Source organism: Ambystoma mexicanum, chromosome 2q (assembly GCF_040938575.1).
Source record: "Ambystoma mexicanum isolate Mex_15411 chromosome 2q, UKY_AmexF1_1, whole genome shotgun sequence".
In the NCBI taxonomy this organism is placed as follows: domain Eukaryota; kingdom Metazoa; phylum Chordata; class Amphibia; order Caudata; family Ambystomatidae; genus Ambystoma; species Ambystoma mexicanum.
Genome location: NC_090924.1, coordinates 1429561678 through 1429705856, shown reverse-complemented (window position 1 = coordinate 1429705856; position 144179 = coordinate 1429561678).

The following is a 144179-nucleotide window of genomic DNA, read 5'->3' as shown; positions in this document are numbered from 1 at the left end:
GAGTGGGTATGGCGTATTATCTGGAAAGCACTGGGGAGTATAAAGTGGGACGATTGACGAATGATGTGTCGATCTGTACGGCTGAGTTGGTGGCGATTGCATTGGCGATTGATAGGGTGTGCGAGTTGGGGTTAGAGACGGTGGTGATGTTTTCAGATTCATTGAGTGGGTTGCAGGCGATTGTGGCAGGGGATGGCGACAGGAAGGATGTGATTTTGGACATCAGGAGGAAGATTGATTGGTGTGTGTGTGGGGGAATGGATTTGGAGTTGGCGTGGGTCCCCAGTCACAGTGGCATTTTGGATAATGAGTTGGTGGATCTGGCGGCGGTTGAGGGTATGAGAAGGGGAGCGGTTGATGTGAGGCTGCCTTTGAGTGTGGATGAGGTGAAGGCTGTGGTGGTGAGACGGGTCATGGATGAGTGGCAGGAGAGGTGGATGAGTGGGGTGAAGGGCAGGTGGATGTTTGGTGTTCATGGGAAATTGTCGGTGAAGGTGGATGCAGGGAGTCTGGAATGAAGGAGGGGGAGGAGGTGATGCTGAATCGATTAAGGATAGGGCATGTGGGGCTGAATGACTGTCTGTATCGAGTGGGGAAGCGTGAGACGAGGGATTGTGCGGTGTGTGGGGTGCCTGAGACTGTGGGACATTTTCTGCTTAGATGTGAGAGACATGTTGAGGAGAGAGAATTGATGAGGGTCCGGTTATCTGCGCTGGGTGTGGCTGAGCTGAGTGGGAAGGCTTTGCTGGGAGGTGACGGGGTGAGAGGCAGGAGGAGGAACAGTGTGATGTTGTATTTTGTGAGGCAGACGGGGCGGTGGGAGGAGTTGTGAGTTTATGTGAGACAAGTATTGATTGGTGGGTCTGGTGCACATCATCCTTTAGGATGAGGAAGCGTCTGCGTGGGTCCGCCCACGCACCCGATAATTAAGAAGAAGAAGAAGAAGAAGAAGGAGAGAAAGGCGACATCCACTGCTTGGCCAATGAGAGGAAGGCGCTTCCGCGCAGCACATACGCGCGCGTGCGTGTCTGTGTATGTGTATGTATATAACTAACAGGTGAGTGTTTCGGTATACATGAAGAAGTTGGCCTCCGCCATTATCGATGCCCCGCCTCGCGCGTTTGCATGCGACCCCTGTGTGCACCCCTAAATAGAATTCACGGAAGACCAATGTGCCCATGTGGCTTTGCGCTCTCTCTGTGACTGGCCCTCCTAAGAGGTTCATAAACTCTCTGATCGTTCAGATGACCCCTCCCTGCGACTGCCCCTCTCCTCGCCCCACCATTGACTTGATAATACCTCTGTGACTGTCCCTCTTCCTTCTCTCGAACACTCTCATCTCATAACTATCTCCTCTTGTGTGTCTGTCCCTCTCTCCACCCAAGACTATCTTGCCCCTCTGTGTCTGTCCCTCTTGCTTCTCTCAAACACTCTCATCTCCTAGCTGTCTCCTCTGTGTGGCTGTCCCTCCCTCCTCCCTTGACTATCTTACGCCTCTGTGACTGTCCCTCTTGCTTCTCTCATTCACAGCCACCTCCTAGCTGTCTCACCTGTGTGGCTGCCTCTCCCTGCACCCTTGACTATCTTACGCCTCTGTGACTGTCCCTCTTGCTTCTCTCATTCAAATCCACCTCCTAGCTGTCTACTCTGTGTGGCCGTCTCTCCCTGCACCCTTGACTATCCTACGCCTCTGTGACTGTCCCTCTTGCGTCTCTCATTCAAACCCACATCCCAGCTGTCTCCTCTGTGTGGCCGTCTCTCCCTGCACCCTTGACTGTCCCCTCTCTCTATCAATGGCTCCACTTTCATATTTCCTCTTTGTTCGCTCTATTCCGCCTCCCCTAATTTGCTCCCATTGCCCCCACTATCTCCGTCACTCTACTGCACCCACTCCTCTCTTAAGACAAGCCCATATTAATTACAGCAAATGTTTAATTAGGAATACTTTGCATGCATTAGCATTCCATTACTGTGTGTGGTACTAGGGAGGGGGATGTTCCACGCAGCTGGCATTCGGTACTGGTGGCGCGTGTTCTAATTAATTAATTCATTTTGTCATTTGTATGGCGCCTTTCACCAAAATGACGATCCCAACGTGCCAGTGGTCAAACGCGCTCGGAGGGATCAAAGTCCAAAATATGGTAACATTGGGAGAGAGGTGCTATTATGCGTGTGTGCATTTCGGCCATTAACGTTCTGAGCTGGTGGCCAAGGTCCTGCTAGTCACCCATGTCTGGTTGGCATGTGGAAGGTGCTACGCAGGAAGGGGGTTGTAAGAGGAAAAGGAATGTGTGTGAGTAGCTACAGTTCCACTTCAGCTGCCACAGATCTCTTTTCGGATGTCTTGTCATGGGTTAACCTCATTGGTCAATTAGGCCAATGAACAGGTGTCAGAGTGAGTGCCTGCAAGTTGGGGGAGGTTTTGGAAAACCAGCCATGGTTGAGTAGGGGTCCCATCTGAGAAGTGGTTTTGGATGGGGGCCTCGAGGTGAGCTTGTTTCTCACGCAGGCGCTGGGTGGCAGGCTCTGCTTCCCTAACATGCTAAGGGATCTTGTTATTTCTCACGCATGCGCTGGGTGGCCAGCTCTGCTTCTCTGACATGCTAAGGGATCTTGTTATTTCTCACGCATGCGCTGGGTGGCAGGCTCTGCTTCTCTGACATGCTATGGGTGGCAGGCTCTGCTTCTCTAACATTCTAAGGGATGTTGTTATTTCTCATGCATGCGCTGGGTGGCAGGCTCTGCTTCTCTGACATGCTAAGGGATCTTGTTGTTTCTCACGCATGCGCTGGGTGGCAGGCTCTGCTTCTCTGACATGCTAAGGGATATTGTTGTTTCTCACGCATGCGCTGGGTGGCAGGCTCTGCTTCTCTGACATGCTAAGGGATCTTGTTGTTTCTCACGCATGCGCTGGGTGGCAGGCTCTGCTTCTCTGAAATGCTAAAGGGTCTTGTTGTTTGGCACGCATGCGCTGGGTGGCAGGCTCTGCTTCTCTAGCATGCTAAGGGATTGTGTTGTTTCTCACGCATGCACTGGGTGGCAGACTCTGCTTCTCTAACATGCTAAGGGAACGTGGTATTTCTCATGCGCTGGGTGGCAGGCTCTGCTTCTCTGACATGCTAAGGGGTCTTGTTGTTTCTCACGCATGCCCTGGGTGGCAGACTCTGCTTCTCTAACATGCTAAGGGATCTTGTTGTTTCTCACGCATGCGCTGGGTGGCAGGCTCTGCTTCTCTAACATGCTAAGGGATTGTGTTGTTTCTCAAGCATGCCCTGGGTGGCAGGCTCTGATTCTCTGACATGCTAAGGGATCTTGTTGTTTCTCACGCATGCACTGGGTTGCAGGCTCTGCTTCTCTGACATGCTAAGGGGTCTTGTTGTTTCTCACACATGCCCTGGGTGGCAGGCTCAGCTTCTCTAACATGCTAAGGGATCTTGTTATTTCTCACGCATGCACTGGGTGGCAGGCTCTGCTTCTCTGACATGTTAAGGGATCTTGTTACTCACGCATGCGCTGGGGGGATGGCTCAGTTTCTCTGACATGTTAAGAGATCTTGTTGTTTCTCACGCATGCACTGGGAGGCAGGCTCTGCTTCTCTGACATGCTATGGGATCTTGTTTCTCACGCATGCACTGGGAGGCACGCTCTACTTCTCTTACATGCTAAGGGATCTTGTTTGTCATGCATGCACTGGGTGACAGTCTCTGCTTCTCTAACATAATAAGGGATCTTGATTCCCACGCATGCACTGGGTGGCAGGCTCTACTTCTCTTACATGCTAAGGGATCTTGTTTCTCATGCATGCACTGGGTGACAGGCTCTGCTTCTCTAACATGCTAAGGGATCTTGTTGTTTCTCATGCATGCCCTGGGTGGCAGGCTCTGCTTCTTTAACATGCTAAGGGATCTTGTTATTTCTCACGCATGCACTGGGTGGCAGGCTCCGCTTCTCTGACATGCTAAGGTGTCTTGTTGTTTCTCACGCATGCCCTGGGTGGCAGGCTCTGCTTCTCTGACATACTAGGGGATCTTGTTTCTCATGCATTTACTGGGTGGCAGGCTCTGCTTCTCGAACATGTTAAGGGATCTTGTTTCTCATGCATGCAATGGGTGGCAGACTCTGCTTCTCTAACATGCTAAGGGAGCATGTTTCTCATGCATGCACTGGGTGGCAGGCTCTGCTTCTCTGACATGCTAAGGGATCTTGTTGTTTCTCACGCACGCACTGGGCGGCAGGCTCTGCTTCTCTAATATGCTAAGGGGTCTTTTTGTTTCTCACACATGCACTGGGTGGCAGGCTCTGCTCCTCTGACATTCTAAGGGATCTTGTTGTTTCTCACACATGAACTGGGTGGCAGGCTCTGCTTCTCTGACATGCTAAGGGATCTTGTTGTTTCTCACGCACGCACTGGGCGGCAGGCTCTGCTTCTCTAACAAGCTAAGGTGTCTTTTTGTTTCTCACACATGCACTGGGTGACAGGCTCTGCTCCTCTGACATTCTAAGGGATCTTGTTGTTTCTCACACATGAACTGGGTGGTAGGCTCTGCTTCTCTAACATGCTAAGGGATCTTGTTATTTCTCACGCATGCGCTGGGTGGCAGGCTCTGATTCTCTAACATTCGAAGGGATCTTGTTATTTCTCATGCATGCGCTGGGTGGCAGGCTCTGATTCTCTGACATGCTATGGGTGGCAGGCTCTGCTTCTCTAACATTCTAAGGGATGTTGTTATTTCTCACGCATGCACTGGGTGGCATGTTCTGCTTCTCTGACATGCTAAGGGATCTTGTTATTTCTCACGCATGCGCTGGGTGGCAGGCTCTGCTTCTCTGACATGCTAAGGGATATTGATGTTTCTCACGCATGCGCTGGGTGGCAGGCTCTGCTTCTCTGACATGCTAAGGGATCTTGTTGTTTCTCACGCATGCGCTGGGTGGCAGGCTCTGCTTCTCTAACATGCTAAGGGATCTTGTTGTTTCTCACGCATGCGCTGGGTGGCAGGCTCTGCTTCTCTGACATGCTAAGGGATCTTGTTGTTTCTCACACAAACACTGGGTGGCAGGCTCTGCTTCTCTAACATGCTAAGGGATCTTGTTGTTTCTCACGCATGCGCTGGGTGGCAGGCTCTGCTTCTCTAACATACTAAGGGATTGTGTTGTTTCTCACACATGCACTGGGTGGCAGGCTCTGCTTCTCTGACATGATAAGGGATCTAGTTGTTTCTCACGCATGCGCTGGGTGGCAGGCTCTGCTTCTCTGACATGCTAAGGGGTCTTTTTGTTTCTCACGCATGCGCTGGGTGGCAGCCTCTGCTTCTCTAACATGCTAAGGGATTGTGTTGTTTCTCACGCATGCACTGGGTGGCAGGCTCTGCTTCTCTAACATGCTAAGGGATCATGTTTCTCATGTATGCACTGGGTGGCAGGCTCTGCTTCTCTGACATGCTAAGGGATCTTGTTGTTTCTCACGCACGCACTGGGCGGCAGGCTCTGCTTCTCTAACATGCTAAGGGGTCTTTTTGTTTCTCACACATGCACTGGGTGGCAGACTCTGCTCCTCTGACTTTCTAAGGGATCTTGTTGTTTCTCACACATGAACTGGGTGGTAGGCTCTGCTTCTCTAACATGCTAAGGGATCTTGTTTCTCATGCATGCACTGGGTGGCAGGCTCAGCTTCTCTGACATGCTAAGGGATCTTGTTATTTCTCACGCATGCGCTGGGTGGCAGGCTCTGCTTCTCTGACATGCTAAGGGATCTTGTTATTTCTCATGCATGCACTGGGTGGCAGGCTCTGCTTCTCTGACATGCTAAGGGATCTTGTTATTTCTCACGCAGGCGCTGGGTGGCAGGCTCTGCTTCTCTAACATTCAAAGGGATCTTGTTATTTCTCACGCATGCGCTGGGTGGCAGGCTCTGCTTCTCTGACATGCTATGGGTGGCAGGCTCTGCTTCTCTAACATTCTAAGGGATGTTGTTATTTCTCACGCATGCACTGGGTGGCAGGTTCTGCTTCTCTGACATGCTTAGGGATCTTGTTATTTCTCACGCATGCGCTGGGTGGCAGGCTCTGCTTCTCTGACATGCTAAGGGATATTGTTGTTTCTCACGCATGCGCTGGGTGGCAGGCTCTGCTTCTCTGACATGCTAAGGGATCTTGTTGTTTCTCACGCATGCGCTGGGTGGCAGGCTCTGCTTCTCTGAAATGCTAAAGGGTCTTGTTGCTTCTCACACAAACACTGGGTGGCAGGCTTTGCTTCTCTAACATGCTAAGGGATCTTGTTGTTTCTCACGCATGCGCTGGGTGGCAGGCTCTGCTTCTCTAACATACTAAGGGATTGTGTTGTTTCTCACACATGCACTGGGTGGCAGGCTCTGCTTCTCTGACATGCTAAGGGATCTTGTTGTTTCTCACGCATGCGCTGGGTGGCAGGCTCTGCTTCTCTGACATGCTAAGGGGTCTTTTTGTTTCTCACGCATGCGCTGGGTGGCAGGCTCTGCTTCTCTAACATGCTAAGGGATTGTGTTGTTTCTCACGCATGCACTGGGTGGCAGGCTCTGCTTCTCTAACATGCTAAGGGATCGTGGTATTTCTCATGCGCTGGGTGGCAGGCTCTGCTTCTCTGACATGCTAAGGGGTCTTGTTGTTTCGCACGCATGCCCAGGGTGGCAGGCTCTGCTTCTCTAACATACTAAGGGATCTTGTTGTTTCTCACACATGCGCTGGGTGGCAGGCTCTGCTTCTCTAACATGCTAAGGGATTGTGTTGTTTATCACACATGCACTGGGTGGCAGGCTCTGCTTCTCTAACATGCTAAGGGTCTTCCTGTTTCTCAAGCATGCCCTGGGTGGCAGGCTCTGATTCTCTGACATGCTAAGGGATCTTGTTCTTTCTCACGCATGCACTGGGTTGCAGGCTTTGCTTCTCTGACATGCTAAGGGGTCTTGTTGTTTCTCACGCATGCCCTGGGTGGCAGGTTCTGCTTCTCTAACATGCTAAGGGATCTTGTTATTTCTCACGCATGCACTGGGTGGCAGGCTCTGCTTCTCTGACATGTTAAGGGATCTTTTTACTCACGCATGCACTGGGGGATGGCGCAGCTTCTCTGACATGTTAAGAGATCTTGTTGTTTCTCACGCATGCACTGGGAGGCAGGCTCTACTTCTCTTACATGCTAAGGGATCTTGTTTCTCATGCATGCACTGGGTGACAGGCTCTGCTTCTCTAACATGATAAGGGATCTTGTTGTTTCTCACGCATGCACTGGGTGGCAGGCTCTACTTCTCTTACATGCTAAGAGATCTTGTTTCTCATGCATGCACTGGGTGACAGGCTCTGCTTCTCTAACATGCTAAGGGATCTTGTTGTTTCTCATGCATGCCCTGGGTGGCAGGCTCTGCTTCTCTAACATGCTAAGGGATCTTGTTATTTCTCACGCATGCACTGGGTGGCAGGCTCAGCTTCTCTGACATGCTAAGGCGTCTTGTTGTTTCTCACGCATGCCCTGGGTGGCAGGCTCTGCTTCTCTAACATGCTAAGGGATTGTGTTGTTTATCACACATGCACTGGGTGGCAGGCTCTGCTTCTCTAACATGCTAAGGGTCTTCCTGTTTCTCAAGCATGCCCTGGGTGGCAGGCTCTGATTCTCTGACATGCTAAGGGATCTTGTTCTTTCTCACGCATGCACTGGGTTGCAGGCTTTGCTTCTCTGACATGCTAAGGGGTCTTGTTGTTTCTCACGCATGCCCTGGTTGGCAGGTTCTGCTTCTCTAACATGCTAAGGGATCTTGTTATTTCTCACGCATGCACTGAGTGGCAGGCTCTGCTTCTCTGACATGTTAAGGGATCTTTTTACTCACGCATGCACTGGGGGATGGCTCAGCTTCTCTGACATGTTAAGAGATCTTTTTGTTTCTCACGCATGCACTGGGAGACAGGCTCTGCTTCTCTGACATGCTATGGGATCTTGTTTCTCACGCATGCACTGGGAGGCAGGCTCTACTTCTCTTACATGCTAAGGGATCTTGTTTCTCATGCATGCACTGGGTGACAGGCTCTGCTTCTCTAACATGATAAGGGATCTTGTTGTTTCTCACGCATGCACTGGGTGGCAGGTTCTGCTTCTCTAACATGCTAAGGGATCTTGTTATTTCTCACGCATGCACTGGGTGGCAGGCTCAGCTTCTCTGACATGCTAAGGCGTCTTGTTGTTTCTCACGCATGCCCTGGGTGGCAGGCTCTGCTTATCTGACATACTAGGGGATCTTGAAAGGGGCCCCTAGGTGACCCTGACGTCTATGGAAACAAGGCGGGTCACCACACACGATAGAGACGCCAGACACGAGGTTGTATTCCCAAAGCTAGGGTTTTATTGCAAAGCAAAAGTCTCAGTTGGCCAACTCGATCTCACGCCCCGCGACGTGTATCTCTAGACCTCGAGGGACGCAAGAGAGTGAATTACGTACATCAGTTACATATATACAAAATGCATATCAAAAAATCAGCTATGACATGTATAACACCCCTCTTCATTGGGTTTCTTTGAACTTGGTGTGATGATGGACATCTCCGACCACTATGAAACCTTCAAACATCTATTCTAGTAACAATTTGCAATTTGTGAGTGCGTAGGCATCTTTCAGTTATTGAATAGAACACGGCGCTTCTGTTCTTGGAAGCGAACTACATACAGGGGGGAGCTGCATTCCGGACATTGCTATCTATCAGGTGCTATTCCTGTCCTGGGAGCCGACGTGCCCTTAGCGGGCTCAGCAAAGGGGGGCCGTTAGAAAAGCATAATTCAAGCCTTTAGCGGTATTATTCTAACATATTCTACCATATAACGAGACTGGCTGGCAGCTGTGAAATGATTAAATGCCCTGCGGCTCTGCTTCAAGGCTACATTGAGGAGGGAGCCGGGCATTCTTCCTGGCGCTGCCTACGTTTGTGTTTCAGCGAAACTCTTGTTATCCTCTCGGCCCTGTGGCCTTGTCCTTTTCATATACAGACAACAATGTTCCACAGTCGAGCAGTGTAAGTGGAAAATATACTGTGAAGCAATAGGAACAGAAAGCAATGAGCAATGGTTAGAAAACAAAATGGCGATTCTTGTTACATCAAAATGGCCGTTCATTGTAAAACTCGAAAACCTATATTCTGTCGTATCGTGCATGAGACGGTTGGCCCACGGCCACCAAAATGCGTTTGCGGTCTCAAATTAGATTTCTAGACTGACAAGCCCTCCTTTGGCCGTATGCCAAACGTCTCATCTATTTATTGAAACCTCCTCTAGTGATGATGAATCTGAAGTACTTATGTCTGAGTCTTGCATGCTATCGTGGGCATCATTGTCTTCATCAATATCTATTGCCATCAACTCTTTCACTGCTCTCATCTCATTTGGGACTGGGCTAGTTCGATCATGAGGTTGTTTTTTCTTTGTTATCATATGCATGCATCCTTCCGTACATCCCTCAGTTACCTCTGCGCAAACTATGGGTAAACAATGTATACAACAACAGCACGTTAGGAATATTCCGAACACCATTACTAATATTCAGATCAACTTCCATCCCCAAGATCGTAGTATTCCCCAAAACCAAGATCCTAATTCCCAGCTCCCTTCTCTCGTGGGGAGTTCAGAGCTTAGAACGTGCATTTTCTTTATTGCTTCAAAGATCGTGGGGGAATAGTCATCGACATAAACGCAACATGCTGATCCCACTATTTTGCAAATTCCCCCACGATCAACCAGGATCACATTGAGAGCCATTCTATTTTGCAGCGTCATTAACCTGATTCCTCTTTCTTCCAACCTCTTGTTAAATAATATATCTGTTGTTGTGTTTATTGTATTCTTTAGGATTCTGGACAGGTGCCTTATATTATAGGAGTTCACTATCTGTCCTAAAAATGGAATGAATGATTTTGCTACATCAGTTGCTATTAAAACACCTTTGTCAGTCCTTTTGACTCTAGTTCTGGATAATTTGACTATGGCTGCTGTTTCCAAGAGGAATACTCCTGGGAACAATAGCTTGAGGTAACATGTACCTCCCCAGTTTCTGGGCAACCAAGGGTATGCTTTCTCTCCACATATAAAATAAACTGGATCACCTACGTATACTGGTTCTATTTCCCATTTTAGTACCAATGTTTTCATACAACCAGTATATGTTCCGACTGAAAAAGATCCTTTCTTTTTTAGGCAAAAAGGGACATTTCTTGGGCTATAATTCACCGTGTAAGATGGGGGAATCGAATCTTTGTTCCCTTCTGTTCTTACACGAAACGTCATTACAGATGTTTTTTCTGGCGGGGACAATCTATCTCGTCTATTTTGTCGTGTTATCTTTCGTGTGCCTTTCCTCGTGGGTTCTGGGGCTATTACTTGTGCTTTATGGAAAATGGAACAACCCACAGGCTTCATTATTATCTCCTCAAACTCATTCATGTTGGTTCCGTCTAATCGACCCGTATTACTCTCATTCCATTTCCCATAGAACATTGCACCTAAAGATGCACTACATGCAGAACTTAATGGTAATGGCTGCACATACCACCCTATTCTTTTCCCAGCATGCTGTGGTAAATGGGCACATACGCAGCAGTTTGTTTTCTTCAGGATTGCATGTGTCATGTTCATTATCAGAAGTAAGGTGTTATTCGTAAAACCTTCCCTGTGTTTTTCTTCCATTGGGGGTAGGGTATAAGTGATCACCTGAACCGGGCTTTCAGTAGTGGATATATTAATTATTGGTATAAACATTTCTAATGGGTGTATTGTTTCTACCCACTATAATATTAGGGCTGTCGATATTGGTGCTACCACGCTCATTAAGCACATTATTAGCGTTAGTGCCAGCATACAATTTGTTCTACCATGCGTTTTTCTTAAACTTATAGGGCCTCATTACACGGACGGCGGTGGACCAAGGTGCTATTAGCACCTTGGTCCATGCCGGTAAAATACCGGCGCCGCCTTGGTGGAAAGGGGAATTACCGCCCTATTCCAAGGTTGGTGGGGCGGTAATTCCCCCTTTCCCCATTGCCCTTCCCCATCCCCATTTAATGGGGAAGGTGCTAATTACGGCACCGCAAATTGTGGTACTGTAATTAGCTCCCTGGTCCCTTTGCGGTTTGGTTTTTAACGCCTGCAAAAAGCAGGCGTTAAATTCTCCAACCCGCAAAGGGACCTCGTAGTAAGGTGGTAAGGATTTACCGGTACCGGTAAAATACCGGTACCGGTAAACCCCTACCGCCTACCGTGTAATGAGGCCCATAGACTTTATAACTGACTCATTCTCAGCGGTGGTGGTGCAGGAGGAGGCTGGAACCGGTCCCAGCATGTTTCTCGTCCTTCTTCTTCCTTATCACAGTTCGTTGTGGATATCTTTCTTCGTCGCGCTTGCTCTGATGTCTATAACTTCAATGGATTTCTCACAATACAGTTTTGCCTGTCCTTTTTTTATTAGCCTGGATTCGATTATTCGTTTTTAGGTGAGATCACTTGTCCCTTCTTATTCTGCTCAGAGGACCTTTGATCAGTTATCGCCTCAGTATCATGTGCGCCCAGCTTGTCCGCTCTGGTTCCAGACACATGTACTTTTATGATCGCACCGAGGAGCCGCAAGTCTTGAATTGTCCGACTTGCACAATTCTCACGCTTCTCTCACCTACACCCCTGGTTCCTTCTCCGTCCATGAGCTGAACCAGAGGTTGACATAAACACCAAAAGAAAAAGAATGCAGATCACTTTATCTTCCGAGGCCGCAGGTTGTATCGCCTTGCTCCTGGTATCGTATGATCCGTGAACAGTGCCGGTGAACTTTCAGATTCAGGCTTGAAGTCAGCCTGTGGCGCTACTGCAGGTGCGGTGTGCGCCGCGCCAATGATGCAGATTCGGTCTTTGGCGTGCTGGCAAGTGCTGGTGGGCGCCAAAGGGGTACACGATTTGGGTTTGCTGGTATCTGCAAGGAAGATTTCACATCGGTCAGCAGTGATGTCGATTCTGCTGGGCAACGTTGGGGCACTCTTTGCCCTTCCCCCTCTTTGGCAATCGTCTTAGGCTTTGTTTCGAGTTTCACTTCTCGTTTTGGCAGATTAGGTGGCTGCACACTGGCAACAGTTTCTTTCGTTTCTGGGACCGCTGTCTCTTTCCGGTCATCAGTGTCAGGTAAGACTTTCAGTGCAGTTGGAATCTTATTGGCATGGGTGGCATGGATCCACTACTTCCTTCCATCCACCAATATTGCCGTCTGCGTCGCCAAAAGTACTTGATGGGGCCCGTGCCACCTGGGTGCTAATGATGACTTTCTCTCGAAGTTTTTTAGCAGCACCCAGTCTCCTGGCTCCAGCGTGTGCTCCAGACTGGTATACCGCACGGGTAATGTCTCCTACACCGGCTGATGAATCAAACGTAATTTCTGCATTAAAAGGCCACAATAAGTACTAAGCACAGGATGTTTCATCTCACTGATTCGTTTTGGCTAAGGTGCGCACCATACATTTGCCGGCCTCCCCATTATGATCTCGTATGGGGAGAGCCCAGTTTTAGCCTGTACAGACGTACGCATGCATAATAGTGCTATTGGTAATGCATCCACCCAACTCAACTTGCTTCCCGCACAAATCTTGCTAATCTTTGATTTAAGAATCCCGTTGTGCCTCTCCACAAGACCGGCAGAACTCGGATGCCTTGAACTATGGAATCTCTAATCAATCTGGAGACCTGCACATATCTGTAACACCACTGCACCCACAAAATGTGGTCCATTATCGGAACATAGGACACGGGGCAAGCCAAATCTGGAAAAATACTCCTTCAACATTACTTTTGCCGTAGTCATCGCTGTGCAGTCTTTTAAAGGATATGCCTCCACCCACTTACTGAATGCACAGATTACCACCAAGATGTATTTTAAGTTTTGGCACCTTTCCATCTCTATGAAATCAAAATGAACTACCTCAAACGGCATGGAGGGCGGGCCAAAACTGCCTGTTGGTGTCACTGTTCCCTTTCCTACATTGTGTTGTAAACATGTGATACAGTTCTGCACTAACCTCTCTGCATTCTTTTCTATGTTTGCATTCTGCCATACTGTAGAAAGGTGCTGTATCATTTTCTTGGCACAGATGTGCGTAGGGTTGTGGGCCATTGTGAACATTGCAGTCACACATGAATTTGGCAACATCCAGTTTCTAGTTCCCTTGTCCATCCAACAACCCTCCAAGTCCAACTCAGCAGATCCCTCTGCCCATCCCTGTATTTCATCGGCCGTAGCCTCGGCCTGCATTTCTTTGACAGTCGCAACTCCATCTTCTATCATACAGGGTACTTCCTCTGTCTGAACCATCATCATCTTGGTATTCAAATCAGTGGCAGTTTGTTTCGCAAATCCTGTCTGCAAACGCGTTTCCCTCTCCTATTTTGCATGTTACTTTTTTTATGTGCCTTGCATTTCACTATTTCTAGGCGCTTTGGAAACGTGAGTGCAGACAGAAATCGTGCAATCAAAGGGCCATGTTGAATTCTGGCACCATGTGATGTCAGAAACCCTCTCTCAGCCCAGAGTCGACCAAAGTTATGAACAACTCCAAACGTGTACTGACGATCAGTACATATATTCACATTCAAATTTTCAGACATCTGGCAGGCTCTGGTTACTGCTATTATTTCCGCGGCTTGTGCTGAATTATAGGGGATTCTTTTACTTTCTACAACACTCTCTAGGCTAGTGATAGCATATGCGGCAGTTGTCGTGCCATCTGGTAATTTAAAACATGAGCCGTCACAAAATAACTCTCCATCCGGCTCTTTCTGTGGAATATCACTTAAATCAACTCTCCCCTTGGTTTCTTCCTCAGTGACCATTAAGCAATCGTGGGCAGGTGATTCATTCTTCCCAATTTCTTTTATGGTTAATGGCATTAATTCTGCAGGATTCAAAGCGCTACACCTCATAATTTGGATATGGGGCGCGAACAAGATAATCTCATATCTTGTCAATCTAGCAGAGGTGAGGTGTTGCGTCTGCGTCCTATTTAATAGAACGTCTATGGCATGTGGCACCATCAGAATTAAAGTGTGCCCCAATACCATCCCTTCCGTTTGTTTCACTGACGCAGCAGCCGCCGCGACAGATCGCAAACATCGCGGTAGTGCGCGTGCTACAGGGTCCAGCGCAGAAGAAAAATAGCCGCACGGCCTATTTCTTCCACCTTGTTACTGTCAAAACCGCCAATGCACATCCTTCACTTTCACACACAAATAGTCTAAAAATGTTCTCATAGTTCAGCGTACCCAAAACTGGAGCCAAGCATAATGCAGTTTTCAATCCATCAAATGCTCTCTGACATTCCTCATCCCACTGCAAAGGCATAACCGCATCTTTTCTAGTCAAATTCACTAATGGCTTCACAATCAACGCAAAATTACCAATCCATTGTCAGCAATATGAAGCCATGCCTATTATGGCTCTGACTCCTTTTTGTGTCTTTAGAATAGGCATACAAGAAATACTTTCTATGCGTTCTGGCGTTAGTCTTCTCCCTCCTTTCAAAAGTAGGTAGCCCAAGTAAACTACCTCCTTTCGATTATACTGAAATTTCTTCAAACTAGCTTTATGGCCATGTGCCGCTAGGTGTGACAATAGTGATACAGTGCTTTATTTGCAAATCTCCTCTGTGTCTGCAGCTAGCAATAAATTGTCTATGTATTTCAAAAGTACACAACCTACGGGTAATTCCAGCATGTCTAGTTGTTCTTTTAATGCTCTACTGTAAATACCTGGACTTTCCGTATAACCTTGCGGAATCCGCGTAAATGTAAATGATCGTCCTCCTAATGTGAACGCGAACAAGTATCTACTGTCCTTGTCCACTGGAATACTAAAGAATGCGTTCTTCAAATCTATTACACTAAAATATTCTTCTGAAACAGGCATCATTGTCAATATTGTAGTGACGTCTGGCACTAGAGGAAATTGCGGATGTACTACCTTATTCAATGCGCGTAGATCAATTATGAAACGGTATGGTACCTCATTACCTCCTTTTTTATAAACCGGAAGGATCGGGCTGTTACATGTACTGCCTGTGATTTCCTCTATCACCCCTAATTTCACCAAATCGGTAACAATACTCTTCAATCCTTTCTCACCTTCAACCGAAATTTTGTATTGGGGTATTCGCGGTAGGGTAACACCTTCTTTTAAAATAATCTTTACTGGCTCTATCTTTAAACATCCCACATCGTTGTCATGCATTGCCCATATACAGGTTGGTACTTTACTTAGTTCCCCTGGTAACGCTTCGGACATGAATTCTGACACAGGGGCATCGTGTGGCCATATCGTTAGAAACACTCCGTCTGCCGTGCAATTTATAACAGAACCTAGTTTTTTCAACAAATTTAATCCCAACAAATTCTCTCCACAATTTTCTGTCAGAAGGAAAGGACAATGTTCGGTAAATGTTCCTATGGTAACTGGGACTGGTTTGGACACTGGGTTTATGACTGGTGTACCTGCGAACCCTACGGAAATATTCTTTTGCCCTGACAGTGGTATATTCGGAACCAAGTGATGGTCTATTGAACACTTCTGTGCTCCTGTATCTACAAGAAAGCGGTGCTCCTCATTCCCGACTCTCATTTCCACGTAGGGTCCTCTCTGATTCACGGGAATAGACACTGGTTCCGACCCCTGTCCTGGGCTGTCCTATTGGGGAAATAACACATCGTCCGATGTGTAATCATTACTATTACTGTAATACTGTGTATCGAAAACATTTCCACTCTTCCCTCTATTTCCCCCACTCTGATTTCCATACTGTTGATATTGCTGTCTCTGACTCTGGTTTGGGGCATTTTGGTTTTGACCTTGGTTTTGATTACCTCCGTTATTATGATGCTGCTGCATACTATTCCTATTTGGTCCATTCGCACCTGGGTGTCCTCTATGCTGTCTCCTCTGACCAGACCCATTTCTGTTCTGTAGATGAGGGCATTGCGCTCGCCAATGTCCTTCTTCTTTACAATATGCAGACTGATACGGCCCCACTGTTCCCCCATGCATATTCAAACTACTCCTTACTTGTGCGTTCCCTCGCCCTCTATTATGTCCTACTACTTGCTGCATTAATACCCTTGTCTTTAGATTTCCCCTGTCCCTCTCTTCTTTTTCTTTTCCTGCAGTAACTCTGCGCTCATAATATTGGGCCATATGCAGTACTTCGCCCAACGTTTTTGCTTGCCATGCACTCTCTGATGTCATTATTAGATCCTGAATTGGAAGTTTTAACCCCCCTCACATATTTGTCAACAAATAACCTCTTCCCTGCTTCTGAACCCACATCCTGCCTGCTGAAGTCTGTGAATACTTCTTCAAATCTATTAAAATAATCTGTAGCCAACTCATCTTTGCCTTGTACACATGCAGTCAATTTGTCCCATTGGATTCTTTTCTCTGTAACAATCGTTTTTAACTTCTGTACTATACGTGCTGGTAATGCCGCCAGGTTCCGTCCTGGTGTTCCTCCAACCGCTTTATTTCTATCCTCTATTTTCAAGTCCGCCCTTGTGGCGCCAAAGGCAGTTGTGTCATCTACCTTCCTTATTTGTTTCCATATATCTGCTGGCAGGATCACCAGGAATATTAGGTCTATATCACCCATGGTAAGCACGGATGACTGTAGGCAGGACTCTACTTCCTTGTAAAACCCTGCAGGATTCTTTCTTATATCTGGAATCGTCTGCTTTATGTTGTTCACCTCTTGTCTGGAAAAGGGGACATGCACGTATTGGGCGGTGTAATCGGCTGGTGTTACCTGCACCGCTACATTGCCCGCTGCAGGAACCTCCACTTTGGGCACAAAGGTAGGTGGGACCTCTCTCACAGGAAATGCCCCACTTACCGTCCCTCCCCCTTCTCTTAGATGCAACAATATTCCCAGATCCAATGATAGGGCTGTTTCTCCTGTCCCTCGTTCTAATGCTCTCCTATATACTGCCATTATTTCAGGTGGGCTGGCCTTATCGTTTTTTATATCTTTATCTAATAAATGTTCAACCATCGATTGTAGCGCTTTTCTTTTCATAGGCATTGAATATTCATCAAATATCTCATGTATCTCCATTGTGGGAATATTAGGATCTGACATCCATCTAGACGCTTCTCGCATACATACTTTTAACTTGTCGCCCCTTTGTACTGATGACATCGAATGTCTTTGCTGTATATATGGCTCTACAGTTTCCTTTCTATTTCTCCTGATATCTTTACTCCTGTACCTGGGTAAAGTAAACTTTTCAGCATAGTCATTATCTAATTCATCTTTAAGCTCAAAAAATCTGTACACATGTTCTCTTACTTCCTCATCCCTCTCCCTACAGCGTGCTAATGCATTCAAATCTAACAATCGCTGCGGTGGTAATTTCCCAATTAGCTTTTTCCATCTCTCCACCAAATATTCACCCATGCATTCCAACACTACCTGTCTTTCGTTGCTTCTACAAAAGTCATATATCGAATCCAATGTTGCCGTCCCATCATTCCCATCTATATACATCTCTGCCTGTTGCTGCAATTTAACCTTCCTTTCCTTGCTGATTGCGCTGTGGGTTACCCTCGTTGGTCAGTCCTGCCTCTTGCCCCCGTGGTTTCAACTTGAACCCCGGGAGGAACGGACGGTAACGAGTCTGTGTCTAAGGCAGGAGGTGCGGATGGGACAATGGGAACAGCGAGTGTCTGTTGTGGGCCTGGTTGGCTAGTGGGAAGTTTTACGTGCGCGGTCTGTGGCTGTGGGAGAGCTTGATCTACCGGAGGGGGAGCTTGAGCTACGGGCGGGGTCTGGGCAATAGCTACTAACATATCTGGTCTTACTTCTGATATTGGGCCTTGTTTTGTATGGGTCAATATATTTTCTATCAATTCATCTGTCATGTGTAATTCTCGTTGTGGGTATATCTTTTCTATATTCAACTGGTCACGCCTGCCTGCCCTTCTTATACTCTCAGTCCACTCCTCCTCTTCTTTTTCTTCCGCTACCTCACCTTTTGATTTATGCCTGCGCGCATGCTTTGCTCTGCTTTTAAATCGGAGCATTGCTTCCTTTCTCCAGTCTTTAATAGTCTCAAATGCTGCAGGACGCGCTTTCTTTCTTATCAACACCCTTTCCAAGTTATCTATTCTCGCTATCTCAAAACTACCATTAATCGGCCACTGATGGTCTTGTTGCTTTCTGGTTTGCCTATGCCAAGTCTCACAGAATATTATCGCACCCACTCCATACTTCACATACATCTCATACGCCAGAGTTCCCCCAGGTGGTACAATTTGGCCATTTTCCAAAGATTGTCTACCACAGCGGAAAAACCCCACTAAGGTGGACAATACCCCAGGCATGTTTCAACCTTCCCCCTGGTTAATCAACCTTACCTGGGGCGTTTGATTTTGCAAAGTCAACTCTCAACCAATCTCAGGATGCTTTGAATCGGGGAATGACTCACCTGACAAATCAAGTCGTCTGTATACTGACGCACCAAAGGACGTCGTGTCTGCATTTCTTGGCTTCCGCCTCGTTTCGGGACCCTCGCCTCCTTGTTCTCTAGCCAGGCACGTCGATCAGGGATCAGATGTGTGCAGATCTGCAAAGGAGTCTCTCATCACTTTTACAGGGCGCCCCAAACACCTCTTGATCCCGGCTCGATCGTCCCGTCCTCACCGTTCTCTGCCTTTCTCAATTACAACGTTACGCGAAGGAACAAGTGGGGGAGGGTCCCTATTCGGGCGGCATCTTGAAAGGGGCTCCTAGGGGACCCTGACGTCTATGAAAACAAGGCGGGTCACCACACACGATATAGACGCCAGACACAAGGTTGTATTCCCAAAGCTAGAGTTTTATTGCAAAGCAAAAGTCTCAGTTGGCCAACTCGGTCTCACGCCCCGCGACGTATATCTCTAGACCTCGTGGGACGCAAGAGAGTGAATTCGGTACATCAGTTACATATATACAAAATGCATATCAAACTATCAGCTATGACATGTATAACACCCCTCTTCATTGGGTTTCTTTGAACTTGGTGTGATGATGGACATCTCCGACCACTATGACACCTTCAAACATCTATTCTAGTAACAATTTGCAATTTGTGAGTGCATAGGCATCTTTTGGTTATTGAATAGAACACAGCGCTTCTGTTCTTGGAAGCGAACTACATACAGGGGGGAGTTGCATTCCGGACCTTGCTATCTATCAGGTGCTATTCGTGTCCTGGGAGCCGACATGCTCTTAGCGGGCTCAGCAAAGGGGGGCCGCTAGAAAAGCATAATTCAAGCCTTTAACGGTATTATTCTAACATATTCTACCATATAACGAGACTGGCTGGCAGCTGTGAAATGATTAAATGCCCTGCAGCTCTGCTTCAAGGCTACATTAAGGAGGGAGCCGGGCATTCTTCCTGGCGCTGCCTACGTTTGTGTTTCAGCGCACTCTTGTTATCCTCTCGGCCCTGTGGCCTTGTCCTTTTCACATACAGACAACAATGTTCCACAGTCGAGCAGTGTAAGCGGAAAATAAACTGCGAAGCAATAGGAACAGAAAGCAATGAGCAATGGTTGGAAAACAAAATGGCGATTCTTGTTACATCAAAATGGCCGTTCATTGGAAAACTCTATTCTGTCGTATCGTGCATGAGACGGTTGGCCCACGGCCACCAAAATGCGTTTGCGGTCTCAAATTAGATTTCTAGACTGACAATCTTGTTTCTCATGCATGCACTGGGTGGCAGGCTCTGCTTCTCGAACATGCTAAGGGATCTTGTTTCTCATGCATGCACTGGGTGACAGGCTCTGCTTCTCTGATATGCTAAGGGATCTTTTTGTTACTCACACACGCACTGGGTGGCAGGCTCTGCTTCTCTAACATGCTAAGGGATCTTGTTTCTCATGCATGCACTGGGCGGCAGGCTCTGCTTCTCTGATATGCTAAGGGATCTTTTTGTTTCTCACACACGCACTGGGCGGCAGGCTCTGCTTCTCTAACATGCTAAGGGATCTTGTTGTTTCTCACGCATGCCCTGGGCGGCAGGCTCAGCTTCTCGTACATGCTACTCACGCATGCCTTGGGTGGCTGGCTGTACTTCTCTAACACGCCAAGGGATCTTGTTGTTTCTCATGCATGCACTGGGCAGCAGGCTCTGCTTCTCTAACATGCTAAGGGATCTTGTTGTTTCTCATGCATGCACTGGGCAGCAGGCTCTGCTTCTCTAACATGCTAAGGGATCTTGTTGTTTCTCACGCATGCACTGGGTGGCAGGCTCTACTTCTGTAACATGTTAAGGGATCTTGTTATTCAGTGCTAATTTTTCATTTTCACTGTATATTCACCTGCTGCATAACTTGTGGCCTAGTGTTTGCCGTTCATACAATGTGTCCTGTAGCGGCAGCATTTTTACGTGTGCCTAGAAGCTTTTCTTTGCGAACACATCTAGCGCCATCTGCGCTCCCGCGGCACCTCTATTTCACTTGGTCTTGTGATATTCGGCCTCCTCTCGGGGAAGGTGATTAATAGATGAAACTCTTGTCCAGGGATGGTGTCAGGGCCTTTCAACCCTTTCAAATGAAAAGGGCTCTGAACTTCAGGGGGTCCCCAACAACTGGTTCCAAGTTGCCAGTCAGCAGTCTTGTAACACAGCAATATATTAATTTCTCTATTTTCACTCTAGGGTTTAAAATGTGTGCTTTGCACAACCGTATTACAAGCTGCATTTTATCTTCCGACAAGAAATAGAGAAGTGTTATCACCCCATTGCCTTCTAACACTGGTTCCTCCACATCAGCCCCTTGATGACAAAGAAGTGATTAGAGCTGTTCCGTGGGCATTCAGCGTTTAAGCTCCCTGTAAGATGGCTGTCTCATTATAATTGGTAGCTATTAACCTTATCTTTGTCGCCATTGTAATGTATGCACCCCAAGGGTACCTCAGGCCATTTATGCTCTAAGCAGCAGGGCCCCCACCATCATGTTGAAATGGGTCCCCACCAATGCTTTAAGTGGGCCGGGGCTAGCCAGGGCCGAGACTCGGCAGTCTCCAGAAAAGGCTGCCGAGCCGGGGCCCTGCTGGGGCCCACCCCCAACTAGCCCCAGCCATGCTGACACCTGAGGCAGCCCGTGTAGAGGCTGCACAGTTACACGAGCTGCCTGCAGGTGTCAACACTTTGGATTAGAACAAAAGAAAAGGCATCGCCTTTTCTTTTTTCTAAACCGAAGTGCTGACACCTGCTAGCAGCAGGTGTAACCGTGCAGTAGGGGCTGCCTGATAGTTCTGTACTCTGAAACCGGAGAAGGCCTGGACTGCCCAGCCCTCCTTTTGTTTCTGAGTAAATAGCCATCACCCAGCATGAAACCCCTGGCTGCTTATGCTGGCCGATGGCTATTTACTAGGAAACAAAAGGCGAGCTGGGCAGACCAGCCCTCCTCCTGTTTCAGAGTACAGAGCCATCAGGAGCAGGCAGCACCTTCATGCATGTAGCCCGTGGTAAAGCATTGCACCATGTGGCGCCTTGAATGAAAAGGCTGCCTGCTGGGTGTGAGCTGGGGCACACTGGTGTCACACCTTGGGTGCGCCCAGCACCTTCTTTTGATTTAAAGGAGGGGCTGGACACATCAAAGGTAATATTGCCAGTGCGCCCCAGCTCTACTTCTTTTAGAAGCCCGCACCCCTTAGGCGAGGGGGTGGCTCTCGATAGGGGGCGTGCCCTAAGCACACCATACTTTTCCACGCCCCCTAATGAGAGCCCCCCTCGATTTCTAATCCACTTAAAGCACTGGCCCCAGCAGATCTTCAGCTGGGTCTGCTCTTGCCAGTACTATAGCGATATACACCTCATTCTGGGGTGGACATGTCTGGTACGAGCGCACCAGCCAAAACCAGGTAGGCCCGAGCACAGCCGGGCCTCGCTGCGCTCAACAGGACTTTCACCGGCCCTGTCTGCATCAAAAAGTGCTGTTTAACACTACAGTATTGGTAATAGTTTGGTGGAAGTGGTGCCATTTTATAATGGCAAATTGCTGCCAAAACGTACACACGTGTCCAATTACCCTTAAGAAACCTACAAAGGAAGTGACCACCACTGAAAATGGATGAGCGAGTAAGTCCCTTCACTATTTCCATTGCGGCCATCTTAAAGAGAAAGACAGGGATGGCACCAGGGAGAGGTGCGGGTAAGTGCCTGTTAATGGGGGGGGGGGGAGACGAGGGACTGGGGATGCAGGAGCCAGGGGAAAGTACCAGAGAATTGCAGTCCCGTGCGATAGGCACAAGAGAGAACGTGGGCGGTTACTGGCAGATTGAGCCCGCGTACTTGGCCTCCTGTTTGGCCGTTGCCTCGGGGTCCCATGATTCTTCAGTGATTCCAGAAAAACACTATGTTAGTTCTGTCCAGTAGGTGGTGCTACAAATTCAGTTGGGTTTGCAGCCGAGAAATCTGACATTGGCAGCTGGGTGCACATCTGCTGGCTCTGAAGACTGCATGTCCATTCGGCCGAGACAGAGACCGCCGAGAACAAACCTACATGTTCTAGTGCATTGAGGACTGCATGCACTCATGCATCCCTCAGCATACATGGCATTTTGTTGGCCAGCACATGTCATTGCTGCATACAGTAATTATGTGGCATTGCACATGTGTCATTGCTACACACTTGTCACTGTTTTGCCCTGAAGCAGCTTCCAGCACTCTGCCTTCACCCCTGCACGTTGGTGGTGTCCATGGGACCTTTTATTGGGGCAAACAGTCTCCTACAGCCCTCATCCCTTGTATATCTGGTGGGACCTCCAAAACTAATCCACATGAGCTTCTTCCAGCCCCCCCGCCCCCCCCCAACCTCCTTGGCCTCCAGCAGTCCCTGTCACTAAACTGTATTTGCGAGCGACATTTGTACATATCACTCTTTTCTTATTGGCCAAAAGGGTCTGCTCACCAACAGAGCTCTACACTATTTTAGGCCCAATTAATCTCAAGAATCTGCACTACCATAAGGTGCCCACAACACACATGACTATGATATGATAGGTTATTTCTAACGCGCTTAGTACCCAGAGGGTTCTAAGCACAGACCCGGGGATCGAACCTGTGTTGCTCTGTGTCGTCTTGCTTCCAAGGAGAGTGCGCTGCCACTGAGCTATCCTCCCGAGACTATGACCCTGTACGTAGACTTGCAGGCACGCCTACACCCCGTGGCGTTGGTAGGCGCGTGCCTGGGGTGCACACCCTGATCTGATTCAAGTGAATGCATTCAGTATACAGTATATTTATCAGTCACACCACCCAAGCAGGCTTTTCTTCTCACATACGTGGATGAAGCTCCTACTCGATGTACTGTACTACAGACAGCAAGCAACTGTTTAGACATTCACCTTGTTCAGGAGGTGGGTGTAATGATTTCCATTCCACTTCCCACAGAAAGTTATGGCAATCATGTTTTCTGTTATTTAAGATGTTCTTATTCCATACAGATGTAAGCACATCTTGTGAGGAATTCAAACATCTGCTTGGTGGGTGTGCACTCACATCGGCTTTTTTGAAATTTTATATGAAATGGAATGATGGTAGATCACCTTTGGAAAATGTGTGGAGCTAATCTGCACACATTTTCCTATGCTCACCGCACGACATACACATAGATATGTGTACTCTGAGAGGACACAGCCAACAGGCGCAGTCCTCCCTGTCACATTTAGTTGGAATGTAGCACCCAGGAGTACATCAAGGCATCTCAAAAGGGGGAGAGCAAAACCTTCCTCCTGCTATGACCAGACTAATTAAAAATCAAAGGCTCCATGGATACGATCTGTCCTTTAGGGAAATCACTGCTGAATGGTGGTATCAATTAACATAATTAACATACTAAAAGGGTATACTTCAAACAGGCTGCAGAGGCTAAGACCAAAGAAACATGAAACCCCCAACAACCTTTGATATGCACTATGTCAACCTGAAGTCAACTTCCTCCTTTCAGTTTCAATGATAGTGAGCTGTCAAGTCTGGTACATGTGTTTCCAGTAGGCAACCCTCGCAGGGGGACCCCATTCATCAGGTAAGAGAATGTGATTTGATGGAGACAGAAAGACTGTTCTCGACACAACTTCAAGGGAGACCTGCCTTTAATCAGGAACCACAGAGAGCTCAATTAACCAGAAAGACCCTTTGATCTGCAAGAGAAAGGAAGATGGGTGGGACTTAGTAGTACATGTTTTCAACGCTTTTCCTTTCCTGTTGCAAAGCACTCTGGTTTTGACCTCACGCATAAAAGAAGATTGTTGGTGGGGACTCAGGATTGGTGCATTAAGGTAGGCTTAGTCTACACCAATCTCTGGGGCTCATTTGGCTTTAAAAGTGGGTGAGCCCCTCTTTTGGCAGATCATCTGAAGACTTTGCAAGGAGTAACACCAAGAACTCATTTGGACCCTGGCTGAAGGTATAGTCTGCCTTACAGCTTCCATCAGTGAAGGAAGGCCAGGATTTCCATGAGGGAAGTAAGATCCGGCCCTAAACATCTCCCATGGAACAGAGGGAGATACTGAATACAGAGAACCATCCAAACAGCTCCTGAACCAGACCCTAGCCAGCACACAGTGTGCCCTGCTAGCAAGCTTCCTAGGTTGGTACATCTAGAGAGTCTCTGAACCAAACCAAGGACAAGGCTGTTGCCTGAAACACTTTCCTCAGCTTTGGGCCGTCTGCCTTAAAGGACGAGACAAGCTCAGTGAAGAAGCTAGGAGGAGTCCAGCGTCTGACTTAAAGGACATTTTTGAGTCAGCAGAACCCCTCCTGCTGCAACCGACTGCACCACTTACTGTTGTCACTCTGCAGTTACTAACATCATCCGAAATGCCTCGACCAGTGCTTCAGACCCCCCAACTACCACTAAGACAACGATTCCTGACCCGAGCCGCCATGTAGTCCAGCTTGCAGCCATCCATCCAGCCTCGCTCACCGCACTGCCTGACGCCTGATACCCACAGCTGTCTCCCGTCTTGAACTCTGTTGCAGAAGCTGCAAAGCTCCCTGAAACCGACTCTACACTGTCTAGCACCAATAACTACTATGTGCACAAGGTACATTGTGGTTCTGTCCCCCTGGTCCCACCTCGAAGGCCCCTAATGACTTTTTACGACCCATTGTTCCCTTCGTGCTGAAACCAAGTATCCTTGAACTATTGTGATTAATTATTTTACCGACTACCCTCCTGTCAGTATCCAGAGTACATCCCTTTCCTTCTTGAAACTGTCTGTCCTCTGCATTCCTTTACAGGGTGGCTTGTAGTTTGTAGTGTGCTAGAACTGTCTGTTGAATGATAACAAAGTAGATATTTTTATACAACCTTAACTTGACAGTCCCTTTGATCATTGGCCAATAATTGTATATTCTCTGATTTGCAACTAACTAACGATCCACAAACTTGTGGAGATAATTCTGCCGTTTCGTCCACGTTACCAAAATTGGACAAGGAGGTTTATAATTTGCTTGTGTTTTCAATCTGTTCAGAACCCTTCTGGTGTACTAGATTTGTGGGGCTGATTGATGGTTTAGAAACCGATATTCATCCCATGACCATTGGTGCTCCGGAAGGGCATCACAGTGAACTGATAATGTCCTTCCGGAGTTGCGAATGCTGACCTCTCTCTCACTCCATCTGTCAAACCGACCTGCCAATAACCTACCATGAGGGCAAAGGTACTCGTACTTGGCAGCACTGAGCTTGTCAATGAGCTCATCTGCCTGAAGAATGGGATGAGCATCTGTTTTCGTGACAGAATTGAGCACCCTCTAGTCCACACAAAAGCGAACGTCAGCCTTCCCACCACTGGTCTTTTTAGGTACCAGTACCACTGAGCTACCCCAGGGGCTGTGGGATGGCTCTATCACTCCTAGGGACAAGATCTTCGAAACTTCATCCTTGATGTTGTCCCTGAACTTATCAGATATTCGTTGAATCCTACTCTTCACCGGCACACTGTCGCCTGTGTTCACACCATGGTTTTACCAATCTGTGTGACTGGGATTTGGTGAAAACAGACCGTAAAACAGTCCCAGTAAACAGCAACAGTTTGTCAGTTGCTGTTCTGACAGGTCCAGTGGTCGAAGTGTACGAAAGAAGTAGTGGAGCTATGTTCCCACCTGGCCTGCACCGCTCCCCACAAACCCCATTGCCACACCCCCTCCCACGCACAATACAAACCCCAAAACCATGCACTTGCTGTTTAAGGGCACGTCCAGTGCAGTGCACTAAAAGTGCAAGTTTCAACTTCTTCCTACACTTTTATTTTAAAACGAAACCGTTCCGGAACGGTTTCTTTTTAAAATGAAAGTATAGGAACAGTAAACCTTATTTTAAAGAAGTATAGGAGCACCGCTTCCAACCGCTCCCGCCCACTTCGACCACTGGACAGGTCCATTGCAAAGTTGACACCTTGAACTGACCCATCTGTGACTTCAGTGTGCAGGAGGTCTGGGAGGGGATTAGTCTCCTTCTCAGTCTCTCTGTCAGTCACTTATGCCATGACCAAGCCATCCTGGCTGTAATAGCTGGTTGATGTAAAAGACCCTGCACATCTGTTTAGGTCCTTTCACGTCAATGAGATAATTCACCTCACTGACTTTTTCCAGCACACAGTAAGGCCCAGTCCACTTGTGCTGAAGGGCACTGGGTTTGACAAGCTCCATAATCCACACTCACTGGCCTGGAGAACAGCCTGTCACTGTGGCCTTCTGGTCATGTCAGTGCTTCATCAGCTCCTGAGTAGCCTCTAGGTTCTTAGTTGGCTGTTCCATGTACTTTGCCATTCTAGACGGAAGGCCGAGTACATAGTCCATCACATCTCGTGTAGGGGATCAGTGTGTGCTTTCCCACACCTTTTTCACTAGACTGAAGGGACCTCATACAGGGTGTCCAAACAGAAGCTTGAAGGAGCTAAACCCTACTCCGCTCTGTGGCACCTCCCTGTAGGCAAACAGAAGTCATGGCAGGAGAATATCCCATTTTCTCCTCAGGAGCTCTTCTAAGCCACCTATCATGCCTCGCAGGGTCTTGTTGAACCACTCAACAAGCGCATTTGTTTGGGGATGGAAGGATGTAGATAAACTATAGATGACTCCACACTCTTCCCATATGGCCTTCATATACGCTGATATGAAGTTTGATCCCCTGTCAGAAACAACTTCCTTGGGGAATCCAACACAGGATAATATCCTAATCAGAGCCTCTGCAACCACGGGGGCTTTGATGCTCCTAAGAAGGACAGACCTACCGTCCTGGAGTTCTGACTGGGGCAGGACAGTTGGAGGTGATGTTCCCAGCCTTGCACATCCATTTACCATGTGGGTGTTCCGTCCCCAAGCACAGCGGCAGCTCCAGGGAGCCCGGAAGGGTCCCATTCCCTCCCCCAAGGGAAAATATTTATCACAGCCCAGCCCGTGCTCCAGGATGAGCGGTGGTTCCCGGGAGGCCCAGGATATTCCCTGTCCTTTCTCAGAGGGAGAAGCTGTAACTCAGGCGAGCCAGAATACCAGGATGGTTGAGGATCACTACCTGGCCTTGGGCACCCGCCTTCCATGTGGGTTGACTATCCCCAAGTGCAGCGGCAGTCCCAGGGAGCCCCGGCATGATCCCCATTCCTCCCCGGTGGTGACATCTGTAACATAGCACAGCCAGAGGGGCAGCCTGGGCTTGCAGACGGTCAACCCACACGGGAGACATCTGCTCCCAGGGAACCAGCAATTTTCTGCTGGCATGGGGGGCAATTTGTGGCCTGCCACTGCAATTGTCCACCAAAATAATTCCCCAAATGGCCCACTCCCGCTCACACCACCAACAATCCAGCCCCCGTCTCACCCACCCCACTGACAGTGGGCCCTGCCCGTAGAATAATAAAAACAGTACTCATATAACATTGGAGCAGCTCACGCAGAATAAGCTGTAAATGAAACAAAAACATTTGTTACCTACGGTCTCCCGAGCAAAAACAAATCATCACTACTACTCTCCGATCACAGCCCCCCTTTCAAGCAATCCCAGGTGGTCTACTGACCCTCACCCCCCAGTAAAAACACATTTTCCCCTTCCTAGGGGCAGAAATCTGACCCCAGGTAGGTCTACATGAGGTGCCCCATCCAATTACATGAGGTGCCCCCCCCCTAGAATGCAGCCTACCATTTTCAAATTCCTAGGAAGGGGCATCTGACCCCAGGGAGTGCTGCATGAGATGTCCCCCCTCCATTTGAGGTGGTGGGGAGAGAGCCACCACAAAATGTGGGACAGGCCCCCCAATGGCTGGGACAGTAGGTTCTGGGCACCCTAATGTGCCCATCTGCACCAAGGGAAGATGGGTAAACAAAATAAAATGTGAAAATGGTAGGCTGCATTCTGAGGGGCACCCTAAACCACTGGGGAATTATGTAATGGAAAGGGGGGTGGCCCTCTCCCCCACACAAAATGGATGGGGTTCCTCATGCAGCCCTCCCTGGGGGGCAGATATCTGCTCCTAGGAAGGGGCATCTGACCCCAGGGAGTGCTGCATGAGATGCCCCTCCTCCATTTGGGGTAGGGGGAGAGGGCCACCACAAAATGTGGGACAGGCCCCAAATGGATGGGGCAGTGGGTTTTGGGCAAACTGGGGGCAGATTGGCACACTAATGTGCCCATATGCACCAAGTGAAGTTGGGTAAACAAAACAAAAAAGTTGAAAATAGTAGGATGCATTTTAGGGGGAACTGAGGGGCACACTAAACCACCAGGGAAATGTGTAATGTAAAGGGGGAGGGCCCTCTCCCCCCCACCCCAAATTTATGGGGGGGCATCTCATCTCTCAGGGTGGGGGGAGAGGGACACCCCCCTTTCATGAAAAAAATACCTGTTGGCTAGTGACCCACCAACCCCACCCAAATCTCAGTTACAATTAATTCTTTGTTTTATTTGTATGTTTTTTCATACCGTGTTCCCTGGGGGAAAATGGTCACACATCTGCTCCTGGGGTCTCCATAGGTGTGGCCCAATGCTTTGGAGGCCGGGGGGGCTGATTACATGGTAAGCAGACTCCACTCCCCCCAAGTCACAAAAGGATCCCTGGTGGTCCCATGGCATTGCAAGTATTTCGCAGTTATAGATTTAAAAAATGTGTTCTTTTCAATTCACCTTTATGAAGACTCACAAAATTGGACTTCCTTCTCGTATAGAAATATCCACCTGAAACATACTCGATTGACCCAGGGGTATTGTGAGTCCCCCTCAATCTTGAACACAGTCCTTCAGATGAAACATACTCAATTGCCCTATGGGTAATGTGTGCCCCCCTCAATCTTTAACAGTGTCCTTCAGATGAAACATACTCGATTGCCCTATGGGTAATGTGTGCCCCCCTCAATCTTTAACAGAGTCCTTCAGATGAAACATACTCGATTGCCCTATGGGTAATGTGTGCCCCCCTCAATCTTTAACAGAGTCCTTCAGATGAAAAATACTCGATTGCCCTATGGGTAATGTGTGCCCCCCTCAGTCTTTAACAGAGTCCTTCAGATGAAAAATACTCGATTGCCCTATGGGTAATGTGTGCCCCCCTCAGTCTTTAACAGAGTCCTTCAGATGAAACATACTCGATTGCCCTATGGGTAATGTGTGCCCCCCTCAATCTTTAACAGAGTCCTTCAGATGAAAAATACTTGATTGCCCTATGGGTAATGTGTGCCCCCCTCAGTCTTTAACAGAGTCCTTCAGATGAAAAATACTCGATTGCCCTATGGGTAATGTGTGCCCCCCTCAGTCTTTAACAGAGTCCTTCAGATGAAACATACTCGATTGCCCTATGGGTAATGTGTGCCCCCCTCAGTCTTTAACAGAGTCCTTCAGATGAAACATACTCGATTGCCCTATGGGTAATGTGTGCCCCCCTCAGTCTTTAACAGAGTCCTTCAGATGAAACATACTCGATTGCCCTATGGGTAATGTGTGCCCCCCTCAATCTTTAACAGAGTCCTTCAGATGAAACATACTCGATTGCCCTATGGGTAATGTGTGCCCCCCTCAATCTTTAACAGAGTCCTTCAGATGAAACATAGTTGATTGCCCTATGGGTAATGTGTGCCCCCCTCAGTCTTTAACAGAGTCCTTCAGATGAAACATACTCGATTGCCCTATGGGTAATGTGTGCTCCCCTCAATCTTTAACAGAGTCCTTCAGATGAAACATACTCGATTGCCCTATGGGTAATGTGTGCCCCCCTCAATCTTTAACAGAGTCCTTCAGATGAAACATACTCGATTGCCCTATGGGTAATGTGTGCCCCCCTCAGTCTTTAACAGAGTCCTTCAGATGAAACATACTCGATTGCCCTATGGGTACTGTGTGTCCCCCTCAATCTTTAACACAGTCCTTCAGATGAAACATACTCGATTGCCCTATGGGTAATGTGTGCCCCCCTCAATCTTTAACAGAGTCCTTCAGATGAAACATACTCGATTGCCCTATGGGTAATGTGTGCCCCCCTCAATCTTTAACAGAGTCCTTCAGATGAAACATAGTTGATTGCCCTATGGGTAATGTGTGCCCCCCTCAGTCTTTAACAGAGTCCTTCAGATGAAACATACTCGATTGCCCTATGGGTAATGTGTGCCCCCCTCAGTCTTTAACAGAGTCCTTCAGATGAAACATACTCGATTGCCCTATGGGTACTGTGTGTCCCCCTCAATCTTTAACACAGTCCTTCAGATGAAACATACTCGATTGCCCTATGGGTAATGTGTGCCCCCTCAATCTTTAACAGAGTCCTTCAGATGAAACATACTCGATTGCCCTATGGGTAATGTGTGCCCCCCTCAGTCTTTAACAGAGTCCTTCAGATGAAACATACTCGATTGCCCTATGGGTAATGTGTGCCCCCCTCAGTCTTTAACAGAGTCCTTCAGATGAAACATACTCGATTGCCCCATGGGTAATGTGTGCCCCCTCAATCTTTAACAGAGTCCTTCAGATGAAACATACTCGATTGCCCTATGGTAATGTGTGCCCCCCTCAATCTTTAACAGAGTCCTTCAGATGAAACATACTCGATTGCCCTATGGTAATGTGTGCCCCCCTCAATCTTTAACACAGTCCTTCAGATGAAACATACTCGATTGCCCTATGGGTAATGTGTGCCCCCCTTAGTCTTTAACAGAGTCCTTCAGATGAACATACTCGATTGCCCTATGGGTAATGTGTGCCCCCCTCAGTCTTTAACAGAGTCCTTCAGATGAAACATACTCGATTGCCCTATGGGTAATGTGTGCCCCCCTCAATCTTTAACAGAGTCCTTCAGATGAAACATACTCGATTGCCCTATGGGTAATGTGTGCCCCCCTCAGTCTTTAACAGAGTCCTTCAGATGAAACATACTCGATTGCCCTATGGGTAATGTGTGCCCCCCTCAGTCTTTACCAGAGTCCTTCAGATGAAACATACTCGATTGCCCTATGGGTAATGTGTGCCCCCCTCAATCTTTAACACAGTCCTTCAGATGAAACATACTCGATTGCCCTATGGGTAATGTGTGCCCCCCTCAGTCTTTATCAGAGTCCTTCAGATGAAACATACTCGATTGCCCTATGGGTAATGTGTGCCCCCTCAATCTTTAACAGAGTCCTTCAGATGAAACATACTCGATTGCCCTATGGTAATGTGTGCCCCCCTCAATCTTTAACAGAGTCCTTCAGATGAAACATACTCGATTGCCCTATGGTAATGTGTGCCCCCCTCAGTCTTTAACAGAGTCCTTCAGATGAACATACTCGATTGCCCTATGGGTAATGTGTGCCCCCCTCAGTCTTTAACAGAGTCCTTCAGATGAAACATACGCGATTGCCCTATGGGTAATGTGTGCCCCCCTCAATCTTTAACAGAGTCCTTCAGATGAAACATACTCGATTGCCCTATGGGTAATGTGTGCCCCCCTCAGTCTTTACCAGAGTCCTTCAGATGAAACATACTCGATTGCCCTATGGGTAATGTGTGCCCCCCTCAATCTTTAACACAGTCCTTCAGATGAAACATACTCGATTGCCCTATGGGTAATGTGTGCCCCCCTCAGTCTTTATCAGAGTCCTTCAGATGAAACATACTCGATTGCCCTATGGGTAATGTGTGCCCCCCTCAGTCTTTATCAGAGTCCTTCAGATGAAACATACTCGATTGCCCTATGGGTAATGTGTGCCCCCCTCAATCTTTAACACAGTCCATCAGATGAAACAGACTCGATTGCCCTATGGGTAATGTGTGCCCCCCTCAGTCTTTATCAGAGTCCTTCAGATGAAACATACTCGACTGAGGGGGGTAATGTGTGCCCCCCTCAGTCTTTATCAGAGTCCTTCAGATGGACCTGGGCGTGTCCAGCTTGAAAGTGCAATAGTCCAATACGTGGATGACATTTTCGTGTGTAGTGAGACAGAAGAAATATGCAGAGAGGATGCAGTTAAGCCCATGACTATACTCTCAGAGAAAGGATATAAAGTGGACAAAGAGAAGTTACAATACTGCCAGGAAGAGGTTTTGTACATAGGAAATTGATCTATTATGAGGGGAAGAAGGTGACATCTGAGAGAGCAGAAGCAATAATGAAGACTTTGGCACCTAAAACAGTGAGGGAAATGCAACCATTTCTAGGCCTATTTAATTATTGTAGGGCCTGGGTTTTTGATTACAGTACTTATATTGGACCACTTTTAAACGGACTTCATGTAGCACAGGTGGGCAAGAGAAAATAATGTGGACAAATGAGATGACTGAAGCATTTGCAGAATTTTAAAAGGCAACCAGCCACGTGGGAATTCCAGATTATCATGAGGAGTTGTTCTCATTCAAATGAAGAAGTCATGACAGCAGTCCTTACACAGAAAACGACATTAGGGCATGGGCATAAACCATTGGCCTATTATAGTGGGATTCTAGATTCAATTATCAAAGGACTTTATCGCTGTGAGCAGTCCTTAGCTGCTGCTGCATTCACAATCGAAAAAGTTTCAAGTATAACAATGGGGTGTTCAATAACACTATTAGTAGAGCATGCATTATTTATGATTTTAGAGAAGCCCAAAAGTACCACACAAAGAGCATCAGGATACAAGGTAATTATATCAAATCCTGTGATTCGAGTTGTTAGATGCAAGACAGTGAACCCAGCAACTTTCATAGCAGAACCAGTAGGGGAGGTTGATTATGTACATGATTGTACAACGTTCATTGAAAATTACAATGAAATTCACCAATTTAGAGAAAATGCTATTAGTAGAGGGAAGTTGCCTTTATTGATGGTTCTTTGAAAATTGACCAAACAACTGGTGAAAGGCACACTGGTTCAATGGCAGTAAAGCTGAACAGAGAGGGTGAATTTGAGGTAGTGACAACCACGAGATTGCCTTTGCATTAGTCAGCACAAGCTGCAGAATTAGTGGTGCTTATTACCGCTCTTCAGAGATTCAAAGATGAGGAAGTGACTGTGTACCCTGACTCCGCCTATGTGACGTCAACTGTACATGCATGTTTGACGCGCTGAAAAAGGAGGGACTTCCGCCATGCAGACAGCACTTCATTGCATCATTCAGCCCTATGGGGTAAACTTATTGACGTATTAGCACTCCCGTTGATGCTAGTAGTCGTAAAATGCTCAGCCCATACCAAAAAGAGAATTCGTAATTTCCCATGGAAATGAAGCCATAGATTTACAAGCCAAAAAGCAGCCTATTTTTCAGAGATCACTAATTTTGAAATTGAAAGTATCAAACGGATGACAGGGTGAAACATGTTGGTAAAGGAGGGCTTTAACATGCTGTCTACAGTCCAGCTAATTGAGATAGAAGGACGAGCACCAAAAGAAGAAAAGGAGTTATGAAAGAAACAGGGCTGTTCTTTATCCCCCACTGAGGCAGTTTGGAGATAGGATACCACTGGAAAGCCAGTTATGCCTCTAATATTATTGAGGATAGCATTGGAGCAACTCCACTATCCCGCACTTATGACTCGAGAGATTCTAGCTGCAACAATTGCAGAAGAGTGTTTATTGTCAAATCTGTTAGAACATGTGGCACAGTTTATTGTAAATTGCATTGTGTGTCAGAAATTTACTGCAGGGCAAACTGTGAACAGTGAGAGGAGCAATTCCTAGACCCAATGACCAATTTCAGCACCTACATAAAGATTATGTAGATATGCTACAGACATGCAACAGTTACAGGTACATGCTGGTCATGAGATGGTCTTATTCTAGATGGATCGAGCAGGTCCATGCACACACCCTGACACCACGTGCGCTGCCAAGTTCCTTGTACGTGAGGTCATCCCAACATGAGGTATGTGTGAGGTTTTGCGGTCTGACAATGGACTGCATTTTGCAAATGAACTTTTTGAGCAAATAGTTCTCCTATTAGGCAATACACATATGTTTCCCTCTGCATATCACCCCCAGGCAAATGGTGATGGTGAATGATTAAACAGACTATTGAAGGAGAGGATAGCGAAAGTCAAATGATTTTGAAGAATGGATGGGTACATTGCCTACCCATTGCCCTATACGCCCTAAGAAATCAGCCTGGTTCAGATCACCATCTAACTCCTCATGAGTTGGTGATTGGACGCAGCATGAAAACTCACCTTGCTCTTCCACCTAGGTTAAAAACCGATGCCCACAGTTTAGCGAGGGTATTAGTGGATGAGATGCATGATTACCTAACAACAATGACTGCAAGTGTTTCTTTCATGTCTCAACAAGTCAAAATCCAAAGGGAGGAGTCAAAGTGAAGCGACAATCAATCCATTGAAGTAGAAGATTTGTTGAAACAACCCAGCATCTACCCAAGGGATCAGGTGCTGCTGCGAAAATGTGTACGCACTTGAAACACAACCGGTTTTGAAGGGCTGTACAAGGTGGAAGAAGCTACCCCAGCAGCTGTAAAATTGAAAGGAAGTTGAGAAACTCTGACCCCTCCTGAAGATTCTGATGGTGAAGCAAGAGAAGAAGTTCTGCGCATGCAGACTTGATCGATGGCTGGAAGTAAAGAACATGACAGTATTTTGAACTAAGGGCCAATATCTTTCAGCATTTCATAAAGAGTAAATAGACTTGCGGTTATCCTGGAACTTTCTTTTTGGACAGGCCCATAGAACACTACCTTGAACTATTAGAATTGAAAGAAACTTTACATCTTTATGTTACCTATTGCAATAACATTACACACATTTCTGTTTGCTGTTTTTACCTACATATTACAGAGTTATCCAGCTTTAGTCAGAAGATACGTGAATATAGTGAAATGTTTGGGGAATCCAAAGCACAATTTTTAGGGACTTATAGGGCATGGCTAATTTCTGTTCGAGAATCAAGAAGGACTTTACAGAGGACAGACCCGGCAGGAGCAGAATCCCAGTGTTCCCATAATAAGCCAAGGCACTAACCAATGTTCCAGCGGTTGCCATCCTATGACCAATTAGTGACAATGCAGCAGTGCCTGGGGGATGCAGAGCAGATACCCACACAAAAGCCAAAACTGTAAACATTGCCAATGCTTATTTTCCATGTATGTTTTGTTGGGCTTTGTGTGTGTTTTAGTGTCTATTCTTTTTTTGTTTGAATGATAGTGTTTTCACTATGCTTCATGCTATTTAACCTGTTGCTTTCGTGATATTAAAGGTGGCACATGGCTGCTGTAGAGGGAAAAAGAATATTTGTAAAAATGTTGTTCTCATAGTTTTACAATTTCTTTCTACCGGATATTAGTAGTTGAAGTGTTCTAGATATGGTACATAAATGGAATATTATTCTTTTGTTATATCTTGGGTACTGATTCTGAGTTGTATATTTGATGTAATATGATTGAGTATATTTTGAAATCATATTGTCTGAAGATATGATAATGATATGATAAGTTATTTATAGCGTTTTCTAAGAGTGGACCAGAGGATCGAACCTGTGTTGCTCCCTGACGTTTTGATTCCAAGGCGAGCATGTTGCCCCTGAGCTATTCTCCCGGGAAGTAAAGTCTTGTTTTGTTTCCTACACTGCAACCGTGAGAGCCACGGGGATGGCATTCCAGTAGGCAGGGGTGTAGTCAGAGAAGGTGTTGAACCTCTTAAAAATACACAATTTTATCATGCGTCCAGAAATTATGTTTTTGTGGTTTGTGGAAAACCAAATGTTAAAAACAAAATCTGTGAATCATTGTTTCTGTCCTTGGCAACGGCCAGGAAAGTTCACTTAATTTGGCAAAGTTGTTTGCCAACTCTGGTGTACTTTCATGGCAGAGGCCAACAATTACAGAGAAAAGGTTTTTTCGCATCTACCTATTTTCAGAGTCATGTGACTTTAAGAATGGTGTTTCTAGTGAGACATTATAGGCTGTGTGGGATATATTGACCCAATCAACAGCATCGCCCCACATCACTAAGCTGCATTGCGCAAGAAACAGCAATCTGGCTGTGCTGGCTCTTGTGCGCACCAGAACCTCAAAATCGCATTTGGCAGCAACAGCAAAAATGGCTGCACCATCCTGCCTAGCACACTTCAGGCAAAATGGAACAAGGGGACACACTGAAAAAGTATGCCAGTGTGAAACCTATATATGGAATCATGTGAACAGGCAGCAGTGTATTGCTGCAAAAGCCAAAAATCCCCTTAAAAATGAAACATTTTCACCCTTCAAAATGCTGTTTTTACGCTAATTCCATCAGTTCATTTTGAAACCACTGTGATTAAAAAGGCCCTGTTATGCCCAGGATATTTCACTGTGATTCTCCAAAACCAGACATAATTCCTGAGTGACAGGCTGTGCCAGCCAAAACCTGAAAACCAACAAAAGCTGTACTGCATCAAACACAGAAAAGCGCTTAACTTTGGATAAAAAGCACATAAAATCAATGTACACATTTCAATTTTATGGAGACCTTTGCCTTGTCCAGACTGCTGTGTAAACCATATTGGAAAGATAAATGTCAAACCGAATTTAAAGAAAGAAATGCTAGCAGTTTTTAAACACATGTGAAAAAATTGGCTTTTCTGACTGAAAAAGAAAATTGGCCTGTTCAAAAGTAAATTGTGAATTAACAGCTGTGTATTTAGCAATGTAAAGGGTTTAGGTTAGTGGTGAGATTACCCACATAGGCTATCTTCTTTCACAGGTTTGTTTAATTCAGGACCCAAAATCAGAAATTAAAGAGTTTAAAATAAAGGGGCTGGATTTGCAAGCTCTCAGAAAAACCAGGCATTCCAGTTGTCTGCCAGGGAACTTCCCCAAGGAAGGGAGATGCACAATAAATCCAGGACATGTAAGTGTGAATCACCAGCTTGAAAAACTTTGTATAGGACAGGACAATGAAAGTTCACACGCTCGTCAGACATTTGTCTGTTCTCCAGGCTGGGACAATAGCAGTCCTGGGAAACTCACCTGTCAAGTGTGAAAGGACAATAAAAACTTCAATTAAGACTGGAAATCTCCACTTGCCAATGACAATTGGCAGCAGTTGAAGTTAAAGAAAAGAAATGACCGAACAAAGGGACTGGCATTTGCTTTTAAAGACTATTTCATAGACAAACTTTAAAGACTTCTACCTCTGCAGCTAGACTTTGAAAAATGGTGAGCAGTTCCCAGTTTAAAATTGATTGTGTGTGCTTTATTTTTAAACTTGGTAGAATGCATTAACACTTCGGGAACAGAAATGGCAAAATATTGAGGATTTAAAGAAAAGTATCCATGTTGCCAAAATAAATGTTTGTAAACACATCCTTTATGACAGCACACACATATATATAAAGTTATGGAATTTTGGGTCAAACATTTCATGCTTAAAATGATGAAAAAGTAGTAACTGTCCAAAATAAGGTCTCACAGATTGTAGGATTGGACGGCTGTACCATACGTACAATATGTGACCTGATTATGCAATTTATTAAGGTGCTACCATTGTAAAAATGCTTAAAAACTAATATGACAGATTTTTGGCAAAAAGGTCTGTGGGAAGTCTTTTGACCTCATAAAAATACAACCTCCTAATCTGGGTACCACCTAGGGGAGGCAGCTAACATTGTCCAATCCAGTTGTTTAAAGACGTGTTTAGCTAAGCCAGCCCAGTCATATACTGTTATGATGTCACCGGGCATTATAAATAAGAGCCCCTCACAACACACAAGGACACACTGATACCTGATTTCCTATGCCGGCGTCCTGTTCCTATCTGTTCCTGTCTTCATCTTGCCTTTATCCATCTAGACTCCAGATCCCAAACACAAGGCCAAGTATTGCTAATCCTGCCTCAACTAGGCCTCAATTCTAAAATAATCCCAATAACCAAGGGTACGCGGTGGTGTTTTGGAAAGCATCCTGAATTAACCTGGCTTGCTGCTCACTAAATGCATGCCTGCTGCAAATCTGCCATCCAGCTGATCTGTAGTATCCAGTGACCAGTCCAGTGCCAGTCCAGTGCCAGTCTAGTGCCATCCAGTAACCAGTCCATGCCTAGCTGATCCTAGCCCGCTGATTTTGTCCGGCTGTCCTATGTTAGACCAGATCTGTGTGGTGCCCAGAGCGCTGACTGTCCAAAATCCAAAAATTAAAACGTGGACTGTGAGTATCAATAGGAACCATAGAAATTCATAGTATACCCTACCTTGCTTTGTCCTATCCCAGCCCCTAAACTCTCCTATTCTGACCCCAATATCTTGATAAAATTGTCAGCATTATCTGTGAAACCCTGCCTTTGATTCCTAGTGTCAGCGCCGATTTACCGCTTCATTTTTGTTTCGCATAGAACATAAGCCATTAGCAATTTTCATTAAATAAATAAATTTTCCATAAAGGAAACGGGGTACGCCACATGAAGGGTTACAACGGCCGCGTAACTGTGGAGATTCACTTGTGACATTCTCTTTTCCTTAGTCATTAAACCCAGTTTAAGTCAAGTTTGCAATCCATTTTAAAGCCGCTTTTCTGTTTTTCTCGGCTCTATTTTCCTAAAAACGAACCTCACTATGGGGGTCATTACAAGTGAGGTGGTAAGGGGTTAATGGCGCCAGTAAAGGTGCCGGAGCCGTCAACCCCTTACCGCCTCATTACGAGACTGCTCGCGGGAACCCACTAAGGACACCTGGTTTTACCAGGTGCCCTTAGCGGGTCCCGCAAGCAGACCAGGGTGCAAACAACGGGCCCGTTGTTAACAGGCCCGTTGTTAGCACCCTCCCCATTCCCATTGAGCCCTATGGAGGCTCGAATGGAAATGGATAAGGGTTCCTCGAATGAGGAATTACTGGGCCCTCCAAGGTCGTAATGGCCCAGTAATTCCTCATTCGAGGTACCCGGTAAGGGGGTAGCCATGCCACTAATAGCGGCATGGCTACCTCTTAACTTGTAATGACCCCCAATATCTAGCATAACTCACTTACTTTTCCAACTAGAGACCTAATTTCACTTCCATATTGTACCTATGATCTATAGCTACACACCAACACAAAAACTTCACGATTTACCATATTTCACCCATTTTTATTAAAAAAAGTTTTGGTAATTTCAGGCGGGAATTGCAAAGGTTTGCTTATTTTCCAATGTGTCATTTTGATTATAAACTGTTTGTAATCTTCAGTTCAATTTCGAATTGTATGCTTTTTCTCAATCCATTGCTTGTGATTGCTAGTAAAGAATTGTTTTTGTTTCAAGATTTTTATACACATTCATTGTTTTATTTAGCCATTCCCGAGTGTCATTTTAAGATTGCAAGGGTTTCAAATCCGTTTTTCACTCTCATTTGAGGAGGGAAAGTTAGATTTGAATTCCGTTTCCAGATTCATATTCCTAACTGCCTGCTGCTTCCTCATATCCATTCAGAAGTGGTTATTTGTGGGTTTAGGGAATTTTGCAGGGGGAAATCCTAACTTGAGTACTATCTTTCTGAAAATCAAAAGTGTTTCTATTCCGTGCTGTTTTCTATCTGTGTTACTAAAGGGTTGCATTAAGTGCATTAAGTGCAGGACCCGACTATTGCCACTTGAATTAAAAAGTAAAAGAGGACAGAAACGACAAAATCCTGACGCATATGTACACCTCAACGCCCATCTTCAACAGCAAGGGTTGCGGTTAAACCCAACACCATTAGTCAATGTAGGACACAACACCATTCCAATATTGATGGATAACAGCAAATTTAGGGGCATCACTCTGGGCACAGGCACCATTATTGGAATGGCGGTTGATGACCGACATTTTTCAATGGATCTAGGTAATGAACTGATAGGGCCAATCCCCAATGACTGTTTTGACAGTGATAGTGACAATGACTTACCACCAGACAGGATCTTCACCCAGCAAGGGGGGTAATTTCCTGGTATACTCTTCCTGCCCTTACGGCAAGGAAGAGGTGACCGTGACATCAGGCGGGATGAGGTGATCTTCCAGGTCCCCAATGACAGCCTCGCCTACCTGAAACCCTCGTCCAGGTCAATTCTCTCAGCAAGGACCTCTCCACCCAGCTGGAGGAGGCCACTGAGAAAGCAAAACCGGAAGTCTTTCCGGGCTTCAGGCAAATGGTTGAAGAGCGAGTCAACCTAGCTGATGCCTGTGAGACTCCGGAGCAAAAGCAAAAGTTGAAACAAGTTTCCTTAGATTTTCAAGATCTCTTTGCGGTGGACTCATTTGACTGTGGTTGCACTGAAATCCACACAATTCCCTCAGACTCTGGTATGACTCCAGTGTTTGTGAAGCAATACCACTTGCCTCTCGCATCCATGGAGTCCCTCACAGAAATAATCAAAAACCTTGAGTCCTGTGGGATAATTCGTCCAGTCCACAGCACCTTTAGTAATCCGGTGCTGGGGATTTTAAAACCGAACGGCCAGTGGAGACTCAGTGCCGACCTTAGGGAGCTCAACAAACAGTTCCCTACGTCCCGATGGCCTCTCCCCTACATTGACCAGGGGCTGGCCCAGTTCCAGGGGTCAAAGGTATACACTGCCATTGACCTGACCAATGGGTGCTGGACTGTGCCTGTCAGTAGGGAGGACCAACACAAGCTGGCCTTTACCTTTGGGGGGCAGCAATACACGTGGACCCGGACTCCCTTCGGATACATCAACTCCAGCAACAAATTCAACATCTTCCTACATAAGGCCATGTCCGACTTGGGTGAAAGGGGTAACCTGGCCTATGTGGGTGATGTCCTGTTAAAAAGCTCAACTGTGGAGGAACACATAGCGGAAATCTGTTATGTTCTGACAGAGTTGAGGGTTGCCGGAGCAAAACTGTCCTTCCAAAAGGCACAGTGGTGCAGAACCCGTGTCAACTTCTTGGGGCATGAGATAACTCCTCAGGGTCTTTGTCCCCAGGAAAAGAAAGTGGAAGCACTCCTAAATCTCAAAGACCCCACAACTCTGTATGAGCTAAGGAGCCTCCTTGGACTGACTAATTACAGTAGGAAGTTCATTGAGGATTACGCAGAGATCACAAGACCCCTGATCCATCTGCTGAATGGGGGGTGAAGTGTGAGTGGGGTCCGGAACAAGCCGAGGCAGTAAAGCAACTCAGAAGAAGTCTCTCACAAGCGCCTTGTATAGCTTACCCTGTCAAAAACAAGGAGTTCTTCTTGGAGACAGGGTTCTTGAATACATGCTTGACAGCAGTATTATATCAAAAGCATGACAAGGTCAATAAAGTCATCTTCTATGCAAGCAAGACTTTATCCTCTGTGGAGGAAAAATTCAACGATTGTGAGAAGGCACTCCTGGCAACAGTGTGGGCATTGAAACATTACCGCCCATTCATCCAGGGGGAACACATCATAGTGGAGACTCCACACCAGCCGTTGCAATATTTCCAAAGTGACAGAATCCAGGACGGAAATGTGAGTAATTCCAGAATTACTTCCTGTATTCTGTCAATGCAAGGCTTTCCTGTGGGGGTCAGATACGGCCAAAACAAGAAGAGTCCCCTCGCGCAAGGTCTGGCTGACTTGCATGATTGTGCCAGAGAAAACTGTCTCGAGGACAAAAGTCTTAAAATCCAGGACAACATGGAGGCGTACCTGAACTCCCCGCACAAAGCCTATGAAGAATACAAGTGCGAGGGAATGTCCATAGTTTATGTGGACGGGTGCTCCTACCATGTTGATAACAACGGGGAAAAGGAACTGGTGGCCGGCGTTGGGAATGCCTGGGTGAATGATGCCCCGGACCCCTCAGCTGGGTACAAAATCGGTCCCCACAGTAGTCAAGTGGCAGAGTTGATGGCAGTTTATCAAGCCATCCTCACTGCCATCCAACACCAACTCCACGAACTGGTCATAGTCACAGATTCAGATTATGTCCGGAACGGGTTCGTGGAACACCTGGTTAATTGGAAAACCAGAGGCATGCTATGTGCTAACAACAAACTGCTCAAACATGGCAAGCTAATATGAAATAGTGATGATCTGGGCATCTCTAGTGGGATGACCATCTATTGGAATAAGATCAAGGGTCATTCCAGAATAGAGGGACCAGACAAAACTGGAAACGACCTAGCTGATCAGCTGGCCAAAATCGGATCATCCAGGGGGAGCTCCTCGAGATCGAGTCCCCGTTGGGAGAAATCCAGGTCACTGCTATCACTAGGTCCCAGACAAATACTCACAATGAACTCTCAACTGCCCAATGGAGTAAGGAGACCCCAGATGCTAATTTAATCACGGCACAAAAAGGGGATCCGATTATTGGTAAGTTTTATCAACACATTGAGGACCCTGAGAACTATCCCCTGACGGATACCAATTACATTGGGAAAGAGGACCCCAGGGTGTTAATGAAATGTCCAAAAATGTTCTGAATCTAAGACCGTTTGTTGGTAAGGAGATCCATATCTGGCTGTGACCAGTGGGTGGTCTCTACCTCATTCCGGAGCCTGATGCTAAGTCACACCCATGATGCGGCCACAGCCGGTCATCGGGGGTTTCACACTACCTTAGAAATCTTGCAAGAGGTTGCATGCTGGCCACACATGGGACAGGACATCGACCAATATTTGAAGGGGTGTCTTGTGTGTGCACAATTTCAACCAACTTCACTCACACACTGAGCTCCCCTCCAGAAGAGGTGGATGACACTGCCTTGGTAAGATTTACAAGTAGATTTCAACTAATTTAAAGAATATGATTTGTCCATCACACTTTGTAGAACATATGAAAAAGAAGGGTTTACACCAACTATGGGCTACAGACAATCTAAAAGGTTTCTACAAATGTGTAACTTCGCTATAAATGGATTAAAGAAATGTTCAAAAGCCAATGGCTCAATGTATCAAATCAAGGATTTTCTGAACTGTAACATGAAATTCACAGTGTACGCCATCAAATGCGCATGTGCGAATTCTACATAGGAAGCACCATCAGACCCCTGAAGATAAGAATATATGAACACATACGGACAATAAAATTACGGAATGCAAGTTACCCATTGAGCAAGCATTTTTTAGAAAACCATAAACCAGATGACATCATGATGATCAGATTTTTTGGAATTGAACAAATATGCCTTTCTGAAAGAGGAGGCAACAGAGAAAAACAATTGCGCAAAAGGGAAGCATATTGGATCTTCTCTATGGACAGTACCAATACAGGTCTAAATGCGGACCATGAACTGTGTCATTTTCTTTAATAATTTGTAAAAATGTGAATATATCAGATGATGCTACTTAATGTCTGTATAAGGTATGAAATGTCGCTATACATGGCAATTAATAACTATGTTTTTCTTTTTAGGCAACCACACATTTACAATAATATCTATATGCTAGGGAAGAAGCAAATAGCTAAGGAAACATCTTAAAGTCAATGCAAGAAGCAGGTATCTAATTTGATACTCTGTTTCAATTGTTTTATTCCAACACACCACCCTCCATGCAAATTGGAGGGTTTGTTCTGACGTTAAAGAGGACATCCAAATTGGATCACGCTTTATATTAATGTACACATGCCATTTTTGCATGTATTTGGTTCATATGTGGTCCCGTTATTACTACTATTTTTTAATCTCAGTTCACTCAACTGATTTAAAAATATGAGTTTCTCAGCTTACCCCGACGCACCTTTAACAATTATTACCAAAAACAATGTATCTATCGATGTTGAGTAAGTGTACCCGAACGGGAGATTACTACACAAATTGAACTTTTTGCCGAAATCAAAAGCAAGCGCTTTCCCATTTCAAAATGGCGTCGCTTTTGCGATCGAGTGCAACTTATCATCCAACGATCATCCATTCCATACTTGGTGAAGGATCCGCAGCACCTTTGTGCTCAGCAAGTATAATGAATACCGTCATATTTTAAATAAATCACAAAATTCAAAAGTGGTGATGGATTCGCAGCACCATTGTGCTCAACAAATATTGCCATATTTAAATAAATCATAAAATTTGTAAAAGTGAATCGTTTTCATTTGAGCAAACAAACACAACATGATCCAAAAGGGCGTCCTGACACGATCGCGTACATCACATGATCGTACGCATGACGTCATGATGCCGCAAAATGTATTGAAATAGCGGCCATCTTAGATGACCAATTGAGCAGTCCGGAACCCAGACCTGAATCCAATGCAATCGAGGAGCTACAGATATTTAGGTAAGAAAACTACCTTGCAGCTTTAAAGCTGAGGTTATTGCCTTGAACTCAGGGAGTCCATTTTTTGGGAAAAGATAGATGATCACTTTTTGTCATCTAACAGAACATACTTTTCTTATGTCTATAGGGACTGCCCCACTTACAAACCAGAAGTAAATACTTCAACTTGTGAAGACTGATCTAAATAAACCTCACAGGAAACCTACCTCTCAAATCTGCATACCATAAAGTAAGAAGCATAATACAGTAAACTCCTTTTAAATTTCAAATTTTAAAAATGTTCAATTAAATTTGACTGCTGGAAACAAACAGTTAGGTGTAAGAATGATGGCTGTGTCTTGATATAAATAGATATAATTACATGTGAGGTGGCAACACTATAAGATTAGATTTCAAACAGTATAAAATGACCATTGCCTATTCACCTTTTAACCTTATTAATGTTTCATTCATGTTCTTTGACACAAGTAATTATTGATGTATTATTTGTTTATACACTTTAAAAAAAGTATACGGCTAAAATTTCCCTTTTGTTTCTTTTCCTTTTCACTTTTTCTTCTTGTTCATTTAAGTTTGAGAAAAAATCAAAGAATACAATAAACATTTGTATACCTCCTGGTGAGCCACTGCATTTACAAGTGGTGAAACACGTGTAGAGGAAAACATTTGGAAAATATAATAAAACTTCTATTGGAGCACCTGTCAAACAGTGTTTTGAAATCCTTCTTTGATACTTTGTTTCAAGCTCTCTTCAGTCTTGGGAGCTACCAAACACAGACATAGGCAGCACCAACCCAGTAACAGAATCATCACAAACCCTTCAAATCTAAAATCACTCGCCTGGTCCACTCCGAATTAAGGCTGTTCAAATATGACTATAGATTTCATCGTGCCCATGATTTGTTCCTATAGGGGGAACAAGTACATGTTAATCGTAACATGCTTGTTTACCAAATGAGTGGAATGTTTCTGGGCCCCAAATTGCAAGGCAGAAACAGCAGCTGCCCAGACGATCAATCACATCTTCTCACGTTTTTGGACTACCCCAAAGGATTCAGTCATTCACTTCACCAGCGAAGTGATGACAAAAATGTGGGAGATACTTGGGGTAAAAAGGAAACTACATATTGCATACCACCATTCCTCTAGTGGAGGAGTCAAGAGGTACAATAAAACCATTGTGAGCATACTAAAAAAGTTTGTGGCAGACTCTGGGCCAAGTTGAGACATCCAATTACCTCTTGTCCTGATGGCCATCAGATCTACCACTTCTTTTGCAACTAAGATGTCTCCATTTGAGCTGATGACTGGACAAAGGATGTTGCTACCCCAGCGTCTGCTCTATAGAACGCAAGAGCAGACACTGATAAATGCCTCCACAACTCATGAGTATGTTGAGAATCTGAGAAAACACCTTCAACATGCATTTGTGTACGATCAGCGGAATCTACAAAGATCGTCAGACAGCATGAAGACTCATTATGATCTAAAAACGACCAAAAAGGAATACCAAGTAGGAGACATGGTCTACTTGTACAATTTCCAAAGGAACCAGACCAAAGAGCGCAAATTCTTGCCTAGCTGGCGGGGAACATTTGAAATTGTAGATAGTGTAATATTACAATTACACTATCTACAATTTTTTGTAGATTGTAAATGTGTAATAGTCACCTACAGAATACGCATACCCAAAGGTGACTTGACAGAAGAGAAATGGGTCCATATTAAAGAGCTGTCACCCTAGGCACACTTTGCAACAAATTGAGGAGCCCAGAGAGAATCAATCAGAGGAGACATCGGAAACCTGAGAATATGGAAAAGAAGGACCAGAACGAAGCCAGTAGGATTTATAAATATGATCATGTAACAGGGAGTTTTTTCTTCATTATCAATTGTTATTATTAAATGCCTGTGTATCCCACTGCTGTCAACCCAATTGGTGGGCTGTTAGTAGGAAATTGTCGTAACCGGTTTGTGTTCTCTTTCATCCACATCACTAAGCTACATTGCGCAAGAAACAGCAACCTGGCTGTGCTGGCTCTTGTGCGCACCAGAACCTTATATCCGCATTTTGGCAGCAACAGCAAAAATGGCTGCACCATCCTGCCTAGCACACTTCAGGCAAAATGGAACAAAGGGACACTCTGAAAAAGTATGCCAGTGTGTTCTGAAACCTATATATGGAAACAAGGGAACAGGCAGTACGGTATTGCTGCAAAAGTCAAAAATCCCCTTCAAAATGAAACATTTTCACCCTTCAAAATGCTGCTTTTACGCTAATTCCATCAGTTCATTTTGAAACCACTGTGAATAAAAAGGCCTTGTCATGGCCAGGATATTTCACTGTGCTTCACCAAAACCAGATATAATTCCTGGGTGACAGGCTGTGCCAGCCAAAACCTGAAAACCAACAAAAGCTGTACGGCATCAAACACAGAAAAGCACTTAACTTTGGCTAAAAAGAATCAAAATCACTGTTTGAAAAGGAATCAGAGCTGTATGTACACATGTCAATTTTATGGAGACCTTTGCCTTGTTCAGACTGCTGTGTAAACCTTATTGGAAAGACTGATGCCAAACCAAATTTAAAGAAAGAAATGCTAGCAGTTTTTAAACACATGTGGAAAAATTGGCTTTTCTGACTGAAAAAGAAAATTGGCCTGTTTAAAGGTAAATTGTGAATAAAAACCTGCGTATTTAGCAATGTAAAGGGTTTAGGTTAGTGGTGACGATACCCACATAGGCTATCTTCTTTCACAGGTTTGTTTAATTCAGGACCCAAAATCAGAAATTAAAGAGAGACCTAATTTCACTTCCATATTGTACCAATGATCTATAGCTCCACCCCACGATTTACCATATTTCCCCTGTTTTTATTAAAAACCGTTTTGGTAATTTCAGGCGGGAATTGCAAAAGTTTGCTCATTTTCCAACTGTCATTTTGATTATAAACTGTTTTAAATCTTCCATTCAATTTCGAATTGTCTGCTTTTTCTCAATCCATTGCTTGTGATTACTAGTATCTTTCCAGTGTTTCTCCAGTAAAGAATTGTTTTTGTTTCAAGATTTTTATACACATTCATTGTTTTATTCAGCCATTCCCGAGATTGCAAGTGTTTCAAATCCGTTTTTCACTCTCATTTGAGGAGGGAAAGTTATATTTGGATTATTCTGTTTCCAGATCCATATACATAACTGCCTGCTGCTTCCTTATATCCATTCAGACATGATTATTAGGGAATTTTTCAGGGGGAAATCCTAACTTGAGTCCTATCTTTCTGAAATCCAGAGGTGTTTCTATTCCGTGCTGTTTTCTATCTGTGTTACTAAAGGGTTTCATTAAGTGCAGTGCCTACATTCCTATTGTCATTATCATCACATTGGTGAACGCTGCCCCATTTATTAAAACGTGTATGATTTCTTTTGAATCTTTAAATAAATAAATATTACCTTTTTTTTATTTTTTTTTATTTTATGCGGTTTATACAAACCTTTAAAATCTTTTACATACACATTGTAAACAAATATTACCTTTACCCACCAGCCTGGTTCCTAGTCCATCGTGACCCGGGTATTTGAAAAGGGGGTGTGATATGAGTGGTATATCTCTCAAACATTGAATCTTTATATAAATAAATAAGCATTTCAGTTGTGCGCTGCATACTAGGCTAAGACCAGGGTGTGTCGACTGATTGAAATCCTTAACAACAGAGGGAGCGAGAGAGAACGGGAAAGGGGTCAGGCCCTGCAGTGGGTGGAGCAAGGTGAGCGGAACAGAGGCTGGGGACTCAAGCCAACCTCACACAGGGTCCGGACTCTGCAGTCAGTGTGGAGAAGCACTGCGGTTATGTCACCTGAGGAAAGTAGCAGGAACACAGACAGAGAGGCCAGGGTCTATATCAGTGTGACAGGGGAGAATAACAGAGCATCCAAGCTCTCTCGTTAGTGTGACAGGTGAGAGGCCCACAGTGCGTGTAAATCCCCATACGTCAAACAGGGATTTGCGGTCAGAATGGCACGCAAAACTCCATTTTACACGAAAATAATTCCATGAATCAGGGCCTTAGGGCCTGATTCACAGAAGCGTTTTATAGTAGCGCAATCCCATAGGAAAACGTTCTGTGAATGCAGCATTAGGTATCACCTTTATAGCCAGTGCATGGCAAGGCTTTGGTTGCAAACTCCCCCGTAACAAGCCTGCGTGTACAACCATTTCACCAGAAAAAATAAAAACACCTTGATAAATACCTAAGCCTAACCCACCCCCCCCCCCTCTACTTTTGCAGCAAAATGTTTTTTTCAAAAAAGAGTGAATGTATCCGGAACAAAGGGGCCTGTGAGCAAATGGCCGGATCCTCAAAAATGTACGTGCATTAAAAAACACAAAGGATGTGCTTTGTTTATTTGCATTTATTTCAGAAATACGCAGTTTACTTTATTTTCAAATATGACCTGCTCATTTTAGGGGGAGGATATGATAGGTTATTTATAACGCACTTAATACCTGTGTTGTTCTGCGTCGTCTTGCTTCCAAGGCGAGCACATTTCCCCTGAGCTATCCTCCCGTGCAGTGCTGAAGATGCGTAGAATAGCCTTCTTCCATACGGTAGTGTTGGGAGCGTGGGGGCTGCTAGCCCATTCACCCTTACACGGTCTGTCTCTGTGATACGCTGCGAAAAAGAGAAATGCATTTCTAGCCTTCTTTGAAGGGTAGACACGCAAGTTGGGGAGCAGCAGTTCACACCGTGAGTGGACATTGCTAGGATTACGAAGTGGGGTTCGTGTATTTTTTACAAACAAAATTAATTTTTAAAACACTGCCGGGCTGCCCCGTTCCAGGACAAGAACCACAGGCATTATGGTATGCCTTGGAGGTGCGGAATTGAAACCAACCTTACCAGTGGGATGAGCAAGCAGCAACTGAGAAGACATTAGCCAGGCTTATTACACTGGCAGGTGCATTTGAGCTCACAAACGAACACAGCAGGCACGACGTGGACTGTCATTGCACAATACACTCAAGACAAGGCTGTAGATGAAGGTAAATGCAATATTCATTTCCAAGCTTGCTCAACAAGGGTCATTATCGACACGTGTTATTTATTCAGGAAATTAAACACTTTTTGAATTGAAAATTGTTTTGATTCAAAATACAAGCTCACAGTGAAACAAGATATTCTTAGCAGTTTACTTTTATTTTATTTTTTTAATGTTTTATTTTATTGTTTTGGTTTTAAAAAAACCTTTCCAATTCCATACAGAAAATCAACAGAAACCACAATACCATTTCTAAAAAAGATAGAAAAGGAACAGCGGAGCCGTGTGCTGAGGCTTGTGCAGTCTGCAGCAGTCTCTCTACTCTTTTTCTTGTGGGAGGACCCACTTATACCTGGTACACACCGCGGAGCGGTGAGCGGAGCCGTGTGCTGAGGCTTGTGCAGTCTGCAGCAGTCTCTCTACTCTTTTTCTTGTGGGAGGACCCACTTATACCTGGTACACACCGCGGAGCGGTGAGCGGAGCCGTGTGCTGAGGCTTGTGCAGTCTGCAGCAGTCTCTCTACTCTTTTTCTTGTGGGAGGACCCACTTATACCTGGTACACACCGCGGAACGGTGAGCGAAGCCGTGTGCTGAGGCTTGTGCAGTCTGCAGCAGTCTCTCTACTCTTTTTCTTGTGGGAGGACCCACTTATACCTGGTACACACCGCGGAGCGGTGAGCGGAGCCGTGTGCTGAGGCTTGTGCAGTCTGCAGCAGTCTCTCTACTCTTTTTCTTGTGGGAGGACCCACTTATACCTGGTACACACCGCGGAGCGGTGAGCGGAGCCGTGTGCTGAGGCTTGTGCAGTCTGCAGCAGTCCGCGGCTGTCTGCACGCCTGGCCATATGGAGCCTACGGAGCCTGTCGAAACTACAAACTCATTTCCTGAGTTCTCCGACCTGACGACTCCTACTGAATCAGTTTTGAAAGTACGAAGACTTAGGAGCAACCGCAAGGTTTTGGAACCCCACGTACTCCTTGCACAGAAGTCTTTAACCAGAAAGGTGAAGGAGATAAGGACTGGTATCAACCCGCCTTCCACTATAAACATTTCACCAAACAAAGCGACAGAAATGGTAAGACCACAGTTTGACTTTGAAAACCCTTTCGATATTACTCGGCGCTCCCCATTTCTGTCCCCCATTAATTCCTCCATCGATCCGACCACGCCCCCGATTCTTCCCATTTCACCTGTATCGCGGGCCGTGGCGCTGGAGGCGTTGGAGACGTGCCCCTCCCCCGGGAGAGCATGCGAGCCGCGCCTGAATCCTGCGGCGCCGATTCTCTCTTCCTCCCCCTGTGCGACCTCTCCCGCCCAGCTTCGGCGCCAGCCCTCCGGGGTGGCGAGTGGAGCGGAGGCCGTGACTGTCGGAGGACGGCCGGCCGCCGCCCTTGAGCTGGTCTCCGAGCTGGTCGCCCTGTCCGGGGAGCGACGTGACATCACGGCTGCCGGAGTACAAGGCTCGGGCCGGGAACCAACGAAGACCAGCGGTTGGAGGGCTCCGCCAAGGGAGGTGGATCTCCCCTCCCCCGCTGCAACTAAACCTAATCACCCCCACCAGCTACAAACCATGAAGGACTTGACTGAAGGCTTACAAAGCCGTCGCCAAAACGTCTCTCCTACTAGCAGTACTAACGTGGGACAAGTAAGCACGATGGTCACAGCACAAATTCATGTATCTAGAAGTCCCAGTACGGACTCGCAAAAGCAGAACAACGAAGGCCTGCAGATCGAAATCGAAAACATGGGCTACAATACACCATCGGGGAAGTCTTTGACCCCATCTCTGGAACCACATAGAAACAAGGAAATAAATGTTCACAATGTGCTAATACTCAAAGAGGTGCCTTCTACCAGACAATTATCGACAGAAAAAGAATCAAGCGATAATATAGAAGTAGATTGTTCGGTGATACAAAACATCAAAACTCCCAAAAAACAAAAGTTAAAAAAACTACCCTCTTGTGACAAAGTCGACAAAGCAGTAAAATCATTGCGTCAAAAATCGTCAAAAGAACTCAGTTTGAGTTCACAGAATAAACAAACTTCAAAACTCAAAAAAAAACCATTAACAAAAAAAAACCTCCCACAACCGCTTCTTTCAGTTGCACTTAAAGACTTCTTTAAAAATCAATGTAAAAGAAAACTGGACCAAGTACACGAACTTTCGGACGCCGAGATCCTCGAAGCCATCCAAGATCTCCCCCCAGTGTCCAAAGTAAGGAAAGTGAGAGAAACAACAAAAGAAAAGTCATTTGGTTCATGCATAAACGAAAAACCTACATTGGAACAAACGCTGGACTCTAAAGGAGTCTCAAGACCTTTGGACGCTCAAAACTCGTCCATAGTTAACCTTTCTAGAGAGATGATGGAATATGATTCACCAATAAAAACGATTCCAGGAGGATCGCCCAAAACAAATCTAACACAACCAGAATCGCAATCGCAAACACTCAGTAGTATTAAAGCCACAGCAGACCAAGTCTTGAATGGTTCTGTGCAATCCCGAGCCGTGGAGAGCACATCAAAAGAAACATCATCCTCAAGAGCAACTTTGGTATTGTCGCCACCCGCCATTCACCATCGACCTCCTGGCTGTCCATTTACTGACCACTCGGATCCTGATAAATCTATGCCACAACCAACATACTTGAAAAAAGCAGTTCAGACAGATGAATGTTTTGAAATATCTATGCCATCATCACCGCTCAGATTAAGGGATCGGTCACCACCTAAAAATAGGAGGCTTAGCGAAATATCTACGCCTTGTACTAAGGAAGCAACTCCGAAAAAACCTGACCTTACAACTATCATGTCCGCTATAACAATAGCATTGGCACCTTTTGGGAAACTGTACGAGAATATTAGCGATTCTTTAAAAGACCACATTACAGTTACAGCAATGATGCACACTAAATTGAGCTTTGTCGAAGGCTTTATAACTGCCCTGGACCAAAGGAACAAGATACATAGCGACACCTGGGACTTAAAACTGGCCATGCTAGACGAACAGATTAACTTTTTAAAATCTATTACCAGAGCTAAAAAAAGCTCGATTAATAAAGAAACCCAGACAACGCTGCTCCCTACATCCATAGAACTCGCGCCGGTGTTTGCAAGACTAATTGACAAACACCCGCGCACACCAAATAAAGCACCTAATCTTGCTCCACCCAGTGAAGGGCCCCAAAAAGCGACACCCGTAGGGGAACATCATCCTGTGCTGAAACTTGCTCTGGGTGTCCAACAAGATAATTCCCATCTGAAAACAGTGTCTGCTCTTGACCTAGTGTTAGCACCAAAAAAATCGCCAAAAAACAAACGAAAAACGCTAGATGGAAACCTGGCTACACTACATCGGAGTGAAAACAACGTCAACATAGAGCCTGATTCTATGCCGTCCCCCAGGACCTGTGAGAAATTTATGTCTCGAAGTCCTCTGATCGATCTAACGCAACATTGGGATACAATAGAAAACATAGAACAACAAGTAGAAAGTGTACCAAATTCTAAGAACGAAATATCAAATGCACTCCCTGGCTCTAAGAATGACAAATCCACGATGACATCAACTAATCTCAATTCGGAGAGTAGAGCTAAAATCACAACAACACTCCCCTTACTTTCTCCGAACCTACACCAAAAGGAGATCTCAAAACACGGGGAAATCTTTTCTGAGCAAGGATACACAAAAAAACAAAAACTGTCAACTACAAAACTAGAGACGCTCCAAAGTTCCCATGTTTCCGTAACTAGAGCTACCCGCCTATTCAAAATTGAACAAAAAACCACAGACGACCGCTATATGATTTTGAATAGAAGAACAGCACTTAAGATCCTAAAACAAGTTGCTACTCTCCGGTCCTTAAAATCAGACGACTTCATCTTAATTGAGCCGTACCACAGGTCCAAGCAAGCAAAAGCATACCTCCACATTAAGTCATCGGCAATTCGTGAAATTTCAGAAGGTGTCTACACGGAGCTAGAACAGTCGGGATTTATACTTACTGAGATCCCGGTCCAGAACTCAAGTAATAAGGATGAAGAAAACTCCAAGATCTCACCCAGTAAAAAAAACAGATTTAAATCCCGCACAGAGGACTTATATGGCTCAGCAGGACGGAGAAAAACCTCACCCCATCGGAGAGAATTCAACTACAACCTTACTAGACCAAATAGGGATCGATCTAGTACTTGGGATAAGCCTAGACATGATGAATCGGAAAACGAAAGAACAAAAACTAAAAGAGAGCCTAGAAGCCACAATGACTATGGGAGGTTCCAAACTCGCCGATACTCCCCTAGAGTACGACACCAAGATCGTCGACTCTCTCCACTCCAAGAAACTGAAAGCAGGAAAAACCCATCACACTCTTTGACAACTAACCTGGACAGTGTGCCAAAAAAGGGCCGCTGGTCTTGGATACGAGACGTCTTAACATCAGGACTCAAAAAATAGCAGCAAACGGGGGGGGCCACTCCATCTCTTCAACCCCCCCGGCTGAGCCAAAAGGATCTCCAAAACTCACTTTTGTCCATAGCATCATGGAACACCAGAGGCCACATGCACTTAACTGAACACGACAGCTACAACCTGGGAACCCACAACATCATTTGTCTCCAGGAAACCTGGCTATTGGACAAACCGGCTCTGGATGGTTACACCATAGAGATCTCTCCGGCCCATAAAGGCCCCCTCGGCCGCCCATCATCTGGCCTACTTACAGCCGTCCGTATAGGCTCAGGGATACATATCTCTAAGAAAATAGAAGCATCTTACGGACTGCTGGTAATTCTGGCTACATGGCCGGAGAAATCCTTGCCAAGAGGTAAAATCTCCTCTAAACCGCTCGCCATTATTAACACATACTGGAACCCCCAAAAAACATCACCAGAAACCTTTTGTGATGCCGCCTCTAACATCATCGATGAAATTAGAATTAAGCATCAGACTTCGAATATCGTTATCTGTGGGGACCTAAATGCAAACTGCGTGGCTTCAAATGTGCCAAAAACAAACGCACTATCCAGTACTATGGCAGAGAGAAGAGGTAAAATCTGGTTAACATTAATGAGCTCTAGAAATTTCCACAATGCTGCCAATGTAACACAGAGCCAAAATTTGATCCCTACTTGGGAACGCGACAACTCATCGGCCACCCTTGATTATATCTTTGTTTCTGAACAAATCTACCAGCGCATAATCACCTTTGAAATAATTAGAACCAAGGCGAGTGACCATAACCTTTTGAATCTTTTGTGCAAAACCGCTGCTCATGATCAGCAATTCTACAAACAATCGATCGAGACAAATTCCCAGGCAACCCGCCTTTGTATGTCTACCAAAGACATCAAATCATTGACTGTTAACTATAAAATGTTAACCTCTGCCATCGACATTGATGACGTCACTTTTAGAGACAGCTATATCCCACTACTTCTACCGTTCAAAAAACCACGGAAATTTCCTAATGATTCTGCGCTTCAATACAACCACGTCTACAATACTAATTTGGTAATTAAACGTAGGACGCTAAGGAAAGCAAAGAAAAAAGCCGCTGCTTTAAATACAACTACCTCATGGGAAATTTATCTTACAGAAAAGAGGAATTATAAACAATGGCTGAGACATGTTCGGAGTTCTCTCTATCAGTCTGATGCAGAAAATATGCTCAAGGTGTTAGCTTCGAAAAAATCGCAGGATTTCTGGACTATGATAAATCAAACAAACCATCATCCGAAAGCTGCTATGACCAACTCAGTCACAGAAAAAAATTGGGTCAAACACTTCTCTGTCCTTTTTGAGGCACCCCCAACAACCATCACTCTTCCAAAGCAATCATCAGCGAGAAACTGGGTGGACCTTTCTGACGAAGATGTGATAAAAAAAACCATCACAAGATTAAAATTATCCCGAGCCCCAGGTCCGGACGGGCTAGCAAACTCGGACCTTAAACAAAATCCCGACGAGTGGGCAGCAGTAATGAGCTTAATCTTCAAAGACTGCAGAGATCAAAAGATAATACCAGACTCCTGGACTCAGACGGTCATTGTTCCAATTTTTAAAAAGGGCATCAGGGAGGACCCCTCGAACTATCGTCCTATAGCCTTGTTGGACGTTATAGGCAAGGTCTTCGCTACTTTGCTTTTGAATTGCTTCCAGAGCTGGGTAAGGCTATCCCCCTCGGCAGACCCACTGCAAACTGGCTTTCAAAAAAACGCAAGTACGGCAGCTAACATAATGATCTTGAGCATCATCAAAGACAAAGTCTTGTCGGGAGCACCAAGAGTCTTCCTAGCTTTTGTTGACCTTTCCCAGGCGTTCGACCGAGTCGACAGGTCGAAATTGTGGAAGAAATTGAAAGCGTGGAAATGTCCCGAAGACATCCTGGACCCTATAATCGCCCTTCATTCGAACACCAGGGTGGCCGTCCGCCTGAACAACCAAGGACTCCTATCAGATCAAATTCCCTCTCATCGTGGGGTGAAACAGGGATGTCCGCTGGCCCCCGCACTCTTTATATCCTTCTTAGGCGACTTTAAAGATTCCCAGGATGCGATCAGGTCATTTCCACCTAAAGTCGGCAATGTAGGGGTCAGCCGGCTCCTATACGCCGACGATCTGATAATTTTGGACCACACGCAGGTTGGACTCCAGCGGCAACTTGACAACCTTGCCCAATACACAAAGGATAATAACCTGGAGATAAACCAATCAAAAACTAAAATCCTGATCTTCCAAAAACAGGGGACTAAAAAAAAGAAAGAAAACCTCCAGTGGTTTCTTCACCAGACAAAAATTGAAGTTGTAACAACATTCAAATACTTGGGAGTTGAAATTGACAGTTCTAAGAACGCTAACACAATGCAACAAACTCTATGGACAAAGGCGAAACATCTAACATCTCAGCTTCGGGCAGTTCATAGAAAATATGGCAAATTCAGCCTTCTACCTGCTATCCATTTTTATAAAGCTAAAGTAATCCCGTCTCTAACATACGGTATGGACGCAACACCATCTATCCCGTCGACCCTCTGGACCAAACTAGAAGGCCATATCTGGCGAACAGTACTTGGACTTCCTAAATCTACATCTTCTGCAGCAATAAGACGCGAACTAGGTCTGCTCTCTATAGCTGCAGTGGTGGCACAAAGTAGGATTCAGTTATTCAGAAAAATAAGACACCCAGAGAGCCTTCAAATATACCGTATGATCAACGAAGAAATCAGCAAGGGAAACAACAAGCTACTTAAAAACTGGGTTGAAACTCAGCAACAATCCCTGCAGGCGATAGCCTGCTCAGAAAATGAACTAATCGAGAATCCGTTAAGAATAAAATCAAAAATGGAGTGGTTAGATTGGACAAATACGAATGAAAAAGCAACATCAAACAAGCTGCTAACCCATCTACCACACATCTTTAACAAACTTAAAGAGCCTATGGAATACTGTAAAAAATATCCCAGTAAGCTGTCAATGAAAACTCTACTGAAAGCTCGTCTTAATTTGTTTCCTACAAAAGAAATTCTAGCTATCCGAGCTGCTACTAATGAGAAATCATGTCGTCTCTGTAAAAATTCTGAAATTACAGAATCCATAAGACATCTCCTGATGGTTTGCCCTGCGATCGCACAGGAAAGGGACGTTTTTATTGGTCCCTTGTTTACAAACTCTTATATCAACGATGAAGATATGTGGTGGAACCGCCTAATTACAGGAGCCCAAACTAGATGGCTAATCCCGACGACAAAACTACTGAACATCATTATGGAAAAGATTAGCCATCTCTGACATCTCTGACATTTCTGACATCTAACGAGAAAAGCCAATCAATCTTGATAAATTTTGGATGGTGTAAACACTAACACTAACAATCTTCTAAAAATTCTATTTAGTACGTAACTTTCAACACGTTAACATTTCCTATGTCAGGGATACGAGAACTCCTTTTGTAAAAATCTAATATAGATTATATACAAAAAATAAAAAAAAAAAAAAAAAAAAAAGAAAAGGAACATCATGTCTCAAGGTTTTGCAACAAACAATATTTAAAATCATTAGACATTCAATTAATAACCTCACTCTTTTCATTTGCCGCGTATTTCCGGCCACATTCCCTTTTGTTAACGCTGAGGATTTAAGAAATGCTGCGAAATGCTGCAGTTTCGAGTCCGCCTTTTATGCTATGAATGCTGATACATTGTTGCCATACTTGCTCAACCGGCAACACCATCCATTTGCTACAGAATTTGCTCATATGAGTCCCTCTCGATAAACATTCCAAGATCAAATGTCTACATGTTTCGGTCCTCCAATCAATTCCACAGAACCTGCATTCACTCTGATTCTCCCCTAACATTCCCCACTACGACTTGCTTATATTCTAATATGGTCCACCTCAGCCTAAGGAGTTGGTTGCCCATAAATTATTTTGGGATTTGAAACATAGTATGTGAAATGGTTCCCCTGGGCTTATGTTATATTGACAGATGACTCATGGATGGATACGTATGGAAACGTTGCAAAGTGTCACACCAATCTTTATTGAATAGATCTTTACATACTTTTCTGGGATAACTTGACAGCAGTCCCATATCCAGCCCCAGATCCTCCAGGACCATCTCACACTCCTTTTCCAAGACACATAGAACATCCTCCATCTTACCCAGTGTTCTAATTACCACCAGATGGTTCTTTAACTGTTTGTATGCGTATCTTTATAGGGGTCAACAATTTTTGTTAATAATGCTAATTATTTCCAACAGAGTCGAGCCCTGAGAGAAATGAGCACTAGTTCAAATCGGATTGCTGGCATCGGAATTGCATTTGACAGTTTCAAACTTTGCCTCCAAATCAAGCCTTTGTAGGACTCCATGCCTCCCATAAGGGTGGCCTCTAACCCTTGCCTGCTATACAACAATTTGGGGACAAGTTTTCCCTCATAAAACAGCTTGATAAAAAATCTGACAAATCTTCCATCCAGCTTTTTTATTTGTATGGCTAGTCTTTCTGCCTTTGCTTTCAGCCACGCCCAGATTTTTCCAATAGAGGGCCGGGAAAAGATCTCCAAACCCAAATAAATCATACGGTCGGACCGACCAAGTTTGCAGGCCCCTATAGACCATGCCATACTCTCCCCTTTCTTTCCTCTAGAGAAGTGCAAGATCTTAGTCTTTGCCTCTTTGAGACCCTGACCCATTAATTTAAATGGCCCAAGAGCACTGTCGAAAACAATTTACAATCGGCGTCAATCGATGAGATTGGTCTATAATTCTTGGTATAACTTCTTGTCCCTGCTTGTAGATAGGGACTACATTAGCCAGTTCCCATGAGGGTGGAAACCCCCCTGATCTTAAGATCCCTCCAAATCTGATCATCAAGATTTTCCCCCAGATTTCCGGTTCGGCTTTGAATAAGGCATTGGACTGCCCATTCGGACCTGCTGCTCGAGAGTTGCTGCATGCCTTAATCAGGGCCGTGATCTCCTCCCTGCCCATTGGCCATGATCTCTCATCCACCCATCCTTCGGCTACTGCTTTCTGAATCCCCCCTATTGCCTCCTCCCTGCTCCCATACAGCTCTTCATAAAAGGCCACCCATTGGTGCATGGACACTGAGGCCACCCATTGGTGCATGGGCACTGAATGCCCGGTGTCCCCCCCCCCCCCGAGATTATCAACTGCCAGAAAGCTCAAGCATCTTTCCCGATCAGGGCCTTCAGCATCGATTCTGCATCCCTCGGCAGCATATTTGCACTCCTGCTCTTGCAGTCAATTCTGTAGGTTTGTTTTATGCTCTTAGCTGTTTTGGAGTATGTAGGTGCCCACTTTCAGCCATTCTCAACCTCTGTTTTGCCTCCACCAATTCCTCATCAAAAGCATGCTTAGGAGAACAATTTGTCTATTTTCCTTCCCCCCCGATGTTTTTTGCCCCTCGTTGGAATTTATTCAGGAGCCAGTCAAACGCTTCCGTGCAAAAGACTTCCATCTTCCACTGCAGATCTGACTCTCCATATAGGGTCGCCAGATAACTATCAAGACTTGTGTAGTTCTTTTTGACTCCCAGGCTATTACCTTTAGCATTTGAGATTAACTCTCTTGGGCCCCCTGTTCTGTTTGCAGCCCATCCTAGAGCAAATTCTGCCCTTAATATGCAATGGTCTTTAGATTCATTCTTAATAATTTTTTTAATCTCTACATTTCTCTAAAAGATCAATGTCTGTGCCGATATAATCTATGGTTGATGATAGGTATCCCCTGTGCCAAGTGTGTGTTCTGCTCTTTCCACCCTCGAAGGAGTCGTTTAACAGTACCATACCTACTGCTTTCAGCATCCCCACCCATTTTCTTCCAGCAATTTGTTTTGAGTAATTTCTTTCCCCATCTCCCTGATCATTAATTACATCTATGCAGCCTGCATTCATGTCACCTGTGACTATGACGTTACCTCTCTCCTTCCTCTCCTGCCACTGTATGATGTAATCCGAAATTTGGGACAAAAATTCCTCTAAATTTGCTATCCCAGGGTGTCACGATACCCTGGGATAGCAGGATATTAGGAGTAGATTAATTTTCAATGCATCATTATGTACGGTAACTGCCATAGCCCCGAATGGGAGTGTCAGTGTGTCTATTTTCGTCAAGGTCAGCGACAACCGAACTGCAACTAGCAGACCCCCGATGGCCGCCCTCCACAACCTGGCCTGGCCGGCTGAAACAAGACCTCATACCCATCTAGTAGTGGTATCTCCATTAGCCAGATTTCTTGGAGGAAAATGAGGTCCGCCCCCCTCAGCATTGCGACCAAATCAATATTCGTTACCAGGTGCCCATGACCCCTAGAGTTCCACGATTTGAGCTTGAGAGTTAACTGCTCCTCACTACCATTCAGCGATGCATTGGCCCATTGGGCTCTCCTTAGGTCTTGCACATCAAAGTAATAATTATGCAGAATTGTCTGCCCATAGAGAAGACGTGATCCCATCCCACCCCGCCCACTTCATTCCCTTCATGTCATTCTCACTTACCACCCATTTCAAATGTCATCCTAGGCGGTCCAAGTTGATTTTAAGTTCGTTTGTCACACATGATTGCTTTCCTGTCACTGCTGTGTCTTCGAGCTGCATTATATCAAAGCCCATGGTTTTAAGTTTCCCACTTTCTGCTAGATCTGTGTCTAGCACCAATCTGGACCCAACGTGTAGATTGCAGCAATCCACCACTTCCCGATTGTGGAAATCAAACTCAACTCTGTCTATATAAAGTGCCGGAATCTCTGCAAATATTGTTATGATAATACTTCTCTTTAGGCAGATGTTCATATTGGCACCCCACTGGCTGTTCAACTCTGCCTTGAATATTTTCCTTCCACCCCCCCCTTTATATCAGATTTTCTGCCCTCCGCTTCTGGGGATATCCGTCATTCCACCCTGATACCTCTACTTCCTCCCCCCATCCGTATTCCTTGCTCCCTTCAAAATGGATTCAGTTTCCTGCTTTAGCAATCCTTCCGGTTTCCTCTGGGACGGGCCAGCTAAGGAACCTTCAAACTCTTTGACATACGCTTTCATTTGTTGTAGCCCATTCGGTCTTAGGTCTTTGTTCTTACAGTCAACCATAGAATGTTTTGGTACGTATAGTTTTCCCAACCAGCTGTCTTTTGCGACCCAGATGTCCTGATCCCCCAGTGAGCGCCCCCACCCCCCTCAATCGAGAACTTTTGCATTCCTCCCCGCTTCCCCCTGGGGCCCACACAATCTCGCCCTCCCTTTTCTCATGTTCTCGCTCACCGTCCGTGTATCGCACCTTCTCTCCGCTCATCATCCCAAGCCTCTGTGCACTTAAGGGAAGGCCATCTGTCTGTGTTTCTATTGTCGAGATTGCACTTTCCCTCCTGCCAGATGTTCCCAGGCAGGTTTACCTGCACAACACTCATTTTTTAGAGGCATAATCAGATATTCCTGTTTATCAGTGGATGATACTCCAACCTCCAAGGCCCCATGGTCAAGTTGTGCGGCAGCATCGGCAGCTTGCGCCTTTTCCTTTGGCTGTACATCAGTATTCCCTTTTCCCCCATACAAACAGCCATTCCTACCTCCCCCTTCCCCCACACGCCTCATTTAGCATGGCCACTCCACTCACCGGTCCCTCGTCCATAGAATCCTCCATTGCACTCCCCCTTGTGGCCTTCTCAGCCCCTGCCACCATCAATCCTCCACAACTCTGCTCCATTTGTTGACTCCTACTCGGACTCTGTGGGTCATTCCTTGAACATCCCACATCCTCTCCTTCTTCAATTGTGACAATCTACGATGACACTTCATCACAAGACATCTTTTGCACATTTTTCCCTTTGACCCACATATCTGCCACATGCAGAGTCCTCATCAAAGCTCTAGAAGATGTACTTCATTTTCTCTGTGCTTTTTTGTTTTGTATTTTCTTCTGCTGATTATTTCTATCAGGGCTGCATATGGCTTCCCGCATCTCACCTCTGCCCATATCAACTTCAGATTCCTGTTCATTACATCCCCCACCCCATCCCTAGTTCTTTAAAAAAAAAATCAAATCCCCTTTTGCCAAGGTTGCACTCGTTCCGGACGCTTTTCCAGCTGTATTTACTAAGGGATCAACCTCTGTAATCATAACACTTTGGTCCAAAATACTCCCTTGCTCCCTTAAGCCCCCACCCCTCGTTCCTTCATTTTTCTTTTACCTTCTCAGCTTGTGCAAAGCGCCCAAACGTTCCCACCCCCCCCCCCCCCAGTTCTTCAAATTTATAGTTGATATCCGATAGTATCAGAGTGTGTGCATTTCCTTCTGACCAAATGGTATCATATAGTGTCACAAACGAGCTGAGTGTAACATTCAAGGTCTCAGTGTATGGTGTACAAGTGATCCATCAGACTCGTCCCAATGTAATTGTGCTTGCGGCGATGGGAGATACGGGCTGTCTGCTCCTGAACCCCGGGGCAACTCCTTAACAATGAATGTAGTCAGGTCCGAGGGTGAACCCGTGAAGGAGGCATTGCAGGTTAGTTGAATTACACGATTGCCCGTATAGAATTTTGAGCCCTGTACACACTTTGGACGATCCTTATGATCGACCATGGATATGGCGCTCCTTGGAAAGCTTGCCGTCACATCATGCTCTCCTGTACTTGAGACAGGGTTTGTTGCCAGTCCTAATAGGGAGTGCCTATGATCCTCGTCCCCCCTTCCCAGGCAGTTCCACCACAAGCTGGACAACTTTCATGTGATCGTTTTTTAAATTCATATCCTTTGGGGTCAGCTGCTTCGCACCACAGAGTATTGAGTCTGCATATTAAATCATGCTTAGATCATTCATAATGAGAGAGTCCACCTTCTCCATAGTCTGAGATTGGGATGACCCATCAACTTTACCTTTCTCCCTCATGGCCTGCCCCACCATCAGCCCTGGCCGTGGCGGGGTAATCACTGAGGCCACCCGCCCCAGTTCTTTGCCACCCATACTGGCGCCACTTCGGTTAATAGAAAAAAACGATGTAATCAATGCCGATTCCCCCTGAGCAGTTGGGGTCAGGGGACCATTTTCCATTCCTCTTCCTCTTCCTGGACCCCCGATATGGATCTCCATTTACCCACCCTCAGTGCAACGCAATCCTGTTTGAGCTGCATCCCAAACTGTGTATAGAATAGGGGAGGCCCAGTCTCAGTAATTTTTTTGTTTTTTCTTGATAGGTAGAGACACTCTCTGAATTTCCCCCAGGTTAAGTCTCAGTGATTCAGCAAAAAGTTCTACCTGCCTGCCTTCATGCAGCTGCGTCACCTCCTCCCCTGTTGTTAGAGGATTTTGAAGTACATTAGATGACATTATTGGGTGAGATGCTGCTGTCGCTTCCCTGCCCTTCACATTTGATTGGCTTCTCAGCCCCTGTCGTCAGGACATACCAGCTATTATGCTTTCTATATTCCTTGTGCACATCAAAGGCCACTGCCTGCAGTCACTGCACAGTGAGCAGGGGAGAGAGAAAAAGGCGGTGCTGCGCCAAGACTCACTTTTCTTGCGTAGTAATCCAAATGCAGATCAAAGGCAACTGCCTGCAGTCTCTGCAATACGAGGTCCAGGCCTAAGACCCGAGTGATTGCTTCTGTATTACTTTTGTAGTCTTACCTCTGCCCACTCCAATTATGCTCTGTATCCAGATGGCACTGCCTCAGGAAACACAGATCAGGGGCCTGAGCCCACAGTTTCTGAGCCACAATAGTGTAGGGCTTGCAGGAGTTACTGAGAGGCAGGCTAACCGCGGATTCCCCATTCCTGCAGTGTTGCCCAGCCTAGAGACGCCGATAGCTAAGACCTTTATCACACACCTATGTGAGGGAAATGTGTTGGTATGAATATGGTATATATGAGATGCAAATGAGTTGTGAATGATGGGGAAAGTGTGTGAGCTTTTTTATTATGTTGTGATATGTCAAAGAATTGTTTATAATCAGAATATGAAATAAATATTATGCTTGTGAAGATTTGATAATACTTACATAGAAGCCTGCCGTCTCTGTTCTATTGGTCCAAGTTGCTCTTTGTTGTTGTTGTGTATACTCACCTGGAGGACCACAGACAAATACCAGGTATACATTTTTTAATACATGAATGTAAATGACGTCGGATCTTGGGAATCTTCATGCAATGGGATTGAGAAAAACACATTTTTCAAGTCAATCACGGTGAAATATCGCGCCTCAACAGGGATACTACATAAGACCGTCGCTGGATTAGGAACTAGAGGGAACTCAGCCTCTACAATCTGATTAATTGGGTGCATATCTTGCATTAAACGCCACGACCCCCCCTTTGATTTTTTCACAGGATACACTGCGGTATTGCATGGTGACTCGGACGTCACTAAAACGCCTTCATCCATCATGGTGGATATTGTCTTAAAAATACCCTTGTCTACCTCCTGAGACATGGGATACTAACCTGCTTGAGGCAAAATTGCTCCTGGCTTCAATTTCATCTCAACTTCTCCAACGCCCTTTAATAGTCCTACGTCATAAGGGCCTGTAGACCATAATGAAACTGGCACTTTTGCCATGTCTGCATCAAATAAGACAGGATGCTGCTGTGCTATCATAAATTTCTGGGGAACTTCGCGTCTTATTGTCTTAATACAATACATATCCTTGTCAGTGACGTCAGTCAACCTGTAATACTCTCCAATGGCAATCGCTGTGCTCCATGTCCTGTCATCAATATCAACTCCTTCAAGCATAGCTAACTCTCCTCGCACTGTAGCTGCTTGTAATTCTAAGGTAAAGACTCATCCCCCCTCTTCATCCATAGGTATCCTCGGTCGGAACAAAAATGAATCAGGTATTCTTACAGTCTTACCCACTAAACCAGGTAGCCATGTTAACAGAATGTGTACCCCATAGTGAAAGACCTCTGGCTCTAACGGTACCCATTGTATGCCCATTCTCCCTGTAAATGCCATGATAAATTCACTCAAGTTTAAATAATGCATTCCTGGTGTTCAACACACTACCTTCATCAGTAAAAGAAATCATCATATTCAACATTGTCATTAAATCTCGGTCCAGTATATTAACAGGTGGCTGCCTTGAATACAATAATGGCACAGACATATCACATTCTCCCATAGAGACTGGCAATCTTTTAGTAAAAGAAACTCTACTTGTAGCTCTTGTGAAACCTTGAGTATTCATGGCATTTCCCGATAACGTACATTTCCCCTTCCGTATGCATGAGCATGTTGCAACCTTGACTACCAAAAATTAAAAAAGATTTGCCTCTATAGTGATGTCAACCCATCGATTCCTCTTGAGGATTGGGAGTCACAGATAGCACTGAACACATCAAGTCATCCAGTGAGCTATCCTATTGTGGGTACATGCCTGTTCCTGTGCCTGTGAAAGGATTCCCTCCCTCAATGTTAACACCACCTATCCTAGGCGTCACTAACTGCTCCGTGTTTGGGCCCTGCTGTATCAGCATGGGTGTGTGCTGTGATTGCCCTTGTGGCGGATTCAATGGTGCTTGCTGTGGTTGTAAAGCCTGTTACATTCTCGGTGCTTGTGCTTGTTGCACTGTCTGATTTTGAGCAAACCCGTCCCTACTTTGTTGGCTATATGCAGATGGATAAGCGGTCCCCCCTCCATAGAACTGCCCATTCTGCACAAACCCTTGGCTCCTACATGTTTGTGCTTGGTGCCCTGTCATTCCACATGTTCAACATGCAAGAGGGAGTCTCCTAAAAGGCCCTCCCTGCATGCCCTGATTGTCATTCTACATATCTGAAACCCACCTTGGTTATTCTGGAAATGTCCCTGATTATTCTGGAAGCCTTTACCTCAGAAACCTTCCCTGCCCCTTGTTACAAATCCATTATTACCTTGGTCAAACTGCCTTTGGTTATTCACCTGTGGCATGCCTGCTGCTTGCTGTGATCCTGGCCCTTCTCCACTAGTCAACATCGCCCCTTCCTGAGTTTCCTCTGAGGATCCTATCCTTCCTGCATCATTTGTGCCATTATAGCTCCCATATCTGACGTATCTAGATATTGCACTCTAAGCGCTTTCCAGACGGCCGCTCTACAATTATTAAATGGCGCCCCCTTGTGAGCAGTGTTCTGCGCAGTGACACTCGCGTATGCGGCTCTTGACCAAATGTATCAGCTCTCTCCCCAAGGATAGCGGCTAGAAGACCTTTAATGTCTCCTATAGCTAATGGGATTCCTCCTGTCATTTTCTCTAATTCATGTATCCATTTCCCAGCACCGGAAGTCAAACTAGGGAGTTTACAACTTAAATTATCCTTAACCATCTGTGGCCAAGGTATATACTGCAGTCTGGCCCCTCCTTTCTATAACAAAGGAAACTGTGAGATCCCAAAATCGCATTCATCCCCCATCGTCTGCCTGTCCATAGCGGGGACAATGGTTCTGCACCATCTTCTTCCCGGTAGTGACCTTAGCCTACTCAAGTAAGGTGGCGAGTCCCCCCTATTTGCACTGGTTAAGCATCCAGTCTTCGGGAGGTGGGTCTTCCATTTCCTTTGATACATTTTCCAGAGCTCTAAGCTCACTTGACTCTTTTGTAACTTTTTTATTGTGTATGCTGCCTGCAAGTATGTCGTCATGTGTTGCAAAATTGCTTTTGCTAGTGGTCCCCCTTTGGGCCATTGCATGAACATCTTATCTGTCGTGCCCTTAACCAATTCTGCACTGTACTGCTGAAGCTTGGGTGCGGGTTTTGGCAACTGTTTGCACAGATGTATAGTGGAGTAATATCCTCCATTTTGACTCGTCACACTTGACTGTCAATACTCACTGTTGTTTTTACACTTTTATAAATACTTTTTTGAAAAATAATACAGTATGAGCATGCACCAATCGTCACAGCTCCAAGCCTTTTATATCACGTTCTATTTCAATCTATTTTATTCACTAAACACTGTCAGTCAACCAAATTAATAAATAATTACATTTTAAATCTCTGTGCTTTCTTTCCCGTTCCTTCATTTTTCACTATTTCTTCACCACATGCATTTTATACAACATACAACCAGACAGACAATACTGACTAGACTTGGCCTGCCCACATATATCTCTCAGTCCACCCTCCTTGTGACTGTTCTTTCCCCTAGATTACTCCTACGGAGTGTGAGCTGTTCCCTTCAACAGAACAATCTGTTTGTCGTCTACATCATTCACCTTGGGACTCTGAAACAGCTCCTTCTAAACATCCATTGATGTAGGTCTCGGTTTTATCATATAGATCTTCCTTGATCTATGGGTCTTAATTGCTTGACGCTCCTCATCTCAAGTCAATTACTTAATAAGTCGACGCTCATCGGCTCAAGTTTTTTAACCTAACCAAACCTCTGTGACTTATTTCCCCTTACACTTTCCCTTACTTCAACACCCATTTGTATTTTGCCACCTCACTCAGTCTACTCACCATTTGTGTCTTCAACTTCCGACTCTCGGGATCATCGCCTCCCCAACTAGCCTCTTCAGCCTTCGGTTCGCTCATCTTCCTGTAGAAATTGGAAAGGGATTTCTTTTGAAACTGAGGGACCCGTCCCACCTGCACTTGCAAGATTTTTAAACAAACTACTGCTATCTACAGGGAGCTTCATGTCCTTCCAGCTAAATGGCAGAGGACGACCAATATTTCTGGGACCCCAAAGCTTACTAGGTCGACAGATTTTTAACCATCCTCTCCGCTACCTTGTGAACTGGGGTTATCGACCCAGCCCTTTAAGATGAGGTAACAATACTTAGAGATGGATGGGGATGAAGAAGATACTCAAACATCAATAATCAAACTAACTCAGGAAGTTAGCAAATCACATCTGTTTTATTTGCAATTGTCTAAAACAGGGAGTTACAACGAACATCGACAATTCTCTCGATCTTCTCGCTCTCAGCAAGTTTCATAAAAAGTAGGTTATATAGTAAAAACTCATCATTACTACCATAATCCTACGTAGTAAACTACAAAACCGTTTTGAGAAAGTGATAGGATTAGAGGGAACATCTAGGTATACGTTCCATCCTTGTAGGGAATCTGATTGGGTCTCTAAAACAAGGTGGGGCATCTAAGCCCTCTAGGGCAAGGTCGCTACGAACGTCATCAAATACACAACGTCCCATTGGTTACACAAACTATAAGGGTCTCTTTACTACGTGGCCCTCTATAATTGTTTGGCACCCTTGTATTCGTCAGTACTTTGCCACATACGCCAGCAGCATGCAGGCTGGCATCCAGGAGCTGGTGGGCTGGTCTTGACCATAGCTTCCCACCAATTAGCCTACTATCCATCATCACTCTGCTGTCTGCCAGTCAATTAGTCCTTTGAAGATTAGCCTTCAGTTTGTTCTTCATGCCAGGGAATAAGAGGGAGTATAGCATACTCTGACTCCTGGAGTTGGCGTAGCACGTCGTGATTATCTATTTTCACTCATCCATGTGACTGAAGACCATGTTTTAGAGTTCTGCTGCAGTTAAAATACTCTTATTTAATGAACCTCTGACGTCTTCCTTGTTCTCGTTCCTGTCTTCTGAACGGGAGTTTGTTCTTTTCACACACTGGTAACCACAGTCTGATCCTTCGGGCCTAGAGCGGCCTTGGATTCTTGGTACTGGTCCAGCCTCGCCTTTCTTTGATTCACTTCTGTAATTCAATTGCTTTTCAACTGCGCCACGCTGGAAAAGTCTTTCTTTCTCTGGGTCCAACTCTGCTAAAATGCATTGTGGAATCGTCCATAGTTCATTCACTCCTCTACGTAAATATTTGGCGCATGCCGCAATCTATTCACTACATAGCTTGCCTTAAGTATACTTTGTCTGCTTGCATTTCTTGCATGTGTACACGTGTAAAAGGACTTGATATCTTCATCGTTTCTGTAGCATAAACATCTTCATCTCGGTATTACCCAAATTGTTCGAACACAATTGTTCGAAATACCGAATTGACCGAAAGTCGAGAGTCCGAATTGACCTTTGCACAATTGACCGCACATATATATATATATAAATATATATATATATATATATATTGGTTTGGTAATATATATATATTTATATATATAATGGGGTTTGCGGGGGGTTTCCCCCCGCATATATGTAAAATTGACCTTCACAATTCGGTCAATTGTGCAAAGGTCAATTGTAATTCGAACAATTGTAGTTCGAACAGTTCGTATACATCCTTCATCTCAATCTCGAAATGTTGCTTATCTTCGAGACTTTCTTAACACCCATAGAATGTATATGTCCTCTTGCCTCTTCACCTCTTCTGGGTGCGGTAGCCCTGCTTCATGTGATGTCACCAATCTTCCCTTTCGCACATTTTTCCGGCTTCTTGTAGGATTTCATTCAAATGAACATCATATTGTCGTGTATGCAGGTATGGTTTTCTCAATGGGAGCCTTGCTTCCAGGCTTCTCCTTGATATTGGTATCTTCACTGGCACTGCACGTATTTCACACTTAGGTTCCCAAAATATAAGCAACATGGGAGAAATGCTTGAGATAGGGGTACTTGGCTCCTTCTCTACAGTGCCTTTACTCACCAAATGAAATTATACACACCTCTGCGAAGCACCTGCACCCTTCCTTCTAAATATGAATGGTACAGGCAAAGAGAGCCGGCCAGTACTTTGAATTAGCACATGGAAAACGTTATAGTCTTCCTCTCAGCCAATCAGAATGTTTACAGCACAGTCAATATCTACTGGTATTGACTGCATTCTTAACATTCTGTCTTCAGAAGCAGACAGGGAAACAAGAATGCAATTTGCAGGCAAGATTTTGTTTCAACAAGACCATTCCTCTCAGGAGGAGATGTGTTTGCTGCAACATGCTGTTTAACACACGAAAGAGAAAATATTGGAAAATGCCTCCACTTTCTTATAGAGAAACCCTTTACGTGTGCATGACACCTACAGGGTAATTCATGAAATCAATGTGCGCTGAAAAGGGGAGTGCAAGCGTGAAAATCGCAGCGCATGCATGCCAAAGGCACGCAAGCAGCCGTTTGTCGATTCATGGAATGCGCTGCGCGTGGCTTACCTGAGATGTGCGCTTAATCCGTGTGTGGCGCACACGTCATTGCGACATCCCGATGGCTGTGCGCGAGACGGCCAGTGAAGGCGCACACAGGGCAGCGCACACACCTTAAAAGGGGGCGGAACACGCAGAATGCGGAACAACACGTGAAAATGTGGGCGTTACGGGGGAAGTACCGCTGCTAAATCCTCGCAACGCCCACACGCGCGCTAACAACACGTATTCATGGACTCGAACAGGGGAAACACGCACGCCACATAAGACGTGCTAATCCAGAAACGCATACGCCAGCAGGAAGCATGCATAAGCGGCCCTGCGCAGCAAAAACGTGCACGCAAACAACAGACAAGCTCATACACTGCGATGAATATGCCGTTCCTCGCAGCAATAGTCGTGGGACACCGCAGGAGGAGGAGGATAGCCAGGCCCCGCATGTGTTTACCCAGGACCAGCCTTTTTGGGATGCCTGATGACAAGGTCTATGGGAGGTACAAGTTTCCACCCCAAATCATCCTAGAACTGGTTGCTGAGTGGGAGGATGACCTCACATCACCCACCCTGTGCTCCCAAGCACTGAGTCCCTTGGAAAAGGTGTTCAATGTACTGCATTTCTTGGCTACTGGGTCATTTCAGCGGACAAGTGCCATAGTTGGGGGCGTCTCACAGGCCACGCAGTCACGCTGCCTACACCAGGTGTTGGCGATCATGACTGCACGCCCCTCAGTCCGCAGGCACATATACATGCCCAGAACACCTGCAAAAAGGCAGGCCGTGGTCCAGGACTTTTACAGGGTGGTACACTTCCCCAAAGTGCTCGTGCCATTGATTGCACTCATGTGGCTCTACGTCCTCCCAGGGTCACTGAGCACATCTATCGAAACCGCAAGCACTGGCATTCCATCAACGTGCAGGTTGTATGTGATGCCAAGGGAATCATCACTTCAGTATATGCCAACTATCCAGGGTCCAGCCATGATAGTTTTATATTCAGACCGGGACCTAGAAGCTGGGTGACATGGCTGCACATAGCTCATTGGTGAGTACAAATGCCTCTGCACATGCATGCATGTCAGACACTGAGAAATGGGAAAACCCAACTAATGACAACCATTATCACCTCCCCAGGGGACAGTGCCTACCCTCTGAGCACCTACATGATGACGCCAATACGGAACCCCACCACACCACCCCAGTTAAAATACAACACAGCCCATATTGCAACCCGTGGCATAGTGGAGCGCACATTCGGAGTGCTCAAGTCATGTTTCCGCTCCCTTGGCCGCTCTGGTGGGCAGCTGCTATATGCGCCCCTAGTAGTGTGCAGAATCATAGTGGTAGCATGTGTCCTGCACAACATTGCAACCCGGCGGGCCATGCCGGTGGACATGGTGGTGTCCCCACATCTCCAATCACATGCATGTCCACTGCGCATAGGAGAGGAAAGGGCACGTGGTGAGGCGGCACGTGGTGAGGCAGCCCGTACCCAGCTTGTGGCAAATTTCTTCACCTAAAATCCCACCCTTGCGGAGTGCACACAGGCCTGGCACATACCACCTGACAATTAATGATAATGACAAAAGGGACAGTCAACTGTCACAACCATACCACCCTGAGATTGTTTTCCTGGAAGTGCTACATTGTGTGCATCCCTAGCTACGTAAACAGACCCAATGTGCGGACCCTGAGTGGCTTACGCCGCTCTGGTCGGTAGAGGCTAAAGCACAGATGGACTGGGCACTGGAAGCAGGCAATGGCACGATGACCAAAGGTCTCACTGCAGGCATTGGCTGCTGGGTGCTGTTGCCAGGACCAAGCGGCACAACTGCCTTGGTGTGATGGTCTGGGACCAACACTGTCACGTCATGGTGACTCAGAGCCGGGGTAGATTGAGCTAAAGCTGCCCTGCCGCCTCCTCACCCTGGCGACTTGGGGCAGCAGATGACATTGCTGCCCCAGATCCACGTGGCCTGGTGACAGCAACTTTCACCGCCACACGTGGCTTTGACTTCGTGACACGGAAGTCGGCCTGTGAGTCATCCCGTGCCAGCTCCGTGATCTGGGTTGGGTTAACAGGGCCTGAGCTGGGATGGTGTCAGCTGCATCTTCCCGACCCATTGGGGGGGGATAATCATAGGTGTCCCTGATTGGTCCTCCACACACTGGCCTCTTGGGCCACCCTGCTCATCCTGGCCACGTCACCTACCGCGGACACCTCTTGGAAGTCGGCCACCTTTGCCTCTCTTGGCACTTGGTTGCCTCCCAACAATGGCATTGATGTTCTTGTGCGATTGGGAGGTGCAGTAAACAATTGTCCTGGGCAATTGGGGTGAAGGGGGCAGGGTACTAGATGGAATACGTACCCCTGTGCTCTAGCAAGGCTGTCTGTGACCCCTGGGGGAAGATGACGGGTCACGCAATGCTCAGGCACCCCGAAAACAAAATTTAACGTGCATGCGACCCCTCGGTAGCCCACGTGCGTGGAATGTAGGACCCGCAGTACGCTGTGGCTCCCAGAAACACAAAAAAGCATACGCGTGTTCAACGCAGGCTACAATGACCTCTGAATGGGTACGCGACACACGGTGGCAACCACAGTGGAAAAATATGTGCGCGTCTCACTGTCTTCCTGGAAAAAGAACGTGAAAAAGTCTCAGTAAACAAGGAGTACGCACTGCAAATGTTGTGAAGTAATCGCGTGTGAATCAACAAGAAGTACACAAATCACCCGCTCGCTCTCCACAAAAAGCACGTACAAGGAAATGGTGTCCTAAGCGGACCTTTAAACCCTGCCCACAGAAACGGCCATGCATGCCACGTCACTTACGCGCTTCAAATGTTCATGCTGGTGTGTGTGTATGAATGCTGCTGCCTGCTGCACGATTACTGTTAATTTGTGCATGTGTGTGGGTTCTAATGATAAGAGTGTTGGGGAGTGTGATGCCATCTGTGAAGTTTGACACTGCCACTCATGTGCAACTGTCATGTGTGTATCCGACCATTGTACAGTGCCCTGATGCCTGTGTTCTGTCTCTCCCTGTCTGCAGCGTCGACTGATGAAGAGGGCCTTAGATGGTGCTGTGGAGCACAGCAGCCGGAATCCCACCGCCAGCCAGAGACGCAAGGCCCAGCTCCCCTCCCACGTAGTGATCTCTTCCGTGGAGTGAGCAGTCTGGTGCCACGTAAATGGCCGCAGCTTCCGATGGGAGGTCCAAGAGGCGGAGTTTGGAGGTGGACTCCTAGGCAGCAGTAGGGGCAGCTGAGCCCCCACAGGGGCCTATGAAGGAAGATGACACAGAGTCATCCAAGTTGGTGGGAGGTTCGGTTGAGGAGGAGGCCGTGGAAGGCCCACGCACGGGGCCTGGAAAGGGGGATTCCACTGGTGCTAGTGGTGCAGTCCAGGGGCAGGGACAGGAGGCAGCACAGGCCGACGCGGAGGTGCCTGTATGTAATCCTGTCCCCTATCTTGTGACTGCATCATCCGGCACCAGCAGGGATGCCTCCGTCCAGACCCGTTTTCAGGGAGGGGATGCGCATACAACAACAGGCCTTCCTGTCCCTGCGGACGTTGCAATCCGTTACCGGATTGAACCTGTCCTAGCTGGGGTGGCGTTGCGCTAACATCGGATTCGGGATGACTTGCAGGGTTCTCGTCTGGACAATGCACGTCACTTTGAATCCCTCTTTGGCCGCGTCGACCTACTAGGACAGGTCGTCGGCACTGGGTTCATCCGTGTGCTGGAACTTCTTGCGACCCCCTCCTCAATTGAGCCCCCTATGCACCAGTCATCCTCCATGCCATCTTCCTGCCCAAGTATCACCTGGGCACCCTGTGGAGCTGCCCCTGAGCCAGCGGCCAGACTGGTGGAGGGCACGTCCCTGCCACAGTCGGCAGTCGGAGGTCCAGCCGGGGTGGCCACCCCAACAACTGGACCCCAGCAAGAGGAGGATGTGCAAGCATCAACAGGCAGGGCACATGGGCACATGCACAACAGCAGCAGGCTCAGGGTGGGAGCGATAATGGCTCGGGCCATCAACATCACAGGGGCAGGCATCAGCCGTCATGCAGGAGGCCCCAGGATTGGGAGTGTCTTCCGTGTGGCAGCGGTTGGGCCGGCAAATAGATGCAGAGCGGCGGCGGGCGGAGAGGGCACGGCTCATAATGGGTGGAGAACTCCATGGGCCGGTCGCAGGGAGTTGGAGGAGACCTCAAGGCCAGGGAACAGGCCCGCCTCGGGGATGTTGAAGTGGAGTTCGATGATGCCCCCCTGGCCCGGACATCAATGAGTGAGCCGTCGGACTAGCCCGCCACCTTTATAAATAGTTATATAGGTGTAGGTTTCCTTTCTTTTTTTTTCCTTTGGGGCGCATGGACTATGCCCTGCCTTTTTGTAAATAGTTATTTATTAGGTAGGTTTTTTCTTAGGTTTCCTTTGGAATGTTGGGCCCATGGATCCTTGATTTTTTCATTTGTATATAGTTATGGATCTGATTTTACAATTTTATTTTTACCATGGAGGAATGATTTGGCAGGTGCCCTCGGGTGGGGTGGGGGTGGGGGACACCAGTCGGGGCCTGCTGGCAGGTGCCCGTCACTGGGGGTAGGGTGGGGGGAAATGTGTCGGGGCTCCCAAGTGCATGGTCTGGGGTGATGGGCTGCATGTGGGGCATGGGGAGGATGGATGGGCTGCCTGCGGGTCATGGTCTGGGGTGATGAGGTGCCTGCAGGTCATGGTCTGGGGTGATGGGCTGCCTGCGGGTCATGATCTGGGGTCATGGGCTGCCTGTGGGTCATGGTCTGGGGTCATGGGCTGCCTGCGGGTCATGGTCTGGGGTCATGGGCTGCCTGTGGGGCATGCCCAGGGGTGTAGGGTGGTCCCCTGTGGTGTGGGCTGCCTGTAGGGCATGGGGAGGTGGGAGTGACACACCTGGGAGAGCCCACACTGCCAAATCGCGTCTATTATTCCCTGCGCATTCCCAGAATACACGTACACCGCTCGCGCAAGGCCAATTGCGTGTGAAACTCCCCGCGCACACACTGAATACGCGTACCCCGCTCGCGCCAGGCCAATCACGTGTGAAACTGCACGCGCACCCCCGGAATACGCATATCCCGCCCGTGCCAGGACAATCGCATGTAAAACTCCCTGCACACCCCCAGAATATGCGTGCCCCGCTCTCAATAGGCCAATCGCATGTAAAACTCCCTGCACACCCCCGGAATACGCGTACCCTGCTCACGCCAGGCCAATCACATATGAAACTGAACGCGTACCCCCGGAAGACATATACCCCGCTCGCGCCAGGACAATCACGTGTAAAACTCCCCGCGCACCCCAGGAATACGCGTACCCCGCTCGCGCAAGGCCAATTGCGTGTAAAATTCCCTGCGCACCCCCGGAATACGCGTACCCCATTCGCGCCAGGACAATCACGTGTAAAACTGCACGCGCACCCCCGGAATACGCGTACACCGCTTGCGCCAGGCCAATCAAGTGTAAAACTCCCTGCGCACTCCCGGAATACGCGTAACACACTCGCACCAGGACAATCGCGTGTGAAACTGCACGCACCCCCGGAATACGTGTACCCCACTGGCACCAGGACAATCGCGTGTGAAACTGCATGTGCACCCCCGGAATATGTGTACCCCGCTCACGCCAGGCCAATCGCGTGTAAAACTGTACACGCACCCCCGGAATAAGCGCAGGCAGCCTTTCCACCCTCCCCGTGCCCCGCAGGCAGCCCATCCACCATGACCCGCAGGCAGCCCATGACCCGCAGGCAGCCCATCCACCCTCCCCATGCCCCGCAGGCAGCCCATCCACCATGACCATGACCCGCAGGCAGCCCATCCACCCTGGGCATGCCCCGCAGCCCATCCACCCTCCACATGGCTCGCAGGTAGCCCATCCACCATACCCATGACCATGACCCGCAGGCAGCCCACACCACAGTGGTGACATTTTGAACGCATTTTGCCTGGCGCCGGCGGAGTACGGGTATTTAAGGGGGTGCGCAAGTTGATTTACACATGTTTTGGCTGCAACGAGCAGGGTACCCGTATTGAAGGGGGTGCGCGAGAACATTTTCATGCGTTTTGGCTGCCGTGAGCGGGGTACTGTGATACTCACTCTCGGCAGACTTTAATAATAAAGACACTGAGACTGAACGTAGGGGTTAACTTGTTTTCAAAACAACGTTTATTAACAATTAACATTTGTTTTTCTTCTTTTCAGAAAAAGGATACGTGTTGATTTTGAAGACAGCTCACGGTAGAAGAAAGGTTCTCAACCAGTGCATAGAAAGGACTTCTCAGGTAAGTCTTTGTTTCCACGACATTCTATATCATTACTTGGTTTGGTATCTCTTCCATACAACTATACAGTTCAAGTTCAAGTGTCTGTTTGTTCTCTTTATTTCTAACTTTTCTTTCAGTGAACTTGCTGAGTCTCTATCCTCTTCGTGTTCCCTAAAAATAATTATTTAATCAGTCTTTGTTACTCTTCTTCTCAATGTCTTTGTGGCTATTCTGTTACCGGCTTTCCCCCCCAAAATCGCAAGGTAGTCTGGATGGATTTCACTATGACAGAACCCCCCTCTGCTTCACGGATGCATTAATGTACAGTCTTTTCTGTCATATTAATTCTATCAGATATTGTTCATAAGTTTCCTCATTTACGCTTGCCTTTGTTTTATTAGTATTGGCAGTTGGCAGTTGTCTTAGTATTCTTCGTCTTGCCCTTTCTTATTCTTTCACATCCTCTTCACTCTTTCACACATATTCATACCTTCAGCCAGTTTAAATCTGTATTTTATTTTCTGCAGCTTCGCTTCCAACTGCCACGGCGCTCGCCACCGTTGAACAGCTGGCGGTCCTTTGACTCCTCCCTTTTCATCAGCTCGTGTCGCTGTAGAGGTCGGGACGAGATCCCCTCTCGAAATGTGAAGAACAGCTACGTTCTCCTTGCGTTACCTCTCCCCGACAACACGGGGCTCCGTAGGGCGTGAATCAGCTGCTCTCTCTACACCATACGCAGAGGAAAACGCCCTCCACCTCAGTGGATCTCGTCGCTCCTGGAATTCTGCCTCAGGAGTCGCCTACTTCCCCAAACAACAAACTGTGTAGCGACTTTGAACGATCGCTCTCATAAAGAAATGAAACTTTTAACCAGGCGCAACGGCGCAACTCCTTCTTTTTTGTCGATCAATAATCCCACTCGTAACTGTCACACTTGAAATCCTCTCACTCCGTCTCCTGGTAACCAAAAAACAGAGAGTAAAACAATCATTTGTTTACAGAAACTTCCATCTGTTCATGACAACTGATCTCTGATTGGTTCACTATCTTGTCCATTATTCCCTCCTCTTTGTCTTCCTGATTAACCCTTTATATGGACTTTATGCCAGCTGGTATCTCATTTGGGCAGGTTACCTCATTTTTATCACACACCCCCCCTTCTAATCCCTTACGTTCGGGAAGGGAATTATTATGGGATAGGAAATCTGCCTGTGCCATTAGTTTCCCTGGCAGATGTATAGTCTTTAAAGTAAAAGGTTGTAGCGACAGAAACCATCTAAGGACCCTGGGATTAGTGTCTTTATTTTGAGCCAATCATATAAGGGGTGCATGATCTGTCACCAGAGTGAACTCTCTGCCCAATAAATAATAACGCAATGTCTCGATTCCCATTTTACAGCAAGACACTCCTTCTCTATTGTAGCATAATGTAGTTCGTGAGGTAGTAGCTTCCTGCTTATGAAAAGTATTGGTCACTCGGATTCTCCTCGATTTTGAAATAACACGGCTCCAAGACCTGTTCCGGACGCATCTGTGTGTAGGTAGAATGGAGATGAGAAGTCGGGGCATTGTAAAATTGCTTTTTCTGACAGAGCATTTTTCAGATTATTAAATGCATTCTCTGTTTTAGCTGAAAACCACTCTTCTTTTGATGCAGTCGGCTTCTTTAGAAGGTTGGTTAGTGGAGTAGCCAAGGTCGGAAAATGGGGAATGAACCTCCTATAATATCCAACAAAACCCAGAAACGCTCGTACCTGTCGGACATTTGTAGGGAACTGTACATTTTTTAATGCTTTCAAGTTTTCTTCTTGCAGTTTAATTACACCTTGTCCCACAAAATACCCCAAATATTTAGTGTCAAAATTGGCTACAAAAGTTTTTTTAGGATTTATGTGGAGACCAGATCTCTGTAACAGCTGAAGTATAATCTCCAAATGGGTCAAATGCTCTTTCCATGATTGACTAAAGACAATAATATAATCTAGGTAGGCTCCCACGTATTCCTTGTTTCCTCTAAGAATTGAATTCATAAGTCTGTGGTACGTCGCTGGAGCCCCATGTAAGCCAAAGGGCAACACGGTAAATTGAAACAACCCTGACGGAGTAGCAAAAGCAGTTTTTGCTTTGTCTTCTGAACGTAGAGGTATTTACCAGTAGCCTTTGGTTAACACTATGGTTGTTAACAATTTTGCTTTACCTAACTTGTCAAGCAAATTCTCTATCCGTGGCATGGGATATGCATCAAATTTAGATATCTCATTCAGTTTTCTAAAGTCCATACAAAAACGAGCAGTACCATCAGGTCTCGGAACCAATACTATGGGGGATGACCACTCGCTATGTGACGGCTCTATTACTCCAATCTCCAACATTTCTTTAATTTCTTTATTGATTGAATGTAATTTTCACTCTGGAATCCTATATGGTCTTATCCGTACTATTTCTCCAGGTTGAGTTACAATATGATGGCAAGCTAATTCTGTTCTTCCTGGTAAAGTAGAAAAGGTCTTGGAATATCTCTTAAGCATATCCATGAGTTCTTTTGTCTGCACCTCAGATATATCTGGGTTTATGTTTAAAGCTTTGAGACCAAGTTCTTCCTTTAACTGGGGAAAAGGTTCAATATGTACTTCATTGGTATTGATTACTGCGACCGTTTTTATAGGTTCTACCCATTGCTTGAGTAAATTTACATGATAAGTTTGTGAGGGGCATCTTCTGTCATTCTACCTCACCTTGTATGTCAATGGACCTAGAACCTCTTCAATTTCATATGGGCCTCTCCAAGCGGCCAACATTTTATTATCAGACATCGGCAGTAACACTAATACTTTATCTCCCTTCTTAAAGGTTCTCAATTTAGTGTTGCGATTATAATAGTGTTCTTGTTTTGTTTGTGCTTGTAACAGGTTTTCCCTGGCAATCTTCTGCAACTTCTCGACCCTTTCCCTAAGTTGGTCTGCATATTCTGTTAGAGAGATCTCTTGACTTGGCTCTTCTTCCCAACTCTCCCTCAATATGTCGAGCAGCGTCCTCACTGATCTTCCGAACAGGAGTTCAAAGGGTGAAAACCCAGTGGAGGATTGGGGAGCATTCCTTAACGTGAGAAGTATCCAAGGTAATAACCTGTCCCAATTCTTTCCCCCCGGGTCTTCTGTTTTACTTAGCATCTGTTTAATCGTTTGATTATACCTCTCAACAAGGCCATTGGTCTGAGGGTGGTATACAGCGGTTTTCAAATGTTTCATCTGTAGAATTTGACAAACCTGCTCCATAACAGTTGACATAAAATTGGAACCCCGATCAGGAACAATCTCTTTCGGAATCCCCACTCTGCTGATAAACGGTATTAAGGCATCACATATACTCTGGGCAGTTGTAGACCTAAGGGGAAACGCTTCCGGTTATCTTGTGGCATAGTCGACAATCACCAATATATATTTATGTCCTCTGGAAGAGGGTTCTAAGGGACCAACAATATCTAGCCCGATCCGATTAAAAGGTTCCAAAACTACTGGCATTGGTTGTAAAGGAGCATTCTTTATATTGGCTTTATTTTTCTTCTGACAATCTGGACACGCCTGACAGAATCGAGCTTCTTGAGCATATACCCCTGGCCAGTAAAATCTGGCCAACATTTTCTGTGTAGTCTTCTCAGTCCCCAAATGTCCTTCCCCAATCTGCAGGTGAGCCACTTCTAGAACGGTATGATAGTACTTCTTGGGAACCAACAATTGCTTTATTGTAGCTCCTGTGTCATCCTTGCTGACTCGATAATATAGACCTTTCTCTTGAGTAAAACAGGGACCATTTCCGGTTACCTCAGTTTGAACAGCTGCTCTAGGATTTCCTAGTAGGGGTTCTACTTCTTGTGCCATTCTGAAACTATCACACCCTTCATCAATTTTCCAGTCCACTACTATGGGACAAACATTTTTCTCTGCCAAGACTTTCTTCAACTTTCTTAACTTAGATTTTCCTTTCTTGTCTTTTCCTGAAGCTACAGGAATATCTTCTTGATGAAAAGGGGCATCTCGTAGCCAGCTTTCCTCTATTTTCTTTATGATCTGAGAAAAGTTAGGGACATCAGAACCAATTAGTAGAGGCTCTGGCAATATTGGCATGATGGCAGCTCTTACCTCCATCTGTTCCCCAGCCACCTTTAAATTTATCTCTTTGGTAGGGTAAGGTTTGACATCCCCATGGACACAACAAATAGGAATTAGATTATTTGAATCACCTGTATTCCCCACAAGTTTTGTACTTACGACTGTCTGTAGACTGCCAGTGTCAACCATGGCTGTTGTGGGTTTCCCATCGACTTCCGCCTCAAAAATATATGAATAAGTTGATTTTGGTATGGTGGCTGACTCTTGATACTCGCCTTCCTTAAGCACCTCCATATTTCCTACATCCATAGGCTCTGTTTTAATTATTTTGGGACACATTCTTGCCAGGTGTCCCCATTCACCACAGTCAAAACATTGTATCCCTTTAGGCCCTACAGATGAGGATCTGATTCCTGCAGGACTCTCACTCATTGGTCGTGCTTTAGTGGGTTCCCACTCCGTTTTCCGGAGCATCGAGTTAGGCCACCTTACATTGCTGTTTGGTTTGAAAGAAGGATTATTCCAACTTGTAGTTGATTTGGTATTCAACACATACGACATGGATCTGCCCTGCCCAGCCTTTTGATACGCTGAAGCGATGTTAACGGCTTCAACCAGACTGGGTCTGTGATGTTGACGGACCCAACATTGCATGGGCAATGGTAGAGCTTCAATAAACTGTTCCATAACAATTTTTTCTGATATCTCATGAGCTGTGCTGGTACTGGTCTGAAGCCATTTATCTCCTAGTTCCTTGACCCGATAAAAAAGTTGTCGTGGGGTTTCTTCTGCTTGCAATTTGATTTCCCGGAACTTTATCCTATATGCTTCTTCATCATGCCCCAAACGCTCCAGGACCACCCGCTTCATATCAATATACGGTGTTTCGCCAGTCGGGTTAGCGGCCTGGTACACGCTCTGCATCTCACCAGTCATGAGGGGTGCTATATAATGACACCAGCTTTCGTTTGGCCATTGCGCATTCCTTGCTACTCTTTCAAAGTTCACAAAGAAGTGGGCTGGGTCTTCTCCCACTGAGTATTTTTGTAGAACTGACACTGGGACTTGGGAGTGTCTATGAACGTTGGTTGCCTCTAATAACTGTGCTTGTTGAAGTTGAATTGCCTGTTGAAAAGCTTGTATATCAGCTTGGGCTTGCTGATTCTGTAATTGCAATGCTTGTTGAAGCAATTGTTGCCCTTCACTCAGTGTCTTAATGAGCTCCTCCATGGTGTTCGACTAGAATCCCACTTCTGACACCAAACTTGTGATACTCACTCTCGGCAGACTTTAATAATAAAGACACTGAGACTGAACGTAGGGGTTAACTTGTTTTCAAAACAACGTTTATTAACAATTAACGTTTGTTTTTCTTCTTTTCAGAAAAAGGATACGTGTTGATTTTGAAGACAGCTCACGGTAGGAGAAAGGTTCTCAACCAGTGCATAGAAAGGACTTCTCAGGTAAGTATTTGTTTCAACATCATTCTATATCATTACTTGGTTTGGTATCTCTTCCATACAACTATACAGTTCAAGTTCAAGTGTCTGTTTGTTCTCTTTATTTCTAACTTTTCTTTCAACAAACTTGCTGAGTCTCTATCCTCTTCTTGTTCCCTAAAAATAATTATTTAATCAGTCTTTGTTACTCTTCTTCTCAATGTCTTTGTGGCTATTCTGTTACCGGCTTTCCCCCCCAAAATCGCAAGGTAGTCTGGATGGATTTCACTATGACAGAACCCCCCTCTGGTTCACGGATGCATTAATGTACAGTCTTTTCTGTCATATTAATTCTATCAGATATTGTTCATAAGTTTCCTCATTTACGCTTGCCTTTGTTTTATTAGTATTGGCAGTTGGCAGTTGTCTTAGTATTCTTCGTCTTGCCCTTTCTTATTCTTTCACATCCTCTTCACTCTTTCACACATATTCATACCTTCAGCCAGTTTAAATCTGTATTTTGTTTTCCACAGCTTCGCTTCAAACTGCCACGGCGCTCGCCACCATTGAACAGCTGGCGGTCCTTTGACTCCTCCCTTTTCATCAGCATAACTGTCACACTTGAAATCCTCTCGCTCAGTCTCCTGGTAACCAAAAAACAGAGAGCAAAACAATCATTTGTTTACAGAAACTTCCATCTGTTCATGACAACTGATCTCTGATTGGTTCACTATCTTGTCCATTATTCCCTCCTCTTTGTCAGCCTGATTAACCCTTTATATGGACTTTATGCCTGATATTGTCAGAGCCTGAACCAGCTGGTATCTCATTTGGGCAGGTTACCTCATTTTTATCACAGGTACGCATAGTTTTTCACGCGATTAAAGTGTAGCGGCCCTGTAAGCTGGTCCAGGGTTAGCGTGGCCCTTTGCGCCGTATTCGGGATTTCGATGGCTTTTCCTTGCGCAAGGGACGTTCCTGGGGGCGTAACTGGCGCTGCCGGATGTTCGCTGTGCCAGGGCTCAAAATGGCTTGGGAAATCCATGAATACGCGGGGCGCCAGAATGCTGTTTAGCGCACACGGCTGGCGCACGCTAGCCCACGCTCCCTCTCTGCGCTGCTCGCGTGTGCTGCATCTGCGCTGAATTCTATGGAACACCCCCTAAAGCATTCTCACGTTAAACATTTTCCAGGTCCATTAAGTAGCCATTAAAATGCATAGCTCATGAAGACACCGAGTCATTTAAACAATACAAAATGAAACCACATTTAATTTACCAACACAGTTTGTCAATTTACTTTACTCACTCTTAAAGCACAATTATTAACTTAACGACGGAAACTCCAAAACATGTCTTACTACTACCACCATGTGCTAATAATAGACCTCAGGAGGGGGCATTATCGTTTGGGTAATGACACTTCGGCAACTTATGGTCTGAGGCAAAACTTGGTGTTGGGTCATTATCTGTGATAACGACCCCTCATACAGTCTATAAGGCTATATTATTGGCTTGCACACCAAAATGTGCTATGTTGTTTGCTGCTCGCAATACCCCATCGCCCTGGAAGCTTTAGCATTGAATGTGTTGAAATGTAGCCACATGCCAGAAGTTCACCATTGGCGGTTGTGGTGCCTCTTACCTTCCAAGGGATTGCACTCATTTGCAACCACAACATCCTGATCACTCGCCTCCGTGATACCCTACGCATCACAGATCAGGCTCTACCATGGCTGTCCTCTTTCCTCTTGGGCCGACCTTCCAAGATTCAACTTGGGTCCTTCCACTCCATCACCTCTCTCTCCACATGTGGTGTTCCCCAGGGCTCTATCCTTTCCCCTGGCGTTTCAATGTCTACCTGGCCCCTTTGGACTTCCTGATCTCTACCCTTTCCTCTAACTTTCAGGGTTATGCAGGTGACACACAGCTCTCTATCAGGCAACCCTCAGCCTCCTCCTCCTCCTCCCTGACTGTCTATCCGCTATTCCGGCATTGTGCACCTCTAATGATCTCTGCCTTGATGCCAGGAAGACAGAGATCCTTCTCATTGGGACCCCTGCTCCCACTTTTCCCCTCTCACTCTGGCCGGCCTCACTGGGCCCTCTGCGCTCACCCTCTTGTGATGCAAAAAACCTTGGGGCATCTTTCAACTCCACTCTCTCCTTCTCTCCACACATCACAGACCGTGCCTGAATGGTCAATTTCCAGCTGCACCTCTTCAGTGGTATTCTCCCTTTTCTCACTTACCCCCAGAAGCTCTGGTTCTCTCTAGGCTGGACTACTGCAACAGCCTCTTTCTCAAACGGCCTAACTCTACTCTTCACCCTATACAACTCATCCAGAGCAGAAGCGCAAGATTTATCCTTGGCCTCAAGCACAGGGACCACATCTCTCCGGCCCTGACATCCCTCCACTGGCTCCCGGTGGCTGCGAGGATCAATTTGAAGACCCTCTGCATCGTCCACAATGCTTTCTGGGGCCGTGGCCGTCACTACATCCAACTCTCTCGTCCTAAGTACCTTCCTACTAGAGCCCTCCACTCATCTTCTTCTAATTTCTTGCCTTTGAGTCACTTCTCCAAGCAGATATTGGGGGGTATATATAGATCCTCTGCAGGTGTCCCCTCTGGAACAGCCTCCCTCCCTCTCTCTGCCTTGAGCCAGATCTCCTTAAATTCTGGAGCTCCTCAAGACCTTCCTTTTCTCCACTTCTTTCTCTCTTCCTCTCCGCTGCTAACCTTCCCTTCCACCTGCACCGTTCTGCTGACTGGCTGCTTGGTCTTTCTCCGAGTCTTATAGGACACCAGGCCCTCCTTTGTCCAGTCCCCGTACACTACGGCCTGGCCCCACTTGCACTACTGTGGGTGAGATTCCCTTTGGCATCCCAGCCATCCTTGCACGTCTCCCCATCCCCTCTGCCCTGCACATCTTGCCTGCGCACTTGCACGATCTAAATGACACTAGGCCTAGTGATGTTGTTTGTCTTGTCCTTCCTTGTTCCCCATCCCCTGCCTGGTTGTTTGTGCCTTGAAACACATTGTGTATAGGTATATTATAAATAACATATCAATCAATCAATCACTCACTAGTACAGGGACTGAGATAACGCTATTAAGAAGACTAAACCCCGTCCCCACTGGCCTTCACAGCCGCAAGCCCGTCATATCTGTCACGCATTGCTCAGGCTTGGGCCCAGTGCGACAGCCCCTCCCGCTCGCAACTATTGTCTTATTGTAACTGTTTCTCATGTAAAAGTCCGATGATATATCTATAACTGTGCTCTACCACCATCAAGTGGCCATGTAAGGCATCACATGCAAATATATTCGGCATCGTGAAGAGAAAGATGTATGAAGAAGGGAAACTCAGCATCGTGTAAAGCGCTTAAAAGCGGATGCAGTCAGTTTCCAAACACTCCCAATGTCGAGAGAAGGTGAAGTTGAGCGCCTGGGAAATAAAGTGATTTGCGCAGGATCACACAGCGTTATCAGGGGGCTAACTCTACCTTTTCAAAACGTCTAGATAAAGCATATGATTATATTTAAAAGTTGTAAAGTTTATTAAAGAAGTTACGTATGTTGTTCATAACTATTTGGTAAACAATTTAGGGCCCGATTCATGGAACGTTTTCCTATGGAATCGGGCCATTATAAAACACTTCCATGAATCAGGCCCTTAAACTTTTTTGAAAGGTATCTTAATAGTAAATAATAGTAAAACTCCTAAATAATGTTTACATTTTTGTTAAAAGGTGCCGTTTGTTTGTATAAGCCTTGCCTCAGTGGTCGAAGTGTACGAAAAGTGGAACTATGTGCCTGCGGGCCTGTCCCTGCTACCAACAAACCCCATCAGAACGTCGCCTGCTACGCACAATCAGAACCCCAAAACAAATGCACCTGCTGTTTAAGCGAATGTTCAGTGCGCTGCACTGAAGTGCAAGTTACAACTTATTCCTACACTTTTATTTTAAAACAAAACCATCCCGGAACTGTTTCTTTTTGAAAATAAAAGTATGGGAACAGTAAAACTTAATAATAAAAAAGGAGCACTGCTCCCAAGAGCTCCCGCCCACTTTGACCACTGCCCTGCATAAGATGTAGGTGCTGCTTATTTAGTGCAACCCAAGCAGGCCCTGGCATTCAACATTCTTCAGGAAACATCTGCTCATCTTATGTGCAGGAATGGAGAAACAATTGCCATTTCCCTTTTCAGAGGGGCCATTCCACCCCCATAATGTCCTAACCCAGGGGGAAGAGTACCAACCGACACTGAATTTAAATGTCCAAATCGCCACTAGTCTGAATAAAAATGTTAAACGAGGGAGAAAGAAACTGTGTTTCCTTGCCCACCTTTATCTGTCCTATGTATCTATCTGTCTACCTATTCAGCGCTTTGATGCCTGCGGGCTTCAGCGCTATATAAATAAATATGATATCAAATAAATTCATTGAAAACAACTTTAGCTGAGTGTCATTATGGGTACCTACCCACGAAGTGTATGGAACAGGATGGGGAAGTCCTAAACCCTATGGGCCTGATTTATGGAATCCGGCGCAGAAATGGTGCAAGGGCTGCGCGCCGAGAAGGACCCTGCGTGAGGTGTGGCGCAGACAAACTATTGTGCACCACGTGTTTTCATGGATTCCAAGACGCGGGGAACGCCTACAACATGCCCCCACGCATACCAAAAATCAAGCCAAAGGACTAACACAGCGCAAGCCTCAGCGCCACCCCAAGACCAGAATCCAGTACCCCAGAGAAATCGCGTGCCTAACCCTGCAATCCCACGCCGCACTCCAAAGAAATCGGGTGTCCTCCCTTGCAATCCCAGGCCGCACCACAGAGAAAACACATGCCCTTCTCGCAAGCCTAGCCTGTACCCCAGCGAAATCGCATGCCTCAACTCGCGATCCCAGGCCGCACCCCAGAGTAAATGCGTGCCGTCCCTCACAAGCCAGGCTGCACCCCAGAAAAATTGCGTGTCCCCTCAATAGTGTAGGCTACACCCCTTACAATGTGAGTTCCCCCACACCCTCAGAACCCATCCTGTCCATATGCCCCCCTACTGCACAGCAACCACTGAAGTCCACACACCACCCTCGGCCCCCTCACCTGTGTCAACCCCCACAGGCAGCTCCCTCCAGACTGGACACCCCCCACAGACAGCCTTCCGCCAGACTGGACACCACCCACCAACCTGCCTCACCTGTGACACCCCCACAGACAACCCCCTCCAGATGGGACACCCCCCATGCAGCCCCCTCCAGGCGGGACACCACCCCCACTCACCTGTGACAACCCCCACAGGGAGCCCCCTCCAGACAGGACACCACCCTCCAGCCCCTTCACCTGTGACATCACCCACAGGCAGCCCCCTCCAGACGGGACACCCCCCACAGACAGCCCCCTCCAGACTGGACAACCCCCACAGGCAGCCCCCTCCAGACTGGACACCCCCCGCAGGCAGCCCCCCCAGACAGGACACCACCCACAGGCAGCACCCTCCAGGCAGGACACCCCTCACAGGTGGCCCCCTCCAGGCTGGACACCCCCCACAGGCAGCCCCCCTCACCTGTGACACCACCACAGGCAGCCCCCTTCAAATGGGACACCACCCACAGGCAGCCCGCTCCAGACTGGACACCCCCCACAGGCAGCCGCCTCTGAATGGGACAACCCCCACAGGCAGCCCCCTCCAGACTGGACACCCTCCTCAGCCCCCATCACCTGTGACACCCCCCACAGACAGACCCCTCCAGACGGGAGACCAAATCCTGTGACACCCCCCACAGGTATTCCCCTCCAGACAGGACACCACCCTCCAGTCCCCTTCACCTGTGACAACTCCCACAGGCAGCCCTCTCCAGACTGGATAACCTCCACACAGGCAGCCCCCTCCAGACTGGACATCACCCCCAGCCCCCCTCACCTGTGACATCCCCCACAGGCAGCCCCCTCCAGACGAACACCACCCCCTCACCTCTGACACCACCCACAGGCAGCTCCCTCCAGACTGGCCATCCCCCACAGGCAGCCCCCTCCAGACTGGACACCGCACACCAGCCCCCTCACCTGTGACACCCCCCACAGACAACCCCCTCCAGATGGGACACCCCCACAGGCAGTCCCTTCCAGATGGGACACCACCCCCACTCACCTGTGACACCCCCCACAGGCAGCCCCCTCCAAACGGGACGCCACCCCCTCACCTGTGACACCACCCACAGTCATCCCCCTCCAGACGGGCCCCCTCTTCTCCCCGCAGGCAGCCCTCTCCAGACTGGACACCCCCCATAGGCAGGCCCGCCAGGCTTAACACCAGCCCAGCCCCCCACACCTGTGACACCCCCATAGACAGCCTCCTCCAGATGGGACACCCCCCACAGGCAGCCCCCTCCAGATGGGACTCCACCCCAGTCCGCCTCACCTGTGATATCCCCCGCAAGCAGCCCCCTCCAGATGGGAACCCCCCCACAGACAGCCCCCTCCAGACTGGCCACCCCCCACAGGCAGCCCCCTCCACACTGGACACCACCCCCAGTCCCCTTCACCTCCTCCCACTCCCACCTGCAAGGCTAAAAACCTCGGGGTCATCTTCGACTCTGCACTCTCCTTCTCCCCTCACATCTCTGACATCTCTAAGAAGTTGCACTACCAGATGCACCTCCTTAGAGGTATTCTTCCTTTCCTCTCCTTCCCCCAGAAGCTCACTGTCTCCAGAGCCCTGGTCCTCTCCAAGCTGTACTACTGTAACAGCCTCTATCTAAACCTACCAGCCTCCACTCTCCGCTCTCTGCAACTTATCCAGAACAGGACTGTGAGACTTGTCCTTGGCCTCAAGCCCAGGGATCGTATCTCACCAGGACTGCAATCTCTGCATTGGCTCCCTGTGGCTGCAGGGATTAAGTTCAAAACCCTCTGCATTGTACACAAGGCCTTCTGGGGTCTGGGGCCGCAATACCTTCAACTCTCTCTTCCTAAATACCTTCCTTCTCGACCTCTTCGCTCATCTGCCTCCAACTCCCTTAGGGTCAGTCGCTTCTCCAAGAAACGAGTTGGTGGTAGATCTCTCTCTTCGGCAGGGGCCTCTCTCTGGGACAGCCTTCCTGCCTCCCGGAAACTTGAGGAGAACCATATCCAGTTCCGGAAACACCTCAAAACCTTCCTCTTTGCTTCTGCTTTCTCTCTTCCCCTCCCTTGCTGAATTCCTGACTGAAATTGCACTGGTTACCTGGCCACCCTTTCTGATCTCTGGCCTAGGCCCCGTCAATTACCCACCTGCACTGCCTCCCTGGCAACCCCTGAACTTGAGGACTGTTTTTTCTGTATCCCTTCAGTCCCCTTACCAGCACTTACGTCTGCATGTCCTTGCACTTGCCACCAGCTGGCTGTTTACGTGTCTTATTATTCCACTTCCCATGTACTGCACTTTCCCCACTCCCGTCCCCCTGTGCACTTCCTTCTCCTCTTCCCATGCACTTGCGTGATCTGAATGACACCTTGCCTAGTAGGATCGTTGTCTGTCCTCCCTTTGTTCCCCCACACCCACCTGCTTCGCCGCGCCTTGAAACACTTGTGTATAGGTGCGTTATAAATGCCATATCATATCATATCATACCTGTGACACCCCCCACAGGCAGCCCCCTCCAGATGGGACATCACCCCCCCCACAACCCTCACAAGTGACACCACCCACAGGCAGCCCCCTCCAGACGGGACACCCCCAACAGGCAGCCCCCTCCAGACTGCACATCCCCCACACACAGGCAGGCCCCTCCTGATGGGGAGGATAGCTGAGCGGCAATGTGCTCGCCTTGGGAGCAAGACGACACGGAGCAACACAAGTTCGATCCCAAATCCCGTGACACCCCCCACAGTTAGTCCGCTCCAGATGGGACACCAACCCCCAGCCCCCTCTTACCTGTGACACCCCCCCACAGGCAGCCCCCTCCAGATGGGACTCCACCTCCCCAGCCCCCCTCACCTGTGACACACCCACAGGCTGCACCCTGACAGTCTGACACATTACCACTGCAATGCATGTCTGTTGCACACCTGAACTTCTGTGGTGTGGCAGCACCATTAATTGCAACATCAACATGTATTACGCAAATCCGAACAACTGGAATCACGGGAGGTCCATCCACATGTGGAGCATCTGCTCACACAGCCTTCCAGGCCTTAATCAGCCCCAACATACAAATGTGACAAGTGAGTGACAAAACATGTGCATGCTGCCCATGGCACATTGCCAAGGCATCAAAGCACTATGACAGAATGTGTGCCCTCGACAGAAGCAAACATAACAAAGGTTGTTGCAAGATTCACAAACAGTGCCAAAACATTTCATAGTCTGAGCATGAGTGAGCTGGGTGTCAAAATACATGTCAGGGAACTATCACATGACAGGTCCATGCATGGGTGATGGTAGGGCAGTCAGAGAGGGCATGACTCACAGAGACTGGTGCATTGTGCAGGAAATCAGGAAGATCAAATATTTTTCACTACTGCATTCCAGTGGTAGAGGTTCACCAACACATGAGAGAAGGCATTGCGTGACTGCACATTCTGGTAAAGGTGTATGCATGGCATGTGTTTTACACAGCAATAACAAAGTAATGTGCTATGAACTTGACCATGAAACACTCCCACAGTGAGCCCACCTCCCTCCACCTCAACCACAATGATGCCAAAAACAGAGTGATGCAGCAAGGGTAAATGTAAAATCAAATATAGAGTGCACACCAATTTGCCACCACACACCACATGTCAGACACATGTGCACCCTGCCATCCACAACCGTGCCTGCAACGACAATACACAAGCTTGCACACAGCAAGACACATGACTGTAGAGATGCACTGGCTGAAAACAGAATGAGCAAATAGGCTGACACACAAATGAACTGCACGAAGTGTGTAATTTAACAAACAGAATGATGTACATGTAAAAAAAACAACTTTGAATGAAGGTAAAAGTAGTCCATGTACAATATGTACAAAAATGAAATCCTTAAGCCTAAAGAACTATATACAATAAAAAGGGGGAAGGAATGACTGGGTAAAATAATAAAGAATGAAAGGAAACCTACACCTAAATAATTATGTACACTGGCAGTGGGTTAGACTAACTCCTCCTCACCAATCTCACTCAGGCTCTCTACCAGGGCTGAGGCCAGTGCCATGTCCTCACTCCTCAGGCAGGCCTCTGTTCTTGCCTGGGGGGCTTGCAGGGTCTCCAGCAGCTGTGTTTCTATCACCTCGGCTTCCCTGCAAGTGGCCTCCAGAATGGCAGTCCGTCTCCTCTCCTGACGCAGCGCAATACCAGCCCTGGCCAACACAATCCTCGCTTCCTGAGCCCGCTCCCACTCTGCTCTGATCTGCTGCCCATATCTCAGGAACACAGAAGACATCCTGTCCATCCGGTCCACATATGCCTCCGGCCTCACACTGTGCACCTTCCCCCTTTGGATGTAGTGCCCTGAGAATTGTAGCCTCCTCCTGGTTGCCAGCTGCTGCCACAGTGTCAAGTGCCTGCTTTTTGTGTACGCCCTCCGGGCTGATGACAGTAACCAGGGTGTACGGCCCGTGACCTGCATCTAGGTGCCTGCTCTCCCTCCAGTACCAGTGAACCTGTCATTGCCTGGGTAGGCACAGTGCCCACCTCAGCTGATTGACCTTGGACTCCCAACTCGGGCAGGGACATTGGCTCCACCAGACTGTGCAATGTGGGTGGGACTGGTGCACAGGGGGCCCTGGTGGTATTTGGGTAGGAAGGCACCCCGGAGGATGACTGGCACACAGAGGAGGAAGGCGAGAAGGGGGACGCATCACTGAACAGCCCATGGTGCACAACATGGAACAGGCATGTTGCAAGCCATGAGATGAGGCGGCATACCTCACTGTGATGATGTGCAAGCAGACTACTTGTAGCCTGCACATCATCACATATGGCAGCTGTACACCTCGCTACCCCGGGCTGCAGAGGTATCACATAGTCCTGGATGCCAACACTAGATGCTAAGGGAGTTTCTGTCTGGATGGACACAGCCGAAAACGTGTGGTGGGTCTGGGTGGAGCCATCCCGGCAGGCACTTGATGGCCCAGGGACTAGATTTTGTACAGGCACCTCGACGGTGGCCTGCACAGCCTCATGCCCCTGGGACAGGGCTGCAGTAGACACGGCCACCTCAACACCCCCACCTGACCCCATGGGCTTGGCTTCAACAGTCACCTTCTCCCCCTCCCCCGCCAGCCTGGATGACTCCGAGGCACCTTCCGCCATAGATGGCCCCTGTGTGGCATCACCTGCCCCCCCTGCTGCTGAGGTGTCCACTCCCACCTTTGACTTCTTGAACTTACCCCCAGCAGCATTGCCCAGTGTCACTGGCGCAGCCACAGCCACATCGCTATCCAAAGAAGTGCTTTCATGGGGCTGTGGCTGCGCCTTTCGCCTCTGGCTGGTGGAGGCCTCTGTGCTGCCTTGCTCCACAGCACTGCTTCCGCCCTCTTCATCAGATCCAACTGCGGAGAAGGAGACACAGAACATAAACATCAGGGTACTGCACCAATTTGTGTGTGGCAATATCAACATTCACATGAACATGACTAGCCAAGGGAGCAACCATCATCCTATGGCTCAGCACTTTCCAATTTCTCCCCCCTCCCATGCACTTCCCCCTTTTCCCTTCCGCATGCACTTGCACATTCTCAAAGTCACTGGGCCTAGTAATATTGTTTTTGTTTTTCTTCCCTGTTCCCTTCCCTTTGCCTGGTCGCGCTCTGGAACACCTGTGTACGAGCGCGATATATGCATGCGTGTGCATCACTCCAGACATTTGCATCAAGCTACATGCCACTGTCACGACCAATCAATTGAGTATGCTCCACACACATGCATCATGTGCACATGCACATGTCAGCATACCACAGCAACAAACACATACACATGTCATGCACACACATCAACAGAGAGGCCACAAGCAGTGTGATGAGCAATCACTTCAGAGTCCCGTTAACTGTAATCCCTATACATAACTACATCAGACATCCAAATGCACGTGTTGCATCAAGCGTGAGTGATGGCCAGTCACAAATTCCCATCTTTGGCACATACACATGAACACATGACGCAGGCAACAGTACCTCAAATGTCACACTTGTCACATGGGCACGTCTCAGACACAAGTAACAAAACATGTGTATGGTCTAAAAGGCAGCAGTACAACACACAATGCAAGGGAGAACTCATTCCAAATACATATGGTCCAATGCACACATGGAGAGCAATGTCAGGGGCATGCACGCAGACATCTGTGTCAGAGGCATACTTGCTGCAAGTCTAAGGGTCTCACTACCAACATGCAGCAACATGAACATGCCCCATAGAGCATAGCAACACATAGATAATGACTAGTCGACTCCAGACGTTCATGCAACTCACAGACCTGGGTGTGCAGCACCAGGTAAAACTTCTCCAGGACCCAAATGTTGGTATTGGACAGCTGGCACCTGCGCAAACAGTGCACCACTGTTGTTGTACCGGCCTGGATGTAGCCAGGGCCTTTCTGAGGTTCATGGATTTCAGGTCCTTACAGCACTTGTGCACAGTCTTGAAGGTTTGTGATGCCACCTATCTATGTTGATGACATCTGTTATCCCGTCCCAAATCTGTTGACGTCCTACCTTACCGCGTTGCATCACTGGGTTGAAGATGGCATCATAATTCTCCAGGACCTTCTCCGCCAGGATGCCAACTTCCCTGGAAGTGAAGTTGACAGCCCTCTGCCTCGCTGCCATGGGGTTGCCGCTCTGGTCTAAAGATGACGGTGTAGGCATGGCAACCCCCGAGACAGGTGTGGCTGGGCAAGGTAGTCCTGGAGCTGTGCTGTGGAGCAGTGGTAGTGTAATGGTATGGATGGAGTCAGGTGAAGCAGCTGAGGTGGTCATAGGGCCACGGACAGGAGCACTGGAAATGGCTGGATAGCAGGCACTCCAAATGCAGTGCAGGTGGGCAGCAGGCACACACATTGGACAGGCAGCAGCAGATGGCTAGGTAGGAGGCAGCTCAGGGCAGTAGGAGGCAGGTAAAATGGCATGGAGGCAGGAGCGTAGGTCTTCCGTGTATTATTCTGTGGGCAGCCAACAACAGAGTAACAGGACTTTGAGTGTAAAAAATTAACGTGGACACGTGAAATCCAAGGAAAGTACCTGAGCGCGTAACTTACGTGACACGTGCTGCGTAGTGGCACGCCAGAATCGGGCATACATAAGTGTGCGTAGAAGCAACACAGACCATACGTGCGAAGGGGAGGAGACAGATGAGTGGAATACTGTGAATTTTGGGGTGCCAGGCAATTCCTTCCCTTCAGGGACCATATGAACTTCTTATTCTGGTGGGGGATTTGCCTCCGTGCATACGTGTATCTACCTTTGTATTTTCAGAGGCTAATGCTGAGTCGCGTATGCATTTTTCATACTCTGGGTGCCCCTGTGTATCGCGTACCTCTATTCTTACCTCTAGTGAAGCTTGCCGGCGTTCGAGTATGCATTTTTTGTGTTGCTGGGTGCCACTGTGTATTGTGTAACCCTTTTTCTTTTTACAGACGATAGCCTGGTCTCGCGTATGCAATTCTTCATTTTTTTGTGGTGCCTGTGCATTACGCATCCCGTATTTCTGTCAACTGTGTTACTTTTGAGCCTTGCTGGACCACAGACATACGTCTTCCATCACATACACTGCCCCCTCACTCTAATTGCCCAGGACAATTGCTTGGTGTGCCTTCCATTGTTCACTTACACCTGGAACATGAGTGGAAAGGCCCCAAGAGGGAACGATGGCTGAGGTGGCCGGGGTCAGGGACGTCCTGTGAAAGCAGCTGTCCGAGTCCCAAGGGTCCAGCCACGTGCAGTGGAAGCAGCTGTCCCAGTCCCAAGGGTCCAGAGAAGTGCAGCGTAAGCAGCGATCCCAGTCCGAAGGGTCCAGGGATGTGCAGCAGAAGCAGCTATCCCAGTGCCAAGGGTCGAGGGGCGTGCAGCAGAAGCAGCTGTCCCAGCCCCAAGGGTCCGGTGACGTGTAGCAGAAGAAGCTATCCCAGCCCCGAAGGGTAAGGGACGTGCAGCTAAAGCGTCTGTCCTAGCCCCAGTGGGTGTTGCCATGCCCCAGACCACTGGTGGTCTGGCATCTGGAGCCCAGAGTGGTCCCAGCTACACAGGGTCAACACCACATGCCAAGAAAGCAAAGCCTGCACAGCAGGAACAGTCTCAACCCCATGGCACGGCACAGGAAACTGGCACGTTGAGAAAGAGGAACTTTGTGATGAAGATCTCCAGATCCTCATGGACTACATGACCAAGCACCACCGTAACATGTGCCTGCAACTGGGGAGCACACATACATTGGCTCATCGTATAGTGCATTGGCAGCATGTCACAGATGAGATCAACACCTTGCGGTTAGAGAAGCGCACTGCTGCTTAGTCCAAGCTGGGTGTCAACCTCACCTCTGCTATGGCAACTGGAGTGGGGTCACCAGAGGAGGTGGAGCTCACCCAGCATGAAGATGTTATGAGCCAATTAATTCTACTGGATCAGGTGCAAGGCATGGTAGGCGTGGAAAATTACGAGGGCACGTCCGGTGAGTGACCAAGATTGTGTATCCTGAGTATGTCTAGTGAAGCATAACAAAGATGTATGATTGCGTTGCGCATCTGGCCGCAGTTGAATGACTGCCCGGGGTGAACCATGTCATGGTGTACTGACTCCTGTCCAGTGTACTCAAGAGTGGATACAACCCATGTGTTGTACATCAGTTGAACATGGCCGTGTGACAGTACTCATCCCCCACAAGCATACCCACCCAACTTCTGCAACATGCTACCACAAGGTGCAATCTTGTTAGTTGCATCCGTGATGTCAGTGACTCTGCTCTGCTAGAGATGTGCTTGTGTCTGAAGAACGAGTTACACTTCATACATGCAGGTTTTAGATTCTCTATTCACACATGTATGTAGGTGCTTCCATGCTACATAGAACGTCCAAGATGACAACCAAGAGGCCTCACGGCGTGCTATCAGTGAGTGTGCATATGTCTAGACTGTGCACATCCCTGCTACCACTATGGAAATGGCTCCTGAGTCAAATTGTTGTGAGACTTGATCCCTGTTACCCTCCCACACCCAGCACACACTCCATGGGTCCATGCCCCTGTCCCTCTTGTTGGTCACTGTACCTTCCTCCTATTTCCAACTACATGTACTTACTCTTTCCACTTCACAGACCTTGGCTAGGTGTTACTCTTTCAGTCATACTTCAATTGGGTCTGTTTCATTTTTTCCACACCTAGGGCATGTTCCCATTGGTGCAGTCCCTGTGCCAGGTCAACACTGGTGTGTCATGTGATGGATGCGTGCTTGGATGTGAATATGTGTGTCTGCCTGTTAAAATGTAATAGTATGTCACAGAGCCACATGACCATGCCCATTTCACTGGAATTAGTCAATAGTTTGCTGTGCCATTTGCTATAATGTGCTTGCTAATGACCATGTCTGTTGGCAATATGTCCACTGGCTGCATGGCCCTGAGCAGGCAATGGTGTTGCCAGTCTGCATATGTCATGATCAGGTGGCTTCTTGTACATAGTTTGTGCATACTGTTTCTCTCATGGTGACATTTATTCATTTAAATGTATAAAGCGCACTAGAAGCCTGGAGGCATCAAGACGCTGTTACAAGAAAGTATCTCAATTACATGAAAGTGTCTCAGTTACATGAAAGTGTCTTAGTTACATGAAAGTGTCTTAGTTGCAGGAAAGTGTCTTAGTTACAAGAAAGTCTTAGTTACATGCATTGCTAGGATACATTGCTCCAGGTATCATGCGGTTACACTTTGAGAGTCCCGGTATATGTGAAGGGAAAGCCTGCATCGTGTTGCAAAGGCAGCTACATCAGACCATGCGGATACAGTTTGAAAGTCCAGGTACATGTAAGGAACATGCGGTTACACTTTGAAGGTCCAGGTACATGTAAGGAACATGCGGTTACACTTTGAAGGTCCAGGTACATGTAAGGAACATGCGGTTACACTTTGAAGGTCCAGGTGCATGAAAGGGAAGGCCTGCCTCGTGTTGCAAAGGCAGCTACATCAGACCATGCGGTTACAGTTTGAAAGTCCAGGTACATGTAAGGAACATGCGGTTACACTTTGAAGGTCCAGGTACATGTAAGGAACATGCGGTTACACTTTGAAGGTCCAGGTGCATGAAAGGGAAGGCCTGCCTCATGTTGCAAAGGCAGCTACATCAGACCATGCAGATACAGTTTGAAAGTCCAGGTACATTTGAGGAACATGCGGTTACACTTTGAAGGTCCAGGTACATGAAAGGGAAGGCCTGCCTCATGTTGCAAAGGCAGCTACATCAGACCATGCGGTTACAGTTTGAAAGTCCAGGTACATGTAAGGAACAAGCGGTTACACTTTGAAGGTCCCGGTGCATGAAAGGGGAGGCCTGCCTTATGTTGCATATACGTCTCTGTCAGCACATGCGGTTACAATTTGAATATCTAGGTGCAAATACAGGCACAGGCAAAAAACGGGCACAGACAGTGGGTCTGGGTGCAAATACAGGCAGATTAACTAGGTGCCTATATCAGGGGCAGGCAACTTATCAGGGTATATAAAGCAGGGACACGGTACCTGGGTGCAAGAATCAGACAAAGGAATATTATCTAGTAGCATAAATCAGATAGGGCGTAAAATTTAGGTGTGGAAGACGCATGTTGGGCTTGGGCAGAGTAATAATAACAGAGGGCAGGGCATAGTGCCTTCGGTGTGTGAATAGCCCAATGTGATGCAGTAGTGCGCAATCAAAAATGTTGGGTCCCCATTGTACCAGGCATTGATGATTCATTTTGTGTAGCACAGCTAGACAATCACAGTAAAGGTGCAATGGAACACTGTAGAGGAGTCAGGTCAGCTTAGGCCACAGGTGCTGGGTTATGAGAACGTTCCGAGCAGCAGAGACACACAGATCGCAATACAGTGCACAAAAGCATGTGTTTGAAGTTTGAATATTCTACAGCTTTACCACGAGGGTCGGAGACAATGAATAGGTCATGTTCACTTTAGTGCGCAGAATTCTCAGTTAACCACCAGAAGTTTGCATGCACTAGAAGGTAGAATCGAAGGATATGGTGAGTGGCTAGATACTGTGTTAGGAGGGCAAGGTGGAGGTAGCTTAGTATGCAGTATCGCATAGGTTATGACTATAACATAGGCAGCGCAATGTAGGAACAAGTGCACGGCGGGTGCCATAATAATGTTTAGATCCCAGGTACAGTAACTCCACGGTCGACACAGACAGGCACAGACTGGGGCCTTGAGTGTGACCCTTTGATGGGGGCCGGAGTTGGCCTGCAGGCTCCCGGATTGGCCTGTTTAATCAAGGACTATCCAATCAATGCAGCTTTGTGCTGTGGGATGTGTAAGATTCGACGTGTGAGGCATGACGGGGATGTAGCTCAGCAGGCACAATGAAACAAAAGGCTGATGCTAGTACCTCATGGCCAGTAGAGTGTGACATGCCCTGTATTTTATTGCATGACAACAATGTGATACACATGTCTGCTGTATGTACACACATTGCACATGACTCCTGTCCATGTGCAGGTGAGGAGGCAAAAGATGCAGAGGGGGAGGAAGAGAAGGAAGAAGAGTCTGTGGCGGGCCAGACCACCAGTGGAGGGCGTGGCGTGGCAGTCCGTGAAAATCCACTGGTGCTACAGACCTTCCAGGGCCTTTCTGCACATGATTCTGACTCTTTGGACTCCAGTAGCTCTGATGCTGAACCGGATGTGCCGTCCTCAATGCTGACGGAACCGAGTGCACCAATTGTTGGAGCAGTTGGGGCCTGTGAGTCTGCAGTGGGTCAGGTGCCTTCACAAGGCCAGTCAGTGGTGACAGGGCCATCTGTGGTGGTTACGGTTGCAAGGCCACGCTCCCATGGTTTCTGGTCCTGTGGCAGATGTCCAAGGGAAGTTTGCAGTGCTGCAGACAGAGACAGTTGCATCATAGCAAGGGCCATGCTACCTTGGGTCAGGCAGACATGGGCCCCGCACACGTGGGGGATGTGTGCAGTCTGGGCAGACCGAGTGGAAGCAGTAGATGTTGCGTTTTGCACACTGACAGGGTGCTGCCTTTGAGAGTTTCGCTCAGGGCATGGATATGGTGCCCCATTCCATGATCTCAACAGCAACACAGGTGGAGTAACAGCTGCAGGTAATGCGGTCCACATGACGCTCCAACAGGCTGCACATGGAGGCCACATCAGGAGAAGACTGGCAGATCAGATGTCTCTGCAGCATCCTTGCTTGTAGATGGTCGGGCACAGAGGGAAGCCCTGAGGCAAGAGTCATTGGCGCACAGAGTTGCAATCCGTGAGGAAGAGACAGACACCAGGAGACTGTTCCAAAAGGAGATACTAACATTGAGGCAGGATATCTTGGCGGAACTCTGTGCATACTGTGATGTTGTGCATGGTGACCTCCAAGCGCTCAGTGTGCTGGTGCATTCATCAGTGTCATGCATGGCCGCTGCCACTGAGGACCAGATCAGGGCACTGCATGGTCAGCCTCAAGCACCACTACCACCTTCTGATTCAATTTAGGATGGTGGTGCCACCAGAGACATGCCTCCTGGTCCACCAAAGCCGTGCGGTCCGTGAGTGGAGGTTTTTCTTTAACCTCCACTCATGTGGAAATTGACATGCACCCTGCCCCTCTCCCCTCCTGGCTGGTCCCCCCCGGTTCATGATGGACATTTTGTATTTTTGTTTTTTAATTTTATTTTTGTTTTTGGATACTTTTGTTCACCCCAGGACCGAATGTTGGCATTTTATGTTTTAGCTGCCCTTTCCTGGTTTATTTTTTGTCATTTTACTTATTTTTCCTTGAGGTGTGCTGTTAACATCTCAAGGCCATGACGTTTGCAGTGGTGGACATGCAGGCATGCATAGTGAGGTCAACTTGCATGTTTGAATAGTGGTGCACAGGATGGCATATGCAGGTAATATGGTTTCTGTATTCCATCGCACATGTGTGTTGTGTGAATTGTACTTCACTATGGCTGATATAATGTCCTCTCCAATGTTGTTTCAGTAATCCGTGATCTGGTGGTGACTGCTGTCCTGGGGGAAACACCCTGCACCCTCTGATATCCATGCTCCCCATGCCCTCCACCAGGCACTGTCCCTCCTGTACCTGATTAGGAGGCACAGTTCTGCGTGAAGGTAATGCAAGTTTCACACCATGCCTGCCCAGTACGTGGGTAAGCATGAGCACTGTCTTCCATGTTGAGCATGCGGGATTGGTCTGCATGTTTGCTGCATGTGTTACTTAACTTATATGTGCTTTGCATGCTAACATGCCGGTAAGGTTATTTAAGTGGTGCTCATGTCATTGTGTTACCTACCCTGGTGAATTCCTCTGTGGCTGCACCTACTGTGCTGTGGAGCATGTCATTGTCCATCTCCAATCCAGGCAGTGTACTCTTGATGTTGCATTTCCTTGGGCTACCCTCTCAGTGTCACTCTCTAGCCCTCTCTCTGCTGTGGTACACTGCACTTCTGGGCTGATCACAATCTATTTCCTGTGACCCTCATGCACCCTGTGGTGCTCCTGCAGTGGATGGACTCTGAATATTTTCAGTATCAAATCATGTGTTGTCATGGATGTGCATGTTGTTTCTGTAGTTACTATGCATGTGATTGTTGCATTTAGGGGATGCTTCGCCCGATGGTGTGCATCATATGCAAGGCAGGTGGGTAACCTGTACAGGTAAGTGAAGGGCATTAGCAGACGCTTGTGAGTGTTTGCATGGGAGTCTAGCACTGTGTGTGTTCCCTTTGGGGGTGGGGACAAGCCTGATTTCCATATGGTCTTTCCCCTTTTGTAATGGCTTGGCAGGCGAAGAACAATGTTCTGGAGGGTTGCCCAGAGCAATGCCAGAGTTTAAGATTCATGCTAAACCTTCCAGCCATCACCTCTTTTATTTTGCTATTGTCACCCCAAGTGGGACGGGTATGCCCAGATGTGGGTGCCATGCCTGCTGGGCCTAGACACCGAAGCTACTCCTCACTGTTGATGCCCAACAAGGCTGAAACATGTCTGGGGATGCTTGTGGTCTCATGCAGAAGTGATGTGACCTAGCAGTTCAGGCTGGACTACCCATTTGGGGGTGGGGCCAAGCCTGATTTCCATATGGTCTTTCCCCTTTTGTAATGGCTTGGCAGGCGAAGAACAATGTTCTGGAGGGTTGCCCAGAGCAATGCCAGAGGTTCTGATGATGGGTCTTTTTTCTAAACCTTCCAGCCATCACCTCTTTAGTTTTGCTATTGAACTGGATAACCCAGCCTTTTAAGATGAGTAGCAATTACTCTGTGGATGGACGGGGATGCAGATTCTTATTCATACTTCAATAATAGAAACAACTCAGGTAGTTGGCAAAAGGAAAACTGTTTTAATATCAATTATCTAAAACAGGGAGCATACGAACATCAACAAACTCGCTTGATCCTTTTACTCAATACATTGTAGAAAAAACTGAGATTGTATACACAAAACTCGTCATCAATGACATTAACCTACATGTTTACTAAAGTTATCCTATGTGGCAAACTACAAAAACCTATGAGTATGGGTGATTGGCTCTGAGTGAACATCTAAGTATACGATCCATACTAATCTAAAAATGTGTGAATATGTGATGGGTTACTTAACATCAGGTGGGGCAACTAAGCCGTTCCCTAAAATTGACTACTAAGAACGTCACTAAATACACAACGTCCCATTGGCCTACACAACTAGAGGACCCCTAATTACGTGGTCCTCTACAATTGGTTGCCACTCTACCTTCCGTCAGTACTTTTCCACCTACATTTCGCTGCATGCAAGCTGGCTGTTCAGGTGGTGGTGAGCTCACTTTAACCATTACTTCCCAACAATTAGCATATCAAGTCATCATCACCTCAGTGGTCTACTGTCAATTAGGCTTTCAAGCTCCGACTTGAGAGTGTACTTAGCTCTGAAAAAATCAGGGAGTGAAAGCACGCTCTGTCCTCATGCGTGGGTGTGATCACCTCATTCGTCTAGCTTCATCCTTCCATGTGACTGGAGACCATGAAATTGAGCGTCTAGTGCATTTTAAATACTATTTTTAATAGACCTCTGATGTCTTCCTTGTATCGTTCATGCCAATCCATCCAGTAGTTCCCTTAAAAACTATCTAAACGTATGTGTCTACAAATTAGTGATGTCTATGTCCGCTCCACGGTCACACTTCCCTGTTTGCTCTGGCCATGACCATGTTGCGCTTTCACCAATTGGTTGTGGCACAGCGTGAAGTGCGTCTTAATCTTTCGATATGTCCGCCATGTTTACTTCATTTTCTGTTCAACGCGGACATCGCCGCTAATATACCTAAACGAAGAAGACACCAATGCACTTGTTACACTTATGGAACACTGTTTAAAAGGGTGAGCGTTAATGAGACTTGGTAGTAGAAAGTGAAATATTGAAGTATTCTTGTTAGCACTGTTGTACTGTACAGTGACACTTGCTACTCATTGTATGAAATGAACTTACCTAGTCCATTTTAATACATAAACAACATTACTGCGGTCAGACTGGCGGGAATCTGAGGCAGCACCTGCTCTATTTCCTACACACAGCAGTTCCGCCCGTGTACGGGATTAGCGGTTCTCATGAATAGCCGCTGATATGTTGTTGCAAAATGAGAATATATTTGCATTCGCAGTGAAGGCCACTTCATTTTCTGTTTGAAATACAAGCTCGGTACGGCCACATATTTGTCGACAGCCATAAGGGGCAGTTGTTTTTTAACCTTGAGGTCCAGGGAAAGAGCAGAAAGAATGTAGGGAGTAACAGTTAGAAAAACATATTGTTTGATAAGGTTATGCTTCAAAAACATTTGCATCAACCATGAAATATTAGTTACACTACTGTCTGACTGCAGCTAACGCAATGGAGCCAGTCCACATCATTTAAGTGTATTTTTCCTGCCTATATACGAAATTGACATTACATTTTTACTTTGGGAGAAAAAAAAATATTTTTCCTACTGCATTACAAGGTTTAAGTGCCGTTAAATTGTTTTCCCCATTATGGACATTGCACATTGTCGCCGTTTGCAGGGTGCCAGTACATTTCCCCAAATTAAATTATTATTTAGTAGTAAAAGTATGTGTTACAAATTTGTTTTGTGCAGAGGTTGCGTATTGATATACATTTCATTTACGCTTTTCCCGTGAGATACTTCCATTCCTATTGTGATTGTCACAGATTACAGCTGCCGAGTGACACCTTTTTTAACCGTCAAATGCAACTGTTAATTACCGCTTGTCTGTGCGTCATATTGCACATTGTCGCCATTTGTAGGGTGCCAGTACATTTCCCCCAATTTAAATTATTCTTTACTAATAAAAGTATGTATTACAACTTTGTTTTGTGCAGAGGTTGCGTAATGATATACCTTTTATTTACGCTTTTCCCCCTCAGATACTTCATTTCCTATTGTGATTGTCACGGATTACAGCTGCCGAGTGCCTCCTTTTTTAACCGTCAAATGCAACTGTTCATTACCGGTTGTCTGTGCATTATAATTGAGTGGGATGATCATGTTGGACCTCTCTGTCCGTACGCTGCTGTCGCAATAAGTAACATTCCATCCTTTCTGGTGGTTTAGTTCACAGCAGTTGATGTCGTCTTGCTCATCAATGTGGGAGAAAAATGACTATTGTGGCGGAAACGCTCACTTTCTGTGTGTGAAAGAAACCAACGTGCCCATTACCATTTTCATTGTCGACGAAAGACAGAAACGTACTACTTGGGTGGAAATGTGCATAGGGCAATCATTTCGGACAGTTCATTGTGAAACACAACTACTTTACTAATTGCTTAGGACGATGATTTTGCTTAGTTTATTGTGAAAAAAAACTACTGTACCAATTTTGAAATGCCAGTGTTTTTTTACAAATGTACTCTCTGCTTTCACAATGTGGCATGCTACGTTGCATGTTGTAATGTATTCTTTTGTAGGTGCTACATCACGGCACGTACGTCAATATGGACGCATTTGTTTAAGCTGCCAAGGAACGTTATGGAGAAAGGTACTGCATACCCCATTTGCTTTCGCTACGGGAGGGTCAGGGCCATATCATATGCTTTAGTGCCGGCAGGCTTATTTCTGTCACCGTCAGACCACTTTTTGTCACCCAGATGTGCTATTAACCAACATTAGTTCAGAATACTTACTATCTTCTTAAAAGAGGGAAAATGAGGTAATGCACACTGAAAGTGTTTGGTGCACAGAAATGTTTGTAAAATAATACATGGTTACACCCTCCCAATACACATATCTTCACACCTTTCGACCTGTGCCACTTACAAAATTATGTGTCGAACGGTGAGTGGTAATGGTGTTGCTTCCAGTATTTCTAACGTCATTGTGCTTCCCATCACAGAGTTTGTTTCAGATTTTATGTAACCGTAAGTAGAGTACTCCTTTGCGTTTTGTAAGCACATTTTTACAGAAATAAATTAGTACATTTACAACACATGTAAGTAAAGGTCATTGCCAACACCTGAAAAGGTTTATGTTGTGTATGTGATAGTGTTTTGATGTTTATCAAGTGTACTCATGTACATAACAAATCAATGGTACAGCTTCCGACTCTGAGGGGTAACATCTATGTATGGTTAGTGGCCACAATGTCGGGGATGTGGCTACTGGCCATTACTGGAAGGGACAAAACATTGCATTGAGGTCACCATGTCCACCAGGGACTGCCTTTCTGGTAAAGGTGTTGCTTATAACCATACATTTCTCAAGGAACACAAATGTGGTGCTGCCTTTATGGTCACACAGTTTCATTTTTGCTTTCTGTAGCCTGCAATGGAAAGCGAAGAAGGGTTTCTATCCAACACCCGTCTTCCCTTTCTATGGTGGCCATCTTGAAAAAGGATTTGTTTTCTTCAGCCGGGAACGCTGGAGGCATTCCGGTTGAAGACAAAAAATCCTCTTTCTTGGTAGCCCGGGTTACTGCTGTAAAATCTCAATTGCTTATGGCATTCATCCCCCACTCTTTGGGGAGGAATGGGGGTTAATGATCCAGATACGTCAGTATGCACTCTTGCTTATATTGTGTTGCACGCTTGCTTGTGGAGTTATGTGCCGGAAATTTTCCATTTTCAAGTTCGTACAAGAATATACAATGTACTTCTCCACTATCACCCAGTTACACATGTCATTGTGAAGTGCGTATGACTTTTCGAACACGCCCCCATGCTGTGCACCAGCATATGATAATGTGGAATTTTTTGGAAGGTGGGCAGTTACTTCAAATGTTCCTTTACAGTAGTACGCTTATCTGTTACTATTAGAACCCTGATAAATATAGTACAACATTTCTGTTAAGGTACTGTTATGATGTATTTACACTACTAAAAACCTATGGCATTCAGTTAAAAAAAACGTTGTTAAAGGGACGTTATGTTTACGTTGCTCTCCCAAAAACCTGTAAAATGTACTACAAAAAAAACTTTGTTGAGGGGACGTTATGGTTAAGTTGCCCTACGAAAAACCTGTTCACTTCACAAAAAAAATGTTCACCCTCCCCATTATGGTTCAAATTAAAACTGAAAAATCCCTGAAATTCGCCAGTTATGGCAGACTGAGCCCCCATACCTGCCATCCCCACTGTGCACTGCTAACAGTCACACCCAGAACATGAAAGATGTATCTCAAATGTAACTGATGACATCATTGACCACATCACATGTTTAGCCCCTTTGTTTTCGTTCCCTGCTCTATATATATATATGTACATTCAGTAAAAAAAAACTTTGTTAAAGGGATGTTATACTTCACAGTGAAACCAAAAAACACTGCACATTCCCCCATTATGGTAAGCTCAGCAACCATAACTCGCAGCATCTACGTGCATTGCTTACACCCAGGACATGAAAGATGACATCACAAATATAATTGATGACATCACTGATGACATCACATGTCTGCCTCACTTATTTTGGTGCATTGCAAAATCTATGCCAGGTGGTTTTATTCACTGACAATGACAATATAAAAATTGAAAAGGTGCTGTAAATCAAAACGGTAACCTTGTGGTGTGTTCTTAAAGTACTTTCCTTAGGGTCTGGTCTGAGCTCATGATACATATGTATGGGGCAATAGCAGGCCTTAAACTCACAATTAATTTGTATAGAGGAAGATAAACTTTCTGATGATGCTGTTTCTTTCTTCCTTACTTGAGTTTCCCTGTATATGACTTTGATTTGTATGCATTGGGTCTTCATATGTATTGTTTGTACTAGTACAAGTGTGTATTAAGTCTTGAATTGTTACCTAGTTATTACATATTTAGCATTACACAATCACCTCTGACATCTTGCTACCAACATAATAGAAAGAACCCCTTGTAGGTAGGGACTTTTCGTCAACATTATTTTCACATGTGTTGTAATCAGTGATGTCATCAATGATATTTGTGATGTCATCTTTGATGTCCTGGGTGTTAGTGTTAATGTTAGCAATGCACGTAGATGCTGCGAGTTATGGTTGCTGACCTTACCATAATGGGGTAATGTGCAGTGTTTCTTGGTTTCACTGTGAATTATAACATCCCTTTAACAAAGTTTTTTTACTGAATGTACATATATATATATATATATATATATATATATATAGAGAGAGAGAGAGAGAGAGAGAGAGAGAGAGAGAGAGAGAGCAGGGAACGAAAACAAAGGGGCCAAACATGTGATGTGGTCAGTGATGTCATCAGTTACATTTGAGATACATCTTTCATGTTCTGGGTGTGACTGTTAGCAGTGCACAGTGGGGATGGCAGGTATGGGGGCTCAGTCTGCCATAACTGGCGAATTTCAGGGATTTCTCGGTTTTAATTTGAACCATAATGGGGAGGGCGAACATTTTTTTTTAGTGAAGTGCCCAGGTTTGTCGTAGGGCAACTTAATATATATATATATCAGTAAAAAAGCTTTGTTAAAGGGACATTATGGTTAAGTTGAACTACTAAAAACCTATGAAATTCAGTAAAAAAATCTTTGTTAAGGGCACATTATGGTTCTAGGTTAAAATCGAAAACCCCCTGAAATTTGCCAGTTATGGTAGGCTAAGCAACCAGACCTGCACGCACCACTGTGCACTGCTAACACTAACACCCAGGACATGACAGATGGCATCACAAATGTCATTGATTACATCACTGATGATATCACATGTGTAGGTCATTTGTTTTTGTTCACTTCCATATATATATATATATGTATATCAGTAAAAAAAAACTTTGTTAAAGGGATGTTATGGTTCAAAGTAAAACCGAAAAACCCTTGACATTCGCAAGTTATGGTAAGCTAAGCAACCATAACTCGCGCCACCTACGTGCAATGCTAAGACTAACACCCAGGACATCGACGATGACATCACAAATCACTGCCCAAATTAATTGTCATATTACGTGTGGAAAAAAATCCCAACAAACTATGTGGCCTCAATCGCAATCATGGCAAACATATTGAAATCATGAACATTAGAACCCACCTTTTTCATAAGGTGCCCAGGTGGAAAGGTCAGAAGATAAGATTGGACCGAGGATGCAACCATGTATGTTTGCAGAAACTTTGATGTAGCACAAACATTTGCAGTGTTCCTTACTTCATTTTTCCTCTTCATACTAATTCTGACAGCAGAGCATGTTCATCCTGTTCTAATCTTCGCCATTGCTGCAGCTGCCTAACATCAGTGGCCCAGACGTCAATAAAGCATAATGGCCGCCCTTGACCCTCACATAACGAACCCTAGTGATATGCAGTGCCTTTCTCATTGACGTTCCTCTCCAGCATAGCCAAATACGCTCATAAGCACCTACGTGCCGTGACGCAGCACCTGAAAATTAACACACAGGAACGTACAATGTAGCATGTGACATTTTGAAGTAATTAACTAGTTTTTAAAAGAAACACTTTCATTTTTGAATTTCTAAAGTACTTTTATTTCACAATAAACTGTGCAAGAACATCAGAGTAATCCCATTGTCAATCACATAATACATTTGTTTCTTCGGTCGTCATCGAAAATGTAAATGGTGAAGCACACGTTGTTTTTTTTCCAAACACAAATTATGCGTTTTCGATAAAGCAGCCCCTTTGTTTCCGCAATGATTGTCAAAACGTTGCCATGACCTTTTGGCTACATCACCGTAAAATACGTTATGTTACTCCTAGTAGACACTATAGCGTACAGACAAAGTGGGCTGGCGCGATCATCCCACAGAATTATTACGGGCAGGCACCTGGTCACCAGCAACTGCATTTGGCTGCTGAAGAAGCCATCACTCTGCAACTGGAAACCATGACATGCACAGTATGGAAGGAAGTAGCTGGTCGGGAAAGTGTAAAGAAAACACGTATCAATAACCAACCTTTACCAAACAATTTAAAAAAAGACAAAAAGAACGTAGGAACTGAGACACAAATCAAAGTTGCCATACAAAAATGTTTAAGTAAATAGTAGGTTTCAACATGGGTATAGCTAGTGACAGGCTACAAATGCCAACAATTTGCACTCTCTATAAGTTTAAAAAAAATGACAACTATACACAAAGATACTATTGCAGGTACCAAGGCAAAAGTAATGTGCAAGAATTTGCAAATGCCACCTCGTGATTTCAGAAAAGACCAACAGAACGTGCAAAGTGATACAGCTACCGATAAGGCCAAACATGACATTTTAAAGGGAAAATATTAGCGTTCAACAGGGGTGAATGAACGCATAGCCAGAGAACGCGGACAATCTGCACTCAAAGTAAGGGGGAACAAAATAACAACTGCATAGAAAGGTAATACATCAGTAATATTGTCAAAAATAATGGTCTGGTAATATAAAAATTCAAACTCAGTGCGGTGTGCAGTCGTCAAAATTCAATTTACATGATATGTACCACCTCCATTGGTTTAGGTGAAGTCAGACAGCAATGTTTTTGGCTCAATGAATCTTCGTGAAGTGATATTTCATGTGCTTTACAAATGTTTTTGAAACATAACCTTATCAAATGGTATGTGTTGCAAACTTTCAGTCCCTCATTCTTACTGATTTTCTGCTGAAGCTCAAGGTCAAAAAACAGTGGCCCTTATGGGTACAGTTAGATGCGTGGCCCTACTGTGCTGGAAACCAACAAAAAAAATCAAGTGACCTTCACTCAGAATGCAAATACATTCTCACTTTACAACAACATATTAGAATCCTTTCATGAGAATTGCTACTCCCATACACGTGCTGAACCACTGTTGGCAGCAAATAGTGCAGGTGGCTGTCTCAGATTTTAAAATGTAGGACGCTAGTCTCACAGTAATAGTATTGTTAACGTGTTGCAAGACAGACAGAGTGATTCTTCGCTGTATATTGAGCATCTACTGCCACTGTACCGTATGACTTTGGTGACATGAAAACAACGCTTTTTGACTTACTGCTGCCACAGCCCATCCCAGCCTCAGTAACGCTCACCTTCCGAAACAGTGTTGCATAAGTGTAACAAGTGCAATGCTGGCTGCGATTGTATGTGTTAGGGGTGATGTCCGCGTACACCAAAACATGAACGAGAGATGGTGGCTGCAGCGACATCTCATGCACCAAACCAATCAGTAAAGGGGCCACATGTCTGTGGACATGGAAGCCACCCAAAAAGTGCTCTTTCTATGGAAGCAGCAACTTAACCGTAACTGCACAGCCACTAACGTGGCTGTGTAATATGCTGCAGTCATTGTGTCCAGAGCCTACAGTCTTGGGTGTAAGACCAATGTATGGGTGTGCAATATGTAAAAACCAGAGTGGCCTATAACTCCAGTGCTTATAGCTTTGTTTTTGGCCATGCAACCAAGACTGTATGCCTTGGCCACAACCACTGCAGCATATCACCCCCCTGGTGGCGTATAAATGAGGAGGACCCTCATACTAATAAAAATGTTAAGTACGGCATGTACCCAATCTTAATGTTCGCTGACACCACGCGTGTCCTTAGAATACTTTCAAGTTGTCTGCACACAGCACGGACTGTAGTACTATCCTTATGAGACCATACTTACAAACATTCCGCACAAGGCGGGCATAGGGAATACATCATTAACACAGTTTCGGAAACAGCATTTCGTCTCTGGTCGCCGCCGCGCTGTCGGCGGATCCAAGATGTCGGGCACATCCAAACAACCTGACGCAAATCACGGCTCACTGCAGCCAATCGGCAGAGAAGTCGTGTGTCCGCGGTCAAGATGTCAGCCCCTTAGCCAATCGGTATCCTGTCCACGGAGCAAACAGGGAAGTGTAACCGGGGAGCGGACATCGATATCACTAATTTTTAGAGACATACTTTTCGATCTTTTAAAAGGAAACTACTGGACGGATTGTCACCAAATGTATAGAAGCACGCTTTTGGGACCAAGCCCCTGCCCCTGCCGCAAACTTGGTGAAAATCCGTCCAGCGATTTGGCCTGTAGGCATGCGCAAAGTTTTTCCCCCACTCAGCCTATGGGCCCATTCAGTCTATGGGAAAAAAAGATGTTTTGGAACCCCTCCCTAAAACTTTCCCCCCCCTGGACCAAACATCACCAAACCTTCAGAGTGGGCCATATACTTTTTTTGCAAAGTTTCGTGAGGATTCGTCCAGGGACAGCGGAGTTATAAGCCGCCCAAAAAGTGCTCTTCCTATGGAAACAGCAACTTAACCATAACTACACAGCCACTAGTGTGGCTGTGTAATTGGCGCTTGCTGCAATCTATTCACTATAAAGCTAGCCTCAAGATTGCTTTGTCTGCTTGCGTTTCTTTTGCATCTGTACATGTGTAACATAGCTTGATGTCTTCATCATTTCTGTGGCATAAGCATCTTCACCTTGATCCCAAGATGTTACTTATCCTTGATACTTTCTTGATTCCTTATAGAATATCTGCATTCTCTGTGCTCTGCATCTCTTCTAGGTATGTTAGTTCAGCTCTGCGTGACGTTTACTTGGTGATGGTTGGTGACATCACCACTTTTCTTTATCGTTCATTTGCTCTGCAGGAATCTCATTTAAACAGCCATCATATTTCCTCATATGGAGGCATGGTTTCCTTAATAGGAGCCTTGCCTCTAGGATTCCTTCTGGCCTTTGTCGTTTCAACTGCTCTGTGTATGTCACATACTCTGGTTTCAAACATACAGGCAATAGGGGTGGAACGGTTGAGGTGGGGGTACTTGGCTCCTCCTCTACACTATTGTCACCCCTAGTGCGACGGGTAGGCCCAGACGTGGGTCCCGTGCCTGCTGCACCTAGAGACCCAAGCTACTTCTCACTGATGATGCCCAACAAGGCTGAAACATGTCTGGGGATGCTTATGGTCTCATGCAGAAGGGATGTGACCTATCAGTTCGGGTTGGACTACTCCTTTGGGGGTGGTACCCAGCCTGATTTGCATATGGTCTTTCCCCTTTTGTAATGGCTTGGCAGGTGAAGGACGATGGTCTGAGAGTTGCCCAGAGCAATGGCGGAGGGTAAGATATATTCTAAACCTTCCAGAGATCGCCTCTTTTGTTTTGCTATTGTCACCGCGAGTAGGACGGGTATGCCCAGACATGGGTCCCTTGCCTGCTGGGCCTAGAGACCCAAGCTACTCCTCGTTGATAACACCCAACAAGGCTGAAACATCTCTGGGGATGCTTGTGGTCTCGTGCAGAAGGGATGTAACCTAGCAGTTTGGGCTGGACTACCCCTTTGGGGGTGGGACCAAGCCTGATTTGCATATGGTCTTTCCTCTTTTGTAATGGCTTGGCAGGCGAAGAACGATGGTCTGGTGGGTTGCCCAGAGCAATGGCAGAGGTTAAGATTTATTCTAAACCTTCCAGCTAACACCTCTTCTGTTTCTATTGTCTTTTTGGCCACCAGTACTTCTTCATGGGTGCAGGTTTCACAGGGTGTGCTCCTGATGTTGGGTCTGGGCATGCTGTTGTTTCGATGGATTGGTGGGGCCACCGGTTTCACATTTTAAATTGTGGGCATTCAAACTATGTGGGAGTTTGGGAGTGGGTTACATTGCAGGCTGTTTGTGACCTGTGACAGATGTTGCTGGGTGTGCTGGTGTGTGTCTCATGGCACTTTGAGCATGTGCATTGACTGACACTTCACATCTCTTGCAATGTTTGTGGGTTTTTGGATTGACGGCACATTTGGGCTTTCTTGATTATGGATCAACCATTACAGTGTACAGCACCAGTTGAAAGCCAAAAACCTGTGGGTATTTGTGCACTTTTTTTGGATGCTATGTTGTGTACCAGTACATTAGGGTTAGTGGTGTTGGTGCTTTCTCATGCATGTACCATGCATGCTGCAACATGGTGTTTGCAGCTTCAAGTTCACTGCAGCTGGGTGCATGGTACTGCTGTATTCCATTGAATGCAGGATTTGACCAATTGTACGCTGTGACAATAAAGCCTGCCTTGACCATGCTCTTTTTGTTTGCATCCTACATTTAGCATCCATTTATCCTTGCTTGCTGTATCACATTGCATTGCTTTGTGTTGTTTGCTTATGTCTTCCATGCAGTGCCCTCGGTGGCCAGCATTCCATTTTGACATCGGCCTCTGTGAATTTATGCATCAAGCATGGTCCTGCTGGGAGTGCAAAAGGTGAGTATTTGTGTACTTGCATTCTTGTGGTTTGCATCACGGCTGCACTCTACAAAATGTGCTGCCAACTGGCCAACCCATTTGCTGTATCTTCTGCCCCTACTCCTTCACAGTCCCTTTCTTACGGACTCACATCTCAGTTATTTTCAAAACGCCAGGACATACTGAACCTCCTTGTGACAGGCTCTTCCAACTCAACCCTCCTCCCTCTGCCCACCCTACTTTTCACCCTCCTCCTTCCTCCTCCTTCTCCTCCTTCGCTCCTGTCTTCCCTGAAGAAGTCACCATAGTTGTCAACTCCATGAAGTTCTCTTCCAAACAGGTGGGCCCATGCTCACCCAGAACCATCAAGGGCAACATCTCCTCTCTGACCCCTGCTCTTGCTGATCTCTGCAACCACTCCTTTGCTACTGTTTCATTTCCATCCTCCCTCAAGCACTCCATTGTGCCCCCCATCCTTACAATACCACCTGCAGAGCCTTCCTGCCCAGCCAACTACCGCCCCATTTCCATCACCTCCTTCCTGGGCAAAGTGATTAAGAAGTTGGCCCTCCCCCAAATGAACACCCATGATGTACTTGTGGGTGGTGTACATGTACACCAGTGTGGATTCCAACCTTCCTGAGTGACGGACACTGCTCTCCTGAACACCCATGAAGAACTGCTCGCAACCCTCAATTCCTAATCCCCTGCTGTCCTCACCCTCCTCGATATCTCATCTGCATTTGACACAGTGAATCATTCCATCCTCATTAAAATGCTCCATGATACACTTGTTACCTCGGAGCCGGCATTAGCTCATTCCTAACCAACCATTCCTACAAAACCATTATGTGCCCTTTCTCCTCCCCTACTTCCTGCTCCACCTGTGGCGTCCCCCAGGTCTCCATTCTTTTGCCATGTGTCTTTAACATATACATTTCTCTGCTGCAACGCTTCATTGACTCATTCTCCTACAAATTCTGGTGCTATGCTGACGATACACAACTATTCAGAAAAGTTCCTACTGACACACTTGCACCTTCATTCACCCTGAATGCCTCTCTGCCATCCTTGCCTGGTGCACTGCAAATGACCTCGGCTTGTACGCCAACCAAAACGAGAGTCTCCCTATTGGAACCCCTGCAGCCTACTTCTTCCATTCACTCTGGCATTCCTCTCCATGAGCTCACACCATGCCCCCTCCTCCAAAGCCAGGAATCCTGGAGTCATCCTCAACTCCCCCCTTTGCTTCATCCCTCATATTCTGGACATTGTCAAGAATTACCACTTTCAGCTCTTCCTTCTGAAAGGAACTCTACCCTTCCTCACCTTCCCCCAGAGACTCAATGTTACCCGTGCTCTGGTTCTCTCCAGGCTACACTACTGCAACAGCCTCCACATTGATCCTTGGTCCAACCTGCGACCCCCTCCCACTTACCCAGATTAGGGCAGCAAGAATTATTATTGGCCTCAGGCCCAGGGACCGCATCTCTCCTGTCCTCCAAAGCCTTCAGTGGCTCACAGTCTCAGCACGGATAACATTGTAATCCCTCTGTATCATCCACAGGGCTATCTGGAGCCATGGACCACTCTATCTTCAATGCTTCCTGATCAAATACTCCCTTTCTAGACTCCTGTGTTCCTCTGGTAACAACTCCCTGTGTGTTAAGCAATTTGGTATAGAAAGGGATGTTGTTGGATCAATTTCCGCTGTATGCTGCCTTCCGTGTAATAGCCTCGCTCCCACTCTGCATCTTGAGCAGGGCCTCCTTAAGTTCCCAATAAGCCAGAAGTCCTTTCTCTTCTCCTCTTCCTTCTCCCCCTCTCTTCCGTGGAAAGCATACAGTTGCATGACTGGTGTGCATATCCCTTATGTGTACTCATGGCCCTGACCTCCACATATATCATCAAAGCAACTGTGTATATACTGCACTTGCTCACACTCAGCCTCACCACAGGAGGTTGGACGTACGTTTATCCCCTGTACACTTTCACGTTGGGAACACTCACATGGCATAGTGGGTTTGTCTCCCCTCCCAGTTATTGTCATGATTTGTTTGTAATATTGATTCTATTATTTATCTCTGTTAGTAATTCATTGTCTACCTTCCCCTGTCCCAACCCTGTTGCCCAGTGTGCACTTAGAAATATTTGGGGTAATTGTATAAGTGCCTTATAAATATCAAATACATAGGTTTATTGACAGTGTGCTACTATGACTGTGTCCAGTGCACTGTCCCAATACTACGCAGTTGACGGCATGCCTTATCATGTCATTAGAAGTCTTCCAGGAGTGTCCCTGCTTTTTTGTGGGACCAATTATCTGCACATGTGATATCTTCTCATTTTCATGCAGCATGTTGACTGATGCATGCATTGTGTATGTGCCATCGTCTAGTGAATGGGGATATGTGACATGCACATTTGCTGCATGTCATTGAGGGGGACAGGTAGTGTGCGGGATGTTGTTGTTTGTCAGTGTGTGTGTTTTGTGTGTTTGATTTGCATGAAGTGTGCAGGTGTTTGTGCATGTGTGCTGGGACACATGTTGATGGTTGTCTTGTGAGTTGTCATTTGCATGCGTTGTATGTCACTGAGAGGTGCCTGTGGGTCTTCAACCTTTGGGGCATGGATGTGTTAGCTGCACTATGTTTCATGTTGTTCTTTGTCTGCAGATCCTTCCTTCAGGGGATGATGTCTATTTCATGGGATTAAATTTTACTGTCAGCTGCAAACCAAGGGGAAAAGGTAAGATGATCATTTATATTATGGAATGTTGAGGAAATTGTGGGTCAATACTGCGCTTCTTTTCTGCACCCTACAATAGGGACATGTTTGTGCGCATCATGCACAATCTAGGACATGTGTGCATATATTTGCAATTGTGCTTGTTGAAGTTTGTGTGCATGTAACTAGCTGAGGCCACGTATGGCTTGTAGCTCAGACATGATATTTCTGGATTTATCAATGCTTACACATTAGACCGGTATGTTAGTTAGCCAGATCCTCCAGAGCAGAAGGGGACCACTACAGTGGGTATGGTGCACAGCATAATTATCCTTTTACATTACATATGGGATGGTTTTGGGGATACAGAAGTGATTTATTTGAATGATTGGCATGGTGATAATGGAATACTCCCTCTTCAATGTGTTTCGTTTGGCAACACAAGATGAAATGTATTTTAGTTCTAAGGGATGCACACAATTTAGCACTTCCAAGATCACTTTCTCAGGGTGGTTTTGTGGGCACAGTCGATTGGCCCATTGTCATCATTGAGAGGCACCTGGGATGTAGCAGGATCGTGTGCACTCCACAGAGGAGGGATTTTAGGTGAAATATGATTGCACAAGCTGGGTACGTGAAGCCTCTGCAAGTGCCCTTTGCCCAGCCATACGCAAGCGGTGGGCCTGTGGGTGTGGATGGTGTGCCACCACCATGTCCACCGGGATGCCACACCATGTTGCAGGGCACATGCTGCCACAATTATCCTGCAGACTCCTGGTGGTGCATATAGTAACACACCACCAGAGTGGTCAAAGGAGTGTAAGCGTGCCTTGAGCACTCCAAGTGTGCGCTCCACTATGCCTCCACTTGCAATATGGATAGTGTTGTATCTCACCTCGGCAGGTGTGTTGATGTTGCATATGGGCATCATCATGTATGTGCTCAGAGGGTAGGTACTGTCCCCTATAGAGATGCGAATGGTTGTCATTGTCATTTGTTGACAGTGTCTATTGGTCTGTGTGAAACATGCATGCATGTGCATGTCCATTCATACTCACCAATGAGCCATGTGTTGCCATGCTTCTCAGTTTCCAGGGCCCGTTGTAGAGGTGACATCCTGAAGATCTAACTATCATGGGTGCTGCCAGGATAGTTGGCATACACTTCTGTAATGATGCCCTTGGAATCACACACAACCTGAACATTGTTGGAGTGCCAGTTTTTCCGGTTGCAGTAGATGTGCTCTGTTACTGAAGGTGAATGTAGAACAACATGTGTGCAATTAATGGCACCTAGCAATTTTGGGAAGTGCGCCACACCATAAATATCCTGGACCACTGCTTGCCTTTATGCAGGAGCTCTGGGCATGCAGATATGCCGGCGGACAGAAGGACGTGCAATTATTATTGCAAACCCTGGTGTAGGCAGCATGACTGCGTGGCCTGTGTAATGCCACTGACTATGGCGGTGGTCTGCTGGAATGACAAAAAATGCAGTACAATGAGCACCTTTTGCAAAGGGCACAGTGCTTGGGAGCACAGGGTGGGTGGGGAGGGCATTGAGCCCTCAGCTCCTCTCACTTTGATTAAGAGCGTAGATACCGAAGAAATAGGAGTTTATCCCTTAAAGGAATTAAAAGCAGCAGCGGGGTATAGTAACCCAACATATGAACCCCCCACTTACAGCTGTGATGACAGTCCAGAAGAGAGCAAAAGGAAACAAGATGCCTGTAAGTTGATACGAGATAAAGAATAAAAAGGTGAGAGATTGAATATATATTGACAGATATAGACAGAGAAATTAAGAGATGGAAAGGAGAAAATAATAGGGCTGATGAGGTAGCGACTGAACAGAACAAATGGATGGGAATACAGATATTACTCAAGTTAGATGGGAAAAGCATCAAGGAGGTTAGACAAAGAGAAGATAAAGACGAACAAGAAAAGGATAGGGAACAAGAAAAGAGATTGAGGGAGGATGAGCAAGGAAGAAAAAGCAGGGTTTGACGGGAATAGATATATAGAGAAGAACAAAAAAAAGATGAAAAACAGGCGGAGGAAAAATGGAAGTACAACACTAGAAGGATATAGACGAAAGGAAAGAGAGAGGAAGAAGTAGCACAAATAGTAAAGGATAAAAGATTACGAAGAAGGAGATAAGAAGAACAAAGACAGGAAGTGAGAAGGGAAGAACGAAGGCAAGGGGAAGAAAGAGCAAGAAGGGATTTGAGAAAGTGAAGGGACATGGATGAAGAGATGAAACAGAATAGAAGGCAGCAAGGTCTTGATGCCAGTCTTATTATTAAAGAATGAATAAGATCAAGCAATGAGATACAGGGGCAATGGGACAAGATAAGTAAAGTTCTCCCGATGAGAGAACAGAATCATTAAATACCTAAAGTAGCTCAGGAAGAGTAAAGATATGATGAAGAAAGTATTGAAGAAAGCATTGACAAGATATATTAGCAAATAAGGGAGGACAGCCAGTATGGGACACAAGGGAGCAGTAGCCGACCCCTGATACCTAAACCACGGGAAGAGGAGGAAAAGATGTTTAGTGATGAACGATGAGCTCTGTCTTTGAGCAGATTAGATTTAGATAGAGAAGGAGGATGATGGCTACACTAGTTGCTGGTCTAGCAATGTCAGAAGAGGAAAGAGAGTCAGGTCATGAGACAGAGGGAGAGGTGATATGCGTCCCTCTGGGAAATCAAAAGATGGATAAAGAGGTAAGTGTCAGGTTTTCACATTTTGTACCTCACATTTGCATGGGCCATATGAGAGCTGGGTGTTTCAAATATTACTTCAGAAAAGTTAGAAAGGGAACTCAGGTTAGAGTGTAGAAATGTTCATTTAAAAGTTTGCTTATATTCCCTTAACTATCTCTCACTTAGAAAGATGAAATGCTCCCAAGCCAAGATGGTGGAACAATATCCCAGCAGTGATTGGTTAAGTTTACAGCAGGCAGCATTGTGTTGTCATTTGGAATGTTCTTCATAATTCTAAACTGCCTTTCATTAAAGTATTCATCTGAGTATGTCATATATTTTAGAGCTGCAGTTAAAATAAAGTTATAGTTATTCATTTATAAGATGTAGAATTTTTGTAGTTCTAATCTAAATATTAGAAATAAAGTCAAGAAAGAAGTTGAAGAAATCTACAGTAGAAGATTGTCCAAAGAACCAGTTTGCTGAGCAGCTGAATCGTTTACTGAAGAACAAAAACTAAGCTAAGTGTATTTTGTTATTTCTTGAAGAAGACTTTTGATCTGAAGATCACTTTAGACTTGAAAGAGGAAGTGTAATATTTTTAGTGAAGAAAGACTAAATTGTTGAAAATACAAGAAAAAGAGTTGCGCTTCAATTTTGCTTATAAATACGTTTTCTGGTACTAATTAGGCGTGCGGATCAATTTTGCCGTGTTACTAACTTTCATTAATGACTTTTAACCTTCTAACTTAACATTGAATTTTCGTATGTTTACGAGCATATGGCGCTATGGTTGTTTTCATAAGCGCGGTTAGAAGAAAGGATCTCATGACGTTGTGCTTGCGTTGAGGCCATTTTGGATGTAATTTTTATGCGTCGCGTTTCGTAACGGACTGCATTGATTCAGAGAAATTCTTTTGAAGATAACGTTTCGGATTTAAAAAGCGTGTTAGTTTCTTTTTCTAGTGAGTGCCTTTGACTAAATATTTTCAAGAGACATTATTTTGAGGAAGTTACAAGCAGCGGATTATTTGTTGAACTTGAATATGTCAGCAAATTAGTAAAGAGACGTCAGATGTAAAAGAAGGTAATTTGGTAAATATAATTTATTTCAAGAAACGAAAATACATTGAAGCAAAATATTCAGGAGCGAAAGTAACAGTTACATTGCTTGGGTTTATTCTATTTAAGAGAACGGCTAGAAGTAAAAAAGAGAAAGAGAGAAGAAAGATAAATAGAAGAGAAGGTCATACATCTCTCAGAAGCAGCCTAAGGGCTAATCAAGTTTAGGCAACAGGTAATTAAAGACATATTACATAGAGAGAGTGTAGTCAGAAAGTAAGTTATATATATAAATATATATTCACTTAAGGCTGTATTTTCCTTTTAGGAACTCTACTGATTCAAAAGAGAAGACAGTCTGAAGTACCTGCAGTAGGAGTTCTTGTCTTTTGTTGTTTTCTCCATTCCCCTTTCCCCTTGGGTTTGCCTGCCCAATAGTTTTATAGTATCAGGATTGTTGGGCTGGCAGGCTTAGGGGGTTTGGTGGGCCAGCTTCACTCCTGCAGGATCCTACTACTTCAGTACTTGACAGTAAGATGGTCAGATCTGGAACACCCTAAGGAAAGAACACCAGATCCAATACCATATCTGAGTTTCTCTGAAGACGATTGTGTAGTGAGAAAAGAGAATCTCCACCTTATGTGAGTAGGTTAAAGTAGTTACCAGTACGAAGACGAATAGGGATGATTACTCCGGTATTAGCTAAACGAATAGTGGGATCCGACTATGGGATGCGGCTCTCACAGTTCCCCTTACTAGAGAAGGGGGGAGCAAGACCGCAAAATATTCCATGGCCTCAGATGGCTGAGGATAACTTAAAATGCAAGCTCCTTAATTTGACTTCGGGGGCTGGGAAAGGGATATACGAATTAGAGAAAATGACAGGCGGAAACACCGTGGCCATAGGAGACATAAAAGGTCTACTGGCAGCTTTCTTCGAGAGAGAGAGCTGATGACATTTTTGAGACGAGCGGGATATGCAGGTGTGACAGCACAAAACACATTGCATGATGGAGAACCATTTGATAATTGCCGGGCAGATGTTTGGATGGGTTTTAGGGTATAGTATCCTGATATATCAGATATGGTTGCAATTATGACACGTAAAATGAAAGAATATGAAGACCCTAGTGCATATATTCAGGATATGCAAGAGAAATGGAAGCTTGAAACACGTGAACCATGGGAAAAACAGTGGCATTATTTTATTATATTTTTGTGCCAGGGATTGCCGGAATGAAAAAACAAGTGGGGATGGAAGCAAAACCATGGGCTGAGATAAAGGTAACTATTGTGCATCATTGTTGGTTATTACAAGAGAAGAATAAAAAGAAAGATGAGAACAGAAAGATTGAGGAAACCAAGTTAGGGCAGAACAAATTGTCAAAATTTGCTATAGAAGGAGCAGTATTGACCGGTGGAGAAGGAGAAGGAATGCATGAGGTGATGGGTACGTCACAGGTGAATAATGTAAACCCAATAGATCAAAGTGGTTGTGGGTTTTGGCCACGAGGTAGAGGTGTAGCCTTCAGAGGAAGAGGAGGCGGATTTCAGAACACCCAAGGTGGATTTCAAAATGTTCAGGGTGGAAGTCAGAATACTCAGGGAGGATATAATTAAGGGTTGGTCAGAGGGCCACCCCCAGTATGTTGGAATTGTGCGATGACAGGGCATATTGCACGTGTATATAGGAGATGTGGAAACGTGCACCAAAATGGACAATCTTTAAGAGTGGGGACACCTTATCCACCACCATACAGCACACGAATTAGAGAGGACTTTGCCCAGGATCACACATATTATCGAACATAGGCACCGCAAACACAACAGGTACAACATCAGGGGTCGGTGAAAATGCACCCACCACAAGGGCAAACACAATAACCACCTATGCAAACACAACAGAATGCGAACAAGGGGCAAATACTAACACCCAGGGTAGGGGGTGTCACTGTGGAGGAGGAAACCCTTTCACAGGAACGTGGATATATTTGTACCCTCAATAGGACAGCTCACATGGCGACTTGATTTGTTCAGTACTATCAGTAACACGAGACCCCCAAGAGGAACCAAAGGTTGATGTGACGATAGGAGGCAAATCCTTTTCTTTGCTTGTAGACACAGGGCGACACGCTCTTGTAAGTCAGGTATTGCCATGAATGCTCAAGGATTCTCTGGAGCTACGAATTTTTTTTTCATTTTGCTGACAAATTACCTGTTTCTATAGGGGAATGTGACATGTGTGTCCCCTTGCTATATTCATGACAGATGCCAGTTAACATCTTGGGAATAGATTTAATGATGAAACTTAACATGATGATTTGATTCACTGATCAAGGAATAGTGTGCTCTACTCCAGGAATACACTATTTAAATGTGGGAGAGTTTATATCGGCATACATAGGGCAAGTGGCTCTACGAGGAGTCCCGGTAAATCCAGAAGTCTTCATGAATGGGATGATCATTTTTATTAATATGGCTACCTGGATTAGTAGGGAAGATTGTGAGGATACCTGATGAGTTCTTATTCAGACCACAAGTACCTATGGATGAGGAAGAAGGACAGACCATTCCTATAGAATTAGAAGAAGCTATAGTACGAGAAGAGATAGCAATGCTTGAAGGAGTTGATGACAAAGGTAGATCATGGAGGACAGTGATAGCTCTTGAGGAAGGATACAGATTGACTGACATAACAGATGAAGATATGTTCAGAGATGAATGTATCGATGATGCTGTAGTGTTTTTCATAAGCATTGCATACTGGATAGAAATTGAGAAAAGGGAAGTCCCACGGCGAATGGCGCTAGTGTGACAATGACCAGTGTTCTGTTAGGAAGACCTAGAAAAGGTGCCAAGTGTCCTTTTGGACTACGGGCCCATACGATGTAGGCCTATTGAAGGGAATTGGATTGGAGAGGTTAAAATAAAACTCAAGCCAGGAGCAATTTTACCATGAGCAAAAGAGTACCCTATGTCTCGAGAAGCTTATGAAGGCATATTTAAGACTATTTCAGCGCTGATGAATCAGGGAATTCTAGTACCATCAGAATCCTCATGCAATACTGCAGTGTATCCGATTAAAAAATCTAAAGGAGAGTCATGGAGATTTATCCAGGACTTGCGCCCTCTTCATCAGATTGTAGAAGCCGAGTTTCCATTAGTTCATAATCTGGTGACAATATTATGTAGCATCCCAGTTGAAGCTAAGCATTTCACGGAGATCGGTTTGAAAAATGTGTTTTTCTCGATTCCAGTGCACATGGCCTCACAAGACCTTACTTCCTTTACATTCAGACAAAAGAGTCTAAAACATACTTGTTTACCTCAAGGGTTTTGTGAGTCCCCATCAATCGTTAACGGGCTCCTACAGATGGATCTAGGTAACATTGAACTCAAGAGTTTGGTAATTCAGTATGTAGATGACATACTAATCTGCAGTGAAACAGAGGATGAATGTAGACAAGACTCTGTCCAGTTAATAACTATATTGGCAGACAATGGATACAAGGTAGACAAGGAGAACTTACAGTATTGTCAAGAAGAGGTATTGGACATAGGTCAGTTAATCTCACATGAAGGAAAAAAAAATGACACCTGCAAGAGCTGAGGATATCTTAGACAGCAAAACCACATACAGTGAGGCAAATGCAGCAGTTTTTGGGTTTATGCAATTATTGCAGGGCCTGGCTGTTCGACTACAGCACACATACCAAGTCACTTTTGCAAGTAATAAGAAAGTAAAATATAGAATGGACTGAAGAAATGTAGGAAGGATTTGAGGAATTCAAAAGAGCAAATTTATTCAGCTCCAGTTTGGGAATCCCCAATTATAGTGAAAAATTGTATTTGTTTACACACACAAATGGGTCAGTAATATCAGCAGTACTCACACAAAGGACAACACTAGGGTATAACCCACCGGCATACTACAGTGGGACTTAAGATCCAGTCATGAGGGGACATTTCCTATGCAAATAATCTTTGGCTGCCCACGAGTATCATCATGATCTGTTCCATGACTCTTTGCGTGGAGCACACCTTATTTACCATTTTAGAGAAACCAATGGTACATTGACATCGCAAAGAGCTTTTGCTTATGAGGTAATGATTTCTAATCCAGCAATTAAGGTATTAAGGTGTAAACTAGTGAACCCAGCCATGTTTGTAGCTGAGCCTGTAGGATAAGATGATCATGTGCGTGACTGTTCAAATTATGTTGAATTCTATGATGATATCCCAGTGTGAAGGAAAAGGCTCTAGTGGGAGGGGAAATTCTCATTATTGATGGTTCTTTGAAAATTGACCAAACTACTGGGGAGAGGCATTCAGGCACCACAGTTGTTTTAAAAGGTGAATTTGAGGTAGTGGCGAGTGCAAGTCTACCGTCTCATTTTTCTGCATAAGCAGCAGAATTGGTAACGCTTATTGTTGCACTCGAAAAACACAAAGTGCAGGAAGTGACGTTGTGCAGTGACTCTGCCTATGTGACATCAACCATACATGCAGGGCTGTCACACTGGAAAAGGAGGGATTATCTCCGTGCATACGGCAGTGCAACATGCATCTTTGTTGGACAGGCTCATTAAGGTACTACAACTCCTAGTAGCCAGCGGTCGTAAAATGTGCAATGCTCTCTCGCAGAAATGAAGCCGCAGATTTAGAAGCCAAAAAAGTTTGCATATTCTTCAGAAATTTTGAGTTTCGATACTGAAAATACTAAAGAGGTATTCAATTGAAGCATGCTAGCATGAGAGGGGTTTAATATGCTGTCAATTACACAACTAATTGAGATTCAGGGTAGAGCTCCACAAGAAGAGCAAGAGGTATTGAAACATAGGGGGTATTCTTTATCCCCCACGAAGGCATTATGGAGACAGGAAAGCACTGGAAACTGAGTAATGCCAGCGGCATTGTTGAATGTCGCACTTGAGCAGGTGCATTACCCTGCGCATGTAACCAGAAAAAGTCTTGCTGCCACATTTGCAGAAGACTGGTTTGTTCCCAATCTATTGGAACACGTTTCACAATTCATTGTGAACTGCATCGTGTGTCAGATGTTTACTGCTGGGCATACACTGAGTACAATTAGAGGAGTAATACCTTGACAAACATTTGCCTATGATATGCATGTTATATAATAGGTTTTTTATAATGTGATTACATTGATATGTTGCAGACATGTAATGGATACAGCTATCTATTAGTGGTTGCGTGTCCCTTCTCTAGGTGGATCGATGCCGGTCCTTGTTCACACCCTGTACCCTTTGCGCAGCAAAGTTTCCAGTGCGCAAAGTATTTCCAAGATGGGGTGTGTGCGTAGTGCTAAGGTCCGATAATGGGCCAAATTTTGTCAATGAGCTATTTGAACAAATAGGACTTATATTAAGCATAAAACATACTTTTTTTCTACTTATCATCCACAAGCATATGGGATATATGAGAGACTCATTGGTCTCCTCAAAGAGACGATAGGCAAGATCAAATTAATGTTGAAAAAGGGATGGCTATATTGCCAACCCCTAGCCTTATATGCACTTTGAAATCAGTCAGGTTCAGACCACCATTTTATGCCCCACGAGTTAGTGACAAGACGTTGCATGGGGACACCTCTTACGCCCCCATCTAGAGTCAGGAGTGATGCCCAGAGTGTAGCACAGAATTTAGGTGATGAAATGCATGATTATTTAACATGTATGACTACAAGTGTTTCTTTCATTGCAGATCAAGTCAAGCATCGGAGTGAGCGGTCAAGGAACACAGAAGAGGACAGTCCAGTAACTAATCCAAGTGAACTATTGCCACCACCAAAGTCATACGTTGGTGACCAGATCCTTGGAAAGAATTTCACCTGTAGATGGCACAACCCTAGGTTCAGTGGTCCCTTTTTTGTTGAGCTAGTCTCACCTTCTGCAGTTAAGGTATAGGGAAGAAGAGGTTGGTTACATATAGGAGACGTAAAGGTCTACAAAGCCAGACCCTCCCACCAGCGCTCTTTGACCAAGAAGATTTTCCGCGTGTGCAGACTCAATCGATGACCAAGAAGAAGGACGATATAACAGCATGTGGTTAGCACATATTTCTTTTGGACTGGAATTCATTGGACACTCCTTAAACTTGTAGCAGGAAGTGCACAGACTTGCAGAAAATTCCAGAGGCTAAAAACATACTTTTTAGAAATGTTTTTAAGGAGTAAATGTTACGCTCACCTGGTATCCACGGGGATGCCACCCAGCTGCCGGAACCCTGCTGCCCTTCTCGGTTGCTCCCGGGTATTATCAGCGGGGAGTTCTTCCTGGAAAACAGGTGGGCAATGTTCAAGATTGAGCAACTGGGGAAATAACCACCCAACACCCGGTATGCCCGCAGCGCCTCCCTGGGCCTTTCCTCACCTTGTTTTGGGCTTTGGCGAGCTCTCCGTCCTGCCTTCTTGGCAGGGGCGCGTTGTCCTCTGTGGGCGATAGCAATCGATTTACTTCACTGATGCTGCCCCTTTGAGTCTCTCAGGTAGGTCTTATTACTGTTATTCTGTAAGCCTTTCTTTGAACTACTAATGATGTCTTTTCTCTCCTCCAGTAGGAGCGCGAGAGTCCGCTGTGGGCAGTTGGCTGGATTTGGGCTCACCGGAAAGTGATGGTGTTTTGGGAGCGCCTCGATGCGGTAAGTGGGCGCTATATGTAGCGCTATGGTGCCATGCTTCTGCTAACCTGTTGTCTTTTATTCCCTTTGGCCGCTGCGTTCACTAAAGAAAGAGGCTCCTAAGCTGTGCTGGTTGATGGGCGACTTGAGAGGTAAGTTGCCGGCTCTGATGTAAATGTCTAATGTCTCTTTTCTCTCTTTTTGCAGGTTCGAAGATCCAAGAAGCTTGCTGTTCCTTGGGTGCTGATTGCAGTCTGCGGTGGAATCTCAGGTAAGCTGCTGAAAAGAACGATGTCCCTTTGTTTTGCAGGTGCTGGCTTTTCGAGGTTTGAAGATGCTGCAGAACATGATGAGCCTCACGTTGCTGGAATGCAAAGTAACGCAAAGCATATACTGGAGTTCGGGTGTGGTTTATATAGCCTGCAGGCATCCCAGGCATCACTGGGCCTGCCACACCCAAAATGCTAAATCGCATGGTTCAGTTTAGGAACGGAGCCATGTGGAGGCATCCATGTTGTTGTGCAATGCCCTTATGGGCCCTGATTACTGCTCTAGCATATGAGCCTGGCGCCAAAGGCGCCAGGACTGACTCCAAGAGAGTCTTGGGGCAAATGTCAAGGCCCTTGAGGGCCTGATGGGGGTAGAAGTAGCCCACCTGGCCTGGCTATCCAGGCTTAGGGCAGGGATTGTGACAGTAAAACATTGCATTAGTGCTATGCCTAAACCTTAGTTCCTGGGTAGAATTTGGAAAAGAGATCAATACCCACATTCTTTTTTGGGAGCATATCTGTTTCAAGGATATTATTTGATACCCATCGACAATGAGACACTTCTAATTGTAGTTGCTGTTTTTGTGTTTATACTTCAGTCATACCCGGCTCTTGTTGGGAGAGATGTCAATATTCATACCTTTCTTCATGACCCTGAAAATGGTCCAGTGATAAGGAGACTGATAATTGAGCAGATTGTGCAACTATGAATGTAAAGTTAAAATGATTTGTGAAGAGGATAAGGTGATTATAGAGAGAGCGCGAGTTCTACAAGTATTGGGATGGCACACCAAATGTTTCTCTGGACTTCTATGCCTAATATACATATGCTTGTGTATTTTTTTATCTTTCTGTATCTTACATTTCAAAATCTTTATTTTCCTAATGGACCAATTGAAAAAAGTACTTGTATGATTTTCTTTAACCTCTGTGCGCATGTCCGGCGACATAAGAAGGATGCAGAAAAGATAACCAGGGATAAATACCTATCCTGAGAAATCAGCTCACCTGGACAACAATATTTTGTACCAGCACATGAAAAAAGGTGCGGGAGAGAGCATCTGATGATAATTGCTACGTCTGCTGTCTTATCCCCTATACCATGAATACTGTAAAGACCTTAATTTCTAAAGAGATGTCAGCACATGATGCAAAGTGCCTCAGTCATCTGGCAGCATGCACCACTAGCGGACAGTTTCAAAGGAGCCGTGCAACCCTGCGATGGAGATCAAGACAGTCATTTCCATACCAAGATGATTATATCAAGATGACATAAATGGGAAAAGAGCCTGGGTGGACACACAGGATGCTTGTGTATCCTGCTGCAGGACAAGACAAAGGGATTGTTGAAAAAATGAACAGAATGAACTGTTCCAACATGACGGAAAAGACTGGAATGCCTGGATGCTGGGAACCTTCACAACTGCTGATCTATGGACGCGTGAGTAAGGCCAAAGGATAGGAGTGATGTCCTGCTGAGGAAGTAAGCAGTGCAAGGAGTACAGAAGGTTAACGATGAGCATCTAAAGTCATGAGCCAAGTACTCCAAACTACTGACACGGGTGGAAGATGAAGCAGGCCCTGTGTCTGTAGTCCCACTGGTTGAATGCAACACTCTGCTTTTGCAGTCAGAGAAAAAATTATGTTGGATATAATAAGAGGTGTAATAACACAATTGATGTTCCAGGAATGAGGAGAGAGATAGCTGTCTTAAAGGATCCATATTGGGCCTGCAGATCTAGAGCATATATGAAACTGCCCAGTAATTGGGGTGGGGTGTGTTCCTTGGTACATATCCATGTACCAGCATTGGTGAGTCCACAAAGTGACCTAAAAATGTAAGAATTTCCAAAAGTGGATGATCACCTAAGAAAAAGGAGTTCACTAGAACTCTGGCGGATGAAGAGATCAAATTATTTCTCACAAAAATCCCTAAAGGCTTATGAAGACATTCCTGGTGAGCACAAACTGTTCAGCAAAACTACAGTGATGTTCACATCTATGTTCATGCCTGGAATCCAAACAGCTGTGAATGCCAAATGGCTGCATATCACCAGGTCGGAACTGCTGCAACCAATCAATGCCACTATAAGAATTTGACACCATAAAAGAAGAGCTGAGGGCCACAAGCTTGAGGACCCTCCAGAATAGATATGTCCCTGACATGATTACAGCAATGAAAGAAGGTGTTTGCGCCAATATTGGGCCATCATGTTGCACACACATACCATCTCATGACGGCGAGAATAGGCCCTTGACAGAGGCTATATCAATGTTGACAGACCTACACATATAAATGGTGGATGAGACAGAGGCCATTGGAGATTACAGTTCGTTGGAGCAATATTGGTGATAATAATTACAATGGGATTCTGTATGATAAGGATAATAATTAGACAATGTAAGAAAGCAGCAAAGAGAGCAGTGGGAATGAAGATTAGGATTGACATAAAGGATGAGCCAGAAGACAAGATGCTGACCGATGATGCCATCAGAGACCACATAAATGCGAGTATTGTGGCACTTGAAGGAACAACATTCTGGTATCCAAAGGATCATAAGAATGACATTGGATATTGGGTTTGCCTTACCCCGAATGGAAAATGCAGTTACATGACCTGGAGTGTGGATGAACACATTAAAACAGCGGGCACCCTGAGGGGGCGTGAAGAAGTTATGGACACCTGAAAAACACTTCTTCAAGAGAAGATACGAAGAAGTAGAAAAACCTGAGGAGGTGGTTGAGGAATTGACAGGAGGGGGCAAATGTAGAGGAGAAGCTGTATACATCTGCAGGAGATCCCGCCCCCCTACGTTCCCTGTGTTGGAGACATGAGACTGTGCCTTGTCTAACACCAGCTATTGTACCAATACTACAGCGAGTACTCGGAAGGAGATACTCATTGAGACAACCCTATCGAATGTACCCCCACAGTGATGACAACCTGCAGGAAGAACTCCCTGAAGGAATATGAGAAATAGCTAAGACGTGATATGAACTGTTGACATGATAAGAAAGTGTGCACGACATCCCAAGAGACTGAAGGAAGGCAATGCATGGATCCTAGAGGATAAATGATAAAGTAAAGAATTAAGTGAAATATCAAAGTGGAAAAGGAGAAGATTACACATTAACAAAGTTCTGTAGAAAACAGAAATTCAATCAATGTACAGACTCTGAATCACAAGGTAGATCAAGTCATCATATAGGCTAGCTATGAGTAGTGAATAGAATCCAGGTGAAGCCACCATCGTACAGATACTGGACATTGGTATCATGAAATAGCGAGCCAGAAAAACATGAAAGGAGAATGAAAAACTGTTGCAGCAGAATAAGCAGGCTAGTGGAGCTGCGTGGCGCGGCTATCTGGCCTGAAGTCAAGATACTAGAAATCGAGGTTAGCTATCTACTTTGAAGAGAATGCGTGTGTAGGGGATGAATCTTCCCACTTTGAGGTACAAGAAACACACAAAGTATTCAAGTTTTAATTAATTTAAAGCATTTAAAAGCTGCAAAATGGCCTAATCATTGTCTCTTGTCACATGAGCCAAAGATGCAAATAGAGCTTGAAGTTGCGGTTCCAGACATGATAGCGAATGCCCTCACTCCTGTGCATTCTGAAGACAAGAATATTCTGCAAGACCAAGTACAAAGACAATTTCATGGCAGAAGGCATGGGTGATGAGAGATGCTGGGCTAATCGGGTGGTAAAGTAGCTTCACGTCCTATCTTCCCGCAAATGGGTTTTGGCTTACATGCTGCTAAAATGAACCGACTGTTCCAGACATGGCACAAGTGTGCCAACCAATTGTATTAGTCCATATAACGAAGGACCTAATAGCTTGTAAAACCAATGAGAAACTGTGTATCTGATGTTCCTGAAATGACATGTTTGAAGAGGTAGGCATACGTTGTCCATCTGGTAAAGGACAGTCAATAACAATCCTAGCTCCTACATGATTGTTTATCTAGATGTTCCTCTAATCGATCCCGACATAGAAGATATAACATTTTGTGGAAAAAAGAGATTGGAGCTTGCGACCATTGGTGCTCGCTCATATTGTTGGAATTGTTTAAATAACGAAAGACATAACAATTGCTGTGTAAAGAGAAAGTGAACAAATTTAAATATGGAAGACATAACTATATTAGTACACCTGTGCAAACAGTTGCCAAAACATGCACCTAAGCTGAAAAAGGACAGTGCAGAATGGGTTAAAGGAACCGCAAACAAGATGTTTATGCCTTGGCCACAGGGTGGATCGTTATCTAAAATGGTCGTTCAACACATGAGCACATACTTGCACGCCACATACACGGGCAAAAAGTTAGAGAAACGCCTAGCTAGTCTAGGTTTGTGGAAAATGTACCACAGGATAAAGAGGAGGAGCCGCCATTAGACTGGATATTTAACATATGCATAGAGGGAGGGAGATGCCCTCAGCGCCACCCGCCCCATTTGAAACAAAAATTGAAAACAGTAAGGACGAAGGGTCATACCCGTTAAGAGAATTTAAAGGAGCCACAGGGTATAGCAACCCAGCGAATGAGTCACCTATGCAAAGTAGTGACGAAAATCCAGACAAAGATATGTCAAACTGGATATTAAATTATGCCTTCTTATTGTAAACGATTGTATATATATTAGCTAACGCCAAGTTGCATAAAACTGTACACAAATAACTTTCTACTGCAAGGTCTTGACCTTAGAAATTGATGTAAGCCGCCATCTTGAATCAAACTGCCATTTTAGGTTCTCTTGTTGTGTAAAAGTCACCCTGTACATCAAAATGGTGGACGATGCCATTCCGAACAGAATCTGGTCGACATGACCTCCGTACAGCTAATGTATAACTTGCCTGCAAGCCACTTGTTAGGGTCATGAACCAAAACCTTGTCCTTCTGTTGACCTGCATGTTAATGGATTACCTGTATCAACGGAACTGATCTATGCGCATACTGATGTATGTATTAGAAGATTGACCTGGCAGAGACCCTAGACCAGTAATACATTTATGGAATGGTTAACCCGCGAAGGGGTTGGACAACAGGCTGGAGAAATGTATAAAAGCCTGAATGTCCCAATGTACAGTCTCTCACTGAATACATCGAACCCCGTTGAAGTTCGTTGTGTTGTACTGAGGGCCGATAGCTATCTGACCTGTCATTGACTTTGTCATTGCTTGACCTTAAAATAAAGTACTTTGTATGTTCCTTTGTAACCAGTGTTTGGTGTGTTTCCTTTGGGTTTCCTAGCCTCATATTATTTTTCTCTTTTCACAGTTGGCGCCCGAATAGGGACCCTCAAGATTGATGCCGGACCATTGAAGGTTGACGCATGCTATCGGACCGGGATCGGACGGTGTGATACTACGGGCCCGACTGAACAAGACGCGACACCTCTACAGCGCTGCACGATCCGATCCTTGGATGATAGCCGTGCGGTCTGAGACGGCATCTTGACGAGGGTCCACTTTTTGAGGCGGGCAGATTTGCCGAAATCACCAAACACAAGGTAAAATTCATTAGGTAAGTTCTTTGATAAACCATACGGTCCTCCTTAGGTTTGGTCAGGTGAGTCGTGACCCGACTCTTAATTTAACACTGACAATTTGAATTTGGCGCATTGTATCTGCAGATACAATTATTGACCAGGTAACACCAAGTTTTTGAGAAATGCCTGGGAAATTGTCTAGCTGCTTTAGGGCATTATTCCGCCGCGATCGACAATCTTTGGAATTTAGCCGCCCGGCACCACAGGAGGGGTCGCCGGCATTTACTATGTATTGTAAACATGGCATTGGAAGTGTAGTATTTAATGATATTTGGCACAGACAAACCAGACATGCCTCCGAACTTCAGTGGCCAATCAATGGTAATTTTGAGATCCCTCGTATTGAATACTTAGAGTCGGTCTTGTTAATGAAAAAGGCCAGACCCGCAGCATTTGATGTTCTACAGAATTGGAAAAAAGAAGCGTTGCAGCAGCTTAAGAGTAGGGAAAAACATGCGCGCCGTCATAAAACAAACGCTGAAAAGGCGTTGTTATATGATCAGGACAAACAGTCTGAGTCAGTTAGGAATATGGATCGGGCTTTCTCACTCGGTATTCAGAAAATCTATCCTTCTAAAGACCTTCATGTTTCTGACGAGTTTCTCGACAAATTGTTAAATGAGCGAAGGCCTGGTGCCTCTGCACCACCTCCGTATGATCCTCTTCCTGTTGGTTTGCCTCTTCCTGCTGTTATTCCTGCTCTCCCTGCCCAACCTGTTGCTCCTATTATTCCGGCTGTTGTTCCTCCGCCTGCTCTACTACCTCTTCCCATTGCACCAGTAATAACACCTCCATTGAATCTGCCTGCACCTCCACTCCCGAGTGGTTCTGTACCGACTATAGTTGATCGGGGTGCGGGGTCGAAGGTTGTTACTCGTAATACTGTCCCTACAGATAAAAAGCGGGATTTGTTTGCCTAGGCTAAGCATTGTATGGAGAGAGATGATCGACCTAATGTTTTTGCCACACTGTGTAATATGGATAATTTTCCTGAGAAAAATGTTTTTATTGAAGGTTTAGGGATTCATTTATGTGTAATGTGGGGTAAATTAAATAATGTGGATCTCCCACAAGGGCTGAGGGATCTGAATACTTTAGCACTATCAAGAGATACTGTGGAGAAAGTACATGAGCATGTCGAGAGGTTGTTTGAGTATAGGAGAGATTTGGAGAAGTTATGGAATGAGGATGACGAAGAGGAGAGTATGTATGTAGAGAAACAATTTCTTCCGTGTCGTAAATGGGCATCTGAGGAAGCACAAATTTGTACAAGAGATGCGATTAGATGGATTTCGGATTTATCGATAACTCCGGTTGAGGTATATGACATATATAGTCAAAATATACGCTAGAAATGCAGAGGAAGGTGATTCAGGTAATGGTAGAGTACCTGCAGGATGAATGTGTGAGGAAGAAGGTTAGTTGTCCCACAGAGTTAATGGGTATTTATAAGAGAGCTTTTTCACTAGACACTTCTTCGACTGCTTTAGCGCTCGACTTAGCTCTGTTGCTTAGTAAGCGTTTGGAGTTGCCTATATCTCAGTTGCCTATGAGAGAGGTACCTCCGACATTTGTCCCAAAAGTTGAGATTGCCGCTAATGCTGCAGCAGGTATAGCTGCTGTGGACATTCCTGCACATTATGTATCACATTTTGTTCACGTCCCGTTTTCACGACAGGAAGTGAACACTATTAGGCAATCTATTCCCGACATTAGGAAAAATCTGACAGGATTCTATAAAGAGATAGAGTCCGTCTTGCAGTACTCAGTGTTCACCCTAGGCGATATTGACTTGTTATTCCCTGTACTCCTGCCCGTAGATTTGTGGAAGCAGGTTAGAACAATAGATGATGCACCTGGATTGGAAGATACGTGGGCTAATATAAATAGGCTTGACGGGGAAAGGCCAGCTGGTGAGAGACCGCCTCAGGTGATACTCACTTTGCCTGACAGAATCATTGCAAAATTAAAAACTATAATTCCCGAAAAAAGAGTTATTTGGGACATGTTTATGGCCTGTGTCCAAGGAAAATCTGCGGGTGCCACCGAGTTCTTTAATCGGTTCGAACAAGTATTCTCGGACTTCAGTGGACAGGATTTAGGCACAGAATCTGGGAAAAGGTTATTTGTGGACAAATTTGTGCGTGGACTGCTGCCTGTCATCCAGTCACAGATTATGCCTTCCGAGAGCGCTTGGCAGGCGAAATCCCAATCAGAAGTACTGCACATGGCTCAGTACTACGAGAACTGTGTCAATAACGAATAAGACAGAGTAGAAAGAGAAAAGGAGACTTAAAGACTAAAGTATTGTTGCAACAAATTGTTAGAGGCCCCAGAGGGGGTAGTTCGCAGATTAGAGGTCAGTATGTTCCACAAGGGAATGTGCCCTTGGGTCCTGTGAACATTAACCAGTGTGCCTATTGTCACCAGGAGGGTCATTGGCGTGCAAAATGCCCCGTCCTTCGACAGAGGTCGAATAACACATTTGGGAGTATGGGTAGACGACTCAGAGGTCGCCCCGGGGTGGGGGGCCCTGGTAGCGGTCAGTTTTCGCAGGATCCACAGCAACCTTTTTCACAGGACAATCAGACTTCGAGTGTGGATACTAGAAACATATTCGATCACCCTTCTGCTGCTTACCTCTCTGAGGAGCTTCCTTCTGATGATATTCTGTTTCGTTAGGATTGCCCGAAGCAGGGTTTGCAACCTACACCTATTCCCGTTAGTCAGAAAGGTCCCTACATTGAAATGGTAGTGGGAAATAGGAAACATCTGTTCTTGATATACACAGGAGCACAGAAGTGCTCCATTGATCATTCTCAGGTTCTAAACATTCCACTGTCAGGGCAAACCAATGTCTCCGTAGGGTTTTCTGGCACACCAGTCATTTGTCCGGTTTCTTCGCCGGTACCTATTTCTTTGGGTCCCTTTATATACCATTGCCCCTTTCTTTTGACTTCGAATTGGGGAGAGAATTTGTTAGGGTTGAATCTGTTGAAGGAATTAAATGCGGTAATTCATTGTTCATCTGATGGAGTGTGTTTGATGATTTCACCACAGCAGTTTTTTGTTTCACAATTTTTGACTAGACCTTTGCCACCAGAATTCAGTAATGTCCCGGAGTGTTTGTGGGCAGCTGACGACAATGATGTCGGTGTTCTACAGATTGAGCCTGTTAGAATAGTCTTGAAACATGGTATTAAGCTGCCACGTATTCCGCAGTATAAGATCTCGGTTGAAGGTGAGCAAGCTTTGAAGAGCATTGTTTCCGATTTTGTGCTTCGTGGGGTGATTGAGGAGATTACAGGAAGTTTGTGCAATAGTCCGATCCTACCCGTGTACAAAAAAGGCGATAATGCTATTCCGTTTCGTTTTATAATTGATTTGCGTGCCATTAATAGAGTTGTCGCTCCACAATTTCCAATTGTGCCTAATGTGACGACGATATTAACTATGATTCCAGCTACGGCTACTTACTTTAGTGTTGTGGACCTGAAGAATGCTTTCTTCAGTATTCCTATACACAAGGACAGTAGATATTTGTTTGCGTACACCTTAGGTGGACGCTCGTTCACATTTACTCGTGCACCTCAAGGTTACACCGAGAGTCCTAGCATTTACAGAAGGGCCTTGAAAGAACAGCTTCATACATTTGAATTACCCCTTATTTGTATGCTGCTTCAGTATGTTGACAACTTGCTTTTAGCAGCAGATTCTGAGAGCTCTTGTAAAGAGGGCACTGTATTGTTGCTCATCCATCTAGCTAAGCATGGTCACAAAGCTTCGCTTAAAAAGTTTCAATATTGTTGCCAGGAGGTCGCCTATTTAGGCTACCTCCTGTCAAAGGAGGGAAGAAGATTGACACCTAAAAGAATAAAACACATTTCTGGCATGTCTGTCCCAAATACACAGAAGGAAGTCAGAGCCTTAATAGGTATGGCTTCTTACTATAGGTTATGGATCCCGAACTTTTCACTAGTGATAAAACCGATGTTGGCTTTGACAAAGAAGGACATTTCTTCGCCATTGCCATGGAAATCGGAACATCAACAATCATTTGAGCTTCTCAAGACTGCATTATGCTCTGCACCGGTTTTGTGTACACCAAATTACAACAAGGCCTTTGTGTTGTTTGTGCATGAATGTGATGGATGTGCTTTGGCTGTATTAATGCAGGAACATAGAGGGAAGAATAGGCCGTGCGGTTACTACTCTTCCGCCCTTGATCCTGTCACATGCGCTTTGCCAAGATGTTTGCAAGCTGTCGCTGTTGCTGCCGCGTCTGTAAAACAGAGTAAGGGAATGGTCCTAGGCCATGATTTAACCCTGATGGTGCCTCACTCTGTAGATGTTCTATTGAACAAAACTCAAACGCAACACCTCACTTCCGCACGATTGACGAGATATGAATTAATTCTGTTTGCTCCCCACATACAAATTAGGAGGTGTTGTGTTCTTAATCCGGCTGAACTCCTACCTTTTCCGCAAAATACTGTTTGCGGTGATGATGAGTCACATGACTGCCTGTATGCTACTGAACAAGAAACGAAAGGCAGAATTGATTTTAAGGACACTCCTTTGGATAATGCGCAAGGGGAGCTATTTTGTGATGGCTCCTGTTTCAAACTTCCGGATGGTAAATCCACAGCTGCTTATGCAGTCACTACATTGAGCACGGTTGTAGAGACCAAGCGAATTACACATAACTCCGCGCAGGCCGCAGAGATTATAGCATTAACCCGAGCTTGTGAGCTTTCCGAAGGGCTAACAGTGAATATATATACTGACACAGTATGCTTTTGGGGTGGCTCACAACTTTGGGAGACTTTGGTCAGAGAGAGGGTTTCTAACTTCACATGGGACCAAGATTCAGCATGGCCCCCTGATAATACAATTGCTCTCTGCGCTCGCGCTCCCTAGTCAGTTAGCGATCATGAAATGCGCAGCGCATCGCAAGATCACAGACGATGTAGGAAAAGGGAATGCTTTCGCTGATCAGATAGCCAGACAAACTGCCACAGATCTTCGCACAGAAATGTATGCTCTAAGAGAAACTAGGGATGTCTATGTAATGGTCGAGGATATTGGGTCTGTGCGGGATATCCAAGCTGATGCCACAATGGAAGAATCTAAGAAATGGTCTTAAGGCTTGGGGAAATTAGATGATGACGGGTGTTGGGTGGACACAGTTGAAGGGAAATGGTTACTTCCTAATGCCTACATAGTCATGATGGACACTATGGCACACGGTCCCACACATGTGTGTGCTCAACAGATTACGAAAATGTTAGAGAAAGTCTGGGTAAATGATAAGATTTCGAAAATTGCTCAGCATTATGTCCAAAATTGCATGATTTGCCTACAGCACAATGTGGGGAAGGGGACGGTAACTCCAAGGGGTAGCTTTGGGCCTCCTTCTGTCCCATTTGAAGTGATTCATTTGGTTTTTATTGAGATGGAGTGGTGCAATAGTTTAAAATATGTCCTTGTGATCATTTGTGCCTTCAGTAAATTGGTTGAGGCTTTCCCCGTCAAAGATGCTACAGCCATGACCACTGCGAAAATTATGATAAAGGAGTACTTCCCGCGGTTTGGGTTGCCAAGAGTCATCTGGTCGGACAATGGTCCACATTTTGTTGCTGCTGTAATTTTACAGATATGTACGGCACTACATATTGATAAGCAATTTTATTTGGCTAGACATCCTCAAAGTGCCGGGTTGGTAGAGAGATATAACGGTATCCTAAAGAACAAACTCGCTAAAACGTGTGCCGGTACCAAACTAAAATGGCCGGATGCCTTACCGATCGTGTTATTAGTCATGCACACTACCCCTCAAACTAAGACTGGGCTCTCTCCATTTGAGGTGGTGATGGGGAGGCCTGCCAATATTTGGGGTCTTCCGAAACCTAAAGCACTGAGAAATGTTCAGAATGTATTGCTTTCAGACTACTGTAACCAGTTGACTAAAAATCTGTATTTCATTTATCATCAGGTACGATCAGCTTTACCTGTACGTTATGAGGGCCCAGGACACAACATCCGGCCTGGAAGCTGGGTCCTGGTGAGAGCATACGAGCGGTCTTCTTGCCTCGCGCCTCTCTGTCGGGGACCATTCCAGGTCTTGTTGGTCACCCAAACGGCAGTGTGGTTGCTGGAAAGAAGAACTGGATACATGCGACACATGTCAAGAAACTTCCTTACCCGACACCGCATGTTACAGAAGAAACAGCACCCCTCGCTAACGCTGCAATCGATGATCCTGAAGCAGCGAATAGCACTGTGAGTGAGTCGGAGAATCTCTCTGATCCCGTGGGGCTTGGGGAATCGTCCATTTTGTCTCCACACTCTTTGGAAAAGTCATTTCAGGAAACCATTGCTTCGAATTCTGCAACTTCTGTTGCCTCTGATACGTTGCTTCCCTCGGGGAGTGACGTTACCTTATTTCCGGATCAAACAGTACCGAGAACCACCAGATATAATCTTCAGCGGAGAAAATAGACCTACAGCGCGGTTCGACTGTGCATTCAAAAGAAGGAAAGGATCATCAAGGGCTTGCTTTTGCCCACATTTTGAGAAAGAGGGCTCTGTTGGCTAGGGTTGGGGAAGGACTAAGAAGCCGCGCGACCGGGGGGTCACCAGCAACGAACATTGGGGTTTGCATCCTAAAACTACGATGCCTGCCACCGCTACTGCCCGTATTGGACTTGTAAATAAGGGGGTGACCAACTTGGACAATGAACAATGTGCCTGGTCCCCGAAAACCTATTGCTGTGTTTTAATGATAATAATTGGGGTTTTTATAGTAACTGCTTTAGGATTCTGGTACATTGAGGAGATTTATCCTCTAGAGCCTCTTTTGCCAACTGAAATTGCACCTACTGTTTTTACTCCTTTTGTACACCTGCATACTCTGTCACCTAGGGACTCTCAGCATAGACAGAAGTATCACAATAATACTATGAAGCTGATTATGAATATGACACATGCCATTTATAACAAAACCAATTGTTGGGTCTGTTCACACTTACCGCAACATGGGGGTAAGGGGCTAGGTTGGTATATTCATCCCTTACATTTGACAACTGTTTGTTATGCCTCTCTTAGAGCACTGTTCTTTGGCCGATGGAATGATAGTATCTCGGGGAATTTTGATGGAACTAATTTGAACAATTTTGAAAAACGTGTTCTGACTCCCCTGGGATGCTCGCTTTTCGCAAATAGGAGTAAACTCAACGTTGCTTCAATTAGGCCTTCTGATAGACTATCCCGTCCTTTCCAATCTTTAGTTTCCTTTAAAATGGCTCTGATAGGCAATAAGGATGCTGTGCCTCCTTCTTACTCTGTTAACCATAGCCCCGATTCAGTTTCTTTCTGCATACAGAGGAATGGTACCCGGTCATGGGAGATTTTAAAGGCTGTGCCAACGTTGCAAATTTGACTGGGGAAAACAGACCTTTGTATGTGGGCGAACCTGTCTATTTCGTTTGCGGTGATGTAGCATTTCCATGGTTGCCCAGGGATTGGCAGGGAACCTGTTATTTAGGGATCCTGTTACCTGGGGTATTCAAACAATCGATAGAATATATGATGAAATGGGGCTAGAACAAGTACCCCAAGGGGAGGGGGAAGATGAGCGCCTGGAGAGAACTTTGCGACACTGAGGACGTCTCCCAAAGTAGTGGAAATAGAGAACTGTCCCCAGATAGGTTGGAAATAGGTAGGAACAAAGATGATGCAAAACATTGCACAAGTTGGGGACAGACAATGTCTGACGCTGAAAGAGAGGAGCATGAGGAAAAGGAGGAAGAGAGGAGACGTTAAAAATGATTCTCAGGAGGGAAGGAGATAAGATGGATAGATTGTAGTGGGACTGCACTGAGGGCATCAGAATCAGCCACACAGTCAGACCAACACAAAGACGTATCTCACAGTTAGAGGGGGATGTCTCTGTAGAGGAGGTCCAGATATGGCCTGCACCCCTGCCCACCATTTAGAGGTACCAGGAACATACTCGCCAAAATACGTGACGTACGAGGAGCAATTGAACCAACAGAGAGCTATACCGGGACCTATGCCCGGTGCCCATCAGAAGAGCAATACCGGCTGAAATGCCTATAACCAGACAGCCATGGGCTGCACGGTACCCTCTCAGACAACCGTACTAGCAGCTGACATGAAATAAAGACTACTTACAGACTGTCCCCGAAGAGACCCACAGAGCCTTAATAGAAGGCAACTGGTGACGACATAAGAGCCCAGACGTCACGTACAGATAGCCATAAAACGACGAGCAAAAGAAGGTACACACGGACGAAATGTAAAGAATAATGATGTGATAGACATATAAGATGATACAACGTTGCAGCACAAAGAACGTAGCTAGGATCGAATTGTGCAACTGACTGAATGCATGTAAATAGGCTCAGAACGCAAGAAGCTAAGTAAACGGTACTGCTTGCAATGCTTAGTAGAAGCTTAGAGCGGCAAGCGGCAATCATATATCTACCTCAATAAAGCACACTATACAAGTGCGACTCCATTTTGTAAAGCAGAATTACGCCCATGTTGCAAAGGGCTAACAAGGCCAAGATTCATATTCCAGCCAAAGCCAAAGGAAAGTGCAGAATCAAAACTCAGTAAGAAGTAGCTCATGCCTGGGAATTCGAGGTCAACCTAAGGAATGAAGGAGAGCAGCAACCTCGGAGAATCGAAACTTCAGAGCATACCAGCCAGCCAGTGAAGGTCGTGACAAGGAGGCCCAAGGCAGGTGGCAAGGCTAAATAAGAATCAAATACACAAATAACAGGAAAATGAAAAAGATTCACGGTGAACAGACACGTGACCAGCCAAGGGCAAAGAGGTACCAACGTCTGATGTCACCCAGAACCCAGGATGCCATAACTTTTCCTGATAAGAAGCTACAGTTTTGAGGCCATCCTCAGCCAACTAACTGACACATAGCCCTAAAGGTACTGATTGATAAAAGGGAGGCAGAGTGAATTTTGGGGCACTGCGCATCTGGGTGTCCATTCTGCATGCTGCTAATTAAAGTGGAGATGTATGCCTAGGGGTGTAACCCACCCAATCACAATGGACCAAATAATCTAGGGTCCTATAGCTTGTAAAACCAATAAGACGTCGTAGTTGTAGTGACGTCTATCACGGGTGATGTAGTGGGATGGGCGTTGAGGCCCACTCGATTAGAATTATCCAATCTGCATGCTCTGTTACCATATACAGATATAGCACCTATACTTAAGTTCCCTTTCTGACCAATAGAATTGCATGACAAACTTATGAGTTTTGCACGTCAACTGATGATGAATTTTAACCATAAAGGTTGCTGTCTGAATGAAGAATTTGGGAGTTGAAGCGAGACATGCAATCGCATCATTGATGATTACCATTTGTTTCCCCGTTTTTTGTACTTGTCATTAAACGGACTTCCCTTTGCCAAACTATTGAGTTGTCCTTATTGAATTGTGTCGGAGTAAGATTATCCTGCACCCCAACCTCCTCAAGGTGCAGCTATCTTGTCTTACTAGAGGGTGAGCTCTGACCTATGGGCCTGTCAGAGGACGCTCCGCCCTCCTGTACACTGGGTAGCAGAGGATGGTTCGACCATCAACTATGATTAATTAATACCATAGACCGACGGCATGAAGTAACTCTAGGCCTTCGGCCTTCGGCAATATCACGAGTCCTTCGCCATTTGGCTGAGTAGACTGAGAAGCTTCCCGTGGACAATGATAGTGTAAGTCCATAAAATCTGCAGTGGGTCTGAAGGAACCTGCCTTTCAAAGCATAACCCTTCTCATTCCCACGGGCAGCGGATTGGAGGAAAAGACTGCAAGAGGCGGGAAAAAGGAGGGGCGGTGATCCCGAAATTCCAGAGAGGAAAAGATGCGAGCGGTGAGTGAAACAATAAACTCATTACTTTGGCAAATGTCTTGTAGGCATTAGAACAAGTAAGGGAAAGGTAACAGAGGGTGGCGGAGAAAAATAAAAATAGTCAGAAGTAGAGAAGACTGTATATATATATAAGGGGTTAATGACTCGAGTATAAGAGATAAAAAGGGGTTACCGGGAGGACACCCGAGATAAAAAGTAGGTTACCGGGAGGACATCCGAGATAAAAAATAGGTCACTGAGAGGACACCCGAGATAAAAAGTAGGTTACCGGGAGGACACACAAGAGGGAAAAGTAGATTACCAAGAGGGCACCCGAGAGAAAAAAGTAAGAGGATTCGCCTTGTTCCTGCGCTTTAATAAAGCGGTCAGAAGAAACGTGAACTCAAAGCCCACATAATGGGGGACGATTAGACTACGGTGCTGATTAAAGACGGCACTAAAGGGGTTTGTTTAAACCCCATCTCGGGGTATTGATTAGAAGGCAGGTATATGTGTGTCCAGCTGGTGTCCGTCGAGTCTGTCAAATGTCTGTCATGCGTGTCCTGTTATATGTCAAACGTAACGAACTGTATCATTGATTGTTTGAAATTAAGTTTGGGCTTTACGTGATTCCGTATCTAAGAGGGAATCACCAATGCATTGATGTTCTTGAGTAAATTGATTATATAGAATTTTGGCGAGAAAGATTGGATTGGAGCTTGCGTATTTGGTGCTCGCTCATACTGTTGGACGTGTGAAAATGGCATAAAATATTGTTGGTAACGAAAGTTGAGAATGGAGGAGGTTACCCCACTTGCGCATTTGTGCAAGCAATTGCCCAAACATGCACCCAAGCTTAAGAAGTATAGTACGGAGTGGGTTAAGGGTACCGCCCACAAAATGTTTATGCGGTGGCCACAGAACAGGTCTTTATCTAAAGCCGTTTTACAGCATATGACAACTTATCTACATGCCACATACACAGGCAAGAAACTAGAGAAACGTCTTGCTGTTCTAGAACTGTGGAAAATGTTTGTACAGCCAAAGGAGTAAGAGCCTCCTGCAGACTGGATACTAAACGTATGCACGGAGGGGGGTGAGACGCCTACCGCGCCACCAGCCCCGCCTGAGCCAGAGATTGAGGGGAGTAAGTCAGAGGGACTCTACCCGTTAAGAGAGCCTAAGGCAGCTAAGGGGTACAGCAACCCTGCGTATGAGTCACCTATGTACAGTAGTGACAAAATCAAGAAGGAGCAGGAAATTAATCTTACCTCCACAGTCCCGAGGGACAAGGAGAGACACGATGAGGAGAGGAATGACAAGGCACAGATTAGTGCACCTCTCGTTAAGGAGAGAGAGAGAAAGAAATGGAAAGGAAGCGAAGGCAGAACTGATGAGATAGCATTTGCAAAAGACGAATGGATGGGAGGACAGATATTGTTGAAACTTGATGGTAAAAGAAGTGATGATATGAGACCGAGAGAGATGTCTGATGAGGCACAGAGAAGGGAAAAGGAGAAGGAAAAGGAAATAAGGGACGAGAGAATAAAAAAGAAAGATAGGCTGAGGCGAGAACAGCTATATTGCGAAGAGCAAGGAAAACCGCTCAGTCGCAAACAATGCGTAGCCTATGAGCAGTACAGACAGAACCTGCAATGGTTGGAAGAAGAGAAAAGAGTATGTGAAAAGAGAATAAGGAGACGGGAAGATGAGGAAGTTAGAAGGGCAAATGAATGTAGAAATGAAAGAAGAAGAGAAGAAGATAAGACTAGAGAAGAAGCAAGGAAGCACAAGGAAGTCGATGATGATATAAAACACAAACGTAGACAGAGGGCACGGAATCTTGAATATTTGGAGAGGGAAGTTAAATATCCCAATCCTGTTGTAGAATGGGAATACATCGAATAATTCTTCCCTGCAAATGAGTCAGTATCAGGCACGAATGGGGCAAACATTGAAGATGACTTCGACACCAGAACCATCGTGGAAACGATTGATAAAATATACGATGAAATGGGGCTTGAACAAATTCCCCAAGGGGGAAGTGAAGACGAGCGCTTGGAAAGCACTCAACTATATGACACAGAGGATGTCACCCGAAGTAGTGGGAGCAGGGGACTGTCCCTGGACAGGCTAGAAATTAGTAAGAATGAAGTAGATGAAAGGAGTTGCGTGAACTGGGAACAATCAGCGTCCGACTCCGGTGCGGAGACGGAGGACGAGACACACGAAGAAGGTAGACGGCACGAGAAGCGGCTCCCAAGGGACCAAGGGGTACGATGGTCATATGCTAGTGAGTCCGCACCTAGGGCATCGGAGTCTGCCGCGCAGCCTGGCTGACATGAGGTAATACCCTGCAGTCAGAGGGGGGTGCCATCACCTGCCTATGTAGAGATTTTGAAGACATTGCCAGGTAGACGGCGATGCAGGAATGCTACCCCAGCGATAGACAGGAGAGCTATG